General features: G+C 50.8%; 5 protein-coding genes and 1 pseudogene across 8 annotated transcripts in view; 4 read left to right on the top strand and 2 right to left on the bottom strand.

The window, feature by feature from the left end:
* The window catches only part of CUNH11orf80 (chromosome unknown C11orf80 homolog), a 97,573-nt gene extending 88,196 nt beyond the window's left edge, over positions 1-9,377 (top strand). Inside the window, exons 14-16 of the mRNA XM_047072467.1 lie at positions 5,556-5,631; positions 8,922-9,109; positions 9,207-9,377. Coding sequence (XP_046928423.1) covers positions 5,556-5,631; positions 8,922-9,109; positions 9,207-9,272 — 330 coding nt within the window. The 3' untranslated portion in view covers positions 9,273-9,377. The remainder of the gene's footprint in view (positions 1-5,555; positions 5,632-8,921; positions 9,110-9,206) is intronic.
* Positions 9,378-9,501: 124 nt separating this feature from the next.
* RCE1 (Ras converting CAAX endopeptidase 1) lies at positions 9,502-12,596 on the top strand. 2 transcript variants are annotated; one of them, XM_047070886.1, is made up of 8 exons: positions 9,502-9,686; positions 9,823-9,925; positions 10,019-10,102; positions 10,333-10,411; positions 10,939-11,106; positions 11,235-11,306; positions 11,578-11,640; positions 11,925-12,596. In XM_047070886.1, exons 1-8 carry the CDS (start codon positions 9,502-9,504, stop codon positions 12,158-12,160), a joined length of 990 nt encoding a protein of 329 aa, XP_046926842.1. In that variant the 3' UTR covers positions 12,161-12,596. The 2 variants fall into 2 exon arrangements, with proteins under 2 accessions (XP_046926842.1, XP_046926843.1); XM_047070887.1 differs by lacking the exon at positions 9,502-9,686 and having other exon boundaries at positions 9,842-9,925; positions 10,023-10,102.
* Positions 12,597-14,441: 1,845 nt separating this feature from the next.
* Positions 14,442-116,809, bottom strand: PC (pyruvate carboxylase). Of its 3 annotated transcripts, none has more exons than XM_047071108.1 (22): positions 116,743-116,809; positions 112,227-112,263; positions 37,664-37,799; positions 37,330-37,514; positions 36,949-37,114; positions 36,691-36,836; positions 36,414-36,531; positions 35,988-36,139; positions 34,340-34,458; positions 31,582-31,744; positions 29,140-29,322; positions 19,182-19,326; positions 18,733-18,822; positions 18,421-18,642; positions 17,778-17,934; positions 17,033-17,273; positions 16,633-16,882; positions 16,185-16,429; positions 15,919-16,098; positions 15,596-15,844; positions 15,151-15,291; positions 14,442-15,068 (listed from the first exon to the last, which is right to left on the bottom strand). In XM_047071108.1, exons 3-22 carry the CDS (start codon positions 37,797-37,799, stop codon positions 14,820-14,822), a joined length of 3,537 nt encoding a protein of 1,178 aa, XP_046927064.1. In that variant the 5' UTR covers positions 112,227-112,263; positions 116,743-116,809; the 3' UTR covers positions 14,442-14,819. The 3 variants fall into 3 exon arrangements, with proteins under 3 accessions (XP_046927064.1, XP_046927065.1, XP_046927066.1); XM_047071109.1 differs by having other exon boundaries at positions 116,691-116,744; XM_047071110.1 differs by lacking the exon at positions 116,743-116,809 and adding an exon at positions 115,110-115,212.
* On the top strand, positions 23,092-25,940 carry LRFN4 (leucine rich repeat and fibronectin type III domain containing 4). Its single transcript, XM_047071111.1, has 2 exons — positions 23,092-24,787; positions 25,379-25,940. Exons 1-2 carry the CDS (start codon positions 23,439-23,441, stop codon positions 25,938-25,940), a joined length of 1,911 nt encoding a protein of 636 aa, XP_046927067.1. The 5' UTR covers positions 23,092-23,438.
* A 9,896-nt stretch (positions 116,810-126,705) lies between the features above and the next one.
* LOC124504934 (40S ribosomal protein S25-like) lies at positions 126,706-127,070 on the bottom strand (annotated as a pseudogene).
* Positions 127,071-127,743: 673 nt separating this feature from the next.
* On the top strand, positions 127,744-128,681 carry CUNH11orf86 (chromosome unknown C11orf86 homolog). The gene is made up of 2 exons (XM_047072100.1): positions 127,744-128,013; positions 128,583-128,681. The coding sequence occupies exons 1-2, from the start codon at positions 127,744-127,746 to the stop codon at positions 128,679-128,681; spliced, it is 369 nt and encodes a 122-aa protein (XP_046928056.1).
* Positions 128,682-141,079: the final 12,398 nt, after the last annotated feature.

Genomic DNA, 141,079 nt, shown 5'->3' on the forward strand with positions numbered 1-141,079 from the left:
CTATATACCTGGTAGTTCTCTATTAAAGAGATTTAATTTTCAGTTGAAAACCTTGAGACTATTGAGACTATTTTAAAACTGTCAAAGCTCAAGAATAAGAAAACAACCCAGTTTTTAAAATGGGCACAATATGTGAACATACATTTCACAAAAGAAGATACACAAACAGCAAATAAACACATGAGAAAGATGCTTAACATTATTGGTCATTAGGGAAATGCAAGTCAGAACCACAATGAGACACCATTTCACACCTGCTTGGAATAAAGACTGACCATACCAGGTATTGGCAAGGATGTGGAAGAACTGGAGCTCTTACACCCTATTTGTAGGAATAAAAAGTGGTACTGGGGCGCCTGAGTGGCTCAGTCGGTTGAGCGACCGACTTCGGCTCAGGTCATGATCTCACGGCTTGTGAGTTGTGAGTTCGAGCCCCGCGTTGGGCTCTGTGCTAACAGCTCAGAGCCTGGAGCCTGCCTCGGATTCTGTGTCTCCCTCTCTCTCTGCCCCTCCCCTGCTCACGCTCTGTCTCTCTCTGTCTCTCAATAACAAATAAAAATGTTAAAAAAATTTTTTTAAAGTGGTACATCCACTCTGGAGAATAGTTTGGCAGTGCTTAAAAAGTTAAATATATACATCATATGATCCAACCATTCTACTCCTAAGTATTTATCCAAGAGAAATGAAAGCATATGTCTACACAAAAATTTATACACTAATGTTCATGGCATTTCTGCCATATTTGTAATAACCCCAAACTGGAAACAACCCAATGTCAGTAGGGAAATTGATAAACAAACTGTGGTGTGTCCATTCGATGGAATACTACTTGGCAATAAAAGGAATGAACTGTTGATAATACACAGTAGTGTGGATGAATCTCTAAATAGCCCTGCTGAATGAGAAACCTCAAAATACTGGATCAGTTGTGGTAGTGTCCAAGGGGGAAAAAGCCCTGAAAGACAAGAGTACATACTGTTTGATTGCACTTACATGAAATTTTTCAAAATGCCAACTAATCCTTAGTTCAGATCAATGATTGCTTGAAGATGGGAGGTGTAAGAGTTTCAGGGAATGGTTATGAAGTTCAGAGGAAACTTTTGAGGGGGATGGATATGTTCATTATCTTGATTGGGGTGATGGTTTCACAAATATATGTCAAAACTTATCTAATTGTACATATTATGTATATGCAGCTTATTTAAGTAAATGTTATATTCCAATACAGTTGCTATAAAAAAAATCACACATTTCTGAGAGAGTAATAGATCATTTTGTACTTCTACTACTTTTCTCCCTCTCCTACTTTAGTTTGCCTGATTGGATGGAGAAGTTTAGGTGCCCAGACACCCAAGGATCACAGCATCTCATAGATTTGCTTATCCTCTTCTGCTTTGTAGCGAGAAAGGCTAGAGGATGGGAGTGAAGTCCCTGTAAATGCTCCTTTCATCACACCTTTTTTCATTGCTTTATGTACCTTCTAGGAAGCTCATTCCTTGAATGCATTTGCTGTTCCTTTCAGCTGGTTCACTGCAAATACTCTTGCTGATGTCCCTCCAACTTGGAATGCTGTTACCCACAACTTGAGCAAACAAATTTCCAGAAACTTCATGACTTAAAAACAACAGAAATTGTATTATCACGGTTCTGGAGTCCAGAAGTCTGAAATCAAGATTTTAGCAGAGCTGTGCTCCCTCCAAAGGCTTTAAGAAAGATTCCTTCCTTTCCCCTTCCAGTTTCTGGTGGCTCCAGATGTTCATTGGTTTATAGCCACATTACTCCAGTCTCAGCCTCCATCTTCACATGGCCTTTCTGTTATGTCTCTCAAATTTCCCTGTCTCTCTGATAAGGACACCTGTCATTAGAATTAGGGCCCACTTTAAATCCATGATGATCTTATCTTGAAATCCTTAATTACATTTGAAAAGACTTTTTTTCAAAATAAGGTCACATTCTGGGGCTCAAGACTTGGACATACTTTTTTTGGGAGCCATTGTTCCGCTCATTACAGCCATCCACATCTTCAGATTTCCAGGGATAAGGAAATTTACCCTAGATTTCAGGGTAAGGCATACATCATTATCATAGGACCTAGGATATATGGATAGGATCTAGAAGTGTTTCAGCCTGTGAAGACATTTTGCTTGGGCCTCTCTGATATCCCAGTGATCTCTCAAAAGGAAATGATCTGACCTCTTTTGCCCCCTTCTGTTGTTATAGTGATGGCTTATAGCCTCCGGGCCATTCATAGTCCAATTAATTTGGCAGATGGCTAGTGAACTCAAGGTCTTAGTAGTCCTAGGTCTTAGAAGAAAGGAACATTTATTGGATCCTTAATCTGTGCCAAGACTTCCACTTTAATACCACAAAGATCCTACAAAATATGTTGTAGTTTTCCCATTTTATAAATGAAGAAACTAGTTAGAGAGCTTTCCTTATTTGCCCAGAATCACATAGTTAATAAGTGGCAAGGCTAGGCTTTGTACTGAGGTCTCCTGGTTCCAAAGTCTAGTAACATTGTTACCATATAGGACTGGTATAGGAATGTTCCATACCATATAACCCAGGGAAGATGAGTGATCAGAGGCACTCATGAGTAAAACTTGTGCTTCTGCACTTAAGACCATTACTGTTTCCTTCTTATAACATCCCCTTGGTGATAAATAACTTGATAGTGGCACAAGAGTGGCACCCAGTGGCTTCAGCTAAAAATTACAAGGGTCAGATTTTTTTTTACCTCTGGACCAGTCCCTCAGTTTCTGTTTTTATTTCTTTAAATGTTTATTTATTTATATTTGAAGGGGGGGGGGGTTGGGGAAGAGATAGAGAATCCCAAGCAGGCTCCGTGCTGTCAGCTCAGAGCCTGACGCGGGGCTCAAATCCATGAACCATGAGATCATGACTTGAGCTGAAACCAAGAGTCAGTTGTTCAACTGACTGAGCTACCCAGGCACCTCCCCAGTTTCCATTTTTAAACTGATAAAGTAGAATAGCTGACCTCTTGAATAATATAGAATAAAACCATCTATGGCTGTTATATAGTTTATGGAGAAGTAGAAGAAATGAGAGAATATGTATTTAGAGTTTTATAGAAAATATTTAAGAAAAGGCCATGCCAGGAGTGGAGATTTATTTATAGCTTGGGTGTTGGAACATAGGACAGTGGGCCATAAAGGATAAACAAGATAGTTCTCCAGGGCTAGTGTCACAGATGTCTGTAGTGACTGAAAACATAAACCCATAATAAGAGCAGTGACAAGGAGGTAATTTTCTCAGGAAAGGTACTGTTTCCCGAGGCAGGGAGGGGAATTAAATGTCTCACAGTGTTAAATCCAGGGAGGTGTATCCTGAAGATAGAGCTGTTTCATTTGGGGGAATCTGATGATGAATGAAGGGTATACAAGATTCCCCTAGGTCTGAGAGCTTTATATCTGAGTGTGTATTTCCTTGGTGATATTAGTTTCAGAATAAGAGAAAGTTTTGCCTATTACATGAGATTTTTCAGGGAAGAATGAAGTAAGAAAATAAGATTTCTCTTGGGGCATGTGGGTGGGTCAGTTGGTTAAGCGTCCAACTTTGGCTCAGGTCATGATCTCATGGTTTGTGGGTTTGAGCCCAGCATCGGGCTCTGTGCTGACAGTTCAGAGCCTGGAGCCTGCTTCAGATTCTGTGTCTCCCTCTCTGCCCCTTCCCCAGTAGTGCTGTCTGTCTGTCTCTCCCTCTCTCTCCCTCTCTCTCCCTCTCTCTCTCTCTCTCTCTCTCTCTCTCTCTCTCTCTCTCTCTCACACACACACACACACACACACACACATAAACATTTAAAAAAAAAAGCTTTCTCTCGAAGAAAAAAATGGAAATTTTCTTCGTACGGTTTCTTTTTTCACACCGTTAGGGTCATCTTTACCATTCTGTGTTCCTTGGAATGTACTTAGAAGTTGAAGTTTTCTTTAATGAACAATACATGACAGTATTTTTTATTGAGTTATAAGTCACCATAAAATTTACCATTTTAAGTTGTACAATTTAGTGGCTTTAAATATAATCACTGTGCTGTGCAACAGTTACCACTAAATTCCACAATATTTCCATCATGCCAGAAAAAAACCCTGTACCTATTTGTAGTCAGTCCCAATTCCCCCACCTTCCATCTCCTGGCAACCACCAGTCTACTTTGTCTCCATGGATTTTCCTATACTGGTTCACGTAAATGGAATCAAAATAGGTAGTCTGGCTTCTTTCACTAAGCATAATGTTTTCAAGATTCATGTTGTAACATGTGATGGTACTTCATTCCTTTTTATGGTTGAGTAATATCCTTTTGTATGGATGTGCCATATTTCTTCTACCCATTCATCAGTTGATGAACCTTTATGTTATTTGCACTTTTGGGCGATTATAAATAATGCTGTGAACATTTTTGGATGGACATGTTTGTAAATCTCTTGGTTATATATCTAGTAGTAGAATTGCTGGGTCATATGGTAACTCTATGTTTAACACTTTTAGTAACTTTCAAACTATTTTCCAAACTGGCCATTTTACTTACCCAACAGTAATGTGTAGTGGTTCCAATTTTCTACATTGTCACCAACTATTGATATTGTCTATTATTATTGTTGTTATTTTATTACTATTACTACTACCATCCTAGTGGGTGTAAAGTAGTATCTCATAGTGGCTTTGATTTGCATTTCCCTAATGAATAATGATGTTGAGCATCTTTTCATTGGTTTATTGGCCATTTGTATCTCTTCTTTGGAGAAAGGTCTCCAACTCTATCAAACCCACTTTTAATTAGGTTGTTTGTTATTGAATTACAAGAGTTCTTTATTCTGGATACAACTCCCTTACCAGATATGATTTGCAAATATTTTCTCCCATTCTTGTGGGTTGATTTTTCACTTTCTTTATTGTGTTCTTTGAAGCACAAAAGTTTTTAATTTTGATGAAGACTGTGTCTGTTTTTAAATACTTGTATTTTTGAAAAACAAGAAGCTAGGATTGGGTTCTGATCTTAGTAAGCTTAGAGAAACTTTTGTTTCTCTATCCAAATTGAACCAAGTGTGGCAGGACTTTGAAAGGCTACAGAGGACGACAAAATGTGCCAGGCTTCCCAGGTTTGACTTCAGTCAGTTATATGTAGAAGCTACTTACCTCTATGCAAGACACTGTGCTAGCTATAAAATGATGCAGTCACAGCAAACCTTACCTTTCAAGGAATTTAAAATGTGGAAAATGGGACACACATAAAAATGATAAATAAGGGCAGGCAGTGCATCTTCAGAGCCCAAGGAGTGGGGCAGATGGTAAGCAAGTTACCAGAGGTCAGAAGAGGTGGGAAATGCCTGGAGTACCTGGAATGAGCTGCAAAGGCTCTAACACAAGCCCTGATGATTGGGGTTGGGTAGGGGAGACTCGCATGAGCGAGGAGGAAGAGGGAATTCCAGGTAAGGGAGGGCAGCCCTGTGAGGCCAACAAAGCCACCAGGCACACTTGTCTCACTGGAGCTTGTTCATGTTCCTGCAAAACTCACTTAGGACTTCTAATTTTTAAAGCAGCTGCTCCCAGAGAAAAATGCAGAGCAGAGCACAGAAGATGCACATGAGAACAGCAGTCCAGAACTCCTTACAGGTAAGGGATCAGCTTCTCAGGTGGGCCTAGGAGCAAAGCTCAGAAGTAAGGTACATTGGCTTCAAGCTTTCAAACTACACCTTCCACACCATAGCAAAATCATGGGACTTGGCCGGCTTCTACCACCACTATGGGTGTTCTGGAGCAGCAGGGGGGCATTCCCTCCCCAAAGTTGGTATGATAGAACTAGAAATTCCTAGTAACATTGTACAGTTAAAGACAGCTGCACATGAAGGGGCAGGGCCCTGAATCTAGTTGGTTCCTTCACATCTTTTCTCATTACTGCTGTTCTCCCTGGTTTTGGTTACTACTCTGGGGCTCTGGAAGCTACTCCTGGGTACAGAATACCATCTCAATCTTGATGTATGTTATAGGGAGTTGTCATTGTGTGTGATATGGTGGTGATTGTACTGGTCTTTTCCCCCTCTCCCTCCAACACTTACACAGCCTTCAGAGCCAGCAGTGGCAGAGAGATGTGTGTATGGCTGGAAATAACCATAGCCACAGGTGCCTGAAACTGATAGTGCAGGTGCCAGGCACCTGCTCTTAATTCTGAAAACAATCTTATGATGTAGTGTTACTATTCTCATTTTACAGGTAAACTGAGACATTTACAGAGAGGTCAGTAGACTCACCCAAGGTCACACAGCTAGTAAATGGCAGAACCAGAATTCAAACCCAGGCAGTCTGGCTCCAGAGCCAAGACTAGCAGGGATGCACCATCAAACAAAACAGAGCCTGGGCTTGTGGGAATTTGGGGACTGACTTCAGCACCTATACTTTGTTGGTAAAATTCCTCTTTCCAGGGTCACAACTACAACATACTGCATGATGTCCAAACTTAGGCCTGAGAGGTATTCCTGAATCATTCTGTCTGTTGAACCATGTTTCAAATGTTGTGGGGGCTGTTGGCTACTGAAAGAACCCTGCAGTGAAGGCTGTCATAATAAAGCAAAGAATCTATTTTTATACATTAAGATTTGGAGATTTAAAAGAATGAAAGTATACCACATTCAAGTCAGTATTTATGTAGTGAAGAGTAAAAGAATAAGTACTTCCCTTAGAAGGGAGAAATTAACGTTCTATCCAGCACCTTCTATGGACCCAGGGGGATGCTAGGCTTTTCCAGTGACCCCTCTGACAGTGACCCTTTGGTATGGGCAGCAGTAGTCCCCTTTCACAAGAGACAACCCAGACTCAGGCTGGGTAGAGTGCTCTCCAGGAAAATAATCTGAATTTCAGCCTATGCTTTCTCCACTGCAATATAAGCCTTAAAATCTAGGCATTTATTATCTGGTGAACCACCACCCCCCCCCCGCCTCCCCAGAAGACTGCTTGAGCTGCTCAGCTTTACAAAGTTGCAGCTCCAGTCACCATCAATCCTGTGTCCCACCCACATGGGCAGTTCTGCTAAAGAAAATCACTGAAAGTTGGATGATGCCACCATACATCCATGGTCCATTTACTGATGGCCTCCAGCTATCGGTCCTTTGTGTCGTCTTTCTGGCCTCATCAGCAGCTACTCCATTCTTTCAATAATCTACCCAGTCTCTGACTCCTGTCTTAGCCTCCTACTTCACACTTAGTGCCCAAGCTGTATCAGCATGGGGATCCATCCCTGCTAGGCTCAGGGGTGGCATTAGCCCTGTTGCTTTCTCAGCATCTGCTTGCATCAGCCATCACTTCTGCACCTTCAGTTTCCCTTCTGAGGTCCTTCCTCTCAGCAGGGCAATCTCTTATTACTTAAAAAGAAAATCTCCCATGATCTTGAACTTTTTCCATTTATTTCTCTCCATCACATCGCAGCCAGGGTTCTCAATCTGGCTCTCCCTTTCTCCTTCCCAATCTCCAGGGCACTTGCTTCTTCTGTAGCCTCTCTTGTTTGGGAAGGCTTTGTATTTACCAAATTGTACATTTATCTTTACCATACATGAACTATTTACAAAACTCAGCACTGTAAAATTGTGACTTACGTCATTCTTCCCTCTGAGTGTTCTCTTTACCTTCCTTTGGCCACCCCTAAACTGTGCTTGTATAGCACTTCTTCCCTCGCTGCTCTCTTCCATCCCAGGCATTGAACCTTACATCTGGGCTCAAGACTCCCCAGTTGGCATGACCAGCCCAGGCCTCTCTGGAGTGCCAGATGGGAGATTTATCTGCTCACTAGGCAGGTCCATGTGGAGGTCCCATTGTTACCTCTACCATGATTAACAGCACCACTCCTTACCCAGTTTTTCACATTTGAAATGAGATTTACTTAAGATGCCACTCATGATCATGTACCACACCTCCTATTCTGTCGCCAAGACCTGTCGATACGGCCTCATGAATATACTTCTGACACCTAGTGTCAGAAGTGGTGCCTCCATCCATCCATCCCTGCTGCCTTCCCTCTCCTGGGTTCTTAAAGTCTTGCTTCTAATTTGACTCTAGCCAACACCTTTGACAGAATAATCTTTCTAAGATACAAATTAACAATGTATCTCCAGTGCTTATTAAAATTCTTCCCTGCCCACTTTCTACAGTAAGAATCCCTGTTCTTAAGTCTTCTCTGATTCGTACTAACCCCTTCAGATTCATCTCCTAGGAGCCCCCCCCCCTTTTTTGCATTTTATGGAGGATACTAATTAATGCCTTTGGGTATTTGCCTCTTTCCACCTGGAATTCCTTTCCTCTTCCTTGTTGGTCTGGCATTTTTCTCTTTATCCTTTAAAACCCAGCTGAGACATCTCAGGGAAACCTTTCTCCACCTCTAGGAATGGTTAACAACTTCTTTCCGTGTTCTATCCCTGGGCTTTGTACACACTTCTGAATCCCTTCTAGCATGAATGAGTTTTACCCAGGGAGCAGTTCATTGAGCTACATTCCCAGGACCTGCTCAGAAAGAATTTATGGATCCAAACTCCCTTTAAATTTGCACAAGTGCATCAGTTAATGGTAGGGAGGGTGCCAGTGGGCACTGCTCAACGCAGTGTGAGCTACGAAGGGAGGGGTGAGGCTGACTTTCAGGCAAGGGGATCACAGCTTGGCAGGGAGGGAGGAGCTGATCTGTGCAGATAAAGAATGAGTGGGTGCAAGACCCAAGTGAGGATGGAAACCAATCTGCAGCCTCGCCCTGTAGGACCGGGGCTGCCGAGTTTTGATCCAGACGGACCTGATGAAAGGAATTTGAGATGGGAGGGCTAAGAGAGCCGGGACCAGCTCCTCCCTTCTCCCAGGTGTCTTCAGCCCCAAGGATCTTTCTAGCACTGGGCCGTGGGCGTAAGGTAAGTGGGCTTGTTTTCGTCTAGGAACCAGCGAGCAAGTGGAAAACAAGAGGCTCAAGAGGGGCAGCCTCCGGCGGGGCATGGAAGAGACGCAGGCTTTCCACTCTGCCAGGGCCCCGAGCCAATTAGAGGCCGCCGCGCGCCGCACAGAGCCTGCAGGGGCCTTCCCGACCCCTAGCGGAAGCAGGGCGAGCCCTGGGGGCGGCCTGGAGGTAACCGGGCGAGGGCCGCGCAGGTGATGGAGCAGAGGGAAGGCGGAGACGGCCACTGCCGATGGGTCCTCACCCCGAGCTTCCTTTCCTCCCGCAGGACTCGCTATGGCTGCAGGAGGTCTCCAATCTATCCGAGTGGCTGGATCCCGGCCCTGAGCCCTAAGCTAGGGTGATCTCCCCATGCGCCCACGCCCGCCCGGTAGCTGCCGGGGCAGCGTGCTGTCTGTTGTTCAATAAACCTGCTCCGCGAGCGCAGCTTCTGCTTCAGTGTCGGGGGCGGGGTCAGGGGCGGGGCTCCCGCGCTGCCGGATGACATCACTTGCACTTGCGGCAGGCGCGGGTCGAGCGGCGGCGGGATCGCGTCACTGGTGCGCGCCGCGGCTCCGGGCGCGATGGCGGCGCTGGGCGGGGATGGGCTGCGCCTGCTGTCGGTGTCGCGGCCGGAGCGGCAGCCCGAGTCAGCAGCTCTGGGCGGCCCGGGCCCTGGGCTGTGCTGCTGGGTGTCTGTGTTCTCCTGTCTTAGCCTCGCCTGCTCCTACGTGGGCAGCCTCTACGTCTGGAAGAGCGAGCTGCCCAGGTGCGGGGGCTGCGCGCGCGGCCGGAACCCGCGCCTCCGCGAGGCGGGGCTGTGGGCGGGGCTTGGGCGATCCGGGGGCGGGGCCGCGCTGTCCAGAGGAGGCTGTGGGCCCTTGAACTTACTGCCCTCTCCGTAGGGACCACCCTGCAGTCATCAAGCGGCGTTTCACCAGTGTGTTGGTGGTGTCCAGCCTCTCGCCTCTGTGCGTGCTACTCTGGAGAGAACTCACAGGCATCCAGGTGCGAAGGAGGCGGGGCAGAGGGCAAGAGGGGGAGGATCTCAGGGGTCTGAGAGGAGACAGCAAGACTGATGCCTCCTTTCCTGTGGCTCAGCCAGGCACATCCCTGCTCACCCTGATGGGCTTCAGGCTGGAGGGTATTTTCCCAGCAGCACTGCTACCCCTGCTGCTGACCATGGTGAGTACTTGTTTTATTTTTCCATTTGTTAGCATGACGTTCCTTTCTGTGTGTGTGCGTGTCCATCTTTTGACTGATGGGCGACAGAAATTGTGAGATGGCCCTTGGGTATGCCTGAGTGGGACATCCTGGCTAAGAATAGGAAGCTTTAAGTCTTACGAGTTCTCTTCTGGGTTAGGGTAGTGGGACTGTGGCTTAAACTATTTCTGTGATTGCTTTTTTGTCCCCAGATCCTTTTCCTGGGCCCACTGATGCAGCTCTCTATGGATTGCCCATGTGACCTGGCAGATGGTTTGAAGGTTGTCTTAGGTGAGTCCTAAGGGCTGAGAGAAAAAGCAGGCAGCCCAGCACAGTGGGGAAAGGGAATAAGTGGCCTCATAGTGAGTCCTGGACATGAGATGTAGGAGATGTTATTGGTTTCCAGATCAGTAAAATGGGAACATGTAACAGATGACCTGTAAGAGTTGGTTTCTGAAATCCAAGGAGGCTCCTAGGAACCCCCAGCAGTACTTTGTGTGGACTAAAATGCGTTGTTCCTTCCTCCCCTAATCTTTGGCTTCCTCAAACCAGAGCTGGTCTTGGGTTCTGGTTTTGATGTTTCCAGAATTTGCTACCAAAATACCTTGCTTCAGCTATTCATGTCTTTTCTTTCAGTTCTCGAGACATTGTTTTATACTGCGTGTGATAACAAAGCTTGACTCTTAAATGTCTCGTCAGGAGTATTTATGTCTGAGTTTGTCAAGGGAAAGGCTGTGGGAGAAGGGTCCCCTGGGGCCTCTAGGAGTTCTTTGTTCCATACCCTGTCACTGATTACTGGTCCTGAATCCCTTCCTTAGCTCCTCGCTCCTGGGCCCGCTGCCTCACGGATATGCGTTGGTTGCGGAACCAAGTGATTGCACCCCTGACAGAAGAACTGGTGTTCCGGGCCTGTATGCTGCCCATGTTAGCACCATGCACGGGCCTGGGCCCTGCCGTGTTCACCTGCCCACTCTTCTTTGGAGTTGGTAAGTTTGCCTAACCTGGTTCTGTTGAGATGTTCCCAGCATGAGAGCCAAAAATGGGATTTGGGGCAAGGGTGTGGCATATAAGGCAGGTATAGAGGAAGGTGACATGGTTCTCGCCTTCCTTCCAGCCCATTTTCACCACATTTTTGAGCAGCTTCGATTCCGCCAGAGCAGTGTGGGGAGCATCTTCTTGTCTGCAGGTGAGTCTTAGAAAGCTTGCCTGGGGCAGTCCCGGGTTAGGGTGTGTAGGGGTGTCCCTCATAGCCATTCTGGAGGAAGAATTGGGAACAGAGGGATGTAGTATTGGAAGGGCCCCTGGCCATGGGAGTTGGGGTGTAGAGGACAGCCATAGGTGCTGGGGCAGGCAGCCACTGCCCTCAGGGGGAAGGGGAGGTTTCTGGCTGATGGGTGTGCAGTGCTGGGACTGGAAGAGCATGCAGGTGTGGTCACTCGAGGCCTCCCCGTCTCCAGCGTTCCAGTTCTCCTACACAGCTGTCTTCGGCGCCTACACTGCTTTCCTCTTCATCCGCACAGGTTGGTCCTCAGTCTCTCACGGGTCCCTGGGGACTCGGGCCCACAGGAGTGGGTGGGAATACGGGAATGCTGTGTTTGTTGTAGGAGTGACAAGTTTCTTCTACTATGGTGTTTGAAACAGGCAGAGCCAGGGCTCTCAGTCTGGTGAAGTCTGAGAGGTGGAAGGGAGCAGAGGCCATGTGGTGTGTGTGGGCGGTCATTGACTTCCTATTTCAGGGATGTGGGTGATTGGCCCTGGGAGGCGGTGGGGCTGCTCCATGAGCTACTCTGTCTCCCCTCCCTAGGACACCTGATTGGGCCGGTTCTTTGCCACTCCTTCTGCAATTACATGGGCTTTCCTGCCGTTTGCGCAGCCCTGGAACATCCGCAGAGGCGGCCCCTGCTGGCAGGCTATGCCCTGGGTGTAGGACTCTTCCTGCTTCTGCTCCAGCCCCTCACGGACCCCAAGCTCTACGGCAGCCTTCCCCTTTGTGTGCTTTTGGAACGGGCAGGAGACTCAGAGGCTCCCTTGTGCTCCTGACCCATGCTCCCGTACATGCTCCTACGAACTCTCACGGGCTCCCCAGCCCCTCCCTGTCAAGGGGTACTACAGGGGAGGAGCTGGCTGGGGTCCCCGAGATCTCAGGAATTTTTGTAGGGGATTGAAGCCAGAGCTAGTTGAATCCCAGGGACCAAGAGAAAGGAGCAGATATCCAAAGGGTGCAACCCCTCTCCAAAGGGGGTTGAGGAGCAGCTGGGAGTGAGGGGACAAGGGGCAGGTCCCAGGAGCCGTACACTCCCTTCCTCACTTTGGACTGCTGCTTTTCTGAGCTCCTCTGCCCCCCTCTGCCTCTGAAAAGCTGCTCGGGGGTGGAATTTACAAAATCCCTCCCCCCAACTTCCCAGGGTTTTCTCATTGTCTTTTTGCATCAGGACTTTGTATTGAGATACTAAAGAGATTTAACTTGGGTAACATGGCCTTGGACCTTTGAGAATCAATCTGTTTGGGGTCTTGTGAATGTGCCCACCACCTGTCTTGGCTACCTTGGACACTGACCACTGGGCGGGTCAGCCTGGGAGGCACAGTTCCCTGAAGTGAAGGACAGGATGGGGTCCTCTGGCTGCCTTCCTCCTTTCTTAGCCATGCCCCAAGTTGTAGCACATGGGGTTCTGGGACTGCAGGTACCAGGTGTGAACTCAGCTCATCCTGGGGCCTGTGCCTTGGCTACTAGGGTCAGGGGATGGAACGTAGGGCCATGACCTCAGTGATGGAGTCTCCAACCTGTATCCTCTGAGAGAGCGGAGGGTCGACTGTGGGGCCTCTACCAGGACCTCTCCAAAGTCTACCAGCCTCACATTACACAGGAGAAAATAACAGGTCCAAAATGGTAGAGGAACCAGCTCACGGTCACCTGGGTAGTAGAGGCTTTCCTGGCTCTCTCTGCCTTGGGTCTCTGCCACCATGCTGCTTATCTCGTCCCTAGAGGAACTCAGAACAAAGGCTGCAGCCCTGAGAACAGCAAGGACCCTGCCAAACAACACTGTAAGTCAAGATTCTTTCTTAGACTCTTCTAGTGTTGTACCTGCCCATCACCTTCTTTTTAGAACGGTTCTCATATTTTCATTCCCTTGCCCCTGGGATTTTTTAATTTTTGAAAGGATATACTTTCAGGTCCCACTCTAAACTCAAGGAGGCTGTCCTAAGTCTTGTTCCCTGAGGCTGTTGAAAGGAAATGGATGTGCAGTCACTCCCCAGGCACCCCCAGCTTGGCTGTGACTAAACGACATTCATCTGGATCTAAAAAGTCATCTTGATAGTCACACACCTGCCTTGCTGTGGAGAGCCTTCCTGTCCTCCCAGCCTGTGTAGCAGCTGTTGGGGAGGCAGATGGGGTATGGGGTGAGTATGGGGCTGTTTCAGAGGGTACCTTTGGGATCTTGGTGTCCAAAGAGGAGGAAGCCCAAAGCTGCCCCCCAAATTAGGTTGTGGTACCTGAGGAGCACTGGGTTGGCCAAGTGCTGGGGACATACTGCCTGCCTGGTCCCCTGAAGGTTGGGAGATCCAAGCTCTGCTCCTCCCCTTCCTCATGCTACTGCTCAGAACTACGCAGCACCCCCATTTCACCTCACCATCGTCACCTCCCCTGTGGAGGTTGGGGGTGGGTAGCAATGCAGGGTTGCCAAACCCCCTGCAGGTGACAGATCCTCCTGAGAGCTTGCTTATGGGAATGGACGGGATTAGATTTTGAGACTGTCAATCCAGTGCTGACCTCTCACTAATATCCTCCCCCAAAGGCTCCCACATCCAAGGGTTTTTTGCCAGTCTCCCGGAAACTGGTGCCTGTTCACATCCAGTCCTGAACTATTGAAGTGGCAGGCTGGCCCTGAGTTTAGGAAGTAAAGCAGTGTGGCTGGAAGCAAAGCAACTCCACTGACAGCTTGGGTGTGGACCCTCCTCTGCCTCTTACTAGCTCTGGGGTCCTGGATAAGCTATTTAACTTCCTGGGACTCCCATTTGTGTCCACAAAATGTGATTGATTCCCTGAGTTAATGGGTGTTAAATGCGTAGAACAACACACCCTTGTCCAAGCTCTCCATGCAACTAGCTAATCCTAATTGGGGTGTATATACCATAGGCACTCTGTAGTGGCTGAAACCAAGGCCACTACTATTCTCCCCTACCCTCCAAGGAGGATACAACCGACCTGCCCCTGCCATGGGGAGTCCCAAGAGGCAACCCTGCCCCTATGCTGAGTAGTGCTGGGGTGGTGGGGTGGTGGTGGGGGGGGGGGGCGGGGGCTGCACAGGACCCAACATGAAGGGCAGGGGAAGCCAGTTTTATTGAGCAAAGTTCTCAGGACTTGGAGCCTAGCTCTTCCCCCAAGAGGTAGGACCCCTAAATTTGCTCCCCTGGGTCTTAGGCCCACCTACACCACCACCTGTAGTCTCCAAGTTGAGGACCCTTATTTGGCAAGAGATGAATATGTGAGCAGCTGTCCAGCAGGGAAAAGACAGATGGCTGGAGGAAGGGAATGTGCCACAGCAGGCAGTGCGTCTCCTGCCACAAGCAGCTGAGGACAGGAGCTCCAGGGCTAGGCCTTTCTGCCCTTGGGCACTGGCTGGCCTGGGCCTGCCCTGGCAGCTCAGTGTCTATTGAAGGCTTGGGGTGGGTATGGCCAGGCTGCCAATCTGGGGCAAGATCACTCAATCTCCAGGATGAGGTCATCGCCCTCCAGTGTCATGTCTGTGGTTACGTGGACCTTGCGGACAGTGCCCTCCATGGGTGAAGTCACTACAGTCTCCATCTTCATGGCGCTGAGCACACACAGGGGCTGGCCCTTGGCCACCTTGCCCCCAGCTGCTACCTTGATGTCTATCACCTTCCCAGGCATGGGCGCCCCGATCTGGCCCTTCACATCCTTCAGAGCCTTGGGGTGGAAGTGCATCTCCTGCAGACAGGACAGAAGGAGGAGTGGTGAGGCACAGGCCCTACCTGTTCCCACCGCCTGGTTGGCCCTAGCAGGGCTATACCTTCATGGCCTGAGTGTCCTTGACCAGAATGGACCGCAGCTGTCCATTGAGCTCAAAGAAGACCTGCCTCTGGCCAGCGCGGTTCAGGTCACTTATAGCCAGGGCTTTGATGTGCAGTGTCTTGCCCCGCTCCAGCTCCACCTGTAGGGAGGGCATGCAGGCTCAGAGCTGGTGAGGCGGGAGGGGGTAGGGCGGGCAATAGAACACACAGGTCTCAGTAGAACAGCCCCCTGACCCTGTCCCAGGCAAGTCCCCCAGCCCTGGGTCTCAGCTCCTCACTTGTAAAGGCCTAACCTCCTGGTTCCTCAAGAGTGCTTTTGGGTACAGCTTGTGAGGCCAAGTGACAGCCAAGCCAAAGCCTGGAGCTCTAGATGTGCTGGTGTCCTTAGGGATGCAGGGGCAGGGGTGCTGGGGTGGGGCGTAGATAGGTGCCAGAGCCACTGACCTCAAACTCCTCTGCAATTTTGGGTCCCTGCAGGAAGAGGCGGGTATTGAGGCTATCCAGGGGGCCAAAAGTAGCTGTGAAGTCCTTGAAGTGTGCAAAGACATCGGGGTATATGGCTGCTGAGAGCACATCCTCTGGTGTCACCTCCTCCCCGTGCCGTTCAATCAGCTCCTTCTCCAGCAACTGCAGATCCAGTGGAGGGAGGGAGGCTCCGGGCCGCCCCTCGACCCTTGGCAGGTCCTTTAGCACCTGGGGAGCAAAGCAGGGTCAGGCCTAACGCCTGTAGCCAACCCCCACCCTCACGCTGTACTGGGCCTTCCTACCTTAGAGCGAAGGGGCTCAGGGAACCCCCCGTGGGGAATGCCAATGTAGCCCTGCAGGAACTCTACCACGGAGCGGGGGAAGGACAGCTCTTCTGCTTGGGCTTCAGCCTCTGCCCGGCTCAGCCCATTCTGCACCATGAACTGGGCCAGGTCCCCCACGATCTTGGAGGACGGTGTCACCTGAGAAGAAAAGCCCCCTGGGTTAGGATGCTTGGTACCTTACAGGAGGTTCAGAGGCAGGGATGAGATCACTGGGCCTAGCTCACCTTGATGAGGTCGCCCAGCATCTGGTTGGCCTCCACGTAGGCCTTCTTGACCTCCTTGAACTTGGAGCCAAGCCCCATGCTGTGTGCCTGGAAGTGCAGGTTGGTGTACTGGCCCCCTGGGATCTCATTCTCATACACATCCGAATTGCCAGACTTCATGGTGGCCGTGCAGTCAAAGGCCGCATACAATCCCCGGGCCCCCTCCCAGTACTCACTGTAGTCAAACACGCGCTCCAGGGGCACCCCTGCAGGGAGGCCAGGAAAATATGCCAGGTTCCCAGGTGCTCCTCCCAGGACCCCAGAGCCACCTCGGGTCCCATCTCAGATGTAGGTGATGGAGGGTAAGGCCAGCAAAGATCATCTGGATTCTAGGACAGGCCAGACTCTACTGGGACTACTACGGGCCATGGCTGTGAGGGAAATGGCCATGGACTCCTGCCATTCCTACCTGTGTCCATGGGAGTCCCTCGGGTGCAGGCCACCAGGGCCCCCATGCTGGGCTGTGAAGTCATCCCAGACATGGAATCAGCTGCCACATCTACCACATCGGCCCCAGCCTGGGCACAGGCCAGCATAGCTGCCACACCTGCCCCTGATGTGTCATGGGTGTGGATGTGCAGCGGGAGGTCAGGGAAGCGGTCCCTGAGGGACCTGACCAGCATGGTGCAGGCCACTGGCTTTAGCAGCCCTGCCATGTCCTGGGGCAAGAAGAGAGACATGGTCGGGTAAGGAGGGGGTGTGACACGTATGTGGTAGGGGATATGAGGGGGACATAGTGGGGGAGAAGGGGAAGCTGGGAGAGGTGGGGAAGGGGCAGGGGGACTCCTGGGACAGGTGGGTCCAGGCACCTTGATGCACAAGATGTGGGTGCCAGCTCGAACCAACTCTTCAGCCAGGCCCATGTAGTACTGCAGTGAGTATTTGGTGCGGCTGGGGTCGGCCACGTCACCCGTGTAGGAGATGGCGGCCTCCACCACACCGCCAGCATTGCCGGCTGCCTCCATGCCCAGTAGCAGATTGGGCATGTAGTTGAGGGAGTCAAAAACCCGGAAGACATCCATGCCGTTCTCTTTGGCCACCTCACAGAACCTGAGTGGGTAGAAGAGCCCAAGGGTCAACCCCATCCCACTCTCCCCTGTACATCCCTCTCTGGCTCTGACCGGGCAGGGAGAGTGGTGAGCCCGTGTGGGGGCACCCCAGTGTGGACAAGGCCTTCTCTGGGGCAGCCTGGGCTGGGCAGGTCCCCTCAGAGGCATCTGGCATGGAGCAGGGCTGTCCTGCCCTAGTCATGTACAGTGCAGCTCAGTCTGCCCAGAAGAATCAGGGATTCTTTGCAAGAGTGGTGGTCTGAGGGAGAAGGAACACTGGACAAGGAGTCCTGAGGCTTCTGCTGCCCCATGAGCTAGAAGTTCTTCAGTTCTCCAACTAGAATTCTGCACTTCATGAAATTTCCAGATAGCAGCTCTCGCTGGATACAGCTACTGAGAGACTTAAGTGTCAAGCTCTCTGTGGGAAAGCGCAGGCCATTGCAGTGTGGCCTGGCACCCACTGGACCATGCTGTGCAGCGTCTGCCCACCCAACCCCAGGCTCACTTGAAGACCACATTGTCGGGGTAGTTGGTGTAGCCCACGGCGTTGGCCCCCCGCAGCAGCATCTGGAACGGGATGTTGGGGATGAGCTCTCGGAGCTCCTGCAGCCGCCGCCAGGGGCACTCATACAGGAAGCGCATGGCAACATCAAACGTGGCTCCTGCACGGGGACCAAGAGGCCCAGGTCAGCCCCTCACTTCCCCGGGCCCCCGCCACACCCTGCAGCTCTGCAGCCTGAGCCTCTAACCCGGACACCCTCGCACTCATCTCCAGGATCCTTCACATTCCTGTTCCAACCCCTGGAGACTTCCCTCTGCTGAGGGTAGCTCAGGATCAGTGTCCTCTTGCCCCCTTTCACAGGGTACCACCCTGCCACCAGTTCTCCATGCTAGAACAGGCTCGTGGCTCCTCTCTGACCCTGAGCTACTGGGATCTCAGCTATGCAATCTCATGCCCAGCAACCAGGCCTGCCCAAAGTGGGCACGAGTCACTGCTGAACAAATGGAACACCATGCCTTGTTCGCTTCTCACTAGTTTCCTCAATGTTAACATTTTAGCTTCTCCTCGAGTGGCCAGTGGTGGGGCCACACTGGATACCCAATTCCTTCCAGGCGCAGTCCCACATTCCAGCCCTCCTCCAGCCTACCTCCCCAGTTCTCTATGCTGAAGAGTTTGCTCAAGTTGTGAGCAACATAGGGAGCAATCTTTTTGAGATCGTGGGTTCGCACACGAGTGGCCAGCAGTGACTGGTGGGCATCCCGGAAGGTCGTGTCCATCAGCAGCAGCCCCTGGTGGTTCCGCACAGCTCGAGCGAAGCCCTCGGGCCCCTCCCGCAGCAGGATGTCTCTGAAACCAGCTGGGGGTGGGCCTAGGGCAGACCTGGGCATTAGCACCCATCCCTTCAGGCAGCAGCCTCCTCTTTGCCTCCCCCACAAGTTGGTAGAACGAGCTCACCTACCTATGGGCACTGCAGGGACAATGGGGTCTGTGGGGCTGGGACTGGCCTTGACGGGGATCGGGGTGGTTGGGCCGTTCACCATGACATGACCTAGGGAGAGAGTGGGAAGTGGGGTCAGGACAGGCTGGGGAAGAGTCTTGAGTTGAGGGCAGGAGTAACATTTAGATGGGCCTGGGGATGAGAGGTTCCTCCAGGATCCCAAGTCCTCTAGTTGACCCCTGCCCTCTCCAAAGCCAAGGCCTCCTGGGTCCAGGCAGTGGGAACCTACTAAGGGCTGCATGGGTGGAGAAGGGGGCATCCCTGTGATCAGGAGCAAGGAGGGTGAGCAAGGTGGGAGGGTGCAGGACCAGAATGAGGACAGGGACAGGGCATGCTAGGAAGCTCTTCTAGGCAGGGGGCCAGGAGCGAGGCATTTGAGAGAGGAGAGAAGGGCAGTCTTGGGGCCAGACCGAGGTAGTGCAGCAGCTTCTGGGCCCGGTTCTGTGCAGGCCGCAGCTGGAATAGCTCCGGGTTCTCATCGATGAACTGGGTGTCCACGGTGCCGGCCAGGAACTGCTGGTTGTTGAGCACATTCTGCAGGAAGGGGATGTTGGTCTGCAGAATAGAGGTGGGTGGGAGGGCATCACCATGGAGCACGGAGGGGGAAAGGAGAGGCTGAAGGCGCCACCCTGGGCCAGCACAGCTCTCCAAGTTCCCCAGAATACCATGCTGAAGTCTGAGGACTCATCCCTCTGGAATGACATTTCCCCATCTCACCAGCCCTCTATTCTGGCAGAGTCCCTTAAGCTGTTAGGGGGATGAGCCCACTTCCTCCCCCCTTGCTCACCCCAGAGCATGTGCTGAACCACCTCCTCCTTCATCAGGGATCTGGAAATAAGCACCTTCCCACCACACACTCTAGAAAACGGGTCAGGCCTTTCTCATAGCACCATGACATATTATGCAGCCATGCTTCTTGAAACATGTCCCTACCTTTACCAGCCCCTCCTCTACCACCCCAACAGCTACACTTTGGTATCCTCACTGAGGGCCATCCTTGTGGCTAACTCCCATGGGCCCTTTCCCACCCTTCGCTTGCTAACAGCTCCCACCTGGACATTCTTGCCCTGGGCTTCCAAGACCTCTTGCTCTCCTTCTCCTCCCCGGTCCCCACTGGGGGCTCCTCTCACCCCTGCAGGATGGAGTTCTCAGAGCTGTCACTGGGCCTCTTCTCATACAGGACACTCCCTGGGTGGCCTCATCCTGGGCTTCCAGCTCCAGAGCCAAGACCCTAAAGCGGAAATCCCTCCTGGGCACCTCTCCTTGTGTGGCCCTCACACAAGCTCATCAAGTCCAAAGTCGGCTTCCCTCACCCAGTCCTCCTCTGCCTTCTGCTGCACGCCTCACTGTGCACCCAGTTACAAAAACCTGCACTCCGTCACCCTCAACACCCACCCCTGTGTCACCAGGTCAAGAGAGACAGCTCTACCATGGCCATCTCTAGACTCTGTGACCCCTGGTCTCCAGGCCACGCCTTCTGCCAGGTTTCCAAGTCCTGGCTACCTCCAGCCACACCAAACTTGCCTTGTGCTCTCATGCCTCCACCCCTTTACACCTGCCCGGTAAGCTCTTCCTGGAAGTCTGAACTTGACAGCCTTCGTCTGTACCTCCCGCCCTCACAACAGAGCTGGACCCTCCCCTTTATAGTAGGCTTCTGTGGGATCGGCTGTCGGAAAACACCTCTCTTGTCCTCAGCTTTTACTTGTCTCCATTCTTCATACGCCTGGGACCATTTTGAGGGCAGGGGTGCTGAGGTATATGTCCACATGCTTTGTGCACAAGGGCCCTCATTTCTGCTCATTAAACTGCTGGGGGACAACATGAAGCTGGAGCTGGGCAAGTCCAACCTAGGGGCCACCTGGGGCCTAGGAGCCAGCACTGAGAGATGTCCCAGGACTGCCAGCCCATGGGTGGAATCCCAGTGTCCACGTGCCTGTGCCCACATGGCTGTCACTTCAGATAAAGCATCTCTGTGTCACCCATTCATGACCTCTGTTGGCAACTTCAGTGGGGACTCCAGGCCCAGCATGGGTTGCTGGGCCCTGTTGCTACTCTTGAGAAATTCTGCCTATCCGACCTAGCATTCCTATCACCTGGAGCCTCAGGTGGGAAGGGTGCCTCCCCCACAGGAATTGCAGAGCAGGACCCAGCCAACATTGCCTTGGGCCTGTCTCATGTGACAGATCTATCAGTCTGTCTGAGGCTAGTCCCTGTCTCTCCTAAAGGAATGGGGACATTTCAACTGGACCAAAGCACGGCATTTGAGAAGATAAAAACGATTAAATCATCTAAAGAACCTAGAACCACATAGGGGTGGGAGGGATCCTCAGAGACCTACCCTGTTCCACCTTACACTTCCCATTTGCAGGCCCCTCCTCCTTTTAATTTTGGGAGAGACGTCATGTGACCCCCTATGCTGTGAGCTCCATGGGGGCAGGAACTAGGCCCATCTGGTTCCTGATGCACCCCGGCTCCCAGCACAGAGTGGCTTGTGACGGATGCCAGTATGCTTGTACACTTAAGAAGGAATGAAAACATTTTTGAAGGGGAAAAGAGGAACATAAATACCAATGCTACAGAGCATCAGTTGACCTGGGCTAGAATCCAGTGCCTTCCTTTTACAAGTGCAGTAGCTGAGGCCCTGGGAGTGGCGACATGTAGGAGGGGCTTCCAGTTACCAGGTGGCTACACACCCCACAGGCTACATCCTTTCTCCTGTCAGCCCCATGAGGTACAGAAGTACATGCAATTAATACCCCCTTGGCCTAGATGAGTAGTGTGCCAGTGGTTACAATAACTTGCCCAAGGTTACCTACTTTACCAGGCAGAATCAGAATTCCGTGTTTCCGGGGGGGGGGGGGGGAGGGATGGTGGCTGCCACCCCCTGGGGAACCATGTCTGGAGACAAGGGAAAGGGATAGGAGTGGGGGGTGCCCGGGTAGCCGGAGGACTAGGAGATACGTGGAGGAAGTGGCGACTTGCCTGGTTTCCCGAAGGACCAGAGTGCCCAGCCTGGTTCGAGCACTCAGGGCTCCCACTCAAGCCGCGGCTATGGGTGGCAGGAAGCCGGAAACTCTCCCCCACCGGGAGCCCTTCCTCAGCTGGGACGAACTCACCGTGGGCCGCTCTCCCAGGAAAACGGCCCGGCAGGGGCAGAAGGGGGAAGGAGGGGCTGCCGGCTCGGCGAGGACCACTGACGCACAGCTTCAAACAGCGTGCCACCGCCGGCCTGCTGGGAAACGGCGCAGCGCAGACCAATCGGGCCGGAGGCGGAGACCGGTTGGCTCCCGAGCATGCCGGGCGGGGCGCAGAGCCCAGGAAAGGGAGGGAGGGGCGGGGCACGGCGCCAGCCGGGAGGCCGAGCCCTCTCCGCCCCACCCCGCGGCAGGCCTGCCGGGGGTGTCGCCCCAGCCCCTCACCCCCACTCCCGGCCCCGTGCCTGTTGGGGACCCTCCACGTGACTCGGTGATGCAGAACGGTTGTGACCTTCAGCGTGTGTCTGTGAGGGTCCCAACAACAGTGCGGCTTTGCGCCCGGCCCTGCCTGTGGGTGCGGGGACGTGTGGGTGTGTGGGCATGTGTGGGTGTGTTGGGGAGGGTGCCCAGCGACATGTGACAAAGGCTCCCGTCTCCGGGAGATGGTGAAGGGGCCCGCGAGCTGGCGCTTTGTCTGGCTGCCTGCAGAGTGACGGTTCGCGCAGCGGCGGCGGGCGCCCGTGCGGTGCAGGATGCCGGGGCGCCAGGGTGGCCGGGGGCGCGCGCGCCCGTGCCAGGGTGAGTCCGCTGCGGCAGCGCCGGGGGACTGCGCGGCGGGCCCGCGCCGGCCCGGGCCTCGGGCGTGACCGGGAGCCACCCGTGGGCGCTGCAGTGGCCGCGTGTCCCCGTGACCTCGGGAGCCAGCCGGCCCGGGTGGATCCCCGTGCGCCCCTCCCCGTCCGCCCTCCACGTGCGTGTCCGCGGAGCGCGCGCTCGCCGGCGCGCACCCGCCTGCCTGTCTTCGCCGCCGCCGCCGCCGCCGCCGCCGCCGCCGGGAGCCGCCGGGAAAAGGTGCCGGGAACCGAGTGAGCCGGGGCCGCGGGCCCGAGCGCCATGGGCTGGAGGGCGCGCGGCGGGCGGCCGGTCAGCCCCTGGCCTCGCCCCCGCGGGAGAGCCGCCTGGAGTCGGCGGGGGCTGGCCAGGCCCACGGGGAGGCCGGCCCGCTCCCCCTGAGCTACAGACACCAGGTGAGGGGGGCTGCGGGGCACAACAGCAGTGGCTGGCCAGGGAGGGGCGCGGGGCCAAGGGAGGGGCTTGGGGGGGGGTGTCTTCCCTGGAGGGGGAGGGATGGTGCGGAGGGAGGGGGCTGGCGATTCCTGGAGACGCCAGAGAAAGGAAGTTCCGGGACCCTCCCTGCTCTAGTGCCCACCTCCGCTTCCTGCCTCATGCTGCACCTCATCCCCAAGGCCAGGACCCCCCTACCTGGTTGGGAAATGTGACCTTTGTTGTGGGGGGCCTGGCAGGCCCCAGCCTTCTTTCATCCCTGGGGGGCCCTGTGGGCCTCTGACCCTGATCCCCACCCAGATCAGGCTCCAGAAGCTGGCCCTGGGGACCGGGCCCCGGGGCACAGTGGGCACCTGCACCAGCCCCACCTGTGCCTGGGCTGTGGCCCTTCCCTACAGGGCGCTCACCATGGCCCCGCCACTCCTGCTGCTGCTGCTGGCCAGTGGAGCGGCCGCCTGCCCACTGCCCTGTGTCTGCCAGAACCTGTCCGAATCACTCAGCACCCTCTGTGCCCACCGAGGCCTGCTGTTCGTGCCACCCAACGTGGACCGCCGCACCGTGGAGCTGCGGCTGGCTGACAACTTCATCCAGGCCTTGGGGCCACCGGACTTCCGGAACATGACAGGGCTGGTGGACCTGACGCTTTCCCGGAATGCCATCACCCGCATTGGGGCCCGCGCTTTTGGGGACCTGGAGAGCCTACGTTCCCTGCATCTGGACGGGAACAGGTTGGTTGAGCTGGGCACCGGCAGCCTGCGGGGCCCCGTCAACCTGCAGCACCTCATCCTCAGTGGCAACCAGCTGGGCCGAATCTCGCCCGGGGCCTTCGACGACTTCCTGGACAGCCTGGAGGACCTCGACTTGTCCTACAACAACCTGCGGCAGGTGCCCTGGGCCGGCATCGGTGCCATGCCTGCCCTGCACACGCTCAACCTGGACCACAACCTCATCGACGCACTGCCCCCGGGCGCCTTCGCCCAGCTCAGCCAGCTCTCCCGTCTCGACCTCACCTCCAACCGCCTGGCCACGCTGGCACCAGACCCGCTCTTTTCCCGGGGGCGCGACGCGGAGGCCTCACCCGCCCCCCTGGTGCTGAGCTTCAGCGGGAACCCCCTGCACTGCAACTGCGAGCTGCTGTGGCTGCGGAGGCTGGCCCGGCCCGACGACCTGGAGACGTGCGCCTCCCCTCCAGGCCTGGCCGGCCGCTACTTCTGGGCAGTGCCCGAGGGCGAGTTCTCCTGCGAACCGCCCCTCATCGCCCGCCACACACAGCGCCTCTGGGTGCTGGAGGGCCAGCGGGCCACTCTGAGATGCCGGGCCCTCGGTGACCCTGTGCCCACCATGCACTGGGTCGGCCCTGATGACCGCCTGGTTGGCAACTCCTCCCGAGCCCGGGCTTTCCCCAACGGGACCCTGGAGATCGGGGTGACGGGCTCTGGGGACGCAGGGGGCTACACCTGCATTGCCACCAACCCTGCCGGGGAGGCCACAGCCCGTGTGGAGCTACGGGTGCTGGCCTTGCCCCACGGTGGGAACGGCAGTGCTGAGGGGGGCCGCCCAGGGCCCTCGGACATTGCCGCCTCGGCCCGCACTGCTGCCGAGGGCGAGGGGACACTGGAGTCTGAGCCAGCTGTGCAGGTGACAGAGGTGACTGCAACCTCAGGGCTGGTGAGCTGGGGGCCAGGGCGGCCAGCCGACCCTGTGTGGATGTTCCAAATCCAGTATAACAGCAGTGAAGATGAGACCCTCATCTACCGGTGAGGATGCGCTTTGCTGCCCACAGCACCAGCTTGGCTCCCAGCTGCCCTCTGAGCCCCTCTCCACCCCTCCAGCACTCACCAGCTTTCACACACCCCTCCTAAGCTTCTGGGGGGGGGGGGGGGACGGGGGGAGGGATGCAGAGGGAGGGGAGGGGCAGGCACCAGGGAGAGGGGGAGTGCCCCAAGAGAAGTCTCTCGGTGTGGCTGAGCGAGTACAGGCTTCCCGGGGTTTGGTCTCTGTTCAAGCACACAAGCCTGGGCTGCACATGTGTTATTTCGGGCTCTGGCGATGTGATTCTCCACCACCTCCTTGCCTTGCCCTGGGCTTGTGCATCAGCACACACGCCTGTCTGTCCCCTTGCACTGTCCCCAATTGCAAAAATGCATGCCTGTCTTGGTTTCTCTGCCTTCTTCAGTAAACAAACAAGGCCCATGTGGTCCTAGGGGAGGGGAGTGTTCAGAGCTGGGACTCAGGAGCATGCAGTGCGGGTGGGTGGCGGGTGGTGAAGGGGCCTTTGAGGCCGTGTGGGGCTGGGGGCTGGGGTCAGAGCCTGGACCTGGGCTCTGACCACCCACCCTTGCCCATAGGATTGTCCCGGCCTCCAGCCACCACTTCCTGCTGAAGCACCTAGTCCCTGGTGCCGACTATGACCTCTGCCTGCTGGCCCTGTCACCTGCCGCTGGGCCTTCCGACCTCACAGCCACCCGGCTGCTGGGCTGTGCCCGTTTCTCCACGCTACCGGCTGCGCCCCTGTGCCACGCCCTGCAGGCCCACGTGCTGGGCGGGACCCTGACCGTGGCCGTGGGGGGTGTGCTGGTGGCTGCCTTACTGGTCTTCACCGTGGCCTTGCTGGTTCGGGGCCGGGGGGCCGGGAACGGCCGCCTCCCCCTCAAGCTTAGCCACGTCCAATCCCAGACCAATGGAGGCCCCAGCCCCACGCCCAAGGCCCACCCGCCGCGGAGCCCACCGCCTCGGCCCCAGCGCAGCTGCTCCCTGGACCTGGGGGATGCCGGCGGGTGCTACGGTTACGCCAGGCGCCTCGGAGGAGCCTGGGCCCGACGGAGCCACTCTGTGCATGGGGGGCTGCTCGGGGCAGGGTGCCGGGGGGTGGGGGGCAGCACGGAGCAGCTGGAAGAGAGTGTGGTGTGATGGGAAGGGAGTCGGCCCGGGGCGGGCTGGGGAAGGGGCAGAGGGTGTGGGGCGGGCAGCTGCCGGGCCTGGTTGGGTCGGCACTGCCTGGGAGTCCCTCCTGATTTTACCCTTGGTACCTCAGGCCTCCTCTGTGCTTGGCCAGGCAGGGGGCCCTTTCCCTGGTTTTGGCCTCCAGACCTGCGTTCCACTGACAGGTGCTCACAGCCACCAAAGCAGGGGCTGCACCAACCAAGCAGGAGTCTTGTTTTTCTTTATAATAAAATTGTTGGGTACACCTCAGAGCTAGCCTTGTCTTGTCCTGCTAGGCTCCTGAGGGGAGGGGGAACGTGTGGGCCAGCAGAGGCACACGGACACAACAGGGTCAGGCCTGGGGCTGCCAGCCCCGCGGAGGCGGCCCAAACGGCCCGAGCCTCATCCGCCTGATAGCGGAGTGCTGGGATGTGGTGCCTCCTGTCCCAGCCTCCTGTCCCAGCCTCTAGACAGCTGGTGGGTGGGGGACTATGCCTGAGCCCTCTGCGCCCTGTTCTTCTATCTGTAAGGGCAGAACGCTCCTCCCTGGCAGGACGCGGACAAGACGTGACATCCTCATGGAGGCACGGATGTCACAATACCCAGTGGCAACAGGGGCCCCGGGGGACATGGCACAGCCTTTCAGGGCAAAGAGACCTGAACTGGCAACATTCTTAACTCTGTAAGAAAGTCCCCCGTGGCTCCTGTCAGTGACAGCCTTATTCACCATCTCCCTGGGCAGCTTCTGGATTTGTAAAATGTCATCCCAGAGGGACTAGAAAAGCCTTGGAATTCCACTGCCCTGCTATCAGCCCAAGACCTTCTGGAAGGTGCTGTCAGGGCTATGGGCCCTGAGCTCTCAGCTGCTCCCCCGTGGCTTTGCTCTGGGCTTGTCCGGAAAGACTGAGTCAAACCCTCACTGGACACTGGAGGGGCAAACACCAAGGGGTGCCTACACCCACAGGGCCACTGCCCTGCTTCTATGCCCCACTCCAAGAAGCCACAGTCCCGGGCTGGGGGGGCACGTCCTGCTCTGCCTCCTCTCTGCCCGAGATCCCTGCCAGCCTCTGAACAATCATGGCTCCCAGTCATAGCTGGGAGGGATCTGTGCTCCAAGTACTTGCAGATATGTGGTTCTTCACCCTGCACGGGGCACACCCAAATGCTTCGAGAGCACGCAGGTGCCTGGGCCCCACTGTGGAGGGTGGGCACAGGCACCCCAGGGCCTGTGATGGTGCCTGGGCTATGGCAGCCACGGTCCACACACCAAGGGGCGCACGAGCGTCTCTGTGTGCGGCCCGCCGTGGTTCTAGTGGGCACCTGGGGAGAACCGGCACAAGAAGATGTGTGTGCACACGTGTGCTGGCCAAGCTCACACACTTGTGGGTTTGCACAGTGTTGACACACACGTGTGCCTGCCCTCCCAGCCCCAGAACACATACCTGGATGTGGCCGGGGAGAGACCCCGGTTTAAATAAAGGAAACAGAAGAACGGGAGAGCCTGAGCCCTCCTGGGGGCCGTGGAGAGAAGGCAGGGATGACACAGGGCTGAAGGGCCCGTGGCAGAGGGACAAGGAGCGCAGAGCTGCAAGGTGGCAGGTGCAGGGTTAACGGGAGGCTTTAGACGTGCCAGGGTGTGCATTTGGGGAGGACCCTGCGGCCCCAAGGAACGAGAAACACGTGTCCCACAGCCGGCCTTCCCACCTTCCTCGCTGGGAGCCCCCTGGCCCTGGTCTCCCTCGTCCAGGGAGCTCCGAGGCAGCAGGTACTCGTGAACCTGCCAGGCTGTGGGACAGGTGGAGGGTCCCATGGCCCAAGGGCCAGTCAGGGTGACCAGTAAGGACAACACAGAGCAACATGGGCAGGCAGGCGAAGGGTGGCGCAGCCGGGCCCCACACTAGGGTCATGGTGTGGTCATGCTGGCCACCCAGCCCCAAAAGCAGCCCCAGGACGCCATGTTGGGAAAACCAAGACCCCTCAGAAGCAGCTTGAACACATGACGTCACAACGCATCTCTGTACGTGTGCAGGAAACCACCCCCAGACCAGGAGCCCCGAGGCTTCCCATAGACCCCCAACAAGGCCATTCCCTCTGAGGTGGGCCGAGGGCCCGAGGGGAAACAGCTGACCAAGTCTCCCTTCCTCCCTCTTCCCCTCCCAGGAGCTTTCTCGAAAGGCTACCGCACCCGCCGGGGCCGCTGCCACAGCTGAGAGGGCTGTCGCAGGGCACCAAGAGAGGACAGGGCTGCCTACGTGGCCTGACACTGCCAGCGGAGCCCGGAGCCCAGGCGGTCCCGGCGGCAGCCAAGAGGAGAAGGCGACCCGGGGGGGCCGCCAGCCAGGGCCCCAGCATGTCCCCCCCGCCCGCCACCACCACCGTGCACGGCAAGCCAGGGAGGGCGTCCTCTGCACGGGCGCCTCCCTCGGGAGTCCCAGGAGCCGCACCGGGCGGCACGATCCACTGAGGGCAGAGCCTTTCTTCCCACGGTGTCTACTGGCAGCATCTGCCCGGGGGGTGCCCACGGACATGTCAGCAGCGCTGGCCTCAAGGACAAGACGGCACGTGGCTGTGATTTCATCTCTAGCCACAGACACAGGTAACCAAGAGGCCAACGAGCATTTCGGGTCCTTGCCTGGCACCTGCGCTATGAGCCCCCTGCAGCGGAGGAACCCTGGTCTCCCTCTGCCCCCTGCTCGTGCCTCCCGCTGCAGTCTCCCTTTCCCGGCCGTCCCTACTAAAGCACCCGACACGACGCATGTGCCAGGCAAGGGGAAGAGGGGAGTGAGGGCAGACGGGGGTCTCACTTTATGCAAAGTGACCTCATCCACACAGGCTTGTGCTGTCACCCAGGGCTATCCTGGGATTGAGAATTACCTGGAAAGCTCGTTCAAAACACAGGCTCTGAGGCCCCCACCTAAACCTGTGGGATCAGAATTTCCAGAAGGGAGGCCTGTAATTTGTGGATGGAACACACGCTCCAAGGGATCTCACCTAAGAGGGGCAGGAAGGAGTGTGGGGCTCCCCAGAGCAAGACTCTCACCTGTGGCCAAGGGCCAGTGCCCCCCTAAGCATCTGAGAAACCTGGTGCCCAGGCCCACTCCCAGCAATGGTAGAGCAGCCGGGAGAGTCCACGTGCGGCCAAGGACTGTGAGCGACCAGAAGGCAGGCAGGGCCCACAGCCTCTCACCTTTACACCTCGGACTCGGAACTCAGCAAGGGCTCTGCTCATCTTGGTGGCAGCCGTGGGGTGGTCTTTGCCGTGGGCAATGACTTTGACCAGCAGGGAATCATAATGCGGGGAGATGACAGCTCCTTGGAAGGCAGATGCATTATCGAGGCGGATGCCCATGCCCTCTCCGCTCCGGAACACCTGCGGGCAGATGTCAGGACCTGGGTCGGAAGGGGGAGTCGAGATGTGGCCCCCAGCCCAGGCTGGACAAGCATGGGTGTGGCAGGGCACTGGGACTGGTACCAGAGCACCGCGGGTTAGCCCCAACTCTGGCTTGCGAAGTTCTGCCTCACTCCCGCCAGCAAACCCAGGGGCATACCGACTTCTCTGGGTGCCACAGCCATGGCCTCCTTCTCCCTGAGAGGAGCTGGCAGGGGAAGGGGCAGGAGAGGGTAGGGGGCCGCATGTGCAGTGCTCAGGGGCTGACGCAGAGCCTAGCAGGGCGCAGAGAGGGGCCCCGGGCAGGCAGGGGCCAGATCCCATCGACCTTCCACCTGCCTGCCTGACAAACCCTCGTGCCTTGCAGATTCATCCCACAGGCGTTTGCACCCACTATGTGCCAGGCACCGGGGCGAACAGCTCAAAGAGAGTCCCTGCTCACAGGGGGCTCCCAGCTTGCTGGGCGAGGGAACGGACAAACAAGGAAATACAGACTGTTGACCGGGACGCTGTAGGACAAGAGCCCAGGGACAGAGAGAAGGCAGGCCAAGGGGTTTTTGTTTTAACATATACAGTAAAGTGATGGAGAAGGCCTCAGTGCCCCCCCCGACTCCCGTCAGTTTCTCTTCCTTCCAAAAGGGGAGAATGGGAGGGAGAGGGAGAGGGAGAGGCGGCAGAGGACCGGGCAGGCAGACAGGAAATACTCGGAGAAAGGACTGTACGTGAGTTTGCAGGAAAGCTGGTGCGGGCTTGCGTGCCCAGACAGGAAAGCAGGGCAGAGAAGGACGGGTCACAGAGGCAGACTTGTGGACGGGGGATGGAGGTTTCAAGTCAACAGACGGAGACAGGGTCCTGGGGGGACAGAGGTTCAGGGTGTCTGGGGTAACCAGTGCACACAAGCACATCCGTGATGGGGACAGGGAGGAGTTTCTGCAGGGAGAGTGGACACCTGGGACAGGGGACCCCATGAGCACGGGTGAGGAAGGAGTGGGAGGGACAGCCCAGGGGGCTTGGGACACCCATTGCACCATGCTTCCGCTTCTAAGGGACACAGGCCTGTGTTCGATAAAAAGGAACTTAATAAAATATTTAAGGGTGAACACTCAGCTGTGAGCAGGAACCGTCAGCTAAAAATATTCTGTGGTGAACCAGCCTCAGAGGAGTCAGGCCTCGGAGGGGGAGGGGGAGGCAGCGGCGTGTCACAGGGCTGCCCCTTCCCCACTGAGGGCAGGCAGTCGGGGGCCCGCCCGCTGGGCGGCACTCCAGCCTCAGGGCTCGCCCCCACCTATGGCTTGGATTGCTCCAGAAATGGGACTCCAGTGGCAGTTCCCTGCCTCAACCCTACCAACACCACAACTTTCCAAGTCCAGAGAGCTCCTTCCCTCCCCACATCGCTGCTTTCTCAGAAGCCCAGGACCCATCTCAAAATCATCCTGGCCTTCTCCCTGGATCCCGGAGCAGAACCTGGCCTCCCGCACATGTCCTGCTTTCTCGGAGGCTCAGACCAGACGGGGAGGCAGCAGACCAGCAGAGCTGGTGGCAGCGCTGCTGACACGCAGGTTCCAGAAGTATCCTTAGGCAGTGTGAGATAGAGGGCCAGGGAACAGGTGCCCAGCAGGTCAGAGGGCTCCTGCCCCAAGCAGGCCCAGAGGTTGGGAGTGGGGGCGGGGTGGCGGGAGGGAGGGCTGTCTGTGCTGAGAAAAGAGAGGAGGTGCAGGAGATATTCCCGCGGGCGGAGGCACGGCAGGGCCCCCCTCGTCCGCCCACCCAGTCCCTGGCAGCCCCGAGCGAGCCTGCCTCCTCCTTGCCCTGCACCATCTCCCGGCTCCCTCACTCAGCCTTAACGGGCCCCTTGCTCAGCTGGTCCCCACCACTGGGACATCTGGGCCCTGATCCTTTGCGGTGACCCCTGGGTCCTGCCCTGCCAATCACACTCCCTCAGACTGAAGTCCGGACAGAGGCCACCACTCTGTCTCTGGGCTCTTTTAAGAAGCCAAAGTCAAGGGCCTGGGCTTTGTTTCTGGGGACCCTACCTTTGGCCTCCTCACTCACTGGCTCCTTAGTCTGCACTCATGACAGTCCCCGCTGCCCCCAGAATGCTCTCCCTGACTCTTGGACAGCACCTGGTTCCCCTGTGCCCTAAGCCAACCCAAGTGGGGGTCTTCCCTCCTGGCCAGGCCCACAGGAGGGTCTTCTCGTCCGGACTGAGACCAGGCTGTGCTCCATCAGGCGCTGGCGTACCTCGATGCGGCCAGTGTCTGGCTGGAAGCTGCGCGCGGGGTCCTCGGTGGTGACCCGGCACTGAATGGCACAGCCGTTGATACGGATGTTCTCCTGCCGCAGGCCCAGGTCGGGCAGGCTCCGGCCCTCGGCCACGTGGATCTGGGCATGGACCAGGTCCACACTGCAGGGGGGCAGGGAGGAGGGGAGCGTGAGGCAGGGGATGGACGGGGCGGGGGGGTGGTGCCCACAGCCAGGCCGGTCTCGCCCCACCCCTCCCTGTCCCACCCCTTCACCAGCTGGGGCAGTCAGTTCCTCCCAACCAGACCAGCAGCCGCGGCCCACTGCCCACCGCCCTCTGCCCACCGGCGGCCCTGTGCAGTCTGAGCAAGGAGAAGGTGGCAGCTAGAGAGGGGCCAATGGAAAGATTTGCATGTGCCTGCTCTTGTACTCCCACCAAACAACCCCTCCCCACCCTCGGCCCTTTTTCCCTGGGGTCTCTCTGTCCTCCTGCCTTCCCCCAAACCCTCCCCGGTTCAAGCTGGATTTGAAGCCTCGGACGCTGCACCCAGAGCGGCATGTGCTACACCGTGGCGAAGGTGGGGGGCAGTTTGCGAGGGAACAGGGTTGTGAGGGCCAGGCTTGCCGAAGCTGTTGGGAGAGTCCGCGTGGGCAGGTGGGCGGGTGGGCAGGTGCCGGGGAGAGGACACCGCCCTTCCAGGACCAGGGTCGCAGCTGGGCTTAGCTCCAGACCCCGCCCTGAAGGAGACGTTAGTGTACAAAACTCTCCAAATGTGCATGATTTTATAAGCTCAGCCTCACTGACTGCCATGCTCCTAAGGACAGCAACAAATCCAAGAGGAACAGCTGTTTAAAAAAAAAAAAAAAAAAAAAAACTCAAGGTTTTAAATTTATTGTCACTGAAGCTTGTGGTAAGGACAGGCTGGAAACTACACTGGCAGATTTTCCTCAGTGTTTTGTATTTCCTACTAAAGCACTTCATAGTAGTGACGGTGATTACCATGCATCACCACGTCCACACGCCAGGGACTTAAGGCTGGGTGCTCTTTTCAAGCTTGATCTCCACAATGACGCTCTGAGAGGCTGTCATTTCCATCAGAGGAGGAGCCTGAGGGTCAGAGAGGCTGCAGCTCGCCCAAGCTCGATGCGGCCGGTGACCTGGAAGGAACCTGTGCCCTGCTCTGTGTCTGTCTGATGCAAAACCTCTACTCCGGAGCAAGCATCGACCCCCACCCTTAACAGACCAGGCTTGCAGCAGGCTCAAGGCTGGTGAGAAGTTTTCGTGGCACAACTGGGCAAAGTCTCATGGAGCGAGAATCTGAAGCTAGAGCATCCACCTCAACTCAGGATTTACCTCAAGGGAGCAAGGAGTCTGGGGGCCTCTGAGCACCTGCTGGGCAAAGGCAGGTGCCCCACAGCGTCCTCAATGTCAGGTGGGGTCAGAAGTCAGGGAAGCAACAAACTGTCAGGAAAGTCCCAGGGTGAGATGGACTGGCCCAAAGCCAGGGCCTAACACTTGAAGAGCTCAAAATATGTATCTTGAAACAACAGAATTGTTTGTCAAATGGGCAGATTTTTAAAATGTCCATACTCATTGCTTGTGGGAATACAAACTGAGACAAGCAATCTGGAAGGCTGATTAGGCTTTGCTCAGGTAACCACACCGAAAATGTTTATCCCCAGACCTCTTCACAGAGGAAGGGAAAGATTTAGGTGCAAAGAACTTTAGCTGACTACCCTTATAAGCCACAAAACCCAGAGATGACATCTAGTAACAGAGGGCTATGTGCATAAGTTATGATACACACACATCTAAAGTATTACAAAGAATACTGACCTGGAGAGTGCTTTCAACAATATTAAAAGTAGAAGAGGGGGGCCTGGGGGACTCAGTCGGTTGAGCATCCGTCCGACTCTCGATTTTGGCTCGGGTCATGATCTCACGGTTTGTGGGATCGAGCCCCACGTGGGGCTCTGCACTGATAGTGCAGAGCCTGCTTGGGACTCTCTTTCTCCCTCTCTCTGCCCCTCTCCTGATCACACATTCTCTGTCTCTCAAAATAAATAAATAAACTTAAAAAAAATTTTTTTAAATAAAAATAAAAGTAGAATAGAAATTCTGCCCAAAGCATCTCAGTTGTGTCTAACTATTTATCTAGTAAAATACATACAGGTGGAACAAAACCACGAGATGTAGCGTGGGCACAGGTGATGCCGTGCTGGGCCGGCCACTTTCTTGACCTGAGTCCCCAGCTCTTCACCTGAAACCCAGAGCTTCCTCCAGCCTCCCCGTGGCCTGAGCCTCCTCACATCCCAGTTCTGGGGAGGCGGGGGATGGGGGGGGGAGTTCTCCATATTTTATTTGCTCCTCAATTCTTACGGTAAGCATGTAGTACTTTTTTTTTTCCTTAATGTTTATTTATTTTTGAGAGAGCGAGTGGAGGAGGGGCAGAGAGAGAGGGAGACAGAGGATCCAAAGCGGGCTCTGAGCCGAGAGCAAAGGGCCCAATGCAGGGCTCGAACTCCCAAACCGTGAGATCATGACCTGAGCCGAAGTCGAATGCTTAACCGGCTGAGCCCCCGCCGGCGCCCCAGCACGTAGTGCTCGCCAGTAATATTTTTTGTAAAGAGTAAGTGCCCAGATCGCCAGCTGCTCTCTACCACAGTGGACAGTGAGCTGAGCTCCCCAGCAGCCGCCTGCTGTGGATTTTGTAGGAAACCCAGAGGCCGCGCCCCCACTCCCCCCTGCCCCACTCACTCAGTGATCTCCTCGGTGACGGTGTGCTCCACCTGCAGGCGGGAGTTGACCTCGATGAAGTAATGTTTGCCGTGTTTGTCCACCAGGAACTCCACGGTGCCCGCATTCTCGTAGCCCACCTGTGGAGTGGCCGCGTCAGCAGGGCCTGACGGACGGGGGCCTGCCGGCCACCCCGGCTCAGACGCGGCCACTGGGCTGGTTCCGAAAGAGCAGACTGAGGCAGACCCCGCCCCAAGAGACGGCGGGCAGCCCACCAGCCCTGCCGCCCCTCCCACCCCCCCCCCCAACCCTGGGTGAGCACCGCCAACCCAGGGCCCGGACCCCTGCCCGGATGTCTCCCCAGGGCTCCGCCGAGCCTCTGCCAGCTTCGGCCGGCTTGTCTGGGCGAGACACCGGAAGCAGCACCGGATCCAGAATCAATCAGTGCCCTCTCCCCGGCGGACAGGCCCCGCCACGCATAGCCCGGCCTGTGCAGGGCCTTCTCGTTCTTAAAGGGTTTTCAGAAAGTTCCCCTCTGCTCTACTCGTCCCCACCTCTGGCCACAACCCAAAGAGATGCCACCTGAGACAACCAACACTGATGATTCTAATGCAAAATTCAACCCTCATTCAACCGGTCTCTCTCTGGTCCTCCCAGAACCACATAGTAGACTTCAGTCAGTTCCCTCAAATCTATTATACCATGATACATGGCCTGAGCCGATAAATTAGACCCAACTCCAGGTAAGATTACTCCTCATACGAAGTAACCCAAATGACAACTCTAAATTAGATCCTAATCAATGCCTCATATTAACCGTGGCTGAAGCCTCTCTGCAGAGCACCAACCCTGTCTTTCAGCTGGGGAAGGCTCTGGAATCATCTGCCTCCTGAGAGGTCTGAGGGAGCAGTACTCTGAGAGGGAGAGCAGGACCAAGGCCCGCCGGGGTGCTGGGGAAGGCAGGTGTGAGATGTTCCCACTTGGCCCTGGGAAGGGGAGGCGGAAGTGGGGGCGGGATGCCTGGACTCTGGGGGCGGGAGGGGGCAGAACAACAGACAGCAGGACCCCTGCTAAGGCCTGGCCCGGGTGGGTGCTCTCCCGGGCAGGCCTAGCGGGGCAGGTCACTGCTGGGGGAGCCGCCTCCATGACCCAGTAGAGCAAAGATTAGCAGAAGGAGGATCTGAGAAGTCCATGGGTGGCAACAAATGTGATGCAGGGGACGGTCAAGAATGAATGGAAGAAATGCCTTAATAATGCTTCTTAATCCTGACAGAAACCACTGGATCTCATGCCTTTTGTTCCAGGGGTTAGTTGGTGCCACGCAGAAGCTCAATTTGTGCAGAGGGTGTGGCCAGTGGCCTCTTTCCCTCCTTCTTCTCAGCCTTTCTGGACTCTAGGCTTGGCCTCTGGGCCCGGGCCTGACACCTCTGCTCTCACACAGGGAGGACCCCGAGGATGCTACGTCAGCCCTTTCTCCTCCATGATGGCCCTCCCCACTCCCTCCCAGAGCCAGTCACTCTGGACGTCCTAGCTCCCTGGCAGACTGTCCACATCTGGACAGCGACCACTGGCCATGAGGCCTAAGCCGGCAGCAGCTCAGAGGGAGCCTATAGGAACAGGCTCCTTGTCTCCACATGAGGGACTGTTCCTGAAGGCCCCCGCCTTTCACCTGCTTAGCAAGTTTGACAGAGTCACTGGTGAGTCGGGTCCGAAGCTGGGGGTCCAGGTGGGCAGCAGGAGCAATCTCAACCACTTTCTGGTGCCGCCGCTGGATGGAACAGTCTCGCTCGTACAGGTGCAAAATGTTCCCGTACTGGTCTCCTGCGGTGAAAGGTAAACCGGCCTCAGCCTCTCCAGGGACCAAAACACTTCGTGAACACCCCCAGCCCCCACACAACTACCGCGGCCAATCAGCGCTTGCTCCCAGCGGTAGGGGGCAGCCAGGAGGGAAACCGCCACGGCCAAGGCCTGAGCCCTTCCTGGGGAAGGGTCTGCCGGAGGGACAGCTCCTGGAGGCCAGCCGTCGTGAGCCCAGAAAGATCAGGCCTGCTCCACTCCTGCCTTGTGCTGTGGCCCCACAAATGCCCCCACTCACCCAGGATCTGCACCTCGATGTGGCGTGGCTTCTCAATGAACTTCTCCACAAACAGTGCGCCATTCCCAAAGGCAGCCAGAGCCTCCGAGTAGGCCCGGTTGTAGTTTTCCTCCAGCTCCTAAGAGGGCAGGCAAGGCGAGCAGACATGGGGCCCTGAAGCTCTGTCTCACCTTCTGCAGGACCACCCCCTTGTCAGAACCCCAGGGTCTGCTCTATGGGTGGCCTCACGGCCTGGCGGGGCTCCCTGCTCTGCTCCCAGCCCTGGGCTTCTGCTCACCTCATAGCTGTGCACGACCCTCATGCCACGTCCCCCGCCCCCGTAGGCGGCCTTGAAGATAATGGGGAAGCCGTAGGTGTTGGAGAACTCATGGGCCTCGTGCAGGGAGGTGATGGGGGCGTCCGTGCCAGGGACCACGGGGACACCTGTTGGAAGACAGGCATGTGGGTCCTCCCTGCCCAAACCCGCCAGCCCCCTCCTCGGACAGCCCCTCTTGAGGAGCCGTACGGCCCCCAGTGGCTCGTCCGCCATATGCACCTGCACTGATGGCGATGGCCCGGGCCTCCACCTTATCTCCCATCTTGCGGACGACCTCAGGGCTCGGCCCAATGAACCGAACCCCGGCATCCTGGCAGGCCTGGGCGAAGTCCGCGCGCTCTGACAGGAACCCGTAGCCAGGGTGCACCGCGTCCACATTGTTTTCCTGGGGGCAGGAGGGATCGGAGGAATGAGGCATCTCTCAGATTCCTTCACACAAGCCCAGACCAAACCCCGTGGCTCCCATACCTGCCCCCACCTCACTCGTTCCATTCACTCATTCACTCACCCATTCACCTATTCACAGCACTTACTGTGGGCTGGCTTGCGGCCCAGGCCCAGCATGGGGAAGGCACGGGGTCCAGGCCCAACCCGGCTCACCTTGGCCACCTTGATGATGTCTGGGATGTGCAGATAGGCCTGCACCGGGGCGAGGCCGCGGCCGATGAGGTAGGCTTCATCTGCTTTCTGCCGGTGCATCTGGCCCGTGTCCTGCTCCGAGTAGACAGCCACGGTGCGGATGCCCAGCTCCGTGCAGGCCCGGAACACGCGGATGGCAATCTCACCTTGGAGGAAAGGGGCAACAGGCCAAGACGTTAGATTCCTGGGTCCTTACAGAAGCAGAGGCGGGCGGGGAGCTGGTGTACAGGGCAAGGGCAGAAGAGGGACGCTAAGGCTGTGCTGGGCTCCTCTCACTGGGCCCAAGGGCACTCACCTCTGTTGGCCACCATGACCTTCTTGATGGGCTTGTACTCCAGGCGCCGGACGTGTGGGGAGGCAGCAGGGGCAGTGGAGGCTCGGCGGATCCCCAGGAGCCTCAGGCCCCCACGGATGGTTCGGAACTTCAGCATCTGGAAGTCAAGAGCCGGGTTGGAGCAGCCTCGGCACAGAGGGTCTCCCTAGGAAGAGTAAGCGTCCCATCCCAGCCCTGCGGCAGCCCCACACAAAAGCCAGCACCCCCTCCCTCCTCAGTTCCGGCCAAGCCCAACACTCCCTGGGGGGCTGACTGGCTGTAGGGCAGGGCGCGAAGTCAAGCCCAAACAGAACCCAGCCCACCCTAGTGCCCTGACAACTTTCATAACACTACAAGCTCTCAAAGCAATCCTGGCAGTGAACCAGAGGCCCTGTGTTCCCTCGCTGTGCATATTGTCAGAGTCCCCTTCGGTGCCCTCTGCGGGGCCCGACAGCCCGGGTTTGAGAACCTCCCACACCACGCTGACCCCCGTGTCCCTCCATCAGGGTTCCGCCTGGCCAGGCAATGAGGGTGACGACAGATCTCCCGAGGAGCCCCCCTGCACCAGTGCTGTCTCAGGAAGCCATCCAAGCCTCCACTCAGACTTCAGAAGTGCAGACTTCTTCAAATGGTGGCAGAAACCTCCTCTTCTAGAGGCCACTTAAAGTGCAGCGATCTTCAGCTATTACCGTGCTGTCTCCCCCTCACAGATCCACCAGCAGCCCGATCCTCTGAGATCTGCCTCAGATAACCACCCCCCGCCCCCCGGGGAGGGAAGCTCTTTCCTGGCAGAGCTTCACGAACCCACCCCCTTGGCCATCGACGGCATACACGCCAGAGAGCAGGCCTGAGGTACAAATCTCGCCTCGTCCTGGGCACTGAATGCCTGCTCTGCTCACGGCCACAGGCGGATCTGCAGCTGGGACAAGGCCCCGTAGAAAGAGCCCAAACCACCACACGGGGTCAAGCCAAGAAGAGGCAAACGCTCCTTTAGGACAAGTGTGGCAACAGAGCAGTAAACAGAAGCGGTTAATGAACCCTTAGCAGTTTCACCTCAGGAGAAAACACAGACAGAAGAGAATAGTGAGGTGGCACTTTGCCTATTAGATTAGCAACAGTGTTGTGCAATAATCAGGTTCAGCACTGGCAAGGCCTATGGGAGACAGACCCGCAGGTGAGGTCTGGAGATCAGGGCAGCTCTCTGGAAAGCTCCCTGGAAACCCTATCAGGAGCCTTTGAAATACTTACACCCCTTGGCCCAGTCGTTACCATTCTAGGAATCCAACCCAAGGAAATATTCTAAAATGGGAACCAAGATGGGTGCAGAAAGATGCTCAAAACAGTATTATTTACAGTAGCAAATAATTAGAAACCACTTATGGATCCAACAGGAAGACATCTATACAAACAGACATTATGTAGCCATTAAAAATGAGTGTTTCAGGGCACCTGAGTGGCTCAGTGGGCTAAGCGTCTGACTTCGGCTCAGGTCATGATCTCATGGTTCGTGAGTTCGGGCCCCGCATCGGGCTCTGGCCTGACAGCTCAGAGTCTGGAGCCTGCTTCAGATTCTGTGTCTCCCTCTCTCTCCACCCTTCCTCTACTTACATGCGCGCTCTCTCTCTCTCTCTCTCTCTCAAAAATAAACATTAAAAAAAAAATGAGTGCACAGCTCTGATGACATAGGAATTGCTTATGCTAGGATGTGATGCTACAGAAATTTAAAAGGTAAAAATATGATTTCATGAAGCTTTTTTTTTTTTTAGGCAAGGAAATCAACTGGAAGGAGCTCTGTCAGCACATCACTCACTCCTATGTTCTAGAATTGGCTCAGTGTTGGGTTTTTTCCTTCCTTGTGCTTCTCCAGTCTATACTTTCTCCACCAGAGATGTATTATTTACAATTAGAGGCGCAATGAAGACATACAGGAGAGAGAGAAGATCTTTGCAGAAAAAAAGCTAAGTAGAGCACCTGAACCGTCTCCCCGAGGGAGACAGAGAACTCCGCGATGTCCTGTGAGACGAGCTGCCAGTGAACGAGGCTGGGCCCTCTCCCCACAGCACGGTGGGGGCCACCTCACCTTCCGCACCCATTGCCCGGGAGAACCGGCTATGGGTCTTCTTCACCTGTCTACAGGTGAGCAGCCTCACAGCAGGTGACACGGGCCCTAACAGTCACAAACCTCCAGAAGTCTCCAGGGAGGCCCAATCTTTTCTCCCACCTGGGTGGGTTTGCTCCTACCATGTAGGAACTTACCCACTGCCTCATGTTAAATGCCCCCTCACACTGCCCTCTCCCTTTTCCAGAGACAGAAAGGGATCCCTGGAGGCTAGGTGGACAGTGGGTGCCAGCGCCTCCCAGCTCACAGTGACGACACAGGGAGCCCGAAAACCCCCAGGCCTCGGTGGCCATTCCACACACATTCTCGTGTTGGATCCTCACAGATGCTGCAGCCAGGCCTTCCCTGGGAGGGAAGAGCCGGGATCTAGGCGGGAGCCTCCAGATGCCCCTGAAGCCATGTCCAGGCAGGTCAGGCCCTGGGGTGCAGGAGAGAGCCAGGCAGAAGCTCACAGAGAGGAAAGGTCAGGGCCTTCTTGCCAAAGCCAGAGCAGTGGAGAAAGAGGAGTAGAGAGCAGCCCCGTCTAGCTGCTGGCGGCCCAGTGTTCAAGCCTGGAGTCCACAGGCCTGGGACTGCCCCCCCAGTAGGGTCCCCACAAGCCGTGAGATCTGGACAATCAAGGCCTCATTTCATCATCTGTGAAACCGGGCACCCCCACTCCCAACCTCGACAGGTCGTCCTGGGGATCGCCGAGCCCGGCGGTAAATGCTGGGCCGCGATCACCATCTTCCCACCGTCCTTTCTTCCCACAAGAGCACGGGGACAAGAAGGAACCGTCTCCACGCAGCCCCACACAACCCACGCCCCTGAGCCCCCTCCACAGCACCAGGCCCACCGCCCCAGGGCACCTGGCCCGTGCGCAGTTAGACCCGCACTCAGGGAGTCGCAGTGGGCCCTCCCCGCAGCACTCACTCTGCACCAGCCAGGGGCCCACAGCTGCTTCTGCCCAGGGAGGCCACGGGCCAGCGGCTGCTCCGCCTGAGGTCACTGGCCCTGGCATACACGGTGCTCAGGCACCAGGGTGCTGGAAGCCTAGGTGGTGGCCAAGACTGAAAGCAGGGTAAGGGACGCCCACGGTGGCTGTGGGGCCCAAGGCAAAGGGAGGCAGGGAGGTTGGGTCACGCAGGCAGTAGGTGATTCACAGCCTCAAGCTTGCTCCCTTGACCCCCTGGGGCCAGGAAAGATTGCAAGGCAGATGATCTGAGGCAGGACACGAGCCAGCAGGGGGACAGCGGACAGCCGTGAGTGATTAGGACCTGCTGCCACTGGCGGTTAAAGGCACAGAAACATCGGTGAGCAGCCGGGGCAGGGTCCGGAGAGGCCAGTCCGGACAGAAGGCACCAGTCGTGCTCCCCTCAGAGCCTAGACACAGCTGTGCAGCTCCATTCACAGCTGAGTCACATGTGACCCCGACACCCCCCACCGCCCCCAATGCTAGGCTTGGGACAGGAGGACACGGGGATGAATAAAAAAATGTCACCCCATGGGGCACCTGGGTGGCTTAGTTGGTTAAGCATCCGACTCTGGGTTTCAGCTCAGGTCGTGATCTCACGGTTTCGTGAGTTCAAGCCCCACATCGGGCTCTGTGCTGGCAGCCAGGGGCCTGTTTGAGATCCTCTCTCTCTGCCCCTCCCTCATTTGTGCGCGCGCTCTCTCTCTCAAAATAAATAAACTTTAAAAAATTTTTAAAAAAAAAGTTACCTCATTCCCAGAACATCTCCACCCTTCTTAGAACTCGGCTAACTCAGCACCCAGCCTTTCCCCTAGTCAAATTCCACTCTCCTCCCAGACTTGACCCCTGGGGGTAGGGGAGTGCAGGGTCAGCTGCCCGGTGCTTCCTGAGGCCTTTCCAGAATCAACTATAGCTGGGGGAAACTGCAGGGCAGAGGTCGGCTGCCTCGCAGAGCCCTCTCTTCCGGGAAGCGGGACATTCGTGGGTCATGTGTGTGATGAGTCCTCTCTGGGTATGTTGAGTTTGAGGGTTCTGGGACGGGCCAAAGGGAGGGGCTGAGTGGGCAGACTCCCACTCCTCCCTGAACCTCGCCCCGTCTCCCACCCCTGGAGGGAGGAGAGGCCCCTGTGCGGTGCTTGGGGGTGGGGGAAGTGGAGGCCGGAAGCTGTGCTGCTGGAGGCACCCGCAAGACCCACCAGTAGAAGCAGAGCCCCTGGGGCGGGAGCGGAGGGCAGTGGGAAGGCCACGGAGCACCAAACTCCCTTCCCGCAGCCCTCCCACCGGGGCTGCCTCTGGCATGACACGGGGCCCCTCGCCCAGAGATAAACCCTGGCGTCACAGAGTGTGACCTGAGTGCCAGCTTCTCACAGTGGCACTCTCCCCCAAACAGCCTCCAGAGTGCAGGCCTTCCCTCAGGCACTGTTCCAGGTGGCCTCCTTGTCATCCTCACACCTGGCAGAGAACAGGCAAAGGTGCAGAAGTGCTGGTCACGGGTGAGTGGGGTGGGGCTGGAGCCAGGCTCCCACCACGGGTTTTTGGTTGGTGGATGGTAACCAAGAAATCCTCAAGGTCATAGACTGTTTGAGAATCTCCGATTCCAAAGGCCTCGTTAACCAAACTCAGCATCTTGGAAAGCCCTCGTGGTGTCGCATCAGCAGACCCTCCCTGACACAACTGGAACCCTTCAGCAAGGGAGGCGCTCGCCCGGACAGGACAGCCTCGCTGGGCGGGCCTCCTCAGGAGGACAGGCCGCTCAGATGCTGCCAGAGCACAGCGGGCCTTGCTCCGGGCTGGTGATGCTCAGGGCAAAAGTCTTCTCTGACCTCAGCGGTGGGGACAGAAACGGTGAGTAGGAGAAAAGCAACCATCACCCGAAGATCTCATCCTGGTTTCCTCTCCAGAGAGCTGACAGTCCCAGAGAGGGCTGTTTGCTATTTTTTGCAAATGCCAGCTGACAGATCTCTTTCCTTGGCCTCGGGTTGTGCATTAGAGATGGGGAATAAGACGGCTTTGACTCTCACTTGGGACGTGTAAACAACGCCTTGCAGGCAAGCGTGAGGCGCTGCGAAGCAAGGAGTGTCTGGACACCTGCTTTCTCCCCGCTGCCTCTCAGCAGGACTCCACGGTTTCTACTTCTCCCCGAGCTTCAATCTCTCCTCCAACACTGATCAATACGCTCAGTGTTCCCCTTCCAGAAGGTAGTGATGACAACCAAGTCAGGAAGGTGCCTAAAGAACCTGTGGAAGGAGGCAGGGGGAAGGTCTGGACACCTTCTGCCCAATCTCGATGACCTGCCCACTTGGCTTCTACGACACCCAGCACTCACCACGCTCCACCTACGTGCCAGGCCGGTGCAGGCAGGTGGGGACACACGGTGACCAGCAAACCCGGCGGAGCCTCTAGCCTTTACCAGGTGCTGGGCTCTGCGTGGGATGCTCTGCAAGTGCTAACTCACGTAATAGGCTCCTTATCGCTCCCTTGTACAGATAAGGAAGCAGGCAGGTGGGATTAAGTAACAGCCCAGGTCACCCAGCAGGCTGCCCTCCAGAGCAGGAGCTCTGATCTCTCAGGGCTCATGGTGTCATGACCAACCAGCGAAGTAAGCTGTGGCCTTTATCAGAGGCACAGTGTGACAGGCACTTGGAAACCAAAAACCAAAAAACCGACTCCTGATAAAAACTGTGTCACTGGCCTGAACTTCCTGCAGGGCATCCAGTGGCTCTGCACTCCCCCCCCCCCCAGGGCAGGCTAACAGCGCCAGCAATCATGTGTCCCCGATAAGCTAGGACAGCTTCACTTACTCCAATAAATCATCAAAATGTCCCTAGACATCTGAAGTCCCACGACTTCCGACCAAAACTACATCTCCCAAGCTGCCTCTTGCAACCCTGAGCAGCACAAAATCCTGGTGTCGAGCTATCATCGTCCAAATTGTGGTCCAGACAATATGACCACTGTGCTCAGGGTGTGTGCGCTCCCAGCCAGAGGAGCCTGCTGCGGCCCAAGTGTCAGGCCCCGGAACGTTCCTTCAAGGATCTGTACTGCGTCCACCCTAAATATCCCTGTTCTTTACACAGCACCTCCTGCAGCCTCAGAGGACAGCTGTGGGCAGTTGGAAAGGGAGGCACATTCGGAAGGGAAAGCCATGGCCCTGCTTTGGGAGTACCTGGCTGATGGCAGTCTTAGAAGCCCACAGTCTGGACTGCCCACCCCCAGTTCCCAAGCTCCTTAGCACATCCAGGTCAGAGGTGTGTGGGAGGGCAGCCAGAGGGAGTGAGGAGAAAGGACAGCGGCCCAGAAACAGGCCTCAGGAATCTCCAAAGTAACTCACAAGACTCCTATCCATCTACTCTCCCGACCCTCCCAGCACCAGTACCATCATCGTGCTCCTTCCCCGGCCCCCAGTTGGCCTCAGCAGTGCCGGCAAAAGCAGGTCAAAACCAGAAGGAAGGAGTTCTTGGCAGTGGACTCCAGCCGTAGCAGAAGCGAGCCTCTGATGGGTGGGGCTGCCCTTGGGGAGTTTTCTCTCCAAGCAGCTCTGCACTGTCCTCAACGTGTCCAATGGGGCCCCAGGGCTGGCGGCCAACAGAGACAGATGAAAGGAAAGGACTCCGTTGGACTTTGCAGGCAGCGGCAGCTGGTATTGAAGCGCCCGAGAGAGGCTTGACTAAGGCTGAGACATCTGGGTAGGGGGAGCAGAAGGGAGGACAGGAAGACAGTGAAGGTGACAGATGAAGAAGAAAGGAAAGCGAGAATACCAAAGACAGAGACGGGAGTAAAAACAGCACGTGGCCTGGGGCCCGCACAGCCGGCTCCTACCCTGAGAGGCCACTGTGGTTCAGAACCAGCCGACAAGGCTCCACAAAACCCCCACAGCCCCTGATTTAAGGCAGCAGGCAGAGGGGAGAAGGTGAAATAGCCACACTGGGACAAATGGCACTGTGTGGGCTGCTGGGATTTGTGGGCAGGGGGACGGAGCAGGCTCAGAGAAAGGAGGTGAGCAAGGGGTCTGGGCCTGCAGGGCAGCAGCAGGGAAGGACAGGGATGAGGAGGGGGCAAACTGGCGACACAGTGGCTGCCCTGTCCCAGCCTCGGTCAAGGGCAGGGACACTTGCAGGTTGAACACTGCCCCCTGGTGCAAAAGGAGAGCTACGGCCGACCTGCTTGCCCAGGTACCAGAACGTCAGAAGGCCACTTGCCCTGATTTCTCCACATCCTTTAGACTCACTCAGAAAGGCATTCCTGGACACCCAACCTCCTTGGCGAGCTCAATACCCACCCTGGGAAAGATCTGTCATTGTTCTTGCCACACCCTACTGTCCTGTCTGTGGAGGATGTGGGTGAGGTCACATCTGTCCTTGGAAAGGAGCAGTTAACGTTGTAATGATTCGTTCACCCACCCCACAAGACATTCTAAGGACCTTGGGGACAGGATCCTCAGTCTATTTGGTCCTTCACTGTTTCCCTAGCACTCCATACTGTGCCAGACACCGAGATTAAATGTCTCGGGAATGAATGAACAAACGAACGAATGAATAGGTCACAAGAGTTTCCAGAAACATTGTGGAATGCTGAGACAAAGATTAATATGGCCTGGTCCCCCCTAGGATCAGCACACACAAGTCAGCGGGACATACAAATGCCCCTTACACACAGATTAGAGCCCAAAGTGTTGACAAGGATGCTTAGTTAAAAGGGCAAGGTCAAAAAAAGGTGGGAACCAGGAGGGCTGCGCAAGGCGACCGGCACTAAAGCCTCCATTCTGGACAGTGGCTGGATAGTGGCTTTTCAGGGAGATGGGACACCAGAACAGAGCAGGCATGCAGGCAGTCCAGGAAGCTCCCTGACCCCTTCACAGCACAGCACTCCGGCTGGAGAGTCACACAGGACCTCCTCCCCACGTGCTTACCCAGTTCACCCTAATCTCAAGATGGCAGGAAGTAGATGCCACTGTATGGGCTGAACTGAGTCCTCCAAGGGGATCTATGCAAGTCCCAACCCGCAGCACCTCAGAATGTGACCTTAGTTGGAAACAGGGTCTTTACAGAGGTAATTAGTCAAAACGAGGTCCCCAGGGTGGGCCCTAAAGGCAATATGCTTGGTGTCCTCATAAAAAGGGGAAATTTGGACACAGAGAAAGACGCAGGAGGAAGATCATGTGAAGACACACAGGGAGAAGACGGCCATGTGTCCAGAAAGATGCATCTATAAGGATTGCTGGGAAGTACCAGAAGCTAGAAGATAAAGGAAAGATCCTCCCCTACAGCTTTCAGAGAAAACAAGGCCCTGCCGACATTGATTTTGGACTTCTGGCCTCCAAAACCGTGAAATAATAAATCTTTGTCATATGTTTGGGGACTTTGCTATGACAGCCCTCGGAAACTAACAGACCCAGGTTCCCCACTAATGACCAGAACCTAAAGAGACCCTAAAACCAAGGACCGGGGAGCACCGGTTGTTAAAGATGTCCCCTTCTCTCACCTGCTCATCCTAACAGAGGCCGCAGCAGGGCCCTGAGAGCCTGGAGCTGTTTGGGATCGTGATCAGCGCCCCCACCAGGGAGGGCCGAGTGGGAGGCAGCAAACACACGAGCAGTGAGCAGTGCCAGCACGACCAGTGAGCAGGAAGACCTCCGGAGGGACACCGGGCCAAGTCTTCAAGGATGAGGAGGAGGGGGAGGTGGCTCAGGTGTGGGGCAGCTGGAGCCAAGGCAAAGGAGCGCCAGCCTAGTGGATGTCCACTGAGGCCAGAGGCCAGGGTGAAGGTGCCCAGGGGAGCCCAAGGGCAGACGCGTGGACTCTGACGCCAGGTCAGGGGCTCGCGTGCACGGCCAGGGGCGTGGACTATATCTCCAAGGTCAGGAGGTGCCACCAAAGAAACCAGGCAAGGGAAAGAGACTTGCAATGTACAGGGACCGCTCGGGTCGTTGCGAGGAAGCTGGATCTGAGGAGGCAAGGCTAGAAGGTAGCAAACAATGAGGAAGATGTTCTAATGTGGGCAAGAGATCGTGAGAACCGAACTAAGAAACGTGGCGCCATCGGACGGCCAGCACCTTTCAGATGAGGGGTGGCAGCCGCAGGTAAGGAGGACTCTTGGCTCCTGTTTTAAAAGCGGGATGAACGGTGGTGATGCCGAGTTAAAGAACAGAAGCGGCTGTAGGTAAAGACCGGTGAGGAAGAGCAACACTCGTGGCCCCTGTGAGGGCCACGCGGGTCCCGAGTCCCCTGTGGTCAAGTCCTGAGTTTTCCCAAACTCCCCCCCTGCCCATGATGGTTCCCTGTGCCCCTAGGACACGGGTGTGGAGCCCCAGGAAGTGAGACCCAGGCAAGCCAGATGCTCTGGCCACCAGGCCCTGCAGAGGCTTCACCTGGGGGCAGGGAGGCAGACAGAGCCCAGGGAACTGGGGAAGGGAGGCCAGGCAGCACAGGGACGCTGCAAACCCCTCCCCTTCCACAAAGTGGCTTCCAGGCTGATGAGGCAGCAGGCAGCGAGGACCCCTCTCTAGGAAACCAGCAGTCCAGGGCGGGGCTGCAGCAACCAGCACCTGGTGGGCACCGGGGAAGCGGCTGCCTCAGTCTCCCCTCCAAGGCCGGTGGCCCTCGAGCCCCGCCGTGCTCAGGTTTTCCAACCCACATCCAACTCAGTCTTCAGCATGAATGGACAGCCAAGATCCCCAGCTATTTGAGGGGATCGCCCCAAATTCACCAAGACAAATGGGGAATAAAAAACAGGGAACTCTGGTAATATGGAGAGCAGATAGTTAGGAAAAAAAACTATAATTAATCTCTGAGAAGTAAGAGAAGCTATCGCATTGAGAGGCGGCAGCTATTTTAAAGGCAACGAGGAAGAGCTCTAGGAAATTAAAAATAGAGTTGCAGACATTTTTAACCATAATAAATAGAAGAAGGAGAAGACAGTCGAGGACATCGCCCAGAAAGCATAACAGGAAGACCGGCACATGGCAGTCCCGGGGCCAGGGACGTGCATTTCGGTGGCGGGGGCAAGGGCACTCTGAGGTGCCAGCGCGACACCACAAGTCACAGCTGGCAAAGGGACCGGAAAGGCTCCACCAGCTTCCCGCATGAGTTTGCTGGCCAGACCGTCACAAATCACTGCAGCCTTGGTGGCTTAAAGCAACAAAGATGTATTCCCTTTTTGTTTGGGAGGCCAGAAAAGTTCAGCATCAGTTTCACGGGCCCAAATCGAGGTGCTGGCAGGACCGTGCTCCCCCAGAGGCCTGGCCGTGGTGGGGGGTGGTGTCCTACCCCACAGCCCCCAGCTTGCAGCCCCTGCCAGCTGCCTCTGTTGTGGCCACATCCCTCCAGTCTCGGCCTCTGTGGTCACTTGGTCTTCCCTGCCAAGTGTAGCCTCATGCCTCTCTCTCCTGAGGACACGTGTGATGGCACTCAGGGTCCCTGGATAATCCGGGATCACCTCATGTCAAGGTCCTTCACTTCGTCGCCTCTGCGAAGACCCCTTTTCCTTATAAGGTGCCACCTACAGGTTCTAGGGATGAGGACCTGGAGATCTTTGGGGGCCATCCCTCAGGCTACTACACTTTGGAAAAGGAGGAGAAGGTCTTCAACAGTGACACTGCGCCTGAGGCTACTTTTGAGGGAAGATGTCCTCCAACCTAGAACGCTCCACCCAATTACACTACCAATCAAGTGTGAGGGCAAAATAAAGACCTTTTAAGGCATGCCTGGCCAAGGCAAGTTCACTGCCCAGGAGCCCTGGTGCTGGGGAAGCTCCTGGGAGAGGGGCACTAACAAGACAAGGAAGTAAATAAACCAAGATGAGGAACCTGGGAGCCGGCATAGAAGGAGGTGAGGAGGGGCGCCTGGGTGGCGCAGTCGGTTAAGCGTCCGACTTCAGCCAGGTCACGATCTCGCGGTCCGTGAGTTCGAGCCCCGCGTCAGGCTCTGGGCTGATGGCTCGGAGCCTGGAGCCTGTTTCCGATTCTGTGTCTGCCTCTCTCTCTGCCCCTCCCCCGTTCATGCTCTGTCTCTCTCTGTCCCAAAAATAAATAAACGTTGAAAAAAAAAAATTTTTTTTAAAAAAAAAAAGAAGGAGGTGAGGAGAGTTCTCTGGAAGATGGTGACAGAGCCCAGAGAGCTACCGCCTGAGACATCAGCAGAGGGAGGGGAGTTCTAAGAGAGGGCAGGAAAGGGGAGGGTTAAGTAACCAAAAAAACCAGGCTGCATTGCCTCTAGTCCCTGAAAGAATGGAGAGGAGATGGCAATTTACAATTTAGGGATGAAAAAGAAGGTAAATAGTAACTCCAGGAAATGGAGAAGTCACACAAGAAAATGTTACCATGTATACATTTGGGGTTCACCAATGTGAATATTTACTTGATTTTAATACTGTAAAAGCTAAAAATGTACTTTAACAAAAATGGTCGCCTAATCATGCTGGGAACGGAGACCGGGAAAATGGGTACACATGGGGGGGCTGGGTGGGTGGTAAAAGCCAGCTGGATCTTCCACAGCAGAAGCCCAGCCCACCACACGGAGTCAAATGCTCTGTGCAAACAGGGCGTAAGCAGCTAGGAGCAGAGGGTTTGTCTCTGGAAAGACAATCCGGGAGGGCGGGTCGGACAGGGGACTTAGTTAGGGGGGTTTTACAGGCCTCATGACACAATTTGACTTTCCCAAGTGTCCACATGTGTTCTTTTGATAAAATTACGGTTAGATTTAGTAAGAGGAAAAGCACACTCTATGAACAGCTGCAATTTCTTTTGAGGTTCTTCCAGTCTAGCCCCCCACCCCTTTCTTCCTCCCCTGATCCCTAGGGGCTACCAGCCAGGTACTGGGGGGGGGGTGCTCCCCTTTGTGGATTTTACACTGATTAGACACATGTGTGCCCAGATCATACACTTGTGTTTTAATTTTTCCATAAATGATACACTGTCATTTTTTAACTCACCTTTTTCACCCAACTTGTTTGGAATCTTTCCACACTGGTACAAGTAGATCTAAATGATTAATTTTAACAGCTGTATAATAGTATATGTACCACAGCTTATCCATGCCCAAATGAGGGACACAGGGGTGGCCTCCAAATTTTAGTTATTAAAACTGTGATGTATAGGGGCGCCTGGGTGGCTCAGTCGGTTAAGCGTCCGACTTCGGCTCAGGTCACGATCTCGCGGTCCGTGAGTTCGAGCCCCGCGTCGGGCTCTGGGCTGACGGCTCAGAGCCTGGAGCCTGCTTCCGATTCTGTGTCTCCCTCTCTCTCTGCCCCTTCCCCGTTCATGCTCTGTCTCTCTCTGTCTCAAAAATAAATAAAACGTTAAAAAAAAAATTAAAAAAAAAACAACTGTGATGTATAGATTGACAAATGGATCACTATTGAAACTGAGGGACTGGTACCTGAAATTCACTGTACTATTTGCTCCATTTTTATGTATGTTTGAAAAAAGCCGTAATAATGTCAATTAAAATGTTAAAAATGAATAACCCTGAATCCATATATAAAACACGCAGGAATTTCTCCAGGGCCTACACCTAGAATTGGAACTCCTGCCTCAGATTGCAGGCACTTTCTAAACATCAATACTGCCAAACAGTTCTCCATAGCAGTTGTCCCAATAATTCATGCAGCTGCTGGAAGCACAACAGAATTTCTATCTCCCCACATCTCTACCAAGTCTTCTACTGTCAGGCTTGTATTTTTGTCAACCTCATGGGCAGAAAACCATTTCCCTGATTATTAGGCAAGCTGGATATTTTCTCAAGATTGCTGACATATTTTCAGGCTTTTTCTTTTATGGATTGCCTGTTCATATCATTTGCCCCTTTTTCTGCTGGACTGCTTGTCTTCCTCTGAGTTGTAATAAGGCTTTACATATATTAGATATGAATCCATTCTCTATTATAGACGTGGCAGTTATCTTCCTGCAGGACAGAGTAGTTAGCAAGCTCTAGGAAGAGGAGAGAGTGAGGACGTGGGGTGGGCGGTAAGAAACGAGCAAGCTCGGGGAAGGGTTCCGTGGCACAGGTGAAAGGCTGGCCTTGAAGTGGATACGGAACACCTCCCTCCTCTGAGACTGAAGCACCTACATTTGCTGGGACAGTCCCCGTGGAAACCTGCCACAGGCAGCTACAATATGCAGGTGGTCGAGACCCAGTATCACCCACTAACCTGATGCACTGACCCGGCCAAGGCCTGAAATGACCACTAGCTCTTGCTCTGTGGCTCTCCAGGCTGAGAAGCCCGGACACCACATTCCAGGAGGCACGACCGGAAGAGTAACAGCCCAGGAAGACGACTCTGCAGACGGCAGGACTCCCTGTTCACACCCAAACTCCCTGTGAGCAGCAGCTGCTCCAAGAACCAGAATAATGAGTCCAAGCTGCACCACAGATGAGCGATACTCAACTTTAAGAAAAACGCCTGGCCAGTCCCAGTGGCCAAAGATACAGACTAGACAAAGCAGTGGCATTTCCCTCTGAGAGAGTTTCAAAAGAACTCAGGCAGTTTTCTGAATGAGTTGGTTTGGGTCACGTGACTTTTGGAAGAGCAAAATGTTAGCCTGACTGTACGACACTTCTCGAACTTCTGTTATGACCATCTGTCCTCAGAAAATGGGGAAGCATACAGTTTTATACCTGTATTTTGTCATGTGCCTACAAAATGCTGTCTTCATATTCTTTCTTTAGAGGAAAAACAGCAAAAGTTAAACATGTTTGGAGTTTCGATAACGAGTATGTTTTACGTTACAATGTACCAGAGATCAGAGACATGGAGCCCTCAGCACAACCTGGCCACAGAACCAGCGAACAGCAAGACCCAGAACTTCAATCCCCTCCCACACCCCCGACTCAGTTCTCAACCAACAGAAAATCAGCTGAGGGTGGCTGTTCAGTTAAAATCTGATTTTCAGATAAATAGCACTTTTTTCAAAGTGTAAGTGTATTTCGTGCGATATTTGGGGCACACTACAAAATTGTTTGTTGTTTACCTGAAACTTAGATTTAACTGGGCATCGTGTATTTTATTTGTATTTCACCCCACCGAGCCAGCAGTGCTGAGGGCCCGACTGGGTCTTAGGAGGAAAGAAACATGTCAGGAGAGTTCTCAGATGCTGGCATCACATCAGAGGCAGGGGTAACACTGGTTAAGATGCCAGGGGTCCAACTGCCTGAGTTCAGATCAGGGCTCCACCAAGCTCACTGACTCTGGGCAAGTTGCTTAACCTCTGGCCATCAGTTTCTTATCATAGCGATGGCAAAGGCGCGTAGGGTTGTTACAAAGATCAAATGAGTTAATGCTGGTGAAGTCTCAGAGCGGTGCCTGGTATATAAGCAGTCTTTATTATTATAACTGTCAGCTCCCAGTACTACAAGCCGGACTGCGAGGCTGGACCTGCTTCTGATGGACGGAGGTGGCAAGGGAGGGGTCGTGAAGGGAGAGCCAGAGGACAGCCGAGGCCCAGTCGGGGCCGGGGCTGTTCATGGAGATGACGCTCTGAAGCATGCCTTGACGCCAACAGCCTCCTTATAACAAGACGACCTGAGAAACAGGGTCCGCCTGCCCAGCCACATCACGTCATCGAGAACCCACCACGAGCCACACACAGGAGGTGCGGCTCACTCCTGCTCGTGCCCGCTGCTGGCTCCTCGCCTCTGCTTCTGTCCAACTCTGTGCTCAGCGGCATAGCACTGGAGGCTGCGGTCGGTCACAGGGGGCAGCTGTACACCACAGAAACCGGCAACCTTGACGATCAGGGCCCTCTTCTCCCCTCCCGGAGCCATCACTGAAAGAGCACCGAGATGGCCCAAGTATGCCACCTTGATGCAGAGACAGGCGGGGGTGGCTGAGAGAATGACGCCCCTTCTCCATTTTCCCTTTTGGCTACACAACTCAAACAAAGAGGCCTCTTTCATTTGTAAAAGCCTGATGTCCAAGGGCTTGATTCAGTTAAAACATGAGGGTGAGCTAAGGAAGAAATGAATTTGGCACTCTCTCCACGTCTTAAGGAAATTCAGAAGCCGGGGGCGCCTCGGGGGTTCAGTCAGTTAAGCATCCGACTCTCGGTTCCGGCTCAGGTCATTATCTCACGGTTTGTGAGATTTAGCTCCGCACTGGGCTCTGCGCTGATGGTGCAGAGCCTGTTTGGGATTCTCTCTCTCTCTCTCTCTCTCTCTCTCTCTCTCTCTCTCTCTCCCCCTCTCTCTCTATCTCTCTCTGCCCCTCCCGTGCTCACTCACTCTCTCAAAATAAACTTAAAAAATATTTTTAAATTAAAAAAAAAGTGAAGTTCAGAAGCCACTCTGCAACACCTATTAACCTGTGAGAATATCAAAATAAAAATTCTTTCGATAATCTCATTTAACAACATGAAAATTATTCGTTTGTTCCGACCGATTCCTTCGTTCGTATCCTTGAGGCCTTTTCTTCCCCTCCCTCTCTTCTTAACCAACATAGGCACGTGTAGGTTGAAGGGTGAGGACTTAAAAGCTACTGGATGTACACATCAAACATCTATTCTAGAACACAACTTACCCCCCCCACCCTCTTCCTGCTCCCCCAAATGACACACACCCCCAAAGCCCAAACCAAACACCTCTTCCTGTCTTTCCCAGGAACTCGGGCTTCAGTTGGGGGACCATCTTCAGCTCTTCCCTCTCCTTCACCCACCATCCGGTCAAGGAGGCCTGTCAATTCTCTTAAAGCCCCATGTCCTCCTTCCTTTCACTTCTACTAACACACCCTAGATCATCCCCCTCATGTTACTTCAACTACTGCAAAAGCCTACTAACCGTGACCAACCACTAACCTTGGTTAGCTTTACCTACTGATCCGTGCCATGCTATATACTAGCGATCGTCTCCCTAAATGCACGCATTATTTCACTCTCCTCTTAACACACCCCCACTTTCCCCCCCACCCACAGGTAAGCTTTCCTTCCTGCAGACCCTCTCTGCAGTGCAGCCTGCCTTTTCCAGCCAGATTGCCCATCAGTCAGTCCTCCGCCTCCTGAATCTTTTAACTCCAGCCCAACTGCCTCCTCTTTGTTCCCAAAGAATACAAGCACCCCCCCTCTCCCTTGGAGCACGTCTTCCCTGAGACACCCCCACCTGAACACCCTTCTCCTTGGGCTGACCTGTGCAAAGCCTGCTCGTGGCTGGATTATGTGTCTAATTTTCCTTCCTCCTGAAATCCCACCAAAACTTGAGTGAAGAGTTTTTTGTTGTTCTTAAGGCTCTAAAGCCCCTAGGACAGAGAGACCAGGAGAGGAGACCACGGCAACATCACTGTGGAAGCCAGAAGGCAGCTCACACCATCTGATGAGAAGGCCTCTATCTGGGAGTGGGAAGGGTGCATACCCGCTGGTTTCCTCCTACAGAATCCACCAGAGGCCAGGGAACCGTGGCTCCAGGTCCCCAGTGCTTAGGGCTGAATGGCTTTTCATACAGCTAGGGACCACCCCCCTCCTGCCCTCTCCTGAAGACGGTTTACTCTCTGGAGACGGTAAAGCCCAGGGTCTACATTGGAGGATATGAGGCATAGCCGAGGGCCTGGGCACCTTGTCAAGAATGGTGGAGGAAGGTTAAGTAAGCCCATGCGTCCTGTCCCCTTACCCCACCCTGCTCCTATAACACAGCAGCCGGCCCTTCCTCTCCTCGGAGACCTGACCCAGCTCAAGAGGGAAAACCTCAGGATATTGACACTGAGGTTCCCCAACAAGAATGGCACATGCATCAGCCACCATGCAGGTCAGAAACGGGGCTCTCAGGCAGCTTTTAGCCCCTGCTAACAATCATGAGCAGGCCACCAAAGGCTGAGGACAGAGGCCTTCAAATGGAGAGACCAAAGGAAAGTAGCAGAAAAAAGCAACTGGGAGGAAACAGCCTGAGCAAAAAAAAAAAAAGGAAAGAAAAAAGACAGACACCCATAATATGCTCAGAGAAATCAAAGATTACACCAGCAAGTCAACAGACGACTACACACATATTGTTAAAGAACCATTCAGGCAGCAAAAAGAGTTCTTGGAAATTAAAAATACGACCGGAGAAACGAACAAACGAATCAACAGAAAGAAGCCAAGGTAGAGGAGACTTCCTAGAAACGGAAGCAGAAAGACAAAGAAATGGAAAACAGGCCCAAGAGTGAAAAGGGACAGACCAAGTGCTCCAGGGGCCAAGTGCCAGGAGTGTCAGAACAAGAGAACAGAGGAAAAATGAAAGATGTCAAGAAACTCCTGATGTTCAAGAGAACATCTCCACACAGAAGGACACGCCATGAGCCAACAGGATGGATGAACCCAGACACACACCAGGCAGGTCGTGAAACTTCAGGTCCTGGGAGCTTTCCGAAAAGGGGAGAAGGAAAAAGGACACAGGAGAATCAGACATCAGCAAGGTTTTGGATTTCCCAACAGCAACTCAGGAGGCCAGAACAGTACAAAGCAATCCTTCAGAATTGCAAAGGAAAAATGACTTCCTTTTCCAACTCCTTATCCAGCTCAACTACCAATTACTTATGAAGGTAACATGAAGGCAGGGGCTGCCACGCCTGACTCTCCCTGGCGCTCGACACTTCTTTTCTCAGAAAGCTACCTTGGAGGAGCTCCGCCCAAGCAAGGCCACGGACAGGCCCACAAGGGTGGCAGGAGCTGCAGCGAGGGGCGGCAGGAGACCCCAGGGAGCACGCACGTGGGGAGAGAGGGGCGCTGGGTCAGGCAAGGACCTGGCAGGACCCCTCCGTGGGGGCACCCCGCCCTCCAGGGGACCTGAAGGGGAAGTGGAGCCAACATTCCTGCTGGTGGGACCCACGGCAAACCGAGCCGAATGTGACTGCAAGGCACAGAGGTGGCATGAGTGACACCCTAGCCCGAGCCGTCTGTCCCCAAGCACCAGCAGGGAAATATGTCAAACCTGCTCCACTGACAGCAGTTCTCCTACAGAGACACACATTTGCTCGGCTGCGGGTAGAATACCCTAGAATTCCCCCCAGCAGGTGCCTCTAGGGAAGAGAGATGAGGAAAAGGTTTACCTTTCACCATTTACCCTTGTGACTTCACATCATGTAACTGATTATTCACAATACGAAGTAAATGCAACATGTGACGAGGGGATCCTCCTAGTCTTGCGGCCCCTTCCTCAGGGAGGGGTCCCTGGTTCCGCACCCACACCGCTGAGCCAGGAGGATGTCTGGTGTCCCCTTCCTGCTGCTTCTCACCAGGCGCTAGTTAGCTAGTGCTGGTTAAGGCTGGACCTCAAGCTCTCTGTGGTCAGGTGTCACTTGTCTCTGCACTTGCTCCAGCAGCGCGGCAGAGGGATGTTCATTTTCTGCCTTTTGGATACCAGGCCCCTTCTCGTTCGCCTGATTCACACTACAATCCCAGGGGGTCGACCCTCACTTCACTGATAAGAAAAATCCACCTTGGAAAGACCCATAGGAATAGCCAGCTCAGTATCACCGAGCCCATCCAAATCCACAGCCCCTGTTTTTCACGAGAGTACCCAGTATGTTTGGTGCCTGGTTCACAGCAGGGTTCCAGAACTGTTTACCTGAACCAAAATGCAACTGGGTTGGAACTAAAATTTTCTAGGGGGTCCTTCCATGCTCTGAGACCCAGAAAAAGAGGCCAAGAGCTCAGTGGCAGATGCAGGTGGCATCTCTGCCCAGCGCCAGCCGTTACAAAACAGGTAAGAGTTTCCTAAGTCACAGACTTAGCCTACAGGGGACTAGGTCCTTGGTGGGGGAGAGGGGGTGGCATTCAACAGTTTACGGAGATAAATAATCACATACCATATGGTTCACACACTGTAGTACAACTCAATGGCTTTTAGTACACGGAGTTGCACATCCATCACCACAATCAATTATAGAACATGTTCAACCCCCACCCCACCCCCACCAACTCCCAGCTCCCCCAGCCTCTCGGCCATCACTAACCTAACTCTCTCTATGGATTGGCCTATTCTGGGCATCTCACATAAAAGGAATAACAAGGTCCCTTTTCACTGGCTTCTTTCACCCAGCCTAAGGGGTTCAGGGGCCATCATGTTGCAGCAGGAGTCAGTACGTCGTTTCTTTGAACTGCCATGCAATGTCCCGTTGCGTGGATAGATAGATATCTATCTATCTAATAGATAGAACACATTTTATTTATCCACTCATTAGCTGATGGACATTTGCGTTGTTTCTACCTTTTGGCTATTATGAACAAAGCTGCTATGAACATCTGGGAGCAAGTTTTTGGGTGCACGTGTGTTTTCATCTCTCTTGGGCAGGCATGTATTAGCTGGCTCACATGGTAACTCTACGTTTAACTGCCAGACTTTTCCACAGCAGCTGCTCCATTTCATAGTCTACCAATTCCTCCACATCCTCACCAGGCCTTGTTATTATCTTTTTGGTTAGCCATTCCAGTGGGCATGAAGTAGTATCTCATTGTTTTGATTTACATTTCCCTGATGGCTAATGATGCCGAGCATATTTTCATGGGCCATCTGTCTATCTTCTTTGGAGAAAACTCTACTCAGATCCCTTGTCCATTCTTAAGTTGGATTATTTGTCTTTTTGCAATTGAGTTGTAAGAATTCTTTATATATTCTAGATACAAGGTCTAGATGCAAGTTCCCTCTGAGACATGAGATTTACAAAAATTTTCTCCCATTCTTTGGGTTACCTTTTTGCTTTTGTGAGTGTCCTTTGCTGCACAGAAGTTTTTAATATTGAGGAAGTCCAGTCAATTTTTTTTTTTATTGTTTGTGCTTTTGCTGTTGTAGATTAGAAACCACTACCTACCTCAACATCACAAAGATTTACGATTGTTTCCTTCTCAAAGTTTTATAGTTTTAGCTTTTGCATCCAAGTCTTTGATCCTTTTTGATTTCTGTCTGTGGTGTGAGGTAGGGGTCCAATTTCGTTCTTTTGCATGTGGATATCCAGTTGTTCCCGTACCATTTGTTGAAAAGGCTATTCTTTCCCCCATTAAATTGTCTTGGCACCCCTGTCAAAAGCGAACTGACTCTAAGTGTGACAATTTACTTCTGGGCTCTCAATTCTATTCCACTGACCTATATGTGTGTCTTTAGGCCAGCACCACACTCTCTTGATTACAGTAGCTTTGTACAAAGTTTTGAAATCAAAGTGTGAGTCCTCCACTTGTGTTCTTTTTCAAGATTCTTTTGGATATCCGCTTCCCTTGCATTCCCATGTGGATTTTAGGACCATTGTGTCAATTTCTGCAAAGAAAGGCAGCTGGGATGGTGAAAGACTTTGCACTGAATCTTTAGAACAATTTGGGGAGTGCTGCCATTTTAATAATATTAACACTTCTGATCCACGAACATGGTGTGTCCATTTATTTAGGTTTCCTTAAATTTATTTCAACAATGCTTTAGGCTCTCGTAAGTTTTACACTTCACGTTTTTTGTTAAATTTATTCCTAAGAGTTGTATTCTTCTTGATGCTATTATATATGGAATTGTTTTCATTTTCAATTTGTTCATTGCTACTGTATAGAAATACAATTGATTTTTATATATTGATCTTATGTCCTGCAACCCTGCTAAACTCCTTTATTCATTTTAATAGATTCTGAGTGGATTACTTAGGTTTTCCTACACAAGATGGTGTCAGCCGCAAATAAAGATACTTCTTTTTTTCCAATCTGGATGCCTTTCATTTCATTCTCTCTCCTAATTGCCTTTGATGACCAAATTTAAACTGGTGACTAATTTTGATTTGGAGATAGCCCCTCCCCAGAAGCAGCAGCTCCTCTGACCCACAGGAAGCCAGAGCCCTCATTCCTGTGCTTGTCACGTCTGTTAAGTGGATGTTTCCACACAGATTTACCCTTTAGGAGAGGCTTCCTGGTTGGTTACTCTCCACTCACCTACACACGTCCCTCTGCCCTGCACCTAGGGAAGCTGTGACGTGTGAAAGGGCTCCTTTTGCAGGGTGGCTTCCCACAGGTTCAGCCAGTGGGAAGCACAGGAGGAGAGGCGGCATGGGTATACCTTTTCTATGGGCTTGGGTGCCACAGTCCTGACTGGGTGCATCCTGCCACTATGACAGTCCCTGCTGGGCATTCCTGCCTCCATGCTGCCAACCCTCCCTGAAGTCTAGAGGAAGCACTATTTCCTCTCCCGACCCTGTCAATCCTTGTGGAAGTGATGGCTTCCCACTGCTGTCTGTTCTGGGTGCCTCAATTCCCCTGGTTTGGTGCCTGATTTGCCTTGCCTGATTAATTCAGTTTCTCAGAATCAGTGTGTGACCTCAACCATTCCTGGCCAGGCTTTACTGCTATTCTGCTAGATACCACGCCCCAAGCATCCCTCTGGGAGGAAGGGGTAGAACCTGGCTCAGACAACTTCGTTTTCTGGGTAAACTGATCACATAAGTGCCCAGTCCATGAGCCAAGGAGACGGTGAGGAAATTCAATGGCAAAGTGCTTCAGTGCCCAGAAGGAAGGAAGTAAAAAGCAACTCACATAGGATATGACCTTGACCATGGCTGCTGCTGCTTATTCTCCCTATTCTTGATCCCAGGAAAACGTATCTTTGCAGCCCCCTGATCTGACCTTTCACCCTCTGCTTTAGAATTTAAGCACAAAAACTCGACTAGAGGCTTTTCCAAGATAGAGTCCTAGGCATCCGCTATTGTTGGTTTTACCTTTTTACGTTTTACTTAAATGAAGTTAGTTAACATACAGAGCAATATTGTTGGTTTTATCCTAACGACCACAGCCATGTGGCAGGATGTCAGAAGCACTGATAACGTTTGCACGGGCTACGTGCTGCACACCATCTCATTTAATCACCCAAAACCTTATCTGGAGGGTTATGGCCCCAGCTTTGTAAGTAAGGAAACAGAAACTCGAAACAAATAGCTTGGTCATGGTTTCAAAGCCCAAAGGCACCCATAGTCCAGTCCGCCCATCATCCCAAATGGTGCCTCACCCCTGGCCTTAATTCCCAGGAGCCCCCTGTGGACACCATCCTCTCCCCTTCTTGCCTCTTGACCCCCAACTACCCTTCCTCAACCATCACACTTGCCCTGGCCACACCTCGGCATTCCATCACCGTGTGAAGGGCTGCCTCCTCTCTCTAGCTGGCTCAGTGTCACATCTGGGCCACCCCCTCTACCACACTTTCCCTCACAGGTTAACTGTGCCTCGTCACGGTCAAGCTGCCCATCAGTGGACTGAGCACCCAACTGAGTGCAAGAGAAACTTCCCCTAGGGTGTTCTGGAGTTCCTCAGAAACAACCAGAGGCTCCCATGCTCACAGGGGCCTTTACCCTGCCCTGCACACCCAGGGAGGAGGGGAAGGCAGGGGAGGTGATGGCAGGGGAGGGGATAACACGGTGCCTGCCAGGAGCTCCAACCCCTACCCTACTGGGCAGGTTCTAACTTGTCAAGACTCCCTTTTCTGCTCTGCTGCCGTGTTGGTCTGAATACAATAGTTTCTCCCCAGTGTTGAGGGCAGCATCCCAGCTGAGAACTTCAGGCTTTGTGGGAACCGGGCTTTTGGGACCTGAGGTAGTAAGTGAATTAGGAAAGACCCAGGCGGCAGACTGCCTTTCCCATCTTCTCAGTCCCAACCCGAAAGCTACCTACTCCAGGCCGTCTCCTCAGTGTTGCCACCCTCCATCTGAGGGAAGAGGTCATGTGTTGCAATAGTTATAAAAACAATAATAATAGCTGTAAGTGTCTGTGAAGTGCCAGGCCCTGCACTAGGTCATCCCCCAACACTTATGAGGTGGGTATTGTTGCGTTTGGCAGTTTTATTGACCTGTAACTTGTATACTATATTTAACAACAATATACTTCTGGCTCTCTGCAGTTTATAAGGTACTATTTATTTATTTATTTATTTATTTTTAAGTTAAGGGTCCAGTAAGCATTTTTTGTTTTGTTTCGTTTTTTTAAATGTTTATTTATTTGAGAGAGAGAGAGGGAGAGGGAGACAGAGAATCCAAAGTGGGCTCCGTGCTGACAGCAGAGAGCCTGATGTGGGGCTTGAACTCACAAACCATGAGATTATGACCTGAGCCAAAGTCGGTCGCTTAACCAACTGAGCCATCCTGGCATTCCAAGATACTTTAAAAGACACTGTCATTTGCTACTAACATCAACCTTGCCTAGTAGGAAGGGCAGGCATTACCTTCACTTTGTTTATTTTTTTGAAGTTTTATTTATTTTGAGAGAGAAAGAGAGACAGAACGAATGGAGGGACAGAGAGAGAGAGAGAAAGACAGACAGACAGACAGAAGGAATGGGGGAGGGGCAGAGAGAGGGAGAGAGGAAGAATCCCAAGCAGGCTCTACACCCTCAGCACAGAACCCGATGGGGGCTCAAACCCACAAACTGTGAGATCGTGACCCAAGCCAAGATCCACAGCTAGATGCTTAACCGACTGAGCCACCCGGGTGCCCCATCTTCATTTAACAGATAAGGAAAGCCCCATTTGCTGACCCACATCGCTTCTTGAACTCCTTGCTGCTGCTGACACCACCGTGTTCTTTCACACAACACACTGTGTTAACAGTCCCAGGAGCTGGAAGGGCAAAGGGAAAAGCAGCCAGGGTCCTGGGGGGGGGGGGGGGGGCGGTGAGGGCTGGCAGGAACCTCCCTCTCTTCAGGGCAAGAGAAGCCTAGACAAGGTGCAGGTGGGGGCCAGATGCTGCTGTGATTCCATGGAAAGGGCAAAGTCTTAGTCAGAAAAGTCAGGTTCAAATTCCAGCTTTGCCACCATCTGGTCGAATGACCTTGAGGATCACTCCACCTCTCTGCACTTATGTGATATAGTGATAGAGGAACTACAGGATTTGGTTTTCCTCCCTGGCTCCAGGCACAGAGTACCTAAAACCCTTGGAATTTCCTGAGTGGTAGGGGAGTCCAGAACAACTTTTCTTATTCATAACAACCCCCTTTCAAAGGCATCTGAGCTGATGCTAATGAAGGGGCTCCTCCTGGTGAGCCTCGAGATAGCTTTGGGAACAAACCATCTGAGTAGAAAGCTGGAACTTTCGAGCCCCACATGGGGTTCTGTGCTGATGGTGTGGAGCTTGGTTGGGATTCTGTCTCCCTCTCTCTCTGCCCCTCCCCTAGTGTCTGTCTGTCTGTCTGTCTCTCTCTCTCCCTCCCTCAAAAAAATGAATAAACATTAAAAAAAAAACTTTTTTTTTTTTTTTAAATTTTTTTTTTTCAACGTTTATTTATTTTTGGGACAGAGAGAGACAGAGCATGAACGGGGGAGGGGCAGAGAGAGAGGGAGACACAGAGTCAGAAACAGGCTCCAGGCTCTGAGCCATCAGCCCAGAGCCCGACGCGGGGCTCGAACTCACGGACCGCGAGATCGTGACCCGGCTGAAGTCGGACGCTTAACCGACTGCGCCACCCAGGCGCCCCAAAAAAAAAAAAAAACTTTTTAATTACCAAACCTGAGATGGGGATCACAGTCATCTCCAACTTATCGCTAGTTTGTTAGAGGTCCAAAAAGGCAATCGCAAAAGTCCTGCAATTAGTGTCTGAGGTGGGTACTGTCTCGTGCGACTGAGCGATTCACCCATGATGTCTGTGCTAACTCTGGGTAGTGTCAGAACTGAATTGCGTTGAAGGATTCCCAGTTGGTGTCTACAGAAAACTGGAGAACCAGTTGGTGTGAAGAAAAAACCACCCATATATTTGTTGTCAGAAGTGTTATGAGTAGAAAATGGCTCAGAACCTGTCAGTCCATCAATGGAACATCAATCGCAACACAGAGGATTGACAATTAATCAACCTGCCATAAATGAAACCTCAGACCGTTCTCCTTCAGTGTTGTAAACTATTAAGCCTCAATACATACTCCAAGGGCTATGATTAGATTTCATACAATGAGAGCCATCAAAGGTTTATTGAGCACCCATTGCCCATAACACATACTTGAGAGACAGAAGATAAGCTAACACATGGCCTCTGCCTTCAATGAACTTTCTGGGGGCACCTGGGAGGCTCAGTCGGTTAAGTGGCCAACTCTTGATTTCAGCTCAAGTCATGATCTCACAGTAGTGAGATCTACCCTCTCGTTGGGGTCTGCACTGGGCATGGAGCCTCCTTGGGATTCTCTCTCTCTCTCTCCCTCTCCCTCTGCCCCGTCCCCACTCACGCTCACGTCCCCACTCACGCTCATGTAAGTGCACTCACTGTCTCTCAAATAAACAAACAAACAAAAAACAAACAGATATCTTAAAGCCTTTCAAAAAAACTTTTTCCATCTCGTGAGGAGACAAGACTAGCGCATTTGAAATATAAGGGATTGGGGTGCCTGCGTGGCTCGGTTGAGTGTCCAACTTCGGCCCAGGTCATGATCTCACAGTTCATGAGTTCGAGCCCCGCATCGCATGTCTCTCTCTGCCCCTCCCCTGCTCTCTCTCTCTCTCAAAAATAAATAAACATTAAAAAAAATTTTTTTAAAGAAATATAAGGGATATTAAACAGCCAGCATATGCAAAGGAACTGTTTGGAGATAAAAGGGAGATGGGGGAAGAGTAAAACGGTTGAGGACAGCTAAGTGTCATGGAGGAGGGGCTTGATCTGGGTTCAGAGGAAGAACCCATTCCAGAGGCCCCAGCGGGTGGTGGCACCTGGCCCACAGGACATCAGCACCTGCTCAGCATGGACCAGTGGTGAGAGGCAGGGCCAATCAGACTTTCCCTGTAAGCATGGTCTTGCCTGATTAGTTTAGAGTCAGGGTCGGGTGACACCAAGTAGATGCTGATCACGTGAGGAACCAACAAAAGATGAAACTGGAGAGGTCTAGTGAAATGATAAGCAGAGAAAAATTGTTCATTCCTTCACTCACTCAATATTGACTGAGCCTTTGCAATATGCCAGCTACTGTTAGGCACTGGAGATACAGCTGAACAAGAGAGAAGAGGTCCCTGCCTGCATGAAACTATTTCCTTCTAGTCAGGAGGAGATCAAGGGCACAAATGAGATCATTCCAGACCCAGCCACTCAGATAAATTAAGCACTGACTGTCTTCTTGCCTCAGACTTCCTCCTGATGACAGGACTCCTTTTGAGTCACCCAACAGAGAATAAAGTCATAGAAGCTACATCCCTCCATCCCTGGTCCAGAACACGAGGAGAAAAGGCACATTTCTTACCAATTTTGCTCTGGTAAGTTTGGGACAAAGCAAAGGGAAATGTAAGTCCTCCTTCTCACCTGTTCCTCAAACCACACACACACACACACACACACACACACACACACACACTCAACCTGTTACTCCCTTCTTGAATTTTTTTTTTAATGTTTATTTTGAGAGAGAGAGAGAGAGAGAGAGAGAGAGAGAGAGAGAGAGAATCCGAGGCAGGCTCCATGCTGACAGACCAGGAAATGGGCTTGATCTCACCAAGAGATCATGACCTAAGCTGAAATCAAGAGTCAAATGCTTAACTGTCTGAGCCACCCAGGCACCCCTCCCTTCTTGAATTCTTATCTGGACCTGGAGGAATCCGGCCTTGTTTGCAGTGAAAGATAACCAGAAGCCATTTCAGGCCTGAGTTTCTCCTCCTCCTGAACCGAGGGAAAGGTTTTCTTCTAAGCAAAAGTTGTCTCCCTTTGGATCTGAGCAGTGGGTCCTGCTCAAATGCCAGAAATCTGTTCTCCCAAAATGTGGGTAGTTACATGCTTTCTCTTCACTGCTGTCTAGAACGTAATCACAAACTCAGCTCTTGAAGAGAACTGATCTTGGCCCTTCCATTTCAGATTCCTGAAGGAGAGCCAGGCCTCCCTGTTCTGCAGCTCCAGAGCATTTCGTCAAGGCCGAAACTGGCCAAGGAACTGGGGCACAGCACGTGTAGACCCCTGGGCCCCTGATCTGGTGCTGTACTAAGAGCAGACCCTTCTCCTGACCACTTGCCCCTTCACCATTTCCACAAGGGACCCCAGTCAAGGGAACCACAGGGCCTTTCCCCCAGATATCACCACCACACAAAGGCACTCGGGCCCACAGAGACCCTAGGCCCATCTTCCTCTATCCCCAAGTCCTCAGGCAGAACCCATTTCCACTGTCAAATAGGGTTTGCCCACTTTGGGCTCCTCGGTTTTGTCCATTCCTTTCCAGAGCTGTCCCCACAGGCCTATGAGCAATGATCCAGCCCACCCTTCCCCTGGATTCTTGTCTCTAAGGACTGTTCCCAGAATCCCTCTGCCCTCTTCTTTCCTAAGTAGCAAGTTCCAAAGGGAAGAGAAACAATGACCACAGTGTGTACACAGCCCCACCCGGGACAGTGTGCCTATGACCGCTGAGAGGTGGTCCTCTTACCATTACAGGTGGTCTACAGAGCCCTAGGGAGGCCACGGCGTTCCTGGGACTGGAATACCCAAATCTGGGCCCTCTACCCGCCGCCTGTTTATAATTGACGCCGCCTGTTTATAATTGACATTCTAGGTTAAGCCTCCGTCAATGACTCTCTAGAACTATCCCCTCCCTACAGCTCAGAGGAGAGAGCCAATCTCTGGCCCAGGAGTTGACCTTGAACAGCCTGTTTGAGGGAAGGGAGAAAACAAAACCAGGTCAGGGGTGAGCTGGGAGAGGGCAGTCAAAACCACTGCCTACAGATTAGTGGAAGGATTAAAGGGCAGTGGTGTTTGGCTTTTACAAAGGAAAGAAGGCCAGGGATAGGAGAGTCAGCCAGATGAGAGAGCTTCTGGCCTAAGAAAAGGAGCAGAGAAGGTGCCTGGGTGGTTCAATCAGTTAAGCATCTGACTTTGCCTCAGGTCATGATTTCATGGTTTGTGAGTTCAAGCCCCGCGTTGGGCTATCTGCTGTCTGTGGCGCAGAGCCTACTTCAGATCCTCTGTCCCCTTCTCTCTCTGCCCCCCGCCCCCTGCTCTTCTGTCCCCTTCTCTCTGCCTCTCCCCACCCCCCCCATGTTCTATCTATCTCAAAAATAAACACTAAAAAAAAAAAAAAAAGAAAGAAAAGGAAAGGAAAGGAAAAGAAAAGAAAAAAAAAGAAAGGAAAGGAGCAGAGGATCTGACAGGAGAAGAAAAAATGAGGAGTTTGATGTCTTCTTCCTCTTGCTGAGACTTAAGTCTCAAGTTGCCCCCCTGGGATCTGGAGACACCCTGGTCCTTTCTCCTCTGGGGCCAGGAGACAGGATTCCTCACAAGGGCACATGTTACCTAGCGGCTCTTATGGGCTCTTGGCCTGGTCTGACTTCATTAGCAAGGTTTTTAAATGCTTGAACATACTATTAAACCCACTCAGATCGATGCATTTAACACAGTGTTATCCTCACGACCTCTCCAGTCCTGAATAGGGATACAGCTCCTACCCCCGGATGCCACCCCATTCCACCAAAACAAAAACCAGCCCAGGCTGAGCTCAGACAAGAGTTCTTGGAGGAAGCACAGTCAATAATGCACACCTCTATCTTTGCTTAGCTCCCTGAACCCGAGGTTAATAAGTCAGAGAGGGCTTCTCTGCTTCTGAGTTCTTGCTCTCTGCCAGGGCGGGGGGGCATCCAGAGAAGAAGGAGGGATAATCAGGGATGGTCCTGCTAATGAAATGTGGGTGCACCTGCTCTGGGCAGAGGTTCTAAGTCAGGCGGAAGTCCGAATGTCAGGAGTCTCTGGGAGACCTACGAGTTAAATGCAAACTCATTGTGGGAGGGAACCTGCTCACTCCTCTGGGATCCAGGACCTCACCCTGCGCAGGTACTCTGTTCCCACCTTGTGCCCATCTTTCTCCAGAGCCGACAACAAGCAGCGTTCTGCTTCCAAGGAGGGGTGTTAACCACTAATAAACCCTGACAAAGGCAGGCAGCTGCAGATCCCGGAAGAGGAGGCCAGTGACCCTCCGGAGGGGCCCTGCCCAGGAACAGTAAGAGCAGAGGGTCGGCTGGAATGCCGAGGCGAGAAACCGGCAGAGGCTCCCTGCGTACAGCACTCTGGCTTCCGAGCCGAGACAGGCCTCATCCTTCCCCGGCATCGGGACAGGCACCCGGTGCCGCTTCCCCGGCTGGAGGCGGAGCAGTGCCACGACTCCCACATCCACCGTGACGCTGCCGTCTGGCCGATAAACTGCTGAGAGGATTAGCCGAAGGCAAGAGTTGGCATCAGGCTGGCACACAGGTCTCGGCCTCATCCAGGGGCAGGGCCAGCAGTGAGACTGGTCTGAAGAACATTTCTACAGCATGAGATCATAGTCCAGTGCTTCACATACCTTACTTCAATCTCCTTAGACCACGGAGAAGACAGGACAGGGACATTTATCCCCATCGACAGAGGGGAACTGAGACCTTCTCAATACAAGTGCAGAAACAGGTCCGAGAAGGACCGGACAGTCCAAGGCTACAGGCACAGACTGTAGGCAAAGGCACAGACTCTGGGCAAGTACCCCTGGACATGAAGTGACCAAAATCAGGAAAGATGGGAATCCCTTCACCAATGCTCTGGATATGCTGGCAACACGGGTTCAGAGATGGGTGGTCCTTGCTGCTCACGAGGATAACCAGGCACAAGACAAGAACAGGGCTTCACGGTGAGAAGGACCTGGGTTTGGGTCTTAGCTCTGCTGTGTGACCCTGGGTGAGTCCCTTAACCTCCAAGTCTCAGTTCTGTCACTTGTAAAATGGGCATCAACAACACATACCTTGCAGGGCTGTTTGCGAAGGCTCAATGGATCAGATTATGAATAGCCAGTTTCTACTTCCAACTGTTCCCAATTTTTCTCACACAAGTAGAACCTTCTTCATGAGAGAGGTGGGCAGACAGAAAGGAGAAACATATCCTAACATTCTACTGTTTCTCCAACTTGTGTTAATCTTCCAGCATCAAAGAACTCAAGAAGGATGAGGGTTAAGGGGAAAGGCTGGTGGTTGAAGAGGCTCCGTTAGATGGCTGGGTACGTACCCACCTCTCCCTGTAATCTTCTCCCAGACGCCCGCTGGCATCACAGAGGTGCTATGAAATCTGTACCTTTCTTCCCATAGCACCCAGGTCTGGGACGAGATCCAGGAAGTAAGTCACCTAGCTTTGAGTGGGAATAGTCCCAGGAGCAGAGTCCTGCATTCTGAGAGGAACTGAGAAGACCTGGCCCATCTAGGGTCAGAGGACACTGGGGAAAACTTCCAGTGGCACTGATGCCACTCCCCACGGGACACTTCTCCAGCTGCCTCTGCTCATGCTTCACTTCTAGCACATGCAGATCAGGCAGAACAGTAACCCTCACAGGTGTTCCTGCTCCTCCAGATAGAAGCTGCTTGAGACGCGGCCCATGTCTTACTCAGCTCTGCCTGCGGTGAGCATTTCACAGGACCAAAAATATCACCACCGGCGGCAATGGTGGCACCGTGTTTTCTGTTGAGCCCAGCACAGCCTGCCTAGACGTCTCTACCAGCAGTGGGGACACAGAACGCCTGAGGGACTGAGGAGTGGTCCTTGCCCTCAAGGCATTCAGGGCCAGGGAAGACACTAGACATGTAAAGAAGTGAAATGAATTGCTCAGCACGGTGACTACAGTAAATTGCATTGTATATGTGAAAGTTGCTAAGAGAGTAGATCTTGAAAGTTCTCATCACAAGAAAAACAAATGTGGGGGCGCCTGGGTGGCGCAGTCGGTTAAGCGTCCGACTTCAGCCAGGTCACGATCTCGCGGTCCGTGAGTTCGAGCCCCGCGTCAGGCTCTGGGCTGATGGCTCAGAGCCTGGAGCTTGTTTCCGATTCTGTGTCTCCCTCTCTCTCTGCCCCTTCCCCGTTCATGCTCTGTCTCTCTCTGTCCCAAAAATAAATAAATGTTGAAAAAAAAAATTTAAAAAAAAAAGAAAAAAAAAAGAAAAACAAATGTGTAACTATGGATATTAACTAGACTTACTGTGATCACTTCACAATACATACAAACATTGAATCATTACCCAGTACCCTTGAAAGTAGTATGTCAATTATCCCTCAATAAAGAAAAGTAAGTGAAGTATGGCGGGTGCTGTCATATAGAAATAAGTAGGGAGGGTGAGGGCCTAAGAAGCAGGTGTCAGGTCTAAGCTAGGGGTAAGTGAAGGGGGAATGGAGTACCCAGAAGGGCATCACAGAAGGTAGCCTGAAAGATGAGGAGAGGGACAGGTGGTCTGGAGGGAAAGGAGGAAGGGCAAGCATCCAGGAAGAGGGAGCCATGTGACAGGGACACCACCTGGCTTTGCGTGTTCACAAGCCATGCACAGCCTGGCGTGGCTGGGGCGGCAGGTGCCAGAACAAGGCTGGGGAGGAAGACGAGCTCGCTGCATCACAGCGAAACATAATCATCTGTGCCACGGCTTTCAATCTAAGCAGAACATCCAGCATCAAAAACTGCAGCAATTAACTTTCTATACGATTGTAAAACACTGCCAAGGCCACCAGTTACTATTATTTCATAGTTTGGGTGTTTTGTTTTGTTTTGTTTTGTTTTGTTTTAGAAGAACAGAAGTGGGGGGTAAGGAGTCAGGGTCTGACTCAGTTAAACCAATGGCAAAGATATTCACTGCTGTTCTGGTTCATGGGTCACTCAGATGTGGAAGCAACAGTGTAGACCCTGGGTGTGACAGACCAGATACAGCAACTCCAAGATGGAACTACCTCTGTCTGTGCTCTGCTCTGGGGGTGGAGACGGGGCAGACAAGAGGCAGATCTTGCATCTGTCCCACACCACCAGGGCAGCTGGACCCCTCTAATGGTCTTGGTCCCCCATTCTTCTATATCACCCCAAATCCAGCCCCAGAGGCATTAAGGTTCTACCACTTCTATGAAGCAAAGCAGGAAGGTAGAATGTCTTTCCTTCATTCAAAAGCGTGTAAGGAATGTCCACTGGGTAATGAAAATGATGCTAGGTGCTCTGAAGAAACAGAGGGAGAGAGTCACCCCCAGAAAGAAGCAGCAAGCCACCCGTTTTGATAGCAGCTCCAGGCCAATGAGCAAATGCTTCTGGACTGATCCAATTCAACCCTGGTGTTAATGAGCTTCACGATTTCTAAGACAGCCCCATTCCCTTCGTCCTCCCCACAACTCCCTCTTTCAGTACCACAGCTGGAGCTTTGGGAACGGTGTTCAATGTATAACTCACTCTTTGATTTGGGAGTTTACATGACCCTTTGAACTTTCCTCTCCTGGTCTATAAAATGCAGAGTGATCTGAGTCATCTTGTAGAGCTTCTCTGAGAACTTAACTAGGTCACGTATTTTGGAAATACCTAGGAGAGTCTGGCACATTAGAGCTGCCCACAAAAGTAACCCCAATGGTCAGCCCTTGTGATAGCAGCCTTAATCCTTCTCTCTTCCCCTCACACTCTGGGGCTCAATATAAAAGGTAGAAACACAAACGCAAGTGGAGGGGGTAGGGGGCAGGAACAGTGTCAGTGCTGTACAGGATGATGCCTGGAAAGGGAACTGGACCGTGTATCAGAAAAATCCTGGTCCTACCTCTGCTACCACTGATCAGTGCTGTGCCAAGAGGCAAGTCACCGTGCACTCCGGGCTGCAGTTTCTTCAACTACTAGGCCAGAGACAGTAAGACCAGTCCTTCTTCACAAGAACAGTGTGAACAAAAAATAAACAAGAAATCTCTACTGCAGTGCACTGTGCTACCAAAGCACCAGGCCCTATGGAGACTTGGTCTAGTTGAGGAGAGAGTCGGCAGGAGGGTTAAACGACAAAGTTAAGTCAATGTATATAGTAAGACAAGCATCAAAAAGAATAAAACAGTGAGGAACAAATATAACAAAAGAAGTGCAAGACTGGTACACTGAAAACTACAAAATATCACTGAAAAAATGTGAAGACCTAAACAACAACAACAAAACGCCTCATGTTCATGGATCAGAGACTTAACACTGCTAAGATGGAATACTCCCCAAACTGACTCAATGCAAGCCCTGTCAAAACCTGCAGCTTACTTTAGTTGCAGAAATTGACAAGGTGATTCTAAAATACATACAGAATGCAAAGGAAGCAGAACAGCCAAAAGAATCTTGAAAAAGAACACAGTTGGAGGATTCACACTTGCCAATTCCAAAACATAATACAAAGCTATAGTAAACAAGATAGTGTGGGACTGGGATAGGGGACACATAGATGAATGGAATAGATTTAAGAGCCCATAAGACCCTCATATTTACAGTCAACTGATCTTCGGCAGGGTACAAAACAACTCAACAAATGGTGCTGTAACAGTGGATATTCATAAGCAAAAGAATGAAGTCAGACCCCTGACTCACACCATTTATAGACACAAAATGGATCAGACTTAAACGTAAGGGCTAAAACTATAAAACTGTTAGAATAAAATATAAATCTCTGTGGCCTTGGTTTCTTAGCTATAACAGAATAAGTACAAGCAACCAAAGAAAACAGAAATAAACTGGCTCCATCAAAATAAAAAACTTCTGTGCTCCCAAAGACACTAAGAAGGAGAAACGAAAACCCCATAGAGTGGGAGAAAATTTTTCCAAATCACATAATCTTATCAGGTCTAATATCCAGAATATTCATTAAAACAAAAAAATATACAACTCAAAAATACAAACAACTTCACAAAAATGGGCAGAAGATTTGAACAGACATTCTCCAAAGAAGACATACAAATGACCAATAAGTACATGAAAAGATGCTCAACATCATTAGTCATTAGGGAAATGCAAATCAAAACCACAATGAGATACTACTTCCTACCCACTATAGCAGCTATAATCAACAAGACAGACAATAACAAGTATTGGTGATGATACAGAGAAATCAGGACCCTCATACACTGCTGGTGGGAATAGAAAATGGTGCAGCCACCTTGGAAAACCGTGGAGTTCCTCAAATGATTAAATACAGACTTACCGCATGACCCAGCTACTAGATACATACACAAGAAAAATGAAAAGACACGTCTACACAAAACATATATACAAATAAGCACAATGGCATTGTTCATAATAACCAAAAAGTGGAAACAACCCAAATGTCCAACTGGTGAATGGATAAACAAAATGTGGTATATCCATCCTTACAATGGAATATTATTTAGCCAAAGAAAAAATGAAGTACTATTACTTGTGACAAAGTGAGTGAATCTTGAAAACATCCAAATTTAAAAAAGCCGGAGACAAAAGGCCACATATTATATGATTCCATTTATATGAAATGTCTAGAAGAGGCAAACCCCGAGAGACAGAAGGTAGATTAGTGGTTGCCAGGGGCTGGGGGTCACAGAATGACTTCTGATGGGCACAGGGTTTCCTTCTGGTGTGATGAATATGTTCTGGAACAGTGGTGTTGGTTACACAATACTCAATATACTAAAACCACTGAAGCACGCACTTTAAAAGGGTGAATTTTACGGACTTCAAGCTGTACTACAAAGCTGTAATCATCAAGACAGTATGGTACTGGCACAAAAACACACTCAGATCCATGGAAGAGAATAGAGAACCCAGAAATGGGCCCACAAACGTATGGCCAAATAATCTTTGACAAAGCGGAAAAGAATATCCAATGGAATGAAAATAAATACAGTCTCTTCAGCAAATGGTGCTGGGAAAACTGGACAGCGACATGCAGAAAAATGAACCTGGCCCACTTTCTTAAACCATACACAAAAATAAACTCAAAATAGATGAAAACCTCAATGTAAGACGGAAGCCATCAAAATCCTCGAGGAGAAAGCAGGCAAAAACCTCTTTGATCTTGCCTGCAGCAACTTCTTATTCCACACGTCTCCGGAGGCAAGGGAAACAAAAGCAACAATGAACTACTGGGACCTCATCAAAATAAAAAGCTTCTGCACAGTGAAGGAAACAATCAGCGAAACTAAAGGCAACCGACGGAATGGGAGAAGATATTTATTTGCAAACGACATATCAGATAAAGGGTTAGTATCCAAAAATCTATACAGAACTTATCAAACTCAACACCCAAAAAAAAACAAATAATCCAGAGAAGAAATGGGCAAAAGACATGAATAGACACTTCTCCAAAGAAGACATCCAGATGGCCAACCGACACATGAAAAAATGCTCAACATCACTCATCATCAGGGAAATACAAATCAAAACCACAATGAGATACCACCTCACACCTGTCAGAATGGCTAACATTAACAACTTAAGCAACAACAGATGTTGGCGAGGATGCGGAGAGAGGATCTCTTTTGCACTGCTGGTGGAAATGCAAGCTGGTGCAGCCACTCTGGAAAACAGTATGGAGGTTCCTCAACAAATTAAAAATAGAACTAACCTATGACCCAGCAATTGCACTATTAGGTATTTATCCAAGGGATACAGGTATGCTGTTTTGGAAGGGGCACATGCACCCCAATGTTTATAGCAGCACTATCGAATGGCCAAAGTATGGAAAGAGCCCAAATGTCCATCGATGGATGAATGGATAAAGAAGATGTGGTATATATGTATACAATGGAGTATTACTCGGCAGTCAAAAAGAATAAAATCTTGCCATTTGCAACTACATGGATGGAACTGAAGGGTATTATGCTAAGCAAAATTAGTCAGAGAAAGACAAATATCATATGACTTCACTCATATGAGGAATTTAAGATACAAAACAGATGAACATAAGGGAAGGGAAGCAAAAATAATATAGGGCACCTGGGTGGCTTAGTCAGTTGAGCATCCAACTTCGGCTCAGGTCATGATCTCATAGTTCGTGGGTTCAAGCCCCGCGTCAAGCTCTGTGCTGACAGCTCAGAGCCTGGAGTCTGCTTTGAATTCTGTGTCTCCCTCTCTCTCTGCCCCTCTCCCACTAGTGCTCTGTCTCTCTCTTTTTCTCTCTCTCTCTCAAAAATAAATAAACGTTAAAAAAAATTTTTTTTAAAAAGTAATATAAAAACAGGGAGGGGGACAAAATATAAGAGACTCTTAAATATAGAGAACAAACAGAGGGTTGCTGGAGGGGTTGTGAGAGGGGAGATGGGCTAAATGGGTAAGGGACATTAAGGAATCTACTCCTGAAATCATTGCTGCACCATATGCTAACCAACTTGGATGTAAATTTAAAAATAAATTATAAATAAATAAATAAATAAATAAATAAATAAATAAGGGTGAATTTTATAGTATGTGAACTGTATCTCAAGTAAAGCTATTATAAAAATACATTTTTAAAATTAATGCACATTAAACCTTCTTAAGAAGTTAAAATCCTTGGACAAACAAAAATCTTGTGTTTGCTTCTTAACCACTAATCAGTAGTCTATATACTCCATGACCTCAGAGAGTCTTCTAGGAAGGAGTGGAGAGCTTTTTGTAAGCAAAGCAAATTCAGTGCTGGGTTACTGTGGAATGTGGTACCCTCACTTACATTTATTAATCTGTTTTAAAATAATAATAATAAATACCTTATAGGCTAACAAATATTTTTCATACAACTATATTTTTAAAAACACTGGGAATGGGGCTCCTGGGTGGCTCAGTCGGTTAAGCGTCCGACTTCGGCTCAGGTCACGATCTCACGGTATGTGGGTTCGAGCCCCGCATCGGGCTCTGTGCTGACTGCTCAGAGCCTGGAGCCTGTTTCAGATTCTGTGTCTCCCTCTCTCACTGACCCTCCCCCGTTCATGCTCTGTCTCTCTCTGTCTCAAAAATAAATAAACGTTAAAAAAAAAATTTTTTTAAAAAAACAAAAAAACACTGGGAAGAGTGGTATTGTTTTACATTTTTTTTTAAATCTCTTTAATGTCCAGCTTAATCAAAGATGCTGGATTTTCAGGGTGCCCGGGTGGCTCAGTCGGTTGAGCATCTATCTGACTCTTGGTTTCAGCTCAGGTCACGATCCCAGTGTCGTGGGATCAAGCCCCACATCGGGCTCCACACTGAGTGGGGAGCCTGCTTGAGAGTCTCTCCCTCTGCCCCTCTCCCCCACTTGTATGTGTGTATGCTCTCTCTTCTTCTCTAAAAATAAATAAACATTCTTAAATAAAAATAAAAAATAAAAAACAAAGATCCTGGATTCTCCTATCTGTGCTTCTACATTCAATCTGTTGTGATAAGTCATGCTTATGAAGAAAATCTGGACAACTCGCCCAGGCATGTATTTAGCAAAAGGGAGGAATATTTTAATAACAGCCTTTCCAGACAATTGTGGATACTCCTGTTTGATTCTACACCAAAACTTGACCAACAGTAGTTAATGATAACATGAAACAGGAAACCCTATGAACTTTAATGTACTCTGTTCAAATATAAATGGGCCTTTTACCCAACATGATTTTGTTGCACACTAGTCATTTAGAAAATACTGGTTCACTGACTTATGCTGATCTTCAGGATGTGGACACATTTTATAATAAAATGTGAAGATACCACAAGTGTAATATGACCACCAAGATCATCAGAAAAGTCTAGGTACCGAAAAAAGCTGCCAAGCTCATGACGTTGGATATAAGCTTTCCAAAATTCCAACTGTGGCTCGACAGTTCTAATTTTGCCATTGGTAATAAATGCTATTAGTTGTTTTCTCTGAAGCAACAGGTTCACTAGCACCATTTTTCAAGAAAAAGTCTGTCAAATACCCAAGTCTGAATAACCACAACAGCCAGTTGTGCTTCCAAGTAAAAACAGCATTCCCTGGAAAAAGTGGCTAGTTCAGCTCACAACCCAAAGAACCCCACAAGTGCTTGTCCTCAAGCCAACAACTGTAGTTCGGCCTGCGGAGCGCCTTCCCAGCTTATCACACAGAATATTAAGGACGCGTACACGCGCAGAGAAGAGTTAATGAAATGGCTCTCTTTCCGTAACCATCCTGAAGTGATCTCTGAAAATGGTTTGCGACTCACTTGACCCAGAAAATTCCACAAAATCATACAAATTGAGTGTTCAAACCTTCCTGTTCACTTTAAGAACACACATGAGGGGTGCCTGGGTGATTCAGTCGGTGAAGCATCCGACTTCAGCTCAGGTCATGATCTCACAGTTTGTGAGTTCGAGCCCCGCGTCAGGCCTGCTTCGATTGTGTCTCCCTCTCTCTCTGCCCCTCCCCAGCTCTCTCTCAAAAATAAACAAACATTAAAAAAAAAAAAAAAAAAGAACACACATGAAATTGCCTAGGCCATCAAGGGTATGCATACCCGAACAGCCACCAAGTATCTGAAAAATGTCACTTTGCAGAAGCAATGTGTGTCATGAGGTGACTCCGCAATGGGTGGGGTTGGTAGGTGTGCCCAGGCCAAACAGTGGGGCTGGACACAGGATCGGTGGCCCAAAAAGAGTGCTGAATTTTTACTGTACATGCTTAAAAATGCAGAGGGTAATGCTGAACTTGAGAGTTTAGATGTAGATTCTCTGGTCATTGAGCACATCCAGGTGAACGAGGTCCTCAGGATGCAGCATAGAACTTTCAGGGCTCATGGTTGGATTAACCCACACGATGAGCTCTCCCTGCCACACTGAGATGATCCCCATGGAAAAAGAACAGATTGTTCCTAAACCAGAAGAGGAGGTTACACAGAAGAAAAAGATATCCCAGGGGAGTTAACGAAATGAACCATCTTTACTGAAGCTCCTTAAGGCCACCCAGTGAAGCCGGTCTATGCAACAGCAAGCGTAAGGAGGCTAAGGGCTCTGTGCCCCCCGCAACCCCCCGCCCGGGCAGTCTGCTGCGGCTGCCCTGACTCCTGCAAAGGCACCAGTTTTGCCCACCTTGGCTTTTGCACCATCGGTGCAAATGTCAACGGAGTGGAAAAGACAAGTCATCTTCTGGTATTATTGTGAAAATCATTCTGACTCAGGGACCCCCTTGAAATGGTCTTGGGGACCCCACTTGAAGAGACACTTGTCTAGGAGGCCACTTCCTACAGACTGGGAGAAGGGAAACCAACTTTAAAACAACCTTCTTCGCCTCGTGACCTAAGAAGAGGCAAAGAGGTGAGCAGAGAATGAGACAGGATTCCTGTTCTGAGTCAGAGCAGGAGAGCTGACTCAGCGCCCTTTCACTGACAGCCTGAAAGGGCCTGGGAGTTTGAGCGGGAAAGACTGCTCGCCTCAGATTTCAAAATCTTACAAAGGAGCTCCTTCCCCGTTTGCTCTCCGCCCCCACACCACCCTTCCATTCCTTTGACCCCAACACAAAAGAGGCACCTTCAATTCTTAGGACTGTCCCCCCTCCTCCCCCGTTTCCACACCAAAGAGGGCAAAGTGGCCAACGTGTGCAGTTGGAGGAGAACAAGGAGGCAAACAGAGAGGAGAGCAGCAAATCCCGTCCCCCGCCTTTGCCAGGCGGCCCCCAGCCTGGGCTCACCCGGCGTTCCCACCACATTCCCTTCCTGTGAATTCAGAGCAGGCCTAGATTCCTGCCAACTAGCTCCTCAGTTCAATGTGAACACACAGGTCTCCCGGCTTTCCCTGCTGCCACAGCTAGGGTCTCCTGGTAGGGAAGGCCCCTTCTCTCAGCATCTCGGTTCTTACTCCCACCCACAGAGACGAACACAGACCCCCAGGCTCACAGCCCCAACCTTCCACGATATTCAGTAGAACATGAAGTGAAAGTGGGATTGGATTTCTCATCCTAGACGTGACTGCTGCAAAAGCAGCAGCAGAAAAGCCAAGGGCCTGGGAGTTCCAACTCGGAAAACAAAGTGCCATTCAGGCCCTGGGGACAAACAATAGTCCCTTATCCTCTTCTGTGGTCTAGGCCAAGAGCTGCTAAGCAGAGCTGGCTGGGCCCAATGACTAGCCCTTGGGCAGGACCACACCTAGGATGTGTGGGCCCCAGGCAAATATTTGGGGGGGGGGGGATCTCCTCCTCCACAAAAAAAAAACTTGAGTCACTCACACTTTGCGTTATCAGCACCATCGTGGCTGCGCAATCTCACGTGATCCTACAAAAGAAATACTGTGGCCTGCAGTGGGAGCTGCCCTTCTGGAACTGGGCCCAGACGTGGGACCTTGGGACAACCTCTTAGGACATCTGGTCCCACTCCTTTTTGGGAATGCCGAGCCAGAAAGGCACGGGAGGTGGGACACAGAAGATTCAGGGGGAGGTACTCCCAAGGGCGGGACCCCTGAGGTGTGCCTGGCCTAAGGGTGGCACTGGCCCTCAGACACAGTCACAGTCATGGGCTTGAAGGGTTAAAGGGCTGCCTTCAAAAAAAAGAGAAATCTAGGAACTCACAGCCCGGTGCTTCTTGTTTCCTGATCACCAAGCCCCTGGGTGACCCGAACACGGCTCCGTCTCCTCCACCTACACTCATCCCTGCCTGGTCTCGGCGCAGGAAACAGGTAAGACACCACGAAGCAAGGCCCCAAGGAGACTTTACTGGGAGTTCTTGGAGGGAAGGACTCAGCCTGGTCCCAAGTAAATGGTTGACAAATATGAGAAAAGAACAAGCCCAGATAACCCATAAACTGACGATCCGCTGCCAGGCAAGAGAACATAGAACTCAACTTAGTGACACAAACAGACCCTACCCCTGGGGGCATTTCTGCCCTCATCTCTGTGCCACCAGAGGTCCTAGGGTGTGCCAGCTAGAAGGCGCTCACCAGGAGCCCGACTCTGCCAAGGAGGGGGAGGAGCTGGGGGGAAGGAGGGTGCCACTCCCGTTCACAGCTAGGTGGAAAGCTGGAGTGGCCAAAACCTGCCTCAGGTTCCCTGTGTTCTGCCAAGATACACACCCAGCAGCCGCCTACTGTGGAGGCAGATAACTGCCCGGCCCGCCCTGCCAAGGCCCTCTCCTTCCCCACCACGCTCTCCCTCACAGCACTTTTCACGGCTATAATTAAACAGTAACAGGCCTTCTGCCTGTCCTCCCTGCTACCAGGCGACCAGGGGTTCCATCTCTGTGGTTCCCTGCCGTGTCCAGCAGGGAGCATGGGGCCCGAAACACAAGTAATCAGTCTGGGGCCGGGGGGGGGGGGGGGGGGGGGTGGGGACATGCAAGTCTCTCTCAGCTACACAGTGGCCCCTGGGGGTGAAGGCCAGCTGCAGACCACTCCGCGCCCAGTGACCACGGAGACCAAGGGCTCCAGTGGTGATTCGCCATTCAGCCCCGCCCACTGTCTCCACTTAGCCGCGGGCAAGCCAGGCTCATGGCTGCGGATAGCCTGCTCTGCTTGTGGCCGGGCAGTTTTACGCGTGTGGTCTGTGCTCCTAACAAGGTGAAATAGAGCCTAACCTCCCGAGTGACACGGCTGGCTAGAGGCAGCACGCAGCTCAGCCAGCTGCCAGGCCTGAGACCACGGCTGGTTCCCCCTGGCAGCCCAGACCTGGCAGAGCAGGAAACCAACAGGCACAGGGTAAATGTCTGTGGCAGTGATAAGCCATTAAGGGGGAGACACAATACTGCAGAATGTCCAGGGGATTGCGTGCATCCAGAACATCTGGACCCCAGGCCTCGTTCTTTGTGACCATCTGCAAAATGAAATCCCTAAATTCCCTCGGGATCATATGTGAGAGTTCTGTGCTTGCCGTGAGGATCTATGCAAACGGGTACAGGTTTCCAGAGATGGGCCTCACCTACTTGGGGTCAGAAGGGAATGGAGAATTGATAACCTGAGAAAAGAGGTCAAGTCTGAAATTCCAGAAGTAAGCTCCTAGGAAAACTGGAAGTAGGCCCGGAGGGCTGATTATCCTTAATAGCAGTCGGTGTGTCTGCTGTTTCTTCCCTGCTCTCAGGTTTTGTCTGGTGTGTGTGTTTTGCCTCAGCTAGGCCGAAGCTTCAGATTAATTAATCTAACACCTAAATAAATGTGCGTCAACTGCTTGGATGGATGTAAGAAAGTTACCAATAAGGGGAAAGGGTCTGGAAAACTATTGGCATTCTTGTGTAACAAGGCAGAGGTTATTTTCTGGCCTGCATTTGGGGGACCCAGGGCAAGCAGCGCCTCAGCCATCAGGGACAGCAGTGCTCACAACTAACAGCCAGCTGTGGGGAGGGCCTTTGGGAGTTCCAGGAGGGCCTCCAGCTACAGGGAGGGGAGAAACTGGAATCCTGTCCACTCTCCCCTGAGTTACACGTGTTCTTACCCCTATGGAACACCCACCATCCACTGCAAAATCTTGACTCCAAATGCCAACTCCTTCCCTGGCAGCAGCCTGTGAGCTCTCCAGCAGGTAAGGAAAACAACAAATGAAATCCTCTTTCCTCCTCCTAAATAATTTTGCATTAAAGGAGAATTCACACGAAGGCAATTAGAATTCTTGTCTCCACCCGCAGCTCCTGCAGAAGGGAGGCATAAACAAACCACCAGGCCTCACGTCTACTGGAGTCTATGCCTATGCCGCTGTTAACATTTCTACTTCTGACAGTCTCTTTTGGCGGTGTGGGTGAGAAAAGAAGATGGGTGGGAAGATGAGAGGCAAAGGAATAAATAAATAGAATGAATAAAAGGCTTCTCCACCCCTGAAGCTTCCAGATGTTCGGCTCGCCCTAGCCTCAAAGCAGAGCCCCAGTCAAGTGGAGGCCCGCGGCACTCCCCGTCTTCTCCCTGCAGACTCCTCTATCCAAAAGGGCCTCTAATGTGGCAGCTCAGAGAGGAGACAGACCAAGCCCCACAAGCCTGCAGGCCCCCAGCGCCCACATAAACCAGAGGGTTTCAGGAGAGGCCCTGGAGAAGACTCAGACAATCCCGGCACCATGGACCCAAATGGGCCATCTCAAGCCACCAGGTTAGTCTCAAGGGGTAAAATGAATGAAGAAAATATTTTCTATTTTCAAATTCCCCCTTCACTCATACCCTTAAAGAGCATCTTTGAGGAACTTGGGGGAGGGGCTTCCTGTGTGCTATCAGAGGCTCCCTTGAGACCTCCAGGAGCTTGACAAGCTGCAAAGGAACAGAAGCCGATGCTTGGGGAGGGGGGAGGTAGTGACAACAGTGGAACAGGCTCCAGGCCAGAGGCAGTGAATGGGCCAGTCCTGAGGATCTGTGTGCTAGGAATAGCAAACAGACAGCAAGGAGGGGGAGGGGGCTCTAACTCCCAATGCCGAGGGAAAAAATGAGGCCTGGCTGTGAGGGGCCTGGCCCAGGCTCCCCCTTTGAATGAGGTCAGAATCAAAATCTAGGCCTCAACTCTTTGGGGAAAAGATACTGTATTACTCGGGAGGAACAGGAGTTTATAAAACAGGCATCAGGTCAAAGGCACATCAGTGACCCAAACTTCTGCAAGTGATACTGGTTTGAGAATGCAGGTTTCCACAAAGTCTGGCACAAGACACTCGCTGAGTGAATATACAGATGAATGGATTCAGAACAAGACTAGTTCGATCCACAGTAACCAGACTAGCAGAGACAAAGACAAAGTACGTATGTAAGTAATCTGGAACAACGAGGCTCACTTTACCACGGGCCCAGCATACACCACGCCACTAGCTGGGGTACAGAGGGAAGGGGAAGGGAGGAGGGGCAAGGCAAGGGAGATGTGTTCTCAGACTCCACATGCCAACAAGACAAACCTCAGCCTGCACAGCAGATACCCTAAACAAAGGTGCCAGGCTGTCCATCCAACAGGGCCATCAGCCCCAGATCTCAGAATACGGGGCTGGGAGAAATACGGGGGAACAGGAGAAACGGCATGGACCTAAAAGCAGGCGAGGCGCACGGACTGTCCTCCAGGGACCTGTTGCAGCTTCACAAAGGACCAAGGGGCAACTCTTGGCCACAGTTTCCTGTCAGCTCCAGGCTCTGGAAGCCACCACTATGTTATCACCATACCCTCCTCCAGGCAGCCTCACCGGTGGCTCTCTTCCTCCTACGGGAGAACTCTGACCACCTCGGGAAATGGCACTGGGCCTGGACTCACATTTGTTCACTGCAGAGAAATAGGACGGAGGCAACGTGGCCAAGGACAAGATGCCTTAGCGGGTCGGTGGCTCGACTGCCCCCTGACTGCATCTACTTATACCCTCGCCTCCGCTGTGTCACGAGGAAGACAACCCACTCTCACTAGCGCATCGAGGAGTGTGGCAACAACCTTGCTAAAAACTCAACTGTTTGCTAAAAAAACTCCTCCTTTACATCTCTTCAAACCCTTGGGCAGGATTATCTTTATCTTCACTTTAGCCTTAAAGCAGCAGCATTCTAGAGATGAAATAAAAGCAAAAAGAAAACAGAGACCAAGGATAATTTTGTAAACCAGAGAAGGACCAAGATGTTCTGAGCAAAGAACCCTGCTTCTACACCCTGGGCATCGTGTCAGATGCTGGCAGGGAAGGGAAAATAAAAGCAAGTGAAGGCTTCTCGAAGGACATCAGCACAGACATGACAAACAGGAAACCCTGGGCCATTGAGAAAAAGGAGCAAGCATGTGGCCTTCTGGCGGAGGGCTGGCCGTGTCGTGCTCTGTCAGCAGTGGCACAGCAACAGGGCCGGCGTGTGGCCTGGGTGTCGGGCCAGAGAGACGAGTCTGAAGCTGAGTTTTGCTACTCCATCACTGCACAGCTTGGGGCAAGGCGATCACCCCCCAGGAGCCTCAGTTTCCTCAAGGTAATACCTTCGACCTCCAGAAGAGACCACAGCAGAGCAGAACAAACGTAGCAGCCGTTATTATTTCGCTGCTGATTTCTTTTATATAAATTTAGTTCTCCACAAGGGGGGAAAAAAAAATCAACCAGCAGGTACAAAACCACCCAAGAATTCTGCTCTCATTTTCCCCACACTTTGGAAGACCCCCTGAGAATTACAGGCTGACAAGGCTCTACAAAGAGAAAGCTGCCAACCCCTATGCTTCATTTACAAAGGGGTTCCTTCCCTAACCCCCGGCTCAGTTAAACAGGAAAAAGGAGACCCACCATCTTCCTCATTACAATTCCCCTGTGCTTGTGAATGAGGCTATGCGTCCCTTTGTCTGCATCAAGCCCACCCAGAATCTACAATCCCAGAATAGACTTTCTGAAGAAGGAAGGGGGTTCCCGGCAGTCTTAATTTAATCAGAGTGGGGAGGCACTTGAAATCTAAATAAACAGAACGATGACAAGAAGGATGAAGAGGCAGCTATAGATAGATGTACTTTTCATTCAATGAGCACCTGCCCCAACTTAAGATGAAAACACGCTTTCAGTCTTCAGTGTCAATCAGGCAAAGCAATAGCCCCCAGCCCTGGCGGACGTGCATCTACACCTCCAGAGAGAAGTGCCTGCTTATCCTGTGCTCTACCCTTCTTTGCTGTCTCTGGTCCACATCCCTACATGGCTGCGGGTGACGTGGGTATGAGTTCTTTGCCATCCACAGGAAGCCGAGGGCCACTGGCCTCTCCATCCCTGAGAAGGCCTGTTAGTTTTGGCCTAGGTCCTAGGCTCTACCTCACCCTGATGAACTGTCCTGTCCAAGTTTGCTGTTAGCCAAAACAGGGGTTTCAAACAAGGACACAAGGAGCATGTGAGCATCCTCACTGCTGGAAAATAACTCCCAGGGCCACCTGGGTGGTTCGGTCAGTTAAGCGTCCGACTCCTGGTTTCCACTCAGGTCATGATCCCACAGTTCATGGGACTGAGCTCCCTGGTGCGCTCTGTGCTGACAGCATGGAGCCTGCTTGGGATTTCTCTGTCCCTTTTTCTCTCTGCCCTCCCCGACTTGTGTTCTCTCTCTCTCTAAATAAATATATAAATAAACATAAAAAAATAACTCCCAACAGAAAAGCAAGGTACAGGTGGGTCAATAACATCAGCTGCTAAGTAGACAACGGCCTGTCACTGCTGCCATGTCTCACCTCGACCGAGGTTGCTGAGCCATAAGTGCAGCAGAGAAAGGGGACCACATACCACTGTGGCAAGAAGGCAGGCTAGTGACCATCTCTGCCACACACAAAGAGAAAGGAAGAAGTCTTGGAAGTCTACTGCTTCTTTTCCACAAAGGAGCTATGTCATGGATGAAGGCTTTAAATGGGTCGCAGAAAAACACACAGCTTCGGGATTCAGAAAAGCACGAGGCAAAAAAAAAAAAAAAAAACCAAGGGTGAGAAAGAAAAAAGTTAGGAATTAAGGGGGCGTTAACTTGGCAGAACAAATGGCAAACACCATATATTCTTTCTTCTTATTTGCAAACAAGACAGACATGATCTTCGGACAAGAGGACAATAGCATCCTCGTGTTCTCTGTGTCAGAGAAGGTGTCTGAGAAGCTATTTGGAAAGAAGTGATGAAGGCCAAACTAACTCAAGAATGCAGAGACGATAATAAAAAGAAGGATAGGGCAGAAAGAAGCTCCTTTTCATATTCAGAATTGTCTGGAGGCTTCTGAAAGCTAAAGGCCACAGTCTAGGCAAGACCATTATCTGAATCTTGCTTATAATTAGCAAATATTACCTTTGTGATCAGAAAAGGCAAACACACTATTTTCTACCTGGAAAAAATATATACACAGCTTATAAATATAAAATGTAGAACTCCTACTGAAAGACACATAATTTAAGGGGCATTGTCTTTTTTGAAACAATCTTGAGCAAAAGGTAATTATAGCTAACCTGCAATTGTCCACACTAATGAAATGGGAATAGCAAGCATAGGTAATTCAATAAATATTTATAGTGTACTGTACTTCTTAAATGCCTGGCATAGTGTAGGAAGTAGAATTTTTTAAAAACTATCAAGTCATGGTAAGTTGATAGGACCCCAGAGTAGGTACGTGACCAAAGAGAACTGTTTGGCACATGGGCCTAATAATGTACATACAACATACAGGTGCACTGACAAAGAGAAGTCTAATGTGATATGATTAAGCTTTCAGGTTGCAACTTTAAATTTTTAGTTTTTCTCCCACCATTTTAAAGCACACAATTCAGGAGCACTGGGCAGCTCAGTCAGTTAAGCATCCAACTTCGGCTGGGGTCATGATCTCACAGTTCGGGAGTTCGATCCCCCCGTCAGGCTCTGTGCTGAGAGCTCAGAGCCTGGAGCCTGCTTCTGATTCTGTGTCTGTGTGTCTCTCTCTCTCCCTCTGTCTGCCCCTCCCCCACTCACGCTGTCTCTCTCTCTCTCTCTCTTGAAAATAAACATTAAAAAAATTTGTTAAATAAAGCATACAATTCAGTGGATTTCAGTACTTCACAATGTTGTGCAGCCATCACCACTATCTAATTCCAGAACGTTTTCATCATCCCAAAACGGAACACAGTACTGTTAACAGTCACTCCCCAATCCCTTGTCCCCCCAGTACCTAGCAACTACCAATCTACTTTCTGCCTCTATGAATTTGGACATTTCATATAAATTTCATATACTGTATAGCCTTTTGTACTAGCTTCTTTCATGTAGTATAATGTTTTCAAGGTTCATCCATGCTGTGGCATGTATCATTCCTTTTTATGACTGAGTACCATCCCATTGCATGGATATAACATATTTTGTTTATTCACTCATTGGTTGATAAGCGTTTGGGTTGTTTCTACTTTTTGGCTATTATGAATAATGCTGCTATGAACATTCATGTATATATGACATTTTAAATATATAATTTTTAATCGTCCAGGCTGGCCTCCCTACTTATGCTTTAATTAATCAGACTATTGAATCCAATAGTCTGACTCCAGAGCTCGACTCCCAGTCACACGGCTGGACTCCTCTCTGTTCCCATGGAAGATAACAGCAGCCCAGAAATGTGATAGATGGCAGAAGAAAGCTGCAGAAATTTGAAAATCATTGACAGTCAATATACATGATGCACTTAGCTGCATGGACAGAAAACCACCTGACTGAATGTATTCCTTCCCGTCCTCACAGACTAATAGAAGGAAGATTATAGATAATCAATGGAAAACTCTACAAGCTGACCTTTAGAATCCTGTAGTAAAACATGCTGCTGTGAGGCTAAATGAGACCACAGGACGCCGAGTGGGAAGCACTTACTCAACCCCCAGCACACAACATGCTTTCGGTAAAGGTTCATTTGTCCATGCAATAAAGAACAGCACTTGGGGTGCTAACTTTGAGTTCTACTCTCCCCACTAGGAAGGGCTGGATGGTGTCAAACCTACTTAAGGTGATAGAGTGGTGAAGAAGGCCAGGAAACCAGAACATGGGAAACAAGCAATATTAGTAGAATCAGGCCTAAGAGAAAGAAGAGAAAATATGTAAAGAATAGGAGAAACTTACATGAAGGAATAGGAAAGGAAGTCTGAGACAACAAAAATAGAAGAATTTACGTCTAAATTGGCCCAGAGAACAGACTAGTGGTGTGTGATGAGCACAGCATGACAGGCAAATACCAAAGGGATTAAAGAGGGCAAAGACCACCTGGGAGCAGAGGCAGAACCACCAAAGAGGTCTGTCCTCTAAAATGTGTAGGCAAAGTAGGCATTGAATGAAGTCACATATGAAAGTACATTGGAGATGGTAAGGTACTACAAAAAGATGATCATCTATCTGTATGTATGCCAATAATAAGTAGGAGGATTCTGGGAAGATGACAGAATACGAAGTACCAGGAATCTGACTTCCCTCCTAGACAACAACTACACTGGCAGAATCTTTTGATGTTACTATTTTGGAACTCTGGAGTCTGTTGAAGTCTGGAGTCTTCAATTTCCATGGAAAGTCTTAAGGGGTAGATTGCAGTTCATTTCTGTCAATTTCACCTCTTAGCACAGTAGCCTCTATGCATTCCCAAACCCTAGCCACAAGGCAGGCAGCTGTGTACATGTTCCTGGAGCAGAGGACACACAACATGCTGGGGCAGGGGTGGGCAAAGAGGACCCTGACCTCCAAATAAAGATCTGTGTTCTGATTACTGGCTACTGTTTCTGATCACAGAGGTGCAGACAAAGAAGTGTAGTCACTGGTTGCTGCATTTCCCTCCATTGTCATAAGCCCCCTACCCCTCCCATGGAAGTGACTGCGGGGGATTTAAAGGGCATGTACCCTCTTTTCTCCCCTTCATGGTTTACTTTTCTCCCTTTGGGAAGCCAGATGTTAAAGACTAGTACATTCAGAAACAACGGCTCACACAGAATTGGAAAGTGACCATGCATGCTAGGAAAACAGAAAACACTTGAAAGACCTTACATATACACCCCAGGCTGATGGCAGCCTACAGTAATTTAGGAAGACAATAAATAAAAACAGACTTTCCCCTGGGGAAAGGGAAGAGTCTGATTTCCAGAGTACCACACTATTAGAATAAAATGCCCAGTGCTCAACAACAACAAAATCACTAAGCATACAAAGAAACTGAAAAGTATGGCCCATTCAAAGGAAAAAATAGAAACTGCCCCTGAAAAAGACCTAATAGCTGATATACTTGACAAAGACTTTAAAACAACTTGTCTTAAAGATTCTCAAAGAACTACAGGAAAATGTGAAAAAAAAAAAAAGTCAAGAAAATTATGTGGAAAATATCAACAAAGATATAGAAAAAAACTAAAAAGAAACCAAAAAGAAACTCTAAAGCTGAAAAGTAAAATAACCGAAATGAAAATTTCACAGCAACAATTCAAAGGCAGATTTGAGCAGGCAGAAGAAAGAATATGTGAACTTGCAGACAGGACAATGGGAATTATCAAGTGTGAGAACAGAAAGGAAAAAGACCAAAGAAAAGTGAACAGAGCCTAAGGCACCAGTAGGACACCAGCGAGCACACCAGCATACACACTGCAGGAGCCCAGAAGGAAAAGAAGAGAATATTTGAGGAACTAATGGCTGAAAACATCCCAAATTTGATGAAAAACATGAATACAAACATATAAAAACCTCAACAAATCCCAAGATGAAGTCAAAGAGACCCACAGCAAGACACATTATAATCAAGCTTCCAAAAGACAAAAACAAAGACAATCTTGAAAACAGCAAGAGAGCAGCAAATTGTCACATACAAGGGATCTTCAATAAGGTATTTAGCAGATTAATCATCAGAGACATTGGAGGCCAAAAGGCAGTGGAGTAATATATTCAAAATGCTAAAAGAAAAAACCTATCAACCACAAATCCTGTATGTGGCAAAACCATCTTTCAGAAGTGAGGGATGAATTAAGATAGTCCCAGGTAGGGGCGCCTGGGTGGCTCAGTCAGTTAAGTGTCCAACTTTGGCTCAGGCCATGATCTCATAGTTCGTGAGTTCAAGCCCTGCATCAGGCTCTCTGCTGTCAGGGTGGAGCCTGCTTTAGATCCTCTCTCTCCCCTTCTCTCTCAAAAATAAACATTTAAAAAAATAATTCCAGGAGCACCTGGGCGGCTCAGTCAGTTGAGTGTCCAACTTCAGCTCAGGTCATGATCTCATGATTCGTGGGTTCAAGCCCCACATCGGGCTTTACACTGACAGCGTGGAGCCTGCTTTGGATTCTGTCTCCCTCTCTCTATGCTCCCACCCCCTGTTCGTGCTCTCTCTCTCAAAAATAAATACACATTTGGGGCACCTGGGTGGCTCAATCAGTTAAGCATCCAACTTAGGCTCAGGTCACGATCTCATGGTTCGTGAGTTCAAGCCCCACGTCCAGCTCTGTGCTGACAGCTCAGAGCCTGAAGCCTGCTTCAGATTCTGGGTCTCTCATTTTCTCTCTGCTCCTCCCCTCCTCACACTCTGTCTCTTTCTTTTTCTCAAAAATGAATAAACATTTTTTAAAAATAAAAAATAAAAAATAAACATTTTAAAAATAAAAAAACAAACAGATATTCCCAGGTAAACAAAAGCAGAGGGAGGGTCTGACCACTAAACCTGCTCTGCAAGATAAGCTCAAGGGAATCGTGCAGGATAATATAAACAGATACTAGAAGCAAATTCAAAAAGCCACATGATGAAATAAAGATCTCAATAAAGGTAATTACATTGGCAATTATAAAACTAGTATTATTGCAACAATGGTTTATAACTGTACTTTTTGTTTTTTTACATCATTTAAGAGACTAATACATTTGAAGGAAAAAAACAATTATTAGTGTAGACACTAGTATTAACGTAATTTAGTTTGTAGCTTCAAATCTCGTTTTCTACATAATTTAGGAGCCTGTTTAAAAGAATTATTAGTCTATGTTTTGGGGCACACAATATAAAGATGTAACCTTGTGACATCAACAACTGAAAGGGGTGAGGACAGAGCTATAAAGGCGCATTTTTATATTATTTAAGCTAAACTAGTATAAATTAAAATTAGAGTGTTACAACTTTAGGATGTTAAATTTAATCCCCATAGTAACTACAGAGAAAATAGCTTAGAATACATACAAAAGGAAAAGAGAAAGGACTTAAACACTTCACTACAAAAATTAAACTGAACACAAAAGAAAAGAATAATGCAGTAAAGAAAGGACAAAACACTATAGGGCATATAGAAAACAAATAATACAATGACAGCAGTCCCTCCTCATCAGTAATTTCTTCAAATGTAAATGATTAAACTCTCCAATCAAAAGACAGAGATTGGCATAATGAATAAAACATAATCCAACAATATGCTGTCTACAAGAAACTCACCTGAGATCCAAAGACACAAACTGGTTGAAAGTGACAGGATAGAGAAAGATATTCTTTGCAAAGAGTAACCAAAAAAGAGTAGGGTGGTCATGCTAATATCAGACAAGATAGACTTCAAATAAAAAAAACTACAAGAGAAAGATATATTAATAAAAGGTTCAAACAGCAAGAAAATATAACAATTAAAAACATTTACACACCTGACGACAGTTCATCAACTGACAAAACTGAAGAGAGAGATAAACAGTATCATTGGAGACTTCAGTACCCCACTCAGAATACTAGAACAACCAGACAGAAGTGGACTTATATAACACAACAAACCAACTAGGTCTAACAGATATATACAGGACACTCTACCCAACAACAGAATACACAATCTTCTCAAATGCACATGGGACATTTTCCCAGATAGATCATACATTAGACCACAAATTAAATCTCGGTGGATTTAAAAAGATAGCTATCATACACATATCTTCTCCAACCACAACTGGATCAGATTACAAATCAAGAGCAAAAGGAAAACTGGAACATTCACCAATTTGTGGAAATTGAACAACACATTTTTTTTAACTTTATTTATTTTGAGAGAGAGAGAGAAAGCATGTGCAAGTAGGGAAGAGGCAGGGAGGGAGGGAGGGAGAGACAGAGAGACAGAGACAGAGAGACAGAGAGAGAGAGAGAGAGAGAGAACCCAAAGCAGACTCTGCACTGTCAGCACTGAGCCCAACATGGGGCTCAATCTCAGGAACCATAAGATCATGACCTGAGACGAGATCAAGAGTCAGACACCTAACCGACAGAAACACCCAGGTGCCCCTAAAAACACATTTTTAAACAGCCAATGGATCAAAGAATAAATTACAAGGGAAATAAGAAACTACACTAATGAAAATGAAAACAAAACATACGAAAACTTCTGAAATGTAGTGAAGGCAGGACTAAGGGGAAGATTTACAGCCATAAATGCTTACGTTAAAAAAACAAGAGGCGGGGGGTGCCTGGATGGCTCAGTTGGTTAAGCAACTGACTTCAGCTCAGGTCATGATGTCACGGTTCGTGGGTTCGAGCCTCGCATCGGGCTCTGTGCTGACAGCTCAGAGCCTGGAGCCTGCTTCAGATTCTGTGTCTCCTTCTCTCTCTGCCCCTCCCCCATTTGTGCTCTGTCTCTCTCTCTCAAAAATAAATAAAATGTGAAAAAAAAATTAAAAAAAAAAAAAAACCAAGAGGGGTGCCTGGGTGGCTTAGTCAGTTAAGCATCTGACTTTGGCTCAAGCCATGATCTTGCCATTCTCAAGTTCAAGCCCCACATCGGGCTCTGTGTGGACAGCTCAGAGCCCGGAGCCTATTTCAGATTCTGTGTCTCCCCCTCTATGCCCCTCCCCCACTCGTGCTATGTCTGAGAAAAAAAATTAATAAATACTAAAAAAAAAACAAAAAAACAAAAAAAAACAAGAGGGGTTCCTGGGTGGCTCAGTTGGTTAAGCTCAGGTCATGATCTCATGGTTCATGAGTTTGAGCCCCACATCACTCTGTGCTGACAGTGTGGAGCCTGCTTGAGGTTCTTTCTCTCCCTATCTGCCCTTCCCCCCTCACTCTCTCTCTCTCTCAAAATAAATAAATAAACTAAAAAAAAAAAAAAGCAATAGAAAGAAACTATCTCCACAGAATAAAAGCTATAAATGAAAAATTCACAGCAAACATAATTATGCAATAAAAAGAAGTTAAAGGCATCCAATCTGGAAAGAAGTCAAATTATTTGTTTGCAGATGATGTGATCTTATATGTAGAAAACCCAAAAGATACCCCCCACACACACACACACAAACACACACATTATAAGAACGAATAAATTAGCAGGATACAACAGCAACATACAAAAGTCAGTAGCATTTCAATACATGAACCATAAACAATCTGAAAATTACAAAAACAATTTCATTATAATAGCCTCAAAAAGAACAGTTAGTAATTAACTTAACCAAGGAGGTAGAAACCTTGTTCCATAAAAACTACAAAACTAAATAAAAAATAAATGGGAACATCCCATGGTCATGGATTGGAAGACTTAACTTTGTTAAATGTCAACACTACCCAAAGTATTCTACAGATTCAATGCAATCCCTATCAAAAGCCTAACGGCTTTTTTTTTTTTTTTTTTTTGGCAGAAATAGAAAATCCATCCTAAAACTCATATGGAATCTCAAGGGATCCCAAATAGACAAAACAATCTTGAAAAAGAACAAAACTGAAGGACTCACACTTACTGATTTAAAAAAAAAATTTTTTTTTTAAGTTTATTTATTTTGAGACAGAGAGAGCAGAGGAGGGGCAGAGAGAGAGAGGGAGAGGGAGAATCCCAGGCAGGCTCCATGCTTCAGAGCAGAGCCCGATGCGGGGCTTGAACCTATGAACTGTGAGATCATGACCTGAGCTGAAACCAAGAGTCAGACGCTTAACCGACTGAGCCACCCAGGCGCCACCACACTTACTGATTTTAAAACCTACTACCAAGCTACAGTAATCAAAATAGTCTGGAACTGGCATAAAGACAGACATATAGACCAATGGAATAAAATTGAGAGCCCAGAATTAAACTCTTGCATATATGATCAAAGGGTTTTTGACGAGGATGCCAAGCCCATTCAATGGAGAAAGACAGTCTTTTCAACAAATGATACTGGGAAAACTGGATATTTTCATGCATAAAAATGAAGCTGGATCCTTATCTAACATCATATGCAAAAACTGACTCAAAATGGTCAAGGACCTAAACGTAAGACATAAAACTCTGAAGGAAACACAGGACAAAAGCTTCATGACACTGGTCTTGGCAATGATTTCTTGGATAGAACGCCAAAAACACAGGTAACAAAAGAAAAAACAGACCAACTAGACTTCATGAAAATTTTTAAATTTTGTGCATCAAAAGACATTATTCCCAGAGTAAAAAGGCAATCCACAGAATGGAAACATTTACAAGCAATATATCCAATAGAAGATTGATATCCAGAATATATAGGACTCCTAAAACTCAACAACAACAAAACAAACAACCCAATTCAAAAATGAGCAAAGGACCTGAAGAGACATTTCTTCAAAGGTACATGAATGGCCACTAAGCATATGAAAAGAAAAATATAATGGTGGTTTCCAGGGCACAAATGGGAGGGGAGAATGGAAGTCATCGGTTAACGGAAACAGAGTTTCATTTTTACAAGATGAGGAAAAACTCTGGGGTTGGATGGTGGTGATGGTTGCACAACAATGTGAATACACTCAATTCCAATGAACTTTGCATTTAAAAATGGTTAAGATGGTAAATTTTATGTTATGTGTATTTTACCACAATAAGAAAAAAAGGGAAAACTGAGTAGCCTCTTCAGTATCCAGATAACATTATTAAAATCTTAAAAAAAACAAAAACAAGAATTAGGCCAGCCTGAAATTTACACCTACCAAGATCAACCTGACAGTAGCAAAATGAAAATGGGATATTCATACAGTCTCCCCAGGAATGCAAAAAATGTGAAAATTATGGAGAATTCCAGAAATCAAAAGGGCAAAATATTTCGAAAAAAGAACTATGTGAAAGCAGGCGTCTGCAACCACAGACAAGGGGGACCAGAGTCTAAACTAGGATATCATTTTAAAACTTCCTTTTAAAACACATATCAACAATTGCCTGGGTGTTATTCCTGCTCTGTAAGCAACCTTACCTGTGGAGTGAATGCTAGGGAGGACCCAGCCCCCACAAAGACATACTTAGGTCAACCACGGGTCTTTCAAATGAGGAGGGGGGACCCCAGAGATTCTATTTTCCATTACAAATTCACAAAGTGGAATTTCCAGGACAAATTAATGGCACAGGAGTTTGAAATGAGTGAGTCAGCTTTCCAGGCCCAACCCAAGCATCAAAGTACTACAGTTCTGGGAGAGTGGCCCAAACGACCTCCACAACATCACTGTGATGCTCCTGGTCTTATTCTCAGTGTTAAAGCCAAAACGCATGAGAATGGGAGCCACAACCTAGGGATGAAAGGGCTCTGCCTCAAAAGCACTACTTTAAAGTTAAACAGGGGTGCTTGGGTGGCTCAGTCGGTTGAGCGCCCAACTCGGCTCAGGTCATCATCTCACGGGCTGTGAGTTTGAGCCCCGCATCAGGCTCTGTGCTGACAGCCCAGAGCCTGGAGCCTGCTTTGGATTCTGTGTCTCCCTCTCTCTTTGCCTCTTCCCCACTCACACTCTGTCTCTCTCTCAAAAAATAAATAAATAAATAAATAAACAAACAAACATTAAACAAAAATTTAAATCAATCAGTCTAGAATTTTCTTGGTCAGCAGTAGTGAGGTATCTACCTGATAGACCCCTTCCGTCCTCCCAAAGATGGGGTAATCTGCTCTTTCCTTGTCCCTGCGCCTTCTGCCAACAAAAGTCTCCCATTTTGTATAGCTCTGCAGCTCCTTTCTATTTGCTAGATGAGATGCTGCCCAACTCATGAATCCCTGAATAAAGCCAATTAAATCCTCGAATTTCCTCAGTTGAATTTTTGGGGTGTTTTTAAAACACCATCCATGCCTCCTGCAGATGATGACTAAAAATGCTGAATAAAATACTTATGTACGTATACTTTTTAATTTTTTAAGTGTTTAAATTAAAAGAAAAACTTCTGAATTTTTAAAATTTTCTTAAAAGTATTAACATGTTAGCAAGAAAATAAAGAACACTCAGACCAAAATCTAAATGGAGGAAGAAACCCCCGCCTCCAGAGACAAGTAAACCTTGAAGTCTTTGCCCTGAGGCCATCTACAGAACCAGGTGATCCTTCAAAGCCTCACTAGCATAAGGGCACAGCTCAGAGCCCACCCAAGGTGGGGAGTCTGTCTCTCTTTGCATGAGAATGAACCAGAAATGAACTTGATCTACCTCTCCTCACCCACAACAGCTACCTGCAAAAAAAAAAAAAAAACCCAATGTCTTAATCCTTGTCACTGAGTAGTTGGAGAAACAAACAAACAACAAAAACACCCACAAAAGCTGTAATCATAAAACAACACTCACAGATTTGTAGTCCAAATTCCCACTACGTGGGTGATCAGAAAATTCTCAGTGCTCTATACTGCTAGTGGGAAGAAGGGTGTATTAGTACAACTACATTGGAAAAGTTTCCCCTAACCTAGGAGGGTCAGATGTGTTAGCAATTCCACTCCTAGATTATTCCCTGAAGAAACTCATGCTCATGTACACCAGGAGCCATGCACAAAGAATGTTCCCAGCAGTATTGTTCCTCAGAGCAAAAACACGAAAGTACACAAAAGTTGACCAAAGGCTTGTTGGCAGTAGAGAGGATAAATACACTGTAGCACATTCATTGGGGGGGGGGGGGGGGGTAGTTACAGAACAGTGAAAACGTGAAAACAAAGCGAGCTGTGCGCATCCACATGGATGAATTACAAACACAATGCCAAGCGAAACAGGGGTCTACAGTATGACTCCATGTCTATCATGTTCAAAAACATTCTTTAGTTATGCCTAAACTATGCAGAGATTGGTCATAGGTGGTAAAACTACTGGAAAAAAAAAATCAAGAGAATGATTATTACAAAAGAATAGCTGTGAGGGTACGGCTCTTTAACTGGGGTGGGAGGGTCAGGCTTACATGTGTGGTCCTAACCTTTTCATTCCCTAACCTGGGGGATAGAAACATAGAAGTTCATTATTTTGTTTTAATGTATGTGTGTGGCTATATGTTTTAAATGCTTCTTCTGTGGGGGCGCCTGAGTGGCTCAGTCAGTTAAGCGAATGACTGTCGATTTCTGCTCAGGTCATGATCTCAGGGTTTGTGAGATCAAGCTCCACATCAGGCTCTGCGCTGACAGTGCAGTCTGCTTAGGATTCTCTCTGCCCCTTCCCTGCTCAAGCACACACACACACATGCACACACTCTCAAAATAAATAAACTTAAAAAAAGTTCCTCTTCTGTGTGCTATATTTTGTAGTAAACATATAGCAAAAAAAGAAAAAGAAAAAAAACTACTATGGAATTTACACAGTTATTAAAGAGTGAAGCAGGGACATCTGTACTGACATGGGAGGATCTCAAAGGCAAACCGATACATAAAAAGGGCACGGAGCAGAGAGAGAGTATACGAAGAAAAACAAATAGAAATAGATTTGTATTTTAAATGGACACATCATCTCTAAAAGGCAGACAAGATACTTCAACCAGAAGTGGCTTCTAGGGTGGAACTGGGCTACGAGGGAAAGGGACAAAACAAGGCTTTTATATACAGATGTTGGATCAGAGGCAAGTATTACTTAGCTGAAATACATTCTTTTTTAAGTTAAACTTAATCCTTCGGTTTACCACTTGGTCTCCTGTTACAAGGCTCTATTAGGTCCATGTGTAGGGCTTCCAAGGCCTTGGCCTCACTGGTGGCTGTTCCACCAGACCTCAGTTTTCAGGGTGGAAGGCACTCCATCATCCCAAAGATTTCACTGTGAGGGGATGCCACCCCATCCAAACCCAGAATCCCACAAAGACCCTGTGTTATTGTAATTTAGTAAGAAATGTGAATTTGGTCTTTATTCTATGTTTCTGGCAACAAAGGTTCTAAAACCCTTGGCATTTCCTGAGTGATAGGGGTGCAAGGAGAGTCTTTTGTTATTCACAATAAGCCCTTTTCAACCACACCACAGTCTATGCTAATGAGAACTCTCATTGGGCACCCAGATAGTTTTCAGGAGGAGGCTGGTTGCCAGAGTAACCAATGGTGAGATGAGAGGGTTGGAACTTTCAGCCCCACCCCTGGGCCTCAGGAAGGGGAGGCTAGAGATGGGAGTCAATCACGAATGTTCAATCATGTCTACGTAACGGAACCTCCATGAACACCCTAAACAGCAGAGTTCAGAGAGCTGATTGGTTGGTGAATCCATCTGTGTGCAGGGAGGGAGGCATCCCCCCAACTCCAATGGGACACAAGTTCCTGTGCTCAGGATCCTTCTGGACTTTACCCAAAGTACCCCTTCACCGGGATGTTCATTTGTATCCTTTATAACAAATCAGTAAACATACATAAAGTGACTCCCTGAGTTCTGTGAGCCATTAGAGCAAATTATCAAACCCAAGGAGGTGGTCATGGGAACCCCCTACTTACAGCTAGTTGGTCAGAAGTACAGGCGGCCATGTGGGACTTGTGACTGGCATCTGAATTGGAGGTAGTCTTGTACGACCGAGCCCTTAACCCACCGGGTCGCCACTAACTCCAGGTGGCTAGTGTCAGAACTGAATTAAATTGTAGGATGCCCAGGTGGTATCAGAGTCAGAAAATTGGTGTTAGGAAAAATACCACACATTTAGTCTCTAAAATGTTGTGGGTAAAAAAACACCATCAAAGATCCTTGGATGGGAACCCATCAGTGACTGGACCCTCGGGCTTACTTTGTTTGGCTTGCTGATCTGGGACAAAAATCTGAGAGGCAGTGACTGGGACCAGAAATCTGCTAGGGCTGGCTGTCTTTGCCCTCTGCCCTGGATAGGCCCTTCATTTGCCTCCTGGAGAAAAAACAAAACAAAAAAACAAAACTCTTTAAGCTGTGTTGTCTCCAGTAGGAGAAGTGAGCTTATGAGGGAGTAGAAACTGACTCAGAGTTTAAAAACGAGAGAGGCCAGCTATAGGACTAGACTCAGATCTTCACTTAGAAGGTAAAGTATACCATCCCCTCACTCATGACCAGTCTCAATGTACTTACTTTCCCTCTCCTCAGCAGGCGCCCCACGTCTGTTCTGCTCATCAAATGCCATTCCAAAGCCCCAGCACACGAAGCATGAAAATGCAAGTACCAGTAAAACCTTAGTTTGGGAGCATAATCTGTTCCGGAAGCATGCTTGTAATCCAAGGCACTTGTATATCAAAGCGAATTTCGAGAACCATTCACTCAGTTGTGATCATGTGACATTCAGCACAACACTACTCGTATTGTAAGACATGGCTCATTTTTATCAGGTTATAATTTATTAGCGACGTCTGCTCGTCTTGCGGAACACTCGCAGAACAAGTTACTCGTAATCCAAGGTTTTACTTAGAGTCGGAAGAAAGAAAGAAACCAGAGTTACAAATGCATACGCTCCGTGTGCTAGGAAGACCTCCCCCTCCAAAATGCCTCCCACACCATGCACTTAAACAATGCAAAGAACAAAAACGCTCAAATTTAACCTCTACAGATGCACTGTTTTGTGTAGAGTAAGTGCCAGCACTGGCAGGCAGTTTCAGCTCCCACCTGTCCTGCCCTGGACGTAAAGGGAAAGCGCGAACTACCTGAAAGCCATTTCTCTCACGATGAGCCCTGCCAGCCCACCTAACGGAGCAGCAAGGGGTTCTGGCAGGCTCACCGCACAGACCACATGCTGGTCTCTCATCCGGACACCGGACACCGGACACCATCGGTGGCTCCTGCCCTAAGACTGGGGGGGAGAAGGGAAGGCCCGAAGAGGCAACAGCTGGGGAGATGCAGCTCAGGAATTAGGACTCTGCTTGATCTCCCTCTGGACAGTTTCCTCCAGGTACATTCTCAGGACTAGCTGCCCTGGTCTCAAGCAAACTTAATTTTCTCAGGAAATTGTGAGTTGGGCATCGCATTCCAATTCCCCGCTTCCGTGGCTGTCCAATTTGTCTCTTGAGCTTGAAAATCCCAGCCCTGCATCTCAGGGCAGAGGCAGAGTGGAAAATGGGAGCTCTCCAAGTCCTCTCTCCACCCCACCCATGGCAACTTTCTTCTGTGATACGTCGTATTTGCCTCTTCCTGCCCCTAGTCTGCATGTGCATCAGGATGTCCGAGCTGCAATAACTGCCTCTCAGAGCTTGTTTCCCACGCTGGGTCTCGCCTCTCCCCAGCCCGGTCAGCTAGCCCACTGGCCCACTACTTCCGGAAGAGTTTTTCAAAACCCCATTCACCTGTGGGTGGTCGCTGGCTCCGGCATCTCAGAGGTTCCTCACGGTCTCAGATCCCAGCAGGCGGCTGGGCATTCACAGAACGAATCCCCCCAACAGCAACCATTGTTTCAACAGGACTGCCTAAGCGCAGGGTCCTGTGGGTTCAGCAGTGAACACAGCAGACACAAATCTCCACCCTGGCAGGGTTGCCATCATCTTCCCCCTACCAGCGAGGCTGGGGCATCATCCTTCCCAATACCTGGCTTTTCTCATCATCACCTTTCTCCATATGCCACCACTTGAATGCTGTCCTCTCCTCTCCACCAGCCCAAATAAGGCCCCTTGTTCAGGGCCAGCTCTCCTAAGAAGTCCTTCCTGAGTCGCCACCCACCTGACACAGTGCCCTCAGCTTACAGGCCCTCGGGCTCCTGTGCTCTACTGTCTGCAATGTGTTCCCTTGTTGATGTGGTTTGAAGTGTTGGGGTTCGGAGCCGATAGTCAAGAAAGAGTTCTTGAGATGTCTTTGGTGCAAAAAGGTGGTTTTATTAAAGCACGGGAGCAGGGGGCAGAAAGAGCTGCGCTGCAGCTGTGAAGGGTGACTGACTACATACTGGGGAGCTGGGGGAGGTAAAGATAAGGGGAAGTTTCCAAAGGGCTCTGAGAAGACTCACAGAATCCTGCAGGCCTAGCTATTGTCAGGCTAAGGTTGGTTTTGTCCCCTTAGGCATTAACATTAAGAGGGCTGGGAGGAACAGTCAGACTGCCGGTCTCAAGTATTTGTCACTGGGCTGTAGGCAATAAGGTCACATTGTAACTGTTCTCCACCAACCATCAACACCGCCACCATGCTGATGGGTGCCACTTCACATAAGTGATTTTGTTTAATCCCTCCACAAGGGTTTTATCGTCCTTGTTTTACAGATGAGGAAACCAAGGCTCGAAGGGGCTCAGGAACCTGCCAAGAGTGACAGGGCTGGTAAAGGGCTAAACCCAAACTCCACCCCTGACTCCAGCCCTGCTCTCAGCCACTTCTCTGGTAACTGCCTGCATCCATTTTCGTGGTGAGCGTCACACATGGCACAGAATCAGCCTCAGTGAGCAGCGCCGGAACTGCTCCTCGTTAACAAGCACTACTTGAGCGGGCATGTATTTTGCCCCGGCACACGCACGTCCTCTCTCCCCAACCACAAGCTGCACCACCAAGGGCAAGGGCCGCGTCAGACCCTCCTGGAGCCCTACAGCATCCAGGAAAGAGCACACACACACAGTCAACACCTGAGGAAGGAACAATTTCTTGGAATATTGCACGGTAATAGCTTTTGCCCTTCTTAAACCATTCAGTCAATTGTGAAATGCAGGATTAGGTCACGGGGAATTTATTCTGCCAAATATTCAAACTGCCATTTAGGACGACGGGAAGTTAAAAAAAGGGAAGGGAAAGATGGCTCAGGTCAGTAAAAATACAAAGAGCTGCTCTGCAACCAGCTGGAATAGAACAGTCAAAAGCCTGGAAGGCTGAGGAAATCCTAAGGTCTCACTGAAGTGGCCCTCGCCTCAGCCTTGGGCAACACGACAGAGAGGAGACCTTGCCCAAGTGACAACAAATGGCTCTGATGGCAGAAGCTGCAAATGGAAGAGATGAAATAGGAAAGACTGAGAGTTTCAGGGTGATCCCTTCAGCCACGCGCACCGGGACACAGCCACATCACATTCTAATCCCCTGTGGAAAAGCAGGAGGAACTCGAAGCCAGAATTCAGGTGCCACTTTCAAAGCTTGCCTCTGCCTCTTAACTGGAAGAGCTGGTTGATCACTGAACCCCTCTAACCTCTGTTCTGTCATCCATAAATTGTGAAACCATGACCTTAACCAGTGCCAATACGAACTGTCTCATGAAATGATGAAGCTATAAAGCGCTATCCACACGTAAGGACGATTACCAACAACAGAAACAACAGAACGTCAGTAGGTGGCTCCATGGTGTCTGAGAACATGCTGGTTGGGATTGGACCCCAATTTGAAACCTTGATGGCTACTGGGCAGGAGAGAGGCTGTCACTATTAGATCATAGCAGCCATTCTATTTTTCTTGAGGCAAAACTTTCTTTTTTTTCTGTATTGTTAAGTCCATTCTGCTATCCCCAAGCATTCAATAAAATTTTGTGAAATGTCTGGTAATAGTTCTTAAAAGCTGTACTTCGAGAAGTTATTAAACTGGTCAGTCTGCATGTTTAAGGCAAAATGGTACGAGCAGAGGAGCAATAGCCCTGAGACAGGAGAACAAGGTGCCATGAAGGAAGAGTGGACAGACAGCTGGTCAAGGAAGTAAGCAACCCAGGTAGATTTCATTCAATGAATATTCTGGGGGGCCTACTATGTAGGTTCTAGGCTTGGTCAAACATACAAGCACTCCTTAGGTATTTCTAGAAACACTTGGGGAGGGAAACTCAGTAAAAGACTTCCTGAAGGTCAAGTGTGAAAAGACCTTGACTAATTGTTATTTAGGGACTAAAGTGACAGGCTGTCCTTGAGACAGACAAAGTCAGAGCTATCTCAGAGTCAAAGGTCAAATATATTAAAGGTTTGCCTCATTCGGCATTCATGTTCATCCCACTTCCTCCATGGTTTTCAGGGAGAAATGAGTTCTTAATCTTATCAAAGATCCCTTTTTTTGTGATGAGTTAACTAGCTGCTTTCAAGATTCTTTGATTATGATACGCCTAGGTGGGGCTCTCTTTTGAGTTTTCCTATTTGGAGTTCATTGAGCTTCTTGGGTACACAAATTACTTTTCATCCAATTTGGGAAGTTTTTGGCCATTATTTCTTCAAATATTCATCCTGCTCCTTTCTCTTCAGCCTCTCCTGCTAGAACTCCCATTATGTACATGTTGTTTAAAAGAAACCCACAGGGGCGCCTGGCTACTGGCTTAGTGGGTAGACCATGGGACTCTTGATCTTGGGGTTGTGAGTTCAAGCCCCATGTTGGGCCTAGAACTTACTTTAAAAAGAAAGAAAAGAAAGGGGCACCCAGGTGGCTCAGTCGGTTAAGCATGTGAATTCGGCTCGAGTCATGATCTCACCAGTCAGGAGTTCAAGCCCCACATTGGGCTCTGTGCTGAGTGTGGAGCTTGCTTAGGATTCTTTCCCCATCCCCTCTCTGCCCCTTCCCCACTAGCATTCTGTCTCTATCTCAAAATAAAAAAATATACACGTTAAAGAAAAGGAAAAAGAAAAGAAAGGCACAAGCTCAAAGTGGAGTCACTTGCCCCCAGGACAGCAAACCTAGGCTTAATTTTTCAGTTTCAACTTCTCTAGGAGTGGAATCTTAAACCAATTGATCTGGAATTTTCTGGTAAGCACCAAAGACTTAATCGTCACAGGGGCCTTTTTAAGCCCAGAAGAAAATAAGGTAATCCATCTAAAACTGTTGGAGAAGTATATAAAGTACACCAAAGATGGCTGATGGGGCTAAAACAAATTCTGGTCTCTAGCTTAGAGACCCCTCCTCCATGTGCTTCTTTCTTTGTTTGCTGCTCCCATGGAAACCCCCACAGATATGGAGGCTGACAACTATAAATTACCCGCCCCACTTGGCATCTGGCGTTCAGATCTTTGACCACCGGTGTTAAATAAATCTCCAATCCACCAAGATCTTCGAGTGCTAGGTTTTTCCGCCAGCTTTCCAGCCTGGTTCCATAACAGTAAGACCCCCTGCTCCTCCCCCTAAAGGAAAGTGACCTTGTCTGGAACAACCCTTTCTTTTCTTTTGCTAGTAACTCCTTGCCTCCCACTCCTTCCTATAAACACCTTCCTGTAAATACCTGGTACAACTCCTCCCAGCTCCTCTACTTACTACCTGGGATGCTGAATCGTTTAAGAAAGCCAATCAGATCTTCAAATTTACTATGCCTAAATTTCTGTTGTCTAATAATGTTGACAGGCTAGGTGGTGTCCTACAGGCTTCTGAGGCCCTCTGCTCATCTTCCTTCAATTTTGTTTCCTTCTGTTCCTCAGACTGGGTAATTCTCAATTGACCTATCTTCTTCAAGCTCATGGATTCTTTCTTCTGCCTGCTCAATTCTGCTAGTGACTTTTTCATTTCAGTTATTAGATTTTTCAACTCCAGAATTTCTTTTTGGTTTTTTTTTTTTTTTTTTTTGTAATTTCTATCATCTCCATTTGCTAAGGCACTGTTCTCATACTTTAGTTCTTCAGACATATTTTAACATGGTTGATTTAAACTCTTAAAAAGTATAACATATGAGCTTCCTTAGGGACAATTTTTTTTTTTTTTTTTTAAATCTTGGGAGGAGCTGAGGGGAGGGAGACACAGAATCCAAAGCAGGCTCCAGGCCCTGAGCTGTCAGCACAGAGCCTGACATGGGGCTCAAACTCAAAAACCGTGAGATCATGACCTCAGCTGAAGTCGGACGCCTAATCGACTGAGCCACCCAGGCGTCCCAGGGACAGCTTTTTTAAATGTTTACTTATTTTTGAGAGAGAGAGAGCACACAAGGGGAAGGGCAGAGAGAAAAAGAGAGACAGAGGATCCAAAGCAGGCTCTGCACAGTCAGTGCAGAACCTGAGGTGAGGCTTGAACTCACAAACTGCCAGATCATGACCTGGGCCAAAGTCAGATGCTACACGAACTGAGCCACCCAGATGCCCCATTTAGGAAGAGTTCCTATCGACAGCTTTTCCTGTGTATGTGCCACTCTTTCTTCCTTGTTTGCATGACTCCTAGCTTCTGTTGAAAATAAGATTTGGTTGCCACAAAAACACGCAGATCAATGGAACAGAACAGAGAACCCAGAAATGGACCCACAAACGTATGGCCAACTAATCTTTGACAAAGCAGGAAAGAATATCCAATGGAATGAAGACAAGTCTCTTCAGCAAACGGTGCTGGGAAAACTGGACAGCAACATGCAGAAAAATGAATCTGGACCACTTTCTTAAACCATACACAAAAATAAACTTTCTTAAACCATACACAAAAATGGATAAAAGACCTAAATGTAAGACAGGAAGCCATCAAAATCCTCAAGGAGAAAGCAGATGAAAACTTCTTTGATCTTGGCCGCAGCAACTTCTTACTCAACACGTCTCCGGAGGCAAGGGAAACAAAAGCAAAAATGAACTACTGGGACCTCATCAAAATAAAAAGCTTCTGCACAGCCAAGGAAACAATCAGCAAAACTAAAAGGCAATCGACAGAACAGGAGAAGATATGTGCTGACGACATATCAGATAAAGGGTTGGTATCCAAAATCTATAAAGAACTTATCAAACTCAACACCCAAAAAAACAAATAATCCAGAGAAGAAATGGGCAAAAGACATGAATAGACACTTCTCCAAAGAAGACATCCAGATGGCCAACTGACACGTGGAAAAATGCTCAACATCACTCATCATCAGGGAAAGACAAATCAAAACCACAATGAGATACCACCTCGCACCTGTCAGAATGGCTAACATTAACAACTCAGGCAACAACAGATGTTGGCAAGGATGCAGAGAGAGAGGATCTCTTTCGCACTGCTGGTGGGAATGCAAACTGGTGCAGCCACTCTGGAAAACAGTATGGAGATTCCTCAAAAAATTAAAAAATAGAACTACCCCACAACCCAGCAATTACACTACTAGGTTTTTTTCCAAGGGATACAGGTATGCTGTTTCGAAGGGGCACATGCACCCCAATGTTTATAGCAGCACGATCGACAACAGCCAAAGTATGGAAAGAGCCCAAATGTCCATCGATGGATGAATGGATAAAGAAGATGTGGTATGTGTATGTGTGTGTACACACACACACACACACACACAAACATACACAATGGAGTATTACTCGGCAATCAAAAAGAATGAAATCTTGCCATTTGCAACTACATGGATGGAACTGGAGGGTATTATGCTAAGCGAAATTAATCAGTCAGAGGAAGACAAATATCATATGACTTCACTCATATGAGGACTTTAAGATACAGAACAAATGAAAATAAGGGAAGGGAAACAAAAATAATATAAAAGGGAGGGGGACAAAACAGGGAGGGGGACTCTTAAATATGGAGAACAAACAGAAGATTACTGGAGGGGTTGTGGGAGGGGGGAGGGGCTAAATGGGGCACTAAGGAATCTACTCCTGAAATCATTGTTGCACTATATGCTAACTAACTTGGATGTAAATTAAAAAAAAAAAATTTTTTTTTTTAAAGAAAGAAAAGAAGATTTGGCCATTTCTCTTGACTAAATGTTCCTTCAATTGATGCAAGCCTTTGAGTTCTGAAAAAGATGATTTTTGACACTTTTTGCCAGTTTTTTCATTTCTTTATGGAGGAGCACCTTTTTTTTTTTTTTAATTTTTTTTTTTCAACGTTTTTTATTTATTTTTGGGACAGAGAGAGACAGAGCATGAACAGGGGAGGGGCAGAGAGAGAGGGAGACACAGAATCGGAAACAGGCTCCAGGCTCTGAGCCATCAGCCCAGAGCCTGACGCGGGGCTCGAACTCCCGGACCGCGAGATCGTGACCTGGCTGAGTCGGACGCCTAACCGACTGCGCCACCCAGGCGCCCCTATGGAGGAGCACCTTTTAAGAAAAGTCTTTCTTCCACTATTCCCCAGAATCTATATCTTGTGTGGTATTTAAAAGGAGGCTTTCAGGAGTGCCTGGGTGGTTCAGTCAAGCGTCTGACTCTTGATTTCGGCTCAGGTTCTCACAGTTCGTGGGTTCGAGCCCCATGTCAGGCTCTGTGTTGCCAGAGGGAGCCTACTTGGGATACTCTCTCCCTCTCTCAAAATAAACACAGAAAGAAAGAAACAGAGAGAGAGAAAGAAAGACAGAAAGACAGACAGAAAGACAGAAAGAAAGAAAAAGAGGTTTTTATCCCTGTCCAAACAATTTTTTGGAGAACAGGGGTAAGAGACAGGAACTCTGATACTTAAACACCATGTCCCTCATTTTGAGCCCTAAATATATTATAAATTATGCCCTTCTCTATTTTTTTTAAGACTGATCATTCAAAATTAAAAGACACAGGCAAACAAAAAGTTGTAAACATGTAATTTTGTAGTCCCAGCATCCGGGAAAAAAATATTGGCACAGCATTCCAAAATAACCAAAAAGGAGATGTTACGTGTTCTGCTTTATACCTTTCTCAAGAAAAAGCATCGTGGCTCTTGTCCTGGAATAATAAATTGAGAGCAACAGTTTGATTAGAGTACATGGGCTATTTTTAAAGCTGCACTGTATGACAGTGAACAGACAGCATGTGAGGCAATACTTTTTTGATGTACATTTTGGTGGTTTCCCATTTTATTTCTTTTTTAACATTTTATTTCTCAGTAAGCTCTACACCCAACATGGGGCTCAAACTCACAACGCCAGCATCAAGAGTCACAAGCTCTATGGACTGAGCCAGCCAGACACCTCGGCTTCCCATTTTCTGCTGTAAAACTGCTGATCTGAACTGCCTAGAGTGTACGCTTGCCCTGTCACACTTTAGGTTATATTTCTAGAACTGACATTGCTGTGTCTAATTTTCCCCCGCCATTTAATGCCCTGCCCTGTGTGGGCCACATTTTCCTCTCTCCGAATGAAGACTGTGTCACTCGGTGATGTCACTGCCGTCATTAATAGACTCTCATATGCTGTTTATTACCAGACAGTGCTGCTTCACCACCTGAAGGGGGAACTCAGAGCCAAAGGTAGAGAGAGACTGTATTTCAAACTGCAGAGCAGGAATCTAAGACAGTCCCCCCATTCAAATTTGTTTTTCTTGGAACCCCACAGACCTTCACTCTTACCCATATGGGGCGACATCAGCATCGGCCATCGCAGGAGAGGCGAGGCTGCGTTAATAATTTTCAACCAGGTGCCACTTGCCACCCACATTTCCTGAGGCCACACCCAGTGACTTAAGTCCACCACATCCACGTATCATCTAACACGGAATCTGTAAGAATTTGATAGTGGGGCACCTGGGTGGCTCAGTCGGTTAAGGTCGTGACTCTTGGTTTCGGCTCAGGTCATGATCTCACGGTTCATGAGTTCAAGCCCCACATCGGGCTCTCTGCTGTCAGTGCAGAGCCCACTTTGGATCCTCTATCCGCCCCCCTCTCTGCCCCTCCCCTGTTCTCTCTCTCCCTCTCAAAAATAAATAAGCATTAAAACAAATCATTTAAAAGTAAGAATTTGATGGTAACGGCCCCTCCAAAGACATTGCTAGCTCTTCACTGAAAGGTCAGGGAGAAGCAAGAGTTCTCACCATTTCCAGATAGGTGAGCTGAAGGAAAAGGAAAAGGCAGGCATTGGTTTTTGGTGCCAGAATCTCTTGGTAACCAAGCCTGACCAGAAACCACCAGTACTCTTAAGTACCAGACTTCTTTTCTCTTCATTTGAGGTGATGTAAGAACCTGGGGGGGGGGGGGGGGCAAGGGGGGTGATGCCAGACCTAGACTCAGAAGACTAGCACTGCAGGATCAGTGGCCGGATTTTACAGCCACCTGATCAGACAAAGCCTCGGAAGATACACAGAATCTCAATTCCACCTAGTTTGTACTTTAATCCCCCCTATTTTGTGCCCACAGTGCGTGAGAAATGAGGCCTTAAATAGGCTAATTGAGGGGCGCCTGGGTGGCGCAGTCGGTTAAGCGTCCGACTTCAGCCAGGTCACGATCTCGCGGTCCGTGAGTTCGAGCCCCGCGTCAGGCTCTGGGCTGATGGCTCGGAGCCTGGAGCCTGTTTCCGATTCTGTGTCTCCCTCTCTCTCTGCCCCTCCCCCGTTCATGCTCTGTCTCTCTCTGTTCCCCCAAAAAATAAATAAACGTTGAAAAAAAAAAATTAAAAAAAAAAAAATAGGCTAATCGAATCTAGTGGTCCAGTCACAGGTTAAAGGCAGCCTGGGTAGGAGAGTACACAGGTTCCATGGGAAGAAGACTAGGCTAATGTGATGCTTGAATCTGGGGCACATGGGCTGTGAGGCCATCCCCAAATATTTGGGGGCAAAACGGCAACGAACTGGGCTCTGCCTAGCAGTTGGACTCAGAGGCAAAGATCTAGTTTCATCCTGGCCAGGAATCTCTTGAATTTTAAAGAGATGTCATCTGGTTGAGAACGAAACTCCTAAAGTTGCTTAGTTAAGTAATTTACTGTAGTTTGCAATCATAGCATTGTTTCTTGAGGTAAAATTCTTTAATTCCAGCAAGATAAAGCACTAAGAATAAACATGCTAAGGGGCGCCTGGGTGGCTCAGTCAGTTAGGCGTCTGACTTCAGCTAGGTCATGATCTCACAGCTCATGAGTTCGAGCCCCGCGCCAGGCTCCGTGCGGAGAGCTCGGAGCCTGGAGCCTGCTTCGGATTCTGTGTTTCCCTCTCTCTCTGCCCCACCCCTGCTTGCTCTCTGTCTCTCAAAACTGAGTAAGCATTAAAAAAATTTTTTTAAAAAAGAATAAACGTGCTAAGACAATAAAAACTATAGTTATCATTTTGTGTTAAGAAATCTGTGTTTATCTGTTCTTTTATATACTTTAATTCCAGGGAATTTAGTCTGTTCAGAATAACAAGGCAGTCTCAAGATTCCAATTAAAATATGCAACTGAGTAATTGGTTTTAAAATCAGATGTGATTTTAGGTAGGAATTTTATTAAGTTTAAAATCAGTATGCCAGATGATAAAGAAGCTCAAAGATGCTCAGCATCATTAGTAACCAAGGAAATTCACAATGAAACCATAAGACACCAACACATCTCTCAGAATGGCTAAAATTCAACAGACTGACCATATCCAACGTTGGTGAGGACGTGGACAGACCGGAACTCTCACATGCTGCTGTTGGAAAAGATGGTGTGGCCACTCTGGAAGAAGGCTGGGTAGTTTAAGTTAAACATACACCTGCCCTATGACCTAGGCACTCACTCCTCTACATAAGCCCCGAGACAAAAGGAGATATATGTCCACATTCATTCGTTCACAGCAGTTTCATTCAGAACCACCAAAACCTAGAAACAACTGAAATGCCCAAAGACAGGCGAATGGATAAACAAACGGTGGGGTACCCGCATAAGAGAATACTACTCTGAAACAAAAGGGAAAGTACCGATGGATGAGACAACATGGACAGATCTCAGAATAATTATGCGAGTAAAAGCCAGACAAAAAAGGACACATGCTATATGACTCCACTCACATAAAATTCCAAAAAATGCAAACTAATCTACAGTAACAGAAAGCAGTTCAGTGATTACTAGGGATGGGGAGCAGGGTTGTGGGGGGAGGAATTATCAAGGGGCACGCGGACACTTTCGGAGGTGATGGATATGTTCACTGTCTTAACTGTTACCTTACAGTTATACAAGTGAATACATACATGAAAACGTACGTATCACACACTGAACATGTGCAATTTATTATGTTAAAAAGACCTCAATAAAGTAAGTAGCTTCAAATGGTAAAACATAAAACAGTATAAGGATGTTTAAGAAAAGATAGCAGTCAGTTTAATTTATTAGATTTACAGGAATTATTAAAGCATGTTTGTTAAGCAAAACAACTGGAAGTATTAAAACAATTAAAGAAAGTTGAATGTAATTTATAAATTTAATTTACAATTTTCAAACGAGTTAAGGTTGCAAATGGAATCAAGTATTAATCAAAAGGTCCCTACAAACTGATTGTTAAAATTTTCTAGAATCATAAACAGAACAGAAAGATCTGTAAACTACACTTAAAAGCTAAATTGAAAAGACTAGGGGCACATAGGTGGCTCAGTTCGTTAAGAGTCTGACTTCAGCTCAGGTCATGATCTCGTGGTTCATGAGTTCAAGCCCCATATCAAGCTCTGTGCTGATAGCTCACAGCCTGGAGCCTGCTTTGGATTCTGTGTCTCCCTCTCTCTCTGCCCATCCTCCACTCATGCTGTCTGTCAAAAATTAACATTAAATGGGGCGCCTGGGTGGCGCAGTCGGTTAAGCGTCCGACTTCAGCCAGGTCATGATCTCGCGGTCCGGGAGTTCGAGCCCCGCGTCAGGCTCTGGGCTGATGGCTCGGAGCCTGGAGCCTGTTTCCGATTCTGTGTCTCCCTCTCTCTCTGCCCCTCCCCCGTTCATGCTCTGTCTCTCTCTGTCCCAAAAATAAATAAAAACGTTGAAAAAAAAAAATTAAAAAAAAAAAATTAACATTAAAAAAAAATTTTTTTAAGTTAAAAGAAAAGGAAAAGACTAGCTCTTAGGATGCCTGACTGGCTGGGGTCACGGGTTTAAGACCCACACTGGGTGCACAGATTACTTAAATAAATATATAAACATTAAAAATAAATAAGTAAATAAATTTTAAAATAACAAAACACTAGCTCTCACAGGAAGAAGCTGTTTTGAGTTTGTAACTTTGACAAATTGAAAATCAATTTTTTTTAATGTTTTTACTTATTTTTTTGAAGGAGAGAGAGAGAGAGAGCATGAGCGGGGTTGGAGCAGAGAGAGAGGGAGATATAGAATTTGAAGCAGGCTCCAGGCTCTAAGCTGTCAGCACAGAGCCCGATGCGGGGCTCGAGCTCACGAACTGTGAGATCATGACCTGAGCCGAAGTCAGATGCTCAACCGGCAGAGCAACCCAGGCGCCCCCAATTTTTTTTTTCAACCAAAATAACTTCCAAATAATCTTTGCATTACACAAAAGCCCAGGGGTAGGGAAGGGATGTGGCATCAGAAGCCACACCCAGGCATTCCAGACACCTGAAACTCACCAAGTCACTTAGTCTCTCTGAACTTCAGTTTCCTCATCCGTAAGAGAGGAATCCAGAAAAAACACTTATGATTAATGATTTCATATTAATAAAACAGCACTCGGAGAAGCATACAGTGATGTGCAAATACAACAGATAAGCATCATGACATCACTCCGTGAGTAACTGCGCCTTTCCTAGACCCTGGCGGACCAGTGACCGACGTGGGAAAGGTGACACACATATCCTCGGAGACTAACATGACTCAGCACAGCCAGATCACGGAATTTTCCCTAAGGCCTCAGCCAGGGATGGAGGTCTTTTGGGAGGGGAGCTGCCACATGTGGAATGTGGCCCCACTGCACGCACAACTGGTGGAAACGTACTTGGAGCCTTCTTGGATACACGACCCACCCTTCTCTGACCTGCAGGCCGATCAGGATAAGGAGCTAAGTGACACAGCAATTTGGGGGTGCTAGGGTGGCTTCAGTTACACCTCTGGCATACTGCTTAAAAAAACAAAAACAAAAAAACTGCATCCCTCTCCCTCCAGGATCACCAAGGAGACAGCAAAGGAGGAGGGCAGTGAGGCAACCTTCCACGGCAGCCTTCGTTCCCATAACTAAGCAAAACTCCGGGGAATCAGCAGGGACTTACAGATGAAGTGCCAGACAAGCCTTAACAAATTAGATGACCTGGTACGAGGCAGCCCTTCTTGGCAATAATTTTCCCTTGCTACTGACAGATTTGGGGGAAGACATACAAGAAAAGAGGATACTCTTTATAAAGGAGGGGTAAGGTCAGAATCTTGGATTCTGCTGATCAGCCTTCTCTGGGCCCCAATTTCTCAGCTCCCTAAGACAGGTGGTTTGGGGCCCTCACCCAGCTCTCCCACTTCTCCTTACAGGGATGCAAGTAAGAGCAAGAACATGCAACTCTATCAACCAAGAGGAAGATGAGGGCAAGCAGAGAGAACAGGGCAGGGAAACCGGGTGGAGGGCAGAGTCTATCAAAAGTCCAGAGCCCTTTTCACTACATACCCATCGCCTTTACTCCCATGACTTTCATGTGATGAGAAGGTGTTGTTGTTGTTGTTGTTTTTAAGTACACTCCATGCCCAATGTGGGTTTGAACACATGATCAAGAGTCACATGCTCTACAGACTGAGCCAAACAGGCGCCCCCACTCCACCCACTTTTCAAATTTTTTTTTTTTCAACGTTTTTATTTATTTTTGGGACAGAGAGAGACAGAGCATGAACGGGGGAGGGGCAGAGAGAGAGGGAGACACAGAATCGGAAACAGGCTCCAGGCTCCGAGCCATCAGCCCAGAGCCTGACGCAGGGCTCGAACTCACGGACCGCGAGATCATGACCTGGCTGGAGTCGGACGCTTAACCGACTGCGCCACCCAGGCGCCCCTCCACCCACTTTTCAAAGCAAACACAATCCTAGAGTGGAAATGGCCACATCCAGTCCAAGACTTAGGACAAGAGAGGATTGTGGGAACATCTCAGAAAGCAGAACATTTCCCGGGTCATGAAGTGTTATCTGAGAAAAGTCCCTACACAATGGGTGGAAACCCAAGAAAAATCCCTACACAAAGGAATCTGCACTCTGAGCACAGAACATGAGCTCTGGGGAAGGCTGTCCCTCAGCCACAAAGTCCCCAGGGCCACTGACTATGAAATGAGGATAGCAACTGGCCTACCTATGGATATAGGGAAGAGCAGCGTCATCAGTGTCTGAAATACAGGGAGAAGGCAAGACAGGCGAGGATCGCGCCTGGCTGGGACGTTCATGTGGTCTAGCAGCGGGACATAGGACTGGATTATTAGGTGGATTGCGGCCTAGAGGGCCTTGGCTTTAGGCCGAGGAGATGCACCCAGATCAGTGCATCAAGGGAAACCTGTGTGGGAGAAACAGTCGGTTCCACAGGGCAGTGCTGCCTGAGCACTAGGTGGGAGAAGGTCCGCCTTCATTCACCCCTTCGCCCCTTCATCATTGCGACTCCCCAGGAATGGGTGTCGTTGCCTGGAAACACACGTCAAGCATTTTTACAGCCAGCTGACAGAGTCACCTTCTGTGCCCAGCTCCACGCTTCCCTGAGTCCCCCACTGCCCAGCTGCCTGTTGTACCATTGACTCAGGGGGTCTTCTCCGAGGCTGCGTGCCCTAGACGTGCTTCCTGCGGTCCTGAGAAGCCTCACCACCTTCCCCTTGACCAGCTTCCCAAGCGACACCCTTCCAGAAGTAAGGCCTCCTGCCAAGGCTGCCGGCTACCAACTGGGGCCAGCGGGCGGCCAGATGTCACTTTCCTGTGTTACTTGAGAGAGAGAGATCAAGAACAGACAAGGACTGCTTATATTTTCCAAAACTTAGAGCTTGGCCTTTTTTATTTATTGAACTTGACAAGCGACATGCTGGGACTACTAAAATCTACACCTGCTCCTGAAGAAGACCCGCGCACATCCCACCGGCCTGGCTTCAGGCACGGACTTACCCTCAGTGTTCTGTCAGCTCTCAGTGGCAGCTGCTATCTAAAGTAAAAGAAAAAAGAAGTGTTATCCTCCTTTCTCCAGGCACCCCCCAGAGACCCTAGGGGTGGCAAGAACATAGACTTGTAACCCAGAGAACTGCTGCTTCGCCTCCATCCCAGGCGGCCGGGGGTGGGGAGTGGAGGGGAACCAGACAGCACAGGGCTGACAGCACCCTGGCTCTCATCCAACTGTCTGGGCCCCACCTTGGCTGCTTGGCCGCTTGGCCACCCGTTCCCATAACCACTCAAAGCCTGTTTCCTCATCTGTGAAATGGGAATAATAACATCCAGCTCACAGGGTTTCCCAAGGAGGGAACACGCACCAAAGCACTGGCACCAAGCCTGTACAAAGGACGCTCTCAGACATCAGCCAACGTGCTGAGTAAGAAGCATTTAAGTAAAACCCTTTTCTGGCACCTGCAACACAAGAATAAGAAGTTCTAGCAACTTTTGTTGTATCTGACACGATTCCTCTTCCTGCCCCCCTCCACCCAGCCCCAGGCCCACTTTCTCCGCAGAGCTGTCTCGAATCCTTCAGGAGCTACCTACCTCCCCTTTGGATTCTCTGAGCCTGGTTCCTATCTCACTAAGCAACCTGACACTAATTAAGAACTGACCTGAGAGCTGATAGGTCTGCTATTTCCCTATTTCCTCAGACCTTTTCTTGCAGAGATAACACATCCACACACGAGAGCACACCCCCCTGTTTAGGCCCACGGAAGCCCACCGCTTTCAGAGTTTACAGACCACTTGTTTTTGGAAGGCCACACCTGGCAGTCAGCTGTAGCCACCGGTCAGTAAAGAGCAAAATGGAGACACAGGCCGCAAGCGATCAAATGGACTGAATCCATGTTCTAAGGAGCTCAGTTGCCCTGATAGATTATGTCAAGGCTAAAAATGAATGTTTGGGGCATTCAAATCAATAAAATATTTATCGAGCACATACCTTACATGAGGCAGCCTGCCAGAAGGCACAGGCTCTGTTCCCAAAAGGCCAAGAAGCAAGTTGTTGAGGGCTAGCTCACAGAGGATGAAAAGAGGAGAACACGCGAGGGGGAGCCAACTGGGGACTCTGAGCCTGGCAGCCTGGGGCAGACCTGCAAATGAGGACCCAACAGTACCTTTGCTGTCGGGTTGCTATGATGACCAAATGCCATAATACATGTGGGGGGCTAGTAGGTCCCCTGCCACCATACAGTAAGATCTCAATAAAGCTTGGCTTTTGTGATTAATAACAAGAAGTCATTTATCATCGTTATTATGAAAAGAGACAGCCCACATCCAACTGAATAGATTTAGGAGTATATTGGGAATAATGCAGGAAAGCCTGAGTCTTGAAGAATAATTTCATTTTGACAGGACAAGAGACAAAACCCTGCAGGAAACGTCACCAAGGAACAAGAGTGGAGGAAGGACACGAGGACACAAGTCCGGGATGACGGCAAGCAGTCTCGGATGAGGGCTGAGGCAGAAGACGGTACCTTTGGTGTCAAACGGAAGAAAAAGGCCAATAGATGGGATCACATCTTTGTATTCAGTAGGTGAGAGGAAATGGTTCTTTTCGTCATGTCCCAAAGTCCGCTGTCATGCCCTACTCCTTTGGCAGTTTGGCAACGTCCCCACAACTGAGACTACAGGCAGCGGGGGCAAAGGGACCAAGGGATGGTCAGCCGGGCCCAGGTGAGGTTTCAGAGTATGCAGGCAAAATGGCCCACTTCTGCAAAAGATGTCTCTGGTGAGAAACTAGCCGCCAAGCAGGCACTCTCTCTGCAGAAAAGGGGTAGGGGCCCCTTCGGAAGAGGGTCAGATGCTGTTAGGAGGCAGCCAAAGAGAAGGCCCACACTAATCCTCGAGGAAAATGTTTACTTGGGTGAGGCATCCAACTTACGCGGGAGAGTGCGAGCCACAGATCTGCGCGGTCTGGGGCCTGCCAGGCCTTCCTCCCAGATTCACTGCCCAACGACAATCATCCTTGCGGCTCCCAAACGTGACTCTTTCCTGGCTGCCCAACTTCCACCCTTCCTTCCTCACTGGTTTCCAATTTGAGCCATTTCCAGTAATTCACCTGAAACATGTGTCAACAGCACTGACAGGGTACAGGGCAGAAGGACACAGAGAACTGCAACTTGGAATGACCCTGGTCTGAGGTCCACCCTGCTAACGTCTCAGGACCGCTATAAGCAGTGTCGGGAGGGCTGGCCCCTAGCACAGCACCCGGGGTACTGGAGTGCCAGCAGTGAGACAAGGAAAAAACTAGGAGCAGGACAAAAAAAGGGGAGGGGGAGGGGAGTGGGGCAAGCAGCCTGTATTGCTACATCAAAGGCAGCAGGAGTGCAAGAGGCTATAGCCACCGGGGCAAACCTCCCTGAAGGGTGATCTTGGAGGTGAGAACTGGCACAGATAGGGTCCATCAAGCTGGAGCAGGCTTCGGGAGAGAGAACTAGAAATAAGGCACAGAGGGGACTTTGGGACAAATTGTGGAAATTCTGGCCAGCAACCTAATTCAATTCAACAAACAGATATTGAGCAACTATTTTGAACAAAGCCCCTTCCAACAGGGCAGGGCAGCCACTGAGAAACACAGGATGCTTGCCCACAAGATGCTCCCTGGAACACAGACACAACCTGTAGCTCGGGCCGGCTGCTGGGCCTGGGAGCCCTACCCAGCACCTTTGGAACCAATCTCCCTTCTGACTTTTCTGCACCTTAGCCAGTGCCCTCACCTTGTTACATCTCTTGGAGAGGCCTCTTCTGAGTGACCGACCAAATTTCTACTCAACTGGGAAGTGCTATTCCCCCCACATTCTTCAGCCTTTCTCTTGCAAGTTCTAATTGCTGAAAACTCACCTCTCCTCCATAACAAAACCTGGACGGCTCAAATCCAATCACTGCTTCTTCACTGCCGGCTCCAGTGGAATTGAAGGAGGCTCATGACTCACCTCCTCCTATAAAGCCTTCCCCAGTCCAGCCCCAGCCAGCCCATTTCTCCTCTCCCTGGCCTTAGTGTGCGGTTTGCCCTGATTTGTGGGCCTTTACTGAACTTCCTCTTGCACATCCCCCTAGGGGCCATATCTCACCCACACCAGGCTCTCTACAAACATCTGTTGCAATGCTGACCCGCTGCTTAGATGGTTTCTTTTTCTTTCCCCAGTTTGCAACAGTCCTACATCAAGGATTAACCTCATCCCCTAAATCTTCCTTCAGTGTTCATTCTAGGGCTCCCAGCATGGGAGCTGAGCAAAAGAATGCGATGGAGAGCTCCATGGAGAGCTCGAGAGAGTTAGGATGAAGAAAGGGCAGACAAAAGCTGTCCCTGAGAGTAACTAGAAATGCTGAGCACATCCATCCCACCCTAAGTGTCTGCATCCTAGGCAGGGGAAGGGTGGCAGGGCTGCAAAGCAAAGACTTCTTGGTAAAGACTCTAGCGGCTCTCATCGTGATCTGGCATTAAATACCGGCACTTCTTGGGGCCTCAGTTTTCTCGGCTGCAGAATGGGGACAATGAACCCTGGCCTGCTTACCACACACCATGAACAATCCGATTTTTAAGACTTTCAAAGCTGGGAACCTAGGGACTTGGCCTAACCCCCGCATTCGTGAGATGAGGAAAGAGTTCGCCAGAGGTGAAACAACTCTCTCAAAAGTACACAAAGCAAGTCCCACTGAAAAGAACCTGTATGGCAGGTCCTCAAAGCCAGGGCTCCGGATTCCAAGCCCGGGAGGGCACTTCCCGGACCTCCTGCTGCTCCTCACCGCCCCCGGCAGGCTGGCGTACTTTGTAAACTGCAGAAAGCAGTAGAATAACGGGCTGAGGCCAGCCCCACCTCCTCCTCGCTGAGCAGCCTCGGGCGAATTACCGCTTCACATCTGAAACTAAGTGGAACCCAGAATGCCCGACACGGTTATCAGGAGACTCCCTACAGGAGGCGGAGCGCGGGCACCTGGGACACGGAAAGCCCCCGCCTCGCAAGCCCCGGCTTTCTTCAGAACTGAACTTCCAGTATGCTGGGGAAAACTTGGCCTCCGGATCCTGCCGGACTGGGGCTCGAACCCTCAGGGACCTCGCGGGAGGCGTTTGGAACTGCGTGCGTCAGTTTCTACATCTGCAAAATGGGCCCGAGGACCAGAACGAGGGCCCCGGCGGCCGCCAGGGACGCGGGGCGGGGGAGGCCTGGCTGCTCCCGCGCCGACGAAGACTGGAGGGGAGGCGGGACGGGGTCCGGAGGAAGAGTCCCGGGAGCGAGCGCGCGGGCGGGGGCGGACCCACGCCAGCCGTGCCCGCTGGAGGGGGAGGGGAGGGGCGGCGCACGTCGCGTCGCGCAAAGCCCGCCGCCGTCTCCTCCAGCCGTCACTAGTGGAGCTCGCACCGCCTTGGCGCGCACGACCCTTACATAAGCGTCCCCCGCGGCGGCGCTGGCGCACGCCCACCTGGTCCGACCCGCCGCGAGCAGAGGAAGGTGCGCAAGCTGCCGGCACTCACCTCCTCGCCTCCGCCGCAAGTCGTCGCCACCGTCTCTACCGCCGCTGCCTCCACTGACAGGGAACAGCTGCGGTCTCCGCGCAACCGAACTTGCTGCAGTCCTGGCCCCGCCTTACAGACTTCTTATTGGCTCAGGCAGCCCAACCCCTCCTGTTATTGGACAAGACTTCCCGTCACTCACCGCTCCCGGCTCAGGACTCCTCCCTACCCTCCGCCTACCCGTCACGTTTAAGCCTTGGCGCCCCACGTCAGCCCCGCCCCTCGCGTCGCTGGCGGGCCCCTGGATTGGTGAGGAAGCTGGGAGAGCCCGCCCCTGGCGCACTGCCTCCTACTCCCTTGTCTTTAGAGCCCCACGTGAGCCCCACGGCCGGGGCCTCCGCCCGCAATAGGCGGAAGTAACGGGGCTCCGGCACGCTGTGATTGGCTGTCGGCGGGGGTGGGGACGTGCGATTCATTCACCCGAGTAGCACGTGTCTCCCAAAGCCGCAAGCATAACAGATCGCACCGGGACTCCGGGATCCAGGCTAGACACAGATACACGCGGGCGGGTGGGGAAGAGGGCGGAGGAAAAGTGTTTGCAAAGGGCAGGAAGAAGGAGATGGCAGTTGTGCCACACGAGTGTGAATGATTGTGTCCCTTAGCTGCGGGGGGTGGGGGGGAGGCGGGTGATGGGCAGGAGTCCGTCGCCGTCGCTGTGTGACCTTGGACAAGCAACCTCACCACTGTGAGCCTCAGTTTTTTAATCTGCAAACCGAGGCCCCTTAGGACCTAGAAGGTTTAGAGGTCTCGGTGAAACAGCTTCGTAAACTGGGCTCTGTGCCAACCAGCGGATATGGGAGTGACCAAAATTAACAAAAAGGTCTGCTTTACAGTGAGGGAAAAGACAGACGATAAAAAATAAAATACAGGGTACATCAGATGGTAATCAGGCCATGGAGGAAAAATAACCTGCTTCCAGACAGTTGGGAGAATCAAGGACAATGAGAACTTCATCTTGTTAACTAGAAGTTGCTTATTGAGCATCGAGAGATAACTACAACTTCATTCTCTTCTCTGACTGTTGTATCTGTTAGGTTTGTCTCTTCAACTTTCTTGTCCTTCCTTCCACCTGTGTGGCTGAACTTCAACACGCGTCAGTCCAACACAGTGGTTTTAGTAGCAGAACAAGGATTAAAATCCCAGTTATCCAGATTCACATATTCATTCAATTAACAATTCATTTGATTGTACACCTACTATCGGCCTAGTGCTATGCCAGGAAAAAGTGGTTGGACTTTAGATAGACACTGAGTCCCTATTACTCTTCTAGTATGCCTACCTTGTGATTTCAACATTTTCTGCCTGTATCTTACCTCCCCTGCTGTGTACGTGTAAGATACTGCCCCCTGTATCCCTCAGGAAAGGCAAGGCCCTGCTCTAGAGCTGGCTATGCTAAAGGCACTGTGATGCATCAGCTCAGTACTGGCTGGTCCTTGTGACCCTGTGGGTCTGGAGCAAAGGGTGAGTGGTTCCAACCAGGTTCAGGTGATTACCTTGTCAATACAACCAGGTAGCAATCTGAACAAAAAAACTGACAACTAGAAAATGGACTGCTGTGAGGAGCGTCTGGGTGACTCAGTGGGTAAGCATCCAACTTTGGCTCAGGTCATGATCTCACGGTTCATGGATTCAGGCCCCGAGTCGGGCTCTGCACTTACAGCTTAGGGCCTGGGGCCTGCTTGCTCTCTCTCTCTCTCAAATAAATAAATAAACATTAAAAAAAAAAAAAAAAAGGAGAAAGAAAGAAAATGGGCTGCTGTGAACAAAAAAAGCATGGGTTTTGAAAAGTTAGCTCAAGCATGTAAATTATCTAGCTGGGGCACCTGGCTAGCTCAGTCAGAATTATTGATCTCAAGGTTGTGAGTTCAAGCCCTATGTTGGGCCGTTGGGCGTGGAGCCAACCTAAAAAATAATAATAGGGGCACCTGGGTGGCTCAGTTGGTTAAGCAGCCGACTTTGGCTTAGGTTATGATCCCGCAGTTCATAGGTTCGAGCCCCACATCAGGCTCTGTGCTGACAGCTCAGAGCCTGGAGCCTGCTTCTTACCTGTGTCTCCCTCTCTCTCTGCCCCTCCCCCATTCATGCTGTGTCTCTGTCTCTCGAAAATGAATAAATGTTAAAAAAAAAATCAGTAATAATAAATAAGTTATCTAGTTCAGGGCACCCAGGTGGCTCAGTCTGTTAAGTGGCTGACTTCGGCTCAGGTCATGATCTCACAGTTTGTGAGTTGGAGCCCAGCATCAGTCTCTGTGCTGACAGCTCAGAGCCTGGAGCCTGCTTCAGATTCTGTGTCCCCCTCTCTCTCTGCTCCTCCCCTGCTCACACACTCTCTCTCTCTCCTTCAAAAATAAAAAAGCATTTAAAAAAAATTACCTAGTTCAAGTGAGATTAGGAAACAAGACACCTCTCCAGACTTGGTCCTACCATGAGATTGAGTTCCCAGGACAGCAAAGTTGGAAGGGTTATTTCCATCCCAGATAGAGAAAACTGCCCAGGCAAAAGCCTGGGTGGAGAGCCTCATGTGGCTAGAAAAACCATTTCTCTGTGGGGGCTTCTGTAACACTAGCAATGGAATCTCCTTAGGACAGGGTGCTTGCCTGTGGGAAGCAGATTCTTGAGCCCCACTGCACGGTTCTTAATGCATATTAGTCACCAACTCAGGGGACTTAGAATGACCACAGAATGCTTGGGCACATTTCTGGGGAATGGGATGCCTGCATTGCACTGCTAGTTTAAGAAGCTCCCCAGGAGGCCCTGAGTGCCTCAGTCGGTTAAGCTTCCGACTACGGCTCAGGTCATGATCTCACAGTTTGTGAGTTTGAGTCCCAGGTCGGACTCTGTGCTGATGGTGCAGAGCCTGCTTGAGATTCTCTCTCTCTCTGCCCCTTCCATGTTCTCTCTCTCAAAATAAATAAATAAGTAAACTTAAAAAAAAAAAAAAAAGAAAAGCTCTCCAAATGGTTCTCATGAGGGTTAGTGTTAAGACCACTAAGAGACCAAGAGAAGTTACTCTCGTGGCTTCCTGATAAGAACCCCCTGGCGTTCTTTAAAAACAAAACAGATTCCTGGTCCCCTGGCCCCTGAGACTTCTGATTTGGTAAGGATTCAGTAAATCTGGTGATGGGACCCAAGAATCTTTTTATCTGTCTATCTATCTATCTATCTATCTATGTTCTATCTCTCTATCATAAGCCCCAACTGGTTTTTGAAGCCATAGGAAGCTTAGGAAACTTTGCTGAGTTCCTAGGTGGTTGCAGGGGAAGGTGATACAGATAGGCTGAGATCAGCCTGGGAGGGCCAGTGGGGAGGCTAGCTCTGGTGTGTAGGGCTCAGGCAGTACAGCTCTGTCGGGAGGGAGTGGTCCAGGGGCAGCTGCAGAGCAGCTCATGGGCTCTGGTAACCTAGGATTATGTCTGTCTTATTGCCTCTTAGTATCAATCGCTTTCTGGAAAGTTCTTGGTTTTGTTTGTCTTCTGTACTCCCATCCCCTTCTAACATGTGAATGTTACCACTACAAGAGTTGAGTCTGACACAGAGTAGATGCTTAATAAATAGTCAGCAAATGAAGGAATGGGAGTCATCAGCCCACACTTCGTGGTTAAAACCATGGGAGGGAATAAGCCTTCCCCCGAGCCCGAGTGGAGTCCACCAATAGAGAGGGGAGTCCAGAGGGCACCACATTTAAGGGGAAGGGGAGAGTTAAAGAGGGGGAGGGCACGGACTGGCAGGAGGTGCAAATTCTGAGGAGGGAGGCATCTACCGTGCCCCAGACCAGGAGGGAGGATGGGGCGTCCGGAGACAATGAGACACATTCACTCTGCAGCCATTTCAGCGGCACTCAATAGAAAAAGGAGCCACTTGGGGCGCCTGAGTGGCTCAGTCAGTTAAGAGTCCGACTTCGGCTCAGGTCATGATCTCACGGCTCACAAGTTCAAGCCCCACATCAGATTCTGTGCTGACAGCTCAGACCTGGAGCCTGCTTCAGAGTCTGTGTCTTCCCCTCTCTCTGCCCCTCCCCCCGTCACACTCTGTGTGTGTGTGTGTGTGTGTGTGTGTGTGTGTGTGTGTGTCTCAAAAATAAAATAAATTTAAAAAGAAAAGAAACAAAGAAAAAGGAACTACTTTCCCCACCCCTACCCTTCTCCTAGACCAGAGGGGGATATACCTCAAAGCATTTGATTTCAAAGCAGTGTGGTGCTGTGCTAGAGATTGTGGCCAGAGTGCTATAGGAGTTCGAAGAGGGGGTCTCTTACCCCATGAGAGGGGCATGGAGGGCTTCCTGGAGGGGGTAATGCCTTCACTAAGTTGATATATAAATAGAGAGAAATAAAGTCGGAAGCTTATTGGGTGAATATATTGGTTCAAGGGATCTCATACATGACCCAAACAAAGGCAGGGAGGCATGACAGGGTCAATGGAGGGGGTTAATGGGGACAGCCCACCAGCAAGTTCAGGAAGCACAGGCTGAGAGGGGGCTGTGGGGGAGACAGAGAGCAGTTAGGACTGGGGAGGCTTGGGTAAGCGGAAGCACCCAGGTGATTAGGGACTCCCAGACAAAGCCGTGGACCTCTCACACTGGAGCAGCCGCCATGAACCCACCCCTCCCTGTTGACAGTTCAGAAGGCTGGCTTTGCCCTGAGGACCTCACAAGGACAACTAGACATCCCAGATCTCTGTCCTGGGAGACAGAAGAAAGTCACTTAAAACAAAACAAAAAAAAGGAACCAAATTCTGGCAGCTGAAGCCTCAGATAGTTCGCTGCTGGCGAGACCTGAGGGTTAAACCCTTCGTGATGGAAAATGAAGGCAAGAAGAATGGACAAAACAGTCTTTTTCCACAGGCTGGAGTTGTGTCTTTTATTCTAACTAGCACAGAAGGTGCTGGAAGTGATTCAAGATAGGTTTTCCTCCCCTCAGGTCCTCCAAGGGTCCAGGCTGTTGTAGCCAGGCTCTTGGGGGAAACTCCCATACACAAACACCGTGAACCCATGATGTGCCTTGTGACAATGCAGAAAAGGTGCCCCTTTGGCAGTAATCTGGCCGCTGAGGCCCTTCTTAAGGGCAGCAGCAGGGTCATACCAGCGTGTGACGGATTGGATTGCAGTCCCAGCTCACCAAGCGTGCTTGTGCAGTGTGGAAACTGTACAACTGTGTGAGGCTGCCCTGTACCTTTGCCACGGCCACCCAAATACACTTTGGGGGTTGGAGGAGCCTGAATCCCAATGCTTCCCCAACTGTGGTCTCCAAGCTCAGTTGACCCCATAGACCTCCTACCCCCAGGCATTCACACTGTCTTTTTTCAGCCTTCTCCTATGCTGGTCATTCAGTCCACTGGGCTTATGGAGCCCACGCCATCATGGGACCTCTACAAGACAGTCAGACCTTCCACCTGCCAAGGTGGGCCGTGGTCTAGCAAATCACAGCCCCTGTATCTCAGGTCCCTGCCAAGGCTGCGGCTCCCTGGCTGAGGCAAAGGAGGGTAAAATCCTCCTCAACCCCACTCAGCCATAACCCGTCTTGTTCTCCCACTGAGACCCAGAGAAAGGAAATGACCTCTCTGGATCAGATGGCTAGTCAGGGTCAGAGTCAGGATTGACTGGATCTCCAGACCCCTGATTCCCCGGCTGTGGTATTTTTGCTCCAAAGGCTGCCTTGGGGGAAAAGAGAAGCCAAGAATGTGCGGAATGCAGATTTCAAAGGGAAGGCTTTGATCTGAAATTTGAGTCCTAAAATCACAGTCCTCAGAGGCAGAAGAGCCTTGAGCAATTATGTTTCCAAGAGTTCCCACAAGATGTAGACCACCTGGGGCTCGATTGTACAGATAGCTTCTCCTGTCCTTGCTGGGGACAGGAGGGGAGGGGCGGGCTTGTGATAGGGACCAGCAACCGGTGTTTTTAACAAGGGAAGTTTGGGACACCCCAGCTGGACCCACTCATTTTACAGATGACGAAATAGGCTCACACGGGAGAAGGGATGGGCTTACCATCAGTAGTCATCAGGTCCTGCATATTTGAAAAACTTCAAGGGCACCTGTATTACCAGCTCCGAGCCCCTACTCTGTGTAACCTGGAAATAATCCGTCCCGGATTCCTTGGCCCTACCTATAGGAAGCCCTAAGCGCACCACCTGGCACAGAACAGGTGTGATCAGAATGTGGAAGCATTAATAATAAATAGCATTATTGTAATTTATCATTCCCTTTGTTTGATTTCTCCAAGCGGTAGCGTGGCCAAAGTCTAGCACTGAACCCGATAGCCTGGCATTCTAACTTCTTGTGGGGAAATGAAAACCAAAACAGTGGACACACCTGGTGCCATTATTCTGAAGTAAAGGAACTAGTTTCCCCAAAACGTACTGTATTATAAGAGCTGCTCAGACAAAGAGATACGTTACCTCTTCACCTCACTTCTGGTGGGCATCATATTTTTAAGGAAAATTCTAGGGGCATTAACCATTCCGCTCATAGTTCTGTCTGATCATCGTGCAGGGTGCGTGAAGACCCAGGCTCGACCTGCAAAGGGTGGCCACACATTTGCTGAGGCCTCTGTTTTCTGGCCTGACTCCGTGGGGATGAATTTAAGACCCACTACTGACTGTGTATACCTGGGCAAGTTGCTTCCCCTCTCCAAGTTTCTGTTATTTCATCTGAAAAATGGGGCTAAGCAGCACAGGGATGCCTGGGTGGCTCGGTCAGTTAAACATCTGACTTGGGTTCAGGTCATGATCTCACAGTTTGTGGGTTCGAGCCCCGCATCAGGCTCCGTGCTCACAGCTTGGAGCCTGGAGCCTGCTTTGGATTCTGTGTCTCCCTCTCTCTCTCTGCTCCTCCCCTGCTTGCACTCTGTCTCTGTCTCTCTCTCAAAAATAAATAAACTCAAAAAAAAAAAAAAAAAAAAGGAGTATCTGGCTGGCCTGCCCCGTTTGCAGCCTTCCTGTATATCTAAGCCTCAGAACCACTTTAGGAAATAGATACTATGTGTTTCATTAATTTCACGGCACACCATTTCCCCCCATTCCTGAGATGGGGTGATTTTCCAATGTCTGGGCAGAGAGTATTCTTTCTTATCATTTTTTTTTTTTTTTAGTTTATTTACTTTTGAGAGAGAGAGAGAGAGAGACAGAGTGGGAGGAGGGGCAGAGACAGAGAGAGAGAGAGAGAGACACACAGTATCTGAAACAGACTCCAGGCTCTGAGCGGTCAGCACAGAGCCTGACACCGGGCTTGAACTCACAAACTGCAACATTATGACCCGAGCTGAAGTCAGACACTTAACTGACTGAGCCACCCAGGCTCCCTGAGAGTATTCTTGCTTAATGACGTATGAAATAATGTTACATCGACACCACCTTAAGTTTGATGAAATAAGGTATTTTCCCCACTTCGTAGGCCCGTGAGGTTAAGCCACTTACTCAAAGCACAGAGCTGTCACATGGAAGTGCCAGGCTCTAAACTCAGGCAGTGTGATGGCTTTAGAATCCAGGTCCGTGGGTAAGTAGCCTCTATGATAACACCCAGCGATACCACCTCCCCCGTGCGCAAGCCCCTGTGGGATCCCTCCCTGGAGTGCCGGCTGGACCTGATGACTCACCTGGAAAGAAGAGAACACGGCAAAAATGATGGAAAGTCATTTCTGCTTCTGCCTGCCCACTGTCTCTCGACCTCTCACTTGCTGCCTCCGATTGAAGCCAGCTGCCATGCTGTGAGCTGCCCTTGGGAGAGGCCCACGTGGCGACAGCCAGCAACCAGCAAGAAACTGAGGCTCTCAGTCCAACAACCTTCAAGGAACTGAGTCCTGCCAATGACCATCAGAGCGACCTTGGAAGCAGATTCCCCCCAGTTGAACCTCGAGGTGGCTGCAGGCGCTTGATTGGAGCCTGTGAGGGACCTTGAGCCTGAGGCCCCAGCTCAGCCATGCCTGGATTCTTGCCCCACAGAAACTTTGAGGTCGTATGTGAATGTTGCTTTAAGCCACAAAGTTTTGGGGTGATTTTTTTAAGGCGGCAATAGACAGTGAAGAGTCTCCAATATTTAAGACATAGTATTTACTGTGTCGTGTCCCGGGAACACAGAGGTGAAAAGCCTTCAAGGGGCAGCCGGTGTCGGGGGGAAATGCATACATGTGTGATTGTTGCTACTGTGTTTAGCGGGTGGGCTGGAGCGGGAGCTGCCTCCCTATCCCAAAGGGAGGCATCAGGCAGGCTTCCGGGTGGAGGTATCACTGAGCACAGCGAAGTCTGGAAAGGTGAGAGCTTCCCAGCTGACAGAGGCAGGGAGGCAACAGGGAGGGAAGGAAGAGAACACACTTCTTCTCCTGTCCTCTCTGGGATCTGGGAAATTGTAAGATTATACACTGGGCAGGAGGGTTTTAGGCAGTTACATGCTCGACACCGGAGCCGGTGATTCACCCCAGCACATCCCAAAAGTCTGAGTTAGCAAACTCTTCCTGGCTTAAAGGCTTAAACTTCAGTGAGAGTCAGGGTTTGAGCCCACTGTGCTGGGGCGAGGGCAGTGAAGGTTGCGTAATGGCTTGGCTGCCTTTCCACCAGGGCCAGGGGTGGCCTGTGGGTTGGACATTAGGAATGTGGTCAGGGTCAGAGTAAAGAGGCCTGGGTACAGGTCGAAATTTGGGACAGGCTGGGGCAGAGGATCAGGGCCCCTCTGCATTCTCCTCTTCACACTGGCCCTGGCTTATCTCCTCTAGCTGGGAGAGAGCCTGGCAGATATTACAAGACCCTTCACCCAGGGAAAGCCTAGCAACCCCGAGAGAGAGAGAGAGAGAGAGAGAGGAAAGAGAGCAAGGCCAAGCCTGGGGAGAGGTCAAGGGTGAGCCAAGAGTTGCAGCCAGTGCTTCCCTGACCGCAGACATGGGGGGGGCAGGGGGCACTGTGCAGCAACCCAAACACAGGAGGACGCCTGGCCACCGATACCAGAGCAAGGCAGCTTGGGTTCTAAAGCCAGGCCAACCAAGGAATGGGTTCCAGCTCTGCCTCTTACTGGGCATGCTCTCTGGCCAGGTGCTTCACCTCTGAGCCTCTGTTTCCTGATCTATGAAATGGGGGTAGCAATGCCCACCTCATAGGACTATTATGAGGCTGAAATGCAGTGTGTGGAGGGATTAGCTCCAGAATGAGGAAGAATAGCCATAGAATAGTGGTTCATACAGAAAGGAATAACAGATGTGTGAGGTCCCTTTCAGCCTTCAAATCCTGTGATTCTGAGGGTCCGCTGGCCCGGCCCAAGCACCTTTCTCTTTCTCTCGGAAAAACAAAGCTTCTGCTGGTCGTCTTGCTATTATACGTTCACGATTTCATTCGATTTCCACAGCCACCCATTTTGCAGTTGACAGGACTGAGTGAGAGCGGAAGGGATTCATCTAGTCTAACGAATAATTTCCAGCTGTAGTAAAATACACAGAAACATTATGTTTACCATTTAGCCATTTTTATGTATAATTCAGGAGTGTCACCTATAGTCGCAGTGTTGTTCAACCAATCTCCAGAATTTTTCCATCTTTTTTTTTTAAGTTATTTGTTTTGAGAGAGAGAGAGAGAGAGAGAGAGAACACGCAGAGAGGGGGGAGAGAGAATCCCAAGCAGGCTCCATGCTGACAGTGCAGAGCCCGATGCCAGACTCAAACCCACGGACCGTGAGATCATGACCTGAGCTGAAGTCAGACACTTAACCAACTGAGCCACCCAGGCGCCCCTCCAGAACTTTTTCATCTTGCAGGACTGAAGTTCTATAGCCATGAAATAATTGACCAATCCTCCCCCACCCCCTCCAACCCCTGGCACCCAGCATGCTACTTTCTGTCTCTGTGAATTTGACTATTCTAGATTGGAGCTGTCTTGTTTCTTTCTTTCTTTTTTTTTTTTTAATTTAATAAATTTTTATTTTTCAAAACGTACAGTTAGTGGGATCTGTTCATGCATCTTCGCCAGCAGCTGGGGCATCTCTGCCCCTGGTGTTTCTGGTGGAAATGACCAGAGCTCTGTACTTTGCAACTTGTTTCCTAAGTTCTTCACTAAGGAGCTCCTGAAAGGCCACCCCAGCCAGGGGGCCTCGAATCTTCAGTCTCTCAGAGACGACGGCTGGGGTCCTAAGCTTCTAGCTGGGAACTTACGATGTTTGGCACATGTCGCTTTGTCACACGAGACCAGGTCATTGAGCGTGTCCCGAACTTTGCCTTCGGACCACTTCTTTTTGGCCTTGCCCCCAGACTTGTTCACTGGGTCTTTGTCTTTCTTGGCTGGCTTTTCAGCATCTTTCTCTTTCTCCTTGGGAGACATTGTGAAGCTCTGAGATCAGCGGCCACCCCTGCAGCCTCGCTGAGATGTTGGACAAAGAGTGGAGCTGTCCTGTTTCTTTCTTTAAAAAAAAAAAAAAAAATGTTTATTTATTTATTTTGAGAGAGACAGAGAGAGAGAGAGAGAAAGAGAGACAATCCCACGCAGGCTTTGCACTGTCAGCATGGAGCCCGATGCGGGCCTCGGATCCCCAGATCACGAGATCATGACCTGAGCTGAAACCAAGAGTTGGATGCTCAACCGACTGAGCCCCCCAGGCGCCGTGGAGCTGTCCTGTTGCCTAAAGGCCCATCTCGGTTTTGCTGTTGCACCGTCTGTTCTCAGTGCCAACAGAATGAATTTGGACAGCTAGGGCTGCAGTTCAGGGGAGGCCAAGCTCTACAGGGGTGGGGTGGTCAGGGAAGCCTGCCTGGAAGAGGAGGAGGAGAAAGAGGCCTATACTCCTTGCCCTAGAAGGTAGAGAGACAGTGGTGATGGTGACTCAGGGATGCTTGTCCCCTGTGGCCTGCCCTTTGGTTTATGATGGCCACCTCAGCAGCACCAACCTTTGCCCCCAAGTGAGTTCCCATCAGATGGGTGGAGACTCTGAGCCACCTCAGGGGCCAGTGGCTTGCCCAGGGGCTGGAGCAGTCCTGCACTTGCAGCCTCAGGAACCATGGGGATAGGGCCACGCAGTCAGTCCTTGCGAGGACCACGACCCTCCTATGGCAAGCTCCAGGAGCCCTGGGGGAAGCCTTTAGAGAGCCGGCTGCGCCGGGCGCTGAGCCTCAGACAGGGCCAGGAGAAGTCCAGGCCCTCAAACGGAGGCCCAGAAAGGCTGGACACGCCCGGTCAGGAGTGGCTGCCAGGGTGCCTGGAGGATACGGAGCAGCTGATTCAAGCCCAGCAAGGAGAGCGCCGGCGGTGGCTGAAGCAGTATCAGCAGGTTTGGCTGAGGGCTGACGGATGGAGGGGCGCCACGGGGGGGGGGGGGGGGTAAGGACTCCACTGAGAGGGACCCAGGGCGGCAAAGGCTCAGAGGTAGGAACATATGGGGCCAAGGACCAAGAAGACAACAGAGTTGTCTGGAGACGGGGCTGGAGAGAGAGGTATCCAGGCACCATACTTCAGAGGGCCTTAAAGACTTTGGGGATTTATCCCATCGGCACTGGGGAGTCACGGAAGGTTTTAGAGCAGAGCTGTTTTCAAATGATTAATCTGGCAATGTGTTGGATGGGTGGATTTTGCTGGAGGCAAAGAGATCAGCTAGTAAAACTTCCCCAGGGTTACATCTTGTGTTCTATGCCCCGGAAAGGGGGCATCCTGACCCCCTTGGTGGGACCTTTTGGCTCCTGGCCCCTGCCTCCTTTCTTTTGGAGAAAAAGGTCTCCGGCGAGCAGTGCTCCTGTCTCTGGGGTCTGCCACCACCTCGTGGCTGTAGGTGGAACAGCACCTGAAGCCCACCACGCGGCGGTGGGACCAGGACCCTGATCTTGCCTATCCTCGGTCTTCTAGCAGGTAAAGAGAAGGTGGGAGAGCTTTGTCTCCGGCTTCCCTGGTGTGACCTTGAGCCGGCCAGCCTCCCCAGAGCCCCCTCTGAGCACCACCAGCTAAGGATGCTGGAAGCGGCGTCGGCCCCTGCTGCGTCTGGATGAGACGGCCGTGTCTGCTGACCTACCTCTTCGTGGCCCTCTGGACTCCTCTGTGTAGGTTGCTCCTGCCTTCCTCACGTGGTGCACCGAGGCCTCTGCCACCAGCTTACCCAAGGGTCCTGTGATTGCCCCTCCGCCCTGGCCCTCCACTCCAAGGCTGGCTTGCAGTAAAGACCCCAAAAGGGGGCTCAGCCCTGTTTCCTGATGGATTCTGCCATCTGGGCATGGGGGCACCCTGGGACAGTGACACGTACGAGGACCTTAGAAACCTGCCTAGAAATAGGGGTGTCGACACCCCCGGCCCCACACAAGACCAGTCGTGAGCTTCCAGGACAGAGCTCAGTGAAGCCAGGCCCACGGCTGAGAGGCTCTGCACATCAGCTGCTCACGCCCCTCCCACCAGGCCCGGCTAGTGGTGGGCGAGGCATGGGCCTCCCTCCTTGACAACGAGCCCCCCAAGGGCAAGGACTAAGTCAGGGCAATCCCCGGTACCGGAGCTCTACAGCTGAAAGGCCCAGGCCTGTATATAATCACTTGTATCTTCATAGTATCCCGATGAAGGAAGGGGAGGGGGGGAAGCCTTCCCTCCCCGTGTGACAGAGGTAGAAACCGAGGCCCAGAGCAGGGAAGAAATTATTGTCTTTGGCACCCGCACCCACTTTCCAACCTTGGGGCTGAACACACGAATAAAGGTTTCTGCGCTGAAGTGTACAATTTGCCTAGTCATTAATTCACCTCCAGGCCTCTCCCAGCCCTCGCAGGAGGCTTGGCTCAGAATTTGGCCGGATGGTGGAGCAAGGGCACCAGGGGCAGGTCCCCCATGGGTCCCCAGGAGGCTGGGTCTTTCCTGCCACTTCTCTTGACCTCACTCCCCAGAGGAATTGCCACCTACTCCTGTGCTGACCTCCAGCCAGCTTCTGGGGGGGGGACTGCTTTCCTTTTTGCGTTCACCCTCACGAGGCAGGGCTCACTCTGAGTCCCGGAAAGAGCAAGGACTCATCCAAGGCCACACAGAAGGGAGGGTCTGACCCCAAAGAGCCTGGGCTCTTTGAGAGACACTGACACTTCGGTGGGGTCCCTGAGGCTCTCCTGGCTCAAGCGGACCCAAGGTCAAAGGTGAGGGGTCAGCTGCAAGCATCCCAGCGCAAGGTCTGTTCTGGGATGGTGGGGAGACCTGAGGGTCCAGCCGGACATATGGGAGGTTCCCTGTCTCCTCAGAGCCCAGAACCCTGGCATGGCCTTTGAGGAATAAGAGGGGTCCTAGGGAATTCTTGTCCCGGACGGCCACTGGGATCAGAGACTCGGGTGCCTGGCTTGGAACCTGAACTCTGAGAGCTGACCAGAAGCTTCCAGACCAATTAGTCACAAACTTTAGATGCCTGCCACTCCACCGTCTTGTGCAGTAGCCCCTTGAGTGCCTCTGGGGAACCCCAGGACTCCAGGAAACATGGTTTGAGTCCATAGCCCTGGCAAACCCTCTGGATGGCAAGAGGAAGAAACTGAGGCCCGGAACGGGGAGGTGTCCTCATCGCCCTCCGCAAGTCTCTACCTGTGAGCCCTGTGTTCTAAGGATTTTCTAGCCCAACTCCTTGCTGTTCTCTTACTTGTCATGCTCTGTGACCAGTTTGTCTAGTAACGAGCTTCTGTCATCCACAAGACACACAGTTCCACAGGGAGCTGGCCTGCTCACCACTAGGACCCCAGTGCCTGACTCAGGGCCTGGCCCATGCTGAGTACTCAGTAACCTGTTGTTGAGTGAATGAGGCACTGACCCAAGGTCCCCCAGCGAGCTGATGGCTGGGCTAGGCCTGCCGCTCACACGGGTCTGGGGCCTCCCACTCAGGCAGAATGGTTCTACCTCAGCCCCATCAGCAACCCCATCATCAGGGAGCACAGTTCCGGGACCCATGGCTGAGGCCTTCACCAAAGGCCTTCATATACTCTGATAGATTGTTTCCAAAGATGGCCGCAAGCCTTCATCCCATGGTGCACGCCTGCTTTCATTGTGTCTTTGCCACACCTCCCATCGAGAGAGGTATTCTATTTTCCCTCCCCTTGAATCTGCGTGTGCCCTGTGACCTGCTCAGACCAATAGAATGCAATGGAAACAATGCTCTGGGACTTCTGAGCTCGGGTCTTAAGAGGCCTTGCATCTTCTGTTTGTGGCCTCTTGGAAACCAGGTACCAAAGAGTCCAGGTGATCTTGCCTCTAAAGTGGCCCCTAAGCAGATATGTCCATAGTCCCATCCCGAGAATCTGTGAATTTTGCTGGGTATGGAGAAGAGTCTTTGTAGACATAATTAAATTAAGGCTGTTGGGATGAGGAGACCATCTTGGATTATTGGGGTGGGAAGGGCCTAAATCCAGCAAGAAGTTTCCTTAGAGAGACATATATAATGTAAGGACACAGAGGCCAAGGCCTCATGAAGGTGGAGGAAGAGAGCAGAGTGAAATGACCACAAGCCCAGGAAGCCTAGGATCGCCCACAGCCACCAGGAGCCACCAGTAGAAGCAGGAAGGATCCTCCCCTGGAACCTTTAGCACCTCGATCTCAGACTTTGGCCTCTAGCACCGTGAGACAATAAATTCCTATTGCCTTAAGCCACAGAGTTTGGGGAATTCTGCAGGAGCGCCGGGAAACTAATACGGTGTGTTTGTGTGATTCTACCTGGCAGAGACTGGTCAGGTCTATAAAAACCCGGATGTGCCAGCAGGGCGACACTTCCCAGCCTTCCTTGCAGTCAGGCAGTCAGGTGTGGCCGTGTGGCCAAGCTCTTGCCAGTAGAATATGAGTGGAGCTGGCATTCATGGCCCTCCAGACAGAGCCATTAAATATCCCTGCCCAACCCTCGATGCTTCCCTCTTTGCTCACAGGCCTGCCCAGTGCAGAGGGCCCAAGGGGGCTTCAAGGCTAGGAGATGGCAGTGACACTGAGGCAGAGTCCCCTGTCACCCATCTGGACTGTGATATGACTGCAAAATAGGCCTTCATTGTGTTACGCCTCTGATTCGGGGGCCTCTCGTTAGCCTCAAGCCTAGACTGACGATTTCATGTCAACAGTGTGTGGGACCTCGGGAACTGGAAACTCCGAGAAGGCAGGACAATTCTCTTTTTGCTCACTGTAAACAGCCCACCTTGGACAGTGTCTGCCTTCCTGTAGGTGCTCAGGAAACAGTTGTCGAATTACTGAATGTATTGCAGCCAGGACCTGGGGGAGAGCAGGAGTTAACCAGGCCAAGGGAGGGAATACGTGTTTCCGGTGGAGGGAGCGGCCTGGAAAGCCCAGAGAGAACACGGTGCATCTGGGAGTGCAAACCATCTGAATGGTCTACGACAGGACTGATGTCCCTGGCTCAGGCTCTGGACATATTTGTTGCCCACGGTCCCCCACCCCACCTCCCCAGATGCGCTCTCTTCAGGCCCTACCTATCCTGGTTTTGTCTGCTCTTGAAGCCTTTGCTCTCGTGGGGTGGGCGGGCCACCGGGGAGACCACTGAGCCTCAGGCCAGGCTCTGTGACTGCCACCCACACACTTGTGCCCCTGGGGCCTCAGTTTCCTCATCCATCAAGGAGAAAGTATAAGCTTGCCTTGCCGGCTTTTGGGGTGGGGTGAGGCGACGGGAGGAGGAATGGGCACCACCCTGAGCTGGGTCAGAGCCACAGTGGGGGCTTCGGTTCAAACAAGATGAGAAAGGGCAGGTGTAAGGCTGTTTCCAGGGGCAGGGTGGGGGGCAACTCCTGAGTCAGCAAACCAGCAGGCCTTGGAGGATGTTGCCGACCTTGTGGCTCTGAGTGGAGGAGGGTGGCTCCCCTTGGAGGCCTCTCAGATATGGGCGGAAGGGTGACCTGTCTGGAGAGATGACCCTGCCAGTGCAAAAGCCCTAAGCTCTCTAAGGGCTCCACCCTCGGGCCAGCATAGGCCCCAAGGTCACCCAGAGACAAAACGCAGAGAGATTTCGTGCTTCTGTGTTCCGTTTCTGCTGCCCACAAGGGCAGAGCCTCCCAGGCCTCTCCCATGCCGTGGGGACTCAGAGCCAGGAGCCAGAGGGGTCTGGGACCCTTCGGCCCCCCTCCGTGCCTAATACCCTTCAGCCCCCCTCCCCTAATACCCTGCCCCTCTGTACGCGTTCCCAGAACTGCAGAGCACTGTTTCTCAAGCCCTGATCTTTCCATGTGACTTTTGCCCTCAAGGAGTTCGCAGTCCTGCTTGAGAGGAAGACGGACAGACAGACAGACAGCGACCAGCTGCTCTGATTCAATGCACCATGGAGTAGGCGCTCACGGGGCAAGGTGGTGAGGCAGGTCAAGCAGGAGGCCCTGGTTCCTGGACCAGTGTGCCCCTCTGGGCCTGGCTGGACATCTTCCTCAGCTTCCTGTAGCCTCCAGCCAGGCCGGATGGGACGAAGCTGTGAGCAGGTGGAAGAGAATATCCTGCAGGAGAAATGGGGCCACTCGGTTGCAGGAGTGGGGAAGGCGACGAGGCAAGCAGGGAACACCGCCTCCCCAAGCACCTCTCAGAGCAAGGACAGCAAATTCAGCTGGAAGGGAGCTCGGAGCCCAACAGATCCAGGCCGTTGATTTTACAGATGAGGAGACAGGCCTTACAGCATGCCGGAACTCTCCGCCCGCCCTGGGTGCCTAAAGCCCCTTTCCTCAGGGACTGGGGGGCCACCAAACTTAAAGTGTCCAGCCAGTCAGAGGGGCCAGGGTGGGCCCAAGCGTGAGTGTCAAACCTGGGGCCCAAGCCCCTGGCCTGCAACTAACTCGTTGAATATTTTGGGCAAATTATTACCCTCCTCTGTCAAATAGAAAATTCTTTTTTTTTTTTTTTCTTTTTTGAGAGAGAGAGGGAGAGTGAGTGGGGGAGGGGCGCAGAAACGGGGAGAGAGAGGATCCCAAGCAGGCTCTGGCTGTCAGCGTGGAGCCCGACGCAGGGCTCGATTCCACGAACCTGTGAGATCGTGCCTGACCTGAGCCGGAATCCAGAGTCGGACACTCAACCAGCTGAGCCACCAGGCTCCCCAAATGGAGGTCTTCATCTCTGTGTCTCCCGGGGCTGAAGGGCACGTCAAGTGCCGGGCGTGCAAAAGCTTTGCAAGTTGTGGTGCGCCGTGTCCTGAGAAGGAACATTATCGCCGCCCCTTCCTCACCACCCTCAGCGTCAGGGCAGCAAAGGACTTACAAGCTCTGTAGCCGAACACCCGAGTTAGAAGGCTGACTCCACCACTTATACTAGCTGGGTAAACTGAGGCAAGGCGCCAACCCCTCTCTGTGCCTTTGTTTCCTCATCTGTTCAATAAAAACAAAACCAGCCCCTCCTCACAGGGTTGTTGTGTTACCCGAGTCAACTCAGGCAAAACACATAGAGCCATCGGTCCTCAGTTCCAGGACGTTCACCTGGCGTGACCCGGGGTGGGTCCCTTCTCTGAGCCTCAGCGGCCTCCTCTGAGGAAGGGGGCACCGATGATAGCATCAGACCACCCGCTCAACGAAAACCTCAGGACGCCTCATGCTCAGACCCAGCGTGTCCTCAGCTCACCTTGGCCTGTCTGGGCCCTGGCAGGGCCGTGGGCATTGGGATCCAGGGAAGCAGGCCCAGCCACAGACCAGACAGCTGCCCCGGGGCCTCCCAGGAGCGGTGTCTCCTCCAGTGCCAACGCAGGAATGGGTGTGGGAGGAAGGCCTCTCCTCACCACCCCCCTCACCGCCCCCCCCCCTGCTGTGGTTGTCCCTGACCTGCGCGGCCCCACCCCCATGAGGCCCGTTCTCCCTTCTCTGAGCTCCAGACACAACCAGTCGGTTCGGAGCACTGCTGGGGCCAACTGGATAAGCGCAGCGCCTGGTGACAGCCACGCGGGTGAGCCAGCACTGCGGGAGCTGGCTCGGGGAGCAGAGGTGCCCAGAGAAGGGCCAGGTTGGCCCTTGGAGGGCGGGCATCGGGAAGGGCTTCCTGAGGAGTGGACAGCAGGGGGGCGTGCTACCCCGCGGCGGCAGGGCTGGGAAGGGTGCGCCAGGCAGAAGGAAGAGCAACGTGCAAGGGCACGGGGATGTGGCACAGCTGGGCCGTTGGGAGACCCAGGAGGGCCTCAGTGTTCCTGGGGAGCAAGTGGGAGCGAGGGAGGCGAGGACAGGGAGACAAGGGGCGGGGCTCAAAGCACTGGGGATGGAGCTTCACCTGGGGACCCGTCACAGGGTTTCAGTAGCAGAGGAAAGAGGGATTAGCTTAAAGATTCCCTGTGGCCACTCCAGCCCAGAGGACGGTGGGGAGCCGCGGGGAGGCGCGCAGAAAGACTACGCTCCCATTTAACAGATGAGAGTTTTGGGGCCCCGGTGGAGGGATGGGCGTGAATGGGTCGCACGCAGTGAGAGGACCCAGGCTGAGCACTCTGTATGCCACAGCCTACCTCACCTGTCAGGCCCAGCCCCTCGCCTCTGTGTGCCCTGCCACAGCTCCGGTCTCCTTTACTCTGCCGGGCCCGCCTCCCCAGCCAGCAGTAGTTCCCAGAGGGCAGGTGCCTGGCCCTCCCCTTCCCAGGGCAGGCTTCAATCCCGGCAGGGTTGTGGGTGTGTTGGTAGGAACGGCTGGTTGCCAAGGAGCCTGGCCACGGGCTGGGCCCCTGCCTCTGCCCCTGGCTCCGGACACCCTCCCAATCTTTCCACGTCCACCCCCTTCTTCTGCCGTCACCTCCGCCCTGGAGCCAAGCGACCCACCTCTCCACCTTTGCTCGCCCAGTTGCTGCCTTCCGGAACACACACACACACACAGACACCATACACAGTGGCTAGAGAGCGTGCTTACGTGAAATGTCCACAGACCAGGGGCAGTTGGAAGGCTAGAGTCCAAAGCTGTTCCCTATGGCCACCACTTCACCTTCCCGTGGCAGAAGGGCCCTGGGGACCGGTGTAAATGTTCTATGGGGAGGTTAAGTGAGCTGGAGGCTGCCCGGGGCTCCCTGCAGCCAGTGGGGTCCCTGGGAGAGGACACTCCTCCTGGCCAGACTTGTAAGTTGCCCCACCATGGACCCAAACTGTCTTTCCGGTCATCTGGTCCAGGCTGCCAACTCCAAGCTTTCGAAGCATTCCATAGGCAGGACCAGAAAGCTCAATGGTCAGCATATAAGTCAGGATCCTCTAGAGAAACAGAACCAGTATGTGACATATATACATACAGAGATTTATTATAAAAATTGGTTCATTACAGAGGCTACATCTGCAGTTGGCAAACTGGAGACTCAGCAGAGCTGATAGTGTCCATTTCAGTCCAAGTCTGGACCTTTTTGTTCTCTTCATGCCTTCACCTGATTGGACAAGGCCCACCCACATCGGAGAGAGCAGTCTGCTTTACTCAGTCTACCAGCTCAAATGTTTCTCTCGTCCAGAAACATCCTCACAGACACACGCTGAATAATGTTTAATCAAATGCCTGGGCCTCCCATGGCCAGGTCAAATTACTCATGAAATTAAACATTATAGTCAGTGGCTCGTCCCCCACTCTCCATATCCCACCTCCACCAGCTTTTATTTTTAATGTTTCTTTATTTATTTTCACAGAGAGAGAGAGAGAGAGAGAGAGAGAGAATCCCAAGCAGTCTCTGCGCCAAGTACAGAGCCCCACACAGGGCTCCATCCCACGAACCTTGAGATCGTGACCTGAGCCAAAATCAAGAGTCAGACGCTTAACCAACTGAGCCACCCAGGCGCCCCTTCCACCAGCTAGTCTTGCTGGCCTCACCTTCAGAATTCATCCAAACTCTGAGCCCTTGCCCTCTCTTTCAGTACCACAGCCTTGGGCTAAGCCACCATCTCCTTGTGGTTTCCTCACTAGGACCACGTGGTTTCCTATCTGGTGGGCCACTTCCAGCTTAGCCCCCTGTGGTCTACTTTCCACATGCATCCAAGATTATGCCTCTAAAGCTAAAGTCAGAGCCAGTCATTCCTCTCCTCAAAGCTCAGAAATGGCTTCTCTGCTCATGCACAGCAAATCCCATGACTTACACCATCCAAACCATCTGGCTACCTTTCCAATTTGCATCAGGAGGCCTTTCCCCCATTCTCCCTCAGCTCCAATCACACTGACCTTCTTGTTGTTCCTTAAACATATTGACCTACCCTCCCACCTCAGGGCCTTTGCACTTACTGTTTGTGATACCTGCAATGCTTTCCTGCAATCTCTGCTTATTAACTGCCACATCTCAGAAGACTCCCCTGACTTGTCCATCTAAAACAGCTCTCCTCACCCCATCCTTCCTCTTGGCACCTTACCCACTTATTATGGCCCACATATTTTTTTATTCATATTCTCTCTGCCACCAGAATGCCAACTTTATGAGTCAGGAGCATGATATATTTCATCTCCTGCTGTATCCCCAATACCTTATGCATAGCAGGTGCTCAATAGTTGTTGATGGTCTTAGTGATGATTTTTTGGATTTGACACCCAAAGGTAAAGGAAACAAAAGTAAAATGAAACAAATGGGACTATATCAACTAAACAGTCTCTGCGCACCAAAGGTAACCGTTAATAAAATGAAAATGGAATGGGAGAAAATACAGGCAAATCGTATCTCTGATAAGGGGTTAATATCCAAAATGCACAAAGACCTCATGCAACTTAATAGCAGACACAATCTGGTTAAAAAATGGGCAGAGGATCCGAACTGACATTTTCCCGAAGAAGACACACAGATGGCCAAGGTGGAAGAAAAGCTGCTGGACGTCAGTCGTCATCAGGGAAATGCAAGTCAAAACCACGAGAAGATATCAGCTATCACCCCACACCTGTTAGAGTGGCTACCAGCACAAAGAAATAACAAGTGTTGGCAAGGATGTGGAGGAAAGGGAACCCACCACTCTACCCAGTCTCAGGGTCCTTATGAGGGGTCTTCTCTGGATCGTACTTCTCTGGATGGGTGGAAGATCATCTCTTGCTATTCATAATAAGCCCCTTTCAACCACACCTCAAGTCTGTGCCAATGAGGAGACGTTTGGAGGGTGGGGGCAGGGCTGGTTGCTGGAGGAGGCAGCCATGTGATGAGAGGGTTGGGATTTTCAGTCCAACCTGCAGTCCTCCGGGGAGGGGAGAGGGGCTGGAATTGAGTTCATTCACCAATGGGCGATGATTTAACCAATCATCCTATGTAATGGAACCTCCATAAACAGGTTCTAAACAAAGAGGGGCGCCTGGGTGGCTCCGTCGGCCAAGCGTCTGACTCTTGACTTCGTCTTGATGGTGACCCCTTGGTTCGTGAGATCAAGCCCTATGTCGGGCTCTACTCTGACAGTGAAGAAACTGCTTGAGATTCTCTCTCTGCTTTTCCCCTGCTTGCATGCTCTCTCTCTCTCTCAAAATAAATAAATAAACTTTAAAAAAATCTAAACAATGGGATTCAGGGAAATTCCTGGTTGGGAAGCACATCAAGGTCCTGGGAAGGGTGGCACTCCCCGAGAGGGCATGGAGGCTGCACATCCCTTCCACATACTTTGCCCCATGCTTCTCTTCCACTTGGCTACTCGCCTGTATCTTTTTTTTAATGGTTTTATTGTCCCCATATAAATGACAGAGTCAGAAACTGAACCCAGATTTGAGCAAGCCTGAGTTTTCTCATCCCCAGGCTATTGGTTAAAATGGGCAGGATAAGGGCTCCTATGTGTCTCAGTTGGTTGAATCAGACTCTTTTTAATTTTTTTAATGTTTATTTTCTTTTTGAAAGGGGGGGGAAGGGCAGAGAGAGAAGGAGACACAGAATCTGAAACAGGCTTCAGGTTCTGAGCTGTCGGCACAGAGCCCGACGCGGGGCTCGAACCCACAAATCATGAGATCATGACCTGAGCCAAAGTTGGATGCTTAACTGACTGAGCCCCCCAGGTGCCCCCTGTATCTTTTATTATATCCTCTATAATGAACTGGGGGAAACGTAGTGTTTCTCTGAGTTCTATAAGCCTTTCTAGCAAATTATTGAACTTGAGAAAGAGGCCTGGGAATCCCTGATTTATAGCTGGTCAGTCAGAAGCAGGTGACTACCTATGAATTATCACTGGCTTCTAACATGGGGACAATCTCGTGGGACAGAACCCTTCACCTGTGGGATCTGCGCTGAATCTGAATGGTTAGTCTGAGAACTGAATTGTAGGGCACCAGGTTGGTGCCTAAAGAGTTGGAGAATTGTGAGGTTTTTTAATGTTTATTTTTTTGAGAGTGAGCGAGCGAACGCGAGAAAGAAACAGAACATGAGTGGGGAGGGGCAGAGAGAGAGGGAGATACAGAATCTGAAGCAGGCTCCTGGCTCTGAGCTGTCAGCACAGAGCCCAACACGGGGCTTGAACTCAAGCCATGAGATCATGACCTGAGTCAAAGTCGGACACTTAACTGACTGAGCCACCCACGTGCCCCAGAGAATTGTTTAATGTGAGGGAAAATACACACATTTGGTGTCAGAAATGTTGTGAATATAGAGACACTGTTTTTATTGCAGATGGTTATAAAAGAGAGCTCTTAGGCTCTTAGGAGACACATGTGGAAGCATTGAAAGGTGAAGGGGTTTAATGCTTACAGACCATTCTCAAAGAATGTCTATATAGGTGTGTGTGTGTGTGTGTGTGTGTGTGTGTGTGTATGTGAATGATAAAATCAATGTGGCAAAGATTGGTAAATCAGGGTAAAAGTGTATCATCCTTGCAGCATTCCATAGATTTGAGGTGTTTTCAAAATGGGAATTTTTTTAAATAACACAATGTAACATGGCAAAAGGACAATATACGCCTCCTGATAGAAGAAACGGTACCACGTATGAAACAATCTTGCCAAAAAGAAAAAAAAGGTCGAGCCTGCATCTTATGAAACTTCTAGATCCAACTCCCAGTACGATCCCCTGGGGACAGAGAAACATGTTATATGACACCACAGGGCTGCAATCAGCAAAATCCAGGCTATGGTGATCCCTACAGGTCAGACAGCCAACCTTTTTTTCAACAAACAAGTGGCAAAGGCAAAAGGAGATGGAAAGGAACTCTAGAGTAAAAGGAATCTAAAACATTAACCAATCACAGTGTACTATTTAGATACTAATTCAAACTATGTTTTCAATTTTTAAAAATGTTTACTTCTTTTGAGAGAGAGAGCGAGGGAGGGGCAGAGAGAAAGGGAGACAGAGAATTCCAAGCAGGCTCCACACTGTCCGTGCCAGGATCGAACTCACAAACCGTGAGACCATAACCTGAGCTGAAGTCAAGTGTTGGACACCAGAAAAAAGGAAAAAAGGAGTCGGACACCTAAGCAACTGAGCTATCCAGGCGCCCCTCAAACTAATGTTTTTAGAAGGACATTCTTGGGGCGCCTGGCTGGCTCTGTCGGTGGAGCATGTGACTCTCAGTCTCAAGGTTGTGAGTTTGAGCCCCACACTGGCTGTAGAGATTACTTAAAAATAAAATCTTAAAAAAAAAAATAAATGAAAAGGAAATTCTTTTTTTTTAAGTTTATTTATTTATTTAGAGTGCGCACACGAGCGGGGGAGGAATGGATAGAGAGGGAGAGAGAGAATTCAAAGCAGGATCCGTGCTGTCAGCACAGAGCCCAGTGCGGGGCCCGAACCCACAAACTGTGAGATCATGACCTGAAAAGGAAATTCTTTATGAAGTATCTGGAACTTTGAATGTTGGCCAGATATTTGATGTGAATTGTTCCTTTTTTTTGGGGGGGGGAGGGTGAAAATTATATTACAATTACATTAACGGAAAACTCCTCACCTCAGCCTTTAGATTATTCTTGCCTATTGTGGATGAAATGATGCACTATCTGGGATTTGCTTCAAAGGTGAGGGATATGGGGGCTCCTGGGTGGCTCAGTCGGTTAAGCGTCCGACTTTGGCTCAGGTCACGAACTCACGGTTCGTGGGTTCTAGCCCCTTGTCGGGCTCTGTGCCGACAGCTCAGAGCCTGGAGCCTGTTACAGAGTCTGTGGCTCCCGCTCTCTCTGCCCCTCCCCCACTCATGCTCTGTCTCTCTCTGTCTCAAAAATAAATAAACGTTAAAAAAAAATTTTTTTTTTTAAAGATGAGTTTGAAGACTTCGGGCACAATCGTTTCGCAAAACGTGACGAGCCGACAGTGCACGGAAGCCGACGTGTCCGCGAGCTAAAACTGCCGTTACCCTTGTTGATGATGCTGAAGGCGCCCCCAGGTGCAGGTTTCCGCACAGCAGAGGACACGGGCTGCTCTTAGGAGGACTCGAGACCCAGAACCCGACCCCAGGAGGCGCAGAGGCCAGGCGGGATGCTTGGGGTTCCAGCCAGGCCCAGCTGAGGTGGGAGGGAACACTTACCTCCGTATATTTGGAAATCTGTGGGCGGTGTTTATTTGCTGGGCA

This window comes from Lynx rufus, unplaced genomic scaffold, assembly GCF_022079265.1.
Source record: "Lynx rufus isolate CCGP_SWC_20201006 ecotype Redwood Valley unplaced genomic scaffold, mLynRuf1.p SCAF_9, whole genome shotgun sequence".
NCBI classification, from domain to species: Eukaryota; Metazoa; Chordata; class Mammalia; order Carnivora; family Felidae; genus Lynx; species Lynx rufus.

Coding starts and splice junctions, on each gene's coding strand:
- RCE1 (XM_047070886.1), top strand. CDS start 9,502: ATGGCGGCGCTGGGCGGGGATGGGCTGCGCCTGCTGTCGGTGTCGCGG. Junction 10,412..10,938: donor TGGTTTGAAGGTTGTCTTAG/GTGAGTCCTAAG, acceptor TCCCTTCCTTAG/CTCCTCGCTCCTGGGCCCGC. Junction 11,641..11,924: donor TTTCCTCTTCATCCGCACAG/GTTGGTCCTCAG, acceptor TCCCCTCCCTAG/GACACCTGATTGGGCCGGTT.
- CUNH11orf86 (XM_047072100.1), top strand. CDS start 127,744: ATGGGGATAGGGCCACGCAGTCAGTCCTTGCGAGGACCACGACCCTCC. Junction 128,014..128,582: donor GGCTGAAGCAGTATCAGCAG/GTTTGGCTGAGG, acceptor TCGGTCTTCTAG/CAGGTAAAGAGAAGGTGGGA.
- PC (XM_047071108.1), bottom strand. CDS start 37,799: ATGCTGAAGTTCCGAACCATCCGTGGGGGCCTGAGGCTCCTGGGGATC. Junction 17,935..18,420: donor CAGCATAGAGAACTGGGGAG/GTAGGCTGGAGG, acceptor GTCCCCGTGCAG/GAGCCACGTTTGATGTTGCC. Junction 17,274..17,777: donor CCCGACAATGTGGTCTTCAA/GTGAGCCTGGGG, acceptor CTACCCACTCAG/GTTCTGTGAGGTGGCCAAAG.
- LRFN4 (XM_047071111.1), top strand. CDS start 23,439: ATGGCCCCGCCACTCCTGCTGCTGCTGCTGGCCAGTGGAGCGGCCGCC. Junction 24,788..25,378: donor GATGAGACCCTCATCTACCG/GTGAGGATGCGC, acceptor CCTTGCCCATAG/GATTGTCCCGGCCTCCAGCC.